This window comes from Hibiscus syriacus, unplaced genomic scaffold (genome assembly GCF_006381635.1).
Source record: "Hibiscus syriacus cultivar Baekdansim isolate YM2019G1 unplaced genomic scaffold, ASM638163v2 tig00111213_pilon, whole genome shotgun sequence".
NCBI classification, from domain to species: Eukaryota; Viridiplantae; Streptophyta; class Magnoliopsida; order Malvales; family Malvaceae; genus Hibiscus; species Hibiscus syriacus.
In genome coordinates, this window is record NW_024063022.1 from 1,070,358 (window position 1) to 1,193,648 (window position 123,291).

Sequence of the window (123,291 nt, forward strand, 5' to 3'; positions counted from 1 at the left end):
ATCTTAAACCTAAAAATCCTATCTTCCATATGAGATTCAAAAATCATACCAAATTTTCAATGTGTTCAAATTCCAATTCTAACACTTCATACTTCTTAATTAGATTGATGACAAGTCAAATTCATCCATAAAACTTCAACAACCATACCATATCAAAATTTCATCTTAAAACTCATATTGCAAATTCCTTCATAATTCCTTTATCTTATTGTTTAAATCCCATATAAGCTTTCCTTAAGCTTATTTAATACCCAAAGAATCAAAACTAAGCTTAAAACTCCAGAATTAACCAACTAAAATTAAACTTACCTTTGCCTTGCTCTCCCACGTATGAAGAAGAAGAAAGGAGCAGAGAACTCTGGATACTTCTCAAATTTCCCACGTTTATATTACCTTAAAAAAATTATAAAAATCTTTCTGGTCAAATGACCATAATACCCTTAATTTCCTTTAATAATTACCAAATAACCTTCAATATATATTCAAATAATCATTGAATTCTTTCATTCTTCTACTTTAGTCACCAAATTCTGAAACTTTACAATTTGGTCACTAACCCGGTATTGCGGATGTTACAGTCTCTTCCCTTGTAAGGGTGGAATATCCATGATGATGAAATGGATCACATCATCCTCCCCTTCTTTTAATCGATTTGTCCTCAAATTGAAAGATCTTCTTTTCCTTGAGTCATTCCCTTCGATAAGTACCTTTATAAAAAAGTTCATATCTTTTGAAAGAATGCCTTGTAAGTTCTTGATCTGAAAAGGAAGAAAACTTTCATTAGTATGATTGTGATCAAACAAAATTAAAGTTAAGAAATACTTCCTGAAAGATGTAGATTCAAAGTTCATGTCTATTGAAGACATTTGGCTTTGAATGTTGGTGTCCTTTTGTATTCCAAAAATCATGCCCCGTTCCATAAATAGATGCATTGATTCATGAATGTTTATGACTCTTGGAATGGTGATGTCCTCATAAGTCACGCCCTTTAGATGAAAAATCATTTCCCTTTGGTTTTCAATAGGCATGACTCTTGATTCTTGATGGGTCACGTCCTTTGGATGAAGAGTTGCCATTCTTTTCTCTTCAATAGTCGCACCTTTTGGCTCTTGAAAAGTCATATCCTTTAGTTTACCAAATTGATGGATTGTGTTGCTTGGTTCATCCTGCAAATCAAAGAAAACTCTTGTTTTGTTAAGGTTAGAAAAATCACCATCAACTTTGCGTCTTGTCAATAGACATCTTTGTGATAAGCACTTAGATGTATAAGCACTTGTTTTTGGGCTGGTTTCCTCCTCTATTAACTTCAATTTTCCTTTCCTCATGTCCTCAACACTTTGTTTCATCTTGATTTGATCAATTTGAACTTGTCTAGGCGTCAAGGGTGTTAGGATGATCTTCTTCCCTCCATGGTTGAATGAATACTGATTGGTAAAACAATCATGAATGGTCCTCCTATCATATTGCCATGGTTTTCCAAGGAGTAAGTGGCTAGCATACATAGGAACAACATCGTACATAACCTCGTCCTTGTACTTACCAATAGAGAAAGGAACCATCACCTATTTGTTGACATTAAGTTCACCTCGTTCATTGAGCCATTATAGTTTGTAGGGATTTGGATGTTTCAATGTTTGCAATCCCAATTTTTCCACCATGATGGTACTTGCCACATTCGTACAACTTCCACCGTCTATGATCATGAAACACACATTTTCATTCACATGGCAGCGAGTATGAAAGATGTTTTCCCGTTGTACATCGTCTTCTACTACTTGAGTACTTAGACTTCTCTTGACCACTAGGGCTTCACCTTCCACCGGAGCACCAATTTCTGCTTCTTCCTCGACTTCGGTTGGCGTTGCTTCTTCTTCTTCATGGTCAGATTCAATCTCACCATTTCCAAGTAGTAACATGGTGTTTCTATTGGGCCATTGTATGGATATATGCCCCCTCCCAAGACATTTAAAGCAACGGATGTCTCTTGTTCGTTCAGGGATCTCTTTTCCTCGATTCTCCTTACCAAGTTGAGATGCATTTGATGATTCAGCCTTTTCTTTGGTAGGAATAGGGGTAGACTTCCTCAAATTGTTGTTTGGACTCCATCTTGAAGATGTAGGCACTGAAGTATGAGAGATAGATCTTCTCCGAAGTTGCCTTTCTATTTTTATAGCCATTTGTACCATTTCATTAAGTTCGATGTAATGATACAATTCTAGTGTGTTGGTAATCTCAGGATTGAGTCCAACAAGAAATCTAGCCATGGTTGCTTCGCGATCTCCTCAATATTGACTCGGATCATTGCCACTTCCATTTCCTTATAGTAATCCTCTACACTCCTTTGGCCTTGCTTTAGGTTCTGTAATTTTTGAAACATATCCCGATGATAATGAGTAGGAATAAAACGTTTACGCATGATACCTTTCATTTCGAGCCATGTTGAAATTGGTCTCTCTCCATTCCTCCTCCGAGTAATAGTAAGTTGATCCCACCATATTAAAGCATAATCAACAAACTCCATAGCTTCCAATCTTACTTTCTTGAGTTCAGAATAGTTATGGCAACTAAACACATGTTCCACCTTGCTTTCCCATTCAAGATAGGCTTCTGGATCAGTCTTCCCTTGGAATTGAGGAATTTTGATTTTGATGTTGCTCATATTATCATCAACATTGACACGCCTAGGTCCTTGTATCAATACTGGTTCATCATCATCATAAGGATTTGTAACATCATTTTTTGGAAGAGGTTGTTACCTCCGAGGAGTATCATTGTTTCTGGTTTGTGGTTGATCTTATCTTTGGTCTAGTTTCTCAGAGATCATCAAATTCTGTTCGAAACATTCTCATCTTTTCTCCAATCAGTGCTTGCATTTGCAAATTGGGTTGACCTGCATTTCCTTTAGGACTTTGAGACATGGTTAGTAAATAAAACAAAAATAAACCTTACCAGCACACTCACAAAGTCTATCAAGTTCACTCCAAAGAAAAGATAAGATCACTCCACTCAACACTCGTGTTTACTCTCGGGAATATTTTATGGCTTTTAATAATCCCCCTTCTAATCTCACTCTCTCAATAGCCTTTTTCCACTCAAATTTCTCTTGCTAAGTCCTTTGAGTAACTTACTCAAGATTAGAACAAGTTAATTCTTTCCTTGTGTGCGTTGGCTGCAAATAGGTTAGGGTAGAAAGGAATAGAAATGGAAAGGTAGAAGAAAGGATTCAAAGGTATTTAAAAAAACAAATGGTTGAAGACAAGGAAAATGAAAGCATAGAAAAGGAAGAGGTGACTTACAATTCAAGAAACAACACTTACTGCAACCTTTCACAAGAAACAATAAGGTTATCTTCTCTTAGTGTAGATGGCCTCTTTGATGTACTTTGCTATGGTAGAGCACTTTTCCTTGGCTTGCTTTTCTCTTTTTGAAATCTTTTTTCTTTTTCTTCTTTTCTTCTTTTCTTCTTTTTGTCTTTTCTTTCTTTTTGTACTCCAATTTTGTTGAAGGAGTCTTTTTCTCTTTTGAACTTCTTTTTTGCTTTGCACGCCAATGACACTTTTGTTGTCAATCCAACTATGCTCTGATTACCGCTTGATGTAAGATAAATCTACACACTTTGGGAGAAGAGAGTATATAGCCTTATTATGTCCCGATGTAGGATTGACAAGTACTGATGTCCTTGAATTTATAAGCTTGGGCTGCAAAATAAGATAAGAAAATATGATTAATAATGGACTTAAATAAAGGAATAATAATATAAGTAATGAAATGAAATAAAGATAGGATAGAGATGGCTGTGGAATTGATGGTATTGATGGATGTTGTTGATGGTGGCAATGATGAAATGGAGATGGTGTTGATTTGATCTCAAACTCGCCAAAGATGAAATAATGCTAACGGGCACAATCCCGGTCTTCACAAACTTGTTTGAGGGGTGGTGATAATGTCTTCAACCCACTAGATATCAATCTAGGAATTTTGGAATCAGGATGGAATGAGTGACGCCACAAGTATATGAATTATACTTGCTTAATCGATAAAGTTCACAAAGAACTTTGAAGAAAAATTAACTCACAAGAGTAATTTTAATATATGAGATGAGATCCGTACAAATGAAGGCAAGCCACTCTATTTATAGGAAATGAGAGGGCTTGGCCAAATGGTTACATGATGTTTCGGCTAGATACATGACTTTAGGAAGATACATAATGTTTTAAAATGAAAGATCAAGTTATTTGGGCTTGTGATGGTTCGGCTAACCCTTCATAAAGGGACTTGATGAATCAACTAAGGATGGGAAGACATCTCCCTTGGCTGAATGGTGATGCTGGTTCATCTTGGCGCCATTTCTCTTCTCTTTAGCTGAATGGGTTTGTATCTCCTCAAGTTGGCGCCAAATGTTCTCATGTGCATGGCATGTGATGCGGCCGAATAGGCATGGAGCTCTATCTCATGTCTCTTGGTGATTTAAGACTCCAATGCTAGCAAACTCTTCACCAACGTGCTTCTAGATGAAAAGGCATCTTAATGGGCAACATCATTCATGAAAGGTCACAATGTTTGATAATGGTGTCCCTTCATGTTTGAGCTATTTATGGTGTGAATGAACTGGTGGTGAGCTGGCCTTAGATGACTTGTAACATGATGAACGTTTGGGCAGCTCCTTGTGGAAAGGTACCTCTCGAGGTGGCAACTATTCGCGAAAAGGTATGATTTCACAAATTTTGACTTAGGATATATTTGAAGTTTCCTAAGTGGTGATGATGATGGTGCAACTCCCCAGCTGAAATGAGTTCATCTTGTAGGTCAAATCTTCAGCTCAATCCAGCTATGAGCTCACGGCCTCAAAACAACTTTTCATCAATGATTCCTTATAATCTCCTAAGCATCCCTATGTGAGTTTCCTTGTTGTTTCATGCTCCATTTAGCTCCAATGTAGCTCCGAAGTGTTGGCCGAATGTGCCTACATGCTTAACATAAAGAAATAAACTAAGTAAATGAACTTATGCAATGTAGTATATAATAATATGGACTATAGTAGATTATGATAACTTATATCTCACATATTAATGGTTAAGTTATCATCATAATAGCTATAGATATAGTATATGTGAATGAAAATAATTATATTAAAATATTTGAAATAAGCATATATATATGTAAAGTTAGAAAGTCTCTTCCCTTGTAAGGGTGGAATATCAATGATGCTGAAATGGATCACATCAAGTACATACCATTGTATACATCAAGCAGCCAACAGTATTAGAATACAGAACCTTTGCCATATCTTCAGCTTCCTTATATGTCTTCGGGCACTTTTCTGATAAGAGCTTAAAGTGATTCACCAATGGAGTGCTAACTGGTTTTGCGCTGCTCATCACAAACCTTTCTAGCATTTTCTCTACATAACCCCGTTGAGATAGCCACAGTTTCCTTGAGTCTCTATCCCTGCAAATTTCTATTCCAAGAATTTTCTTTGCAGCACCTAAATCTTTCATATCAAGTTCCTGACTCAATAAGGTTTTCAAACCGATAACATCATCTATGTTCTTCACAGCAATCAACATATCATCAACATACAATAACAGAAAAATAAAAGAACCATCATCAAGTCTCTTAACATAGACACAACAATCATACTCACGTCGGTTGTAGCCAATCTTGATCATATAGAAGTCAAACCTTTTATACCACTGTCTCGTAGACTGTTTCAACCCGTACAAAGATTTCTTCAATCTGCAAACTAAATGCTCGTTTCCAAGTTGGGTAAAACCTTCAGGCTGTCGCATGTAGATCTGCTCCTCTAAATCACCATGCAAAAAAATAGTTTTAACATCCATCTGCTCTAAATACAAATCCCAACTAGCCACCAATGCAAGTACTGCTCGGAATGAAGTGTGCCTGACCACAGGAGAAAAGATTTCATCATAATCAACTCCTTTCTTTTGTGAAAAACCCTTTGCTACTAAGCGAGCCTTGAACTTCTCCCCCTCTTTTTCTGTTACTGTTGGTTTCTTCTTATACACCCATTTGCAATCAATCGACTTCTTACCCTCAAAAAGGGGAACTAACTACCATGTACGATTGTGATTCAAAGTCTCCATCTCCTCAACCATGGCAGCCATCCACTTGTCATTTTCCTAACTAGTAACGACATCATGAAAAGTAACCGGATCATCACTGCTAACAGTAAGTGCAAAAGAGACCAAGTCTTAAAAACCCAATCTGCTCGGGGGCTTTATATTCGTCCGTCTTACCCTGTCTCTGGCGACACTATAATCATGCAAATCATCTATAGCGGAACCACCAGAAGTCGGTTGATAAGTTTCTGGTTTCTCAAATGGAAACTGCTCGAAATCCACCACTGTCGTGTCTTTCTTCTGCTGCAACATGGATTGTTCGTCAAAAACAACATCTTTACTGATCACAATTTTCTTCGCAACTGGATCCCAGAACTTGAATTCTTTGACACCTTTCTTGTAACCCAGAAAAATGCACTCCTTCGATTTTGCATCAAGTTTGGATCTCTCATTAGCAGGTAATGCACATAAGTAGGACAACTAAAAATCCGTAAGTTATCAAAACTAACATCATGACCAGTCCATACCTCTTCTGCAACTTTCCCAGCCAATGATGCCCTTGGCGATCTATTGATAAGATAACACGCCATGTTAACAGCCTCAGCCCAGAAGTGTTTGGGAAGCCCCACATTCAACCGCAAACATCTGGCTCTTTCATTCAATGACCTGTTCATCAGTTCCGCGACACCATTCTATTATGGTGTCTTGCGCACTGTAAAATGTCTCTTAATCCCGTGCTCCTTACAGAAGTGTAATAACTGTGCATCTGTGTACTCCGTACCATTGTCAGACCGCAAACACATGATTTTTCGTCCTGTTTGGTTTTCTACCTCAGCTTTCCACAGCTTGAACTTCTCAAAAATGTCTGACTTCTGTTTCTAAAAATACACCCAAACTTTCCGTGAAAAATCCCCAATAAAAGTAACATAATACCTAGATCCACCCAGAGACAATGTCGTGGAAGGCCCCCATACATCAAAGTGCACCTAATCAAGAATCCCTTGAGTTGTGTGCTTCACAGTCTTGAAACGGACTTTAGTTTGTTTACCAAGAACACAATACTTGCAAAAATCGAGCTTACAACTTTTGACACCATGCAACAAATTTCTTTTCTGTAATTCTGCCATACCACGTTCACTAAGATGAGCAAGACGCATATGCCACAGTTTGGTAGTATCATCACTGGACTCAACAGAATGAACTCCACCTACAACGGTACTCCTTAATAATATGTAAATATTCCCTACAGTCATCTTTCCTTTCATCACATTCAAAGCTCCTTTAATAATCCGAATGGTTTCCCTATCCTCATCAGCCTTAGGGATAAAACCATTCTTGTGCAAAGTACCCAAAGAAATCAAATTCTTCTTCAAATCTGGGATATGCCGAACACCACTCAACGTCCGAACAGAGCCATCATACATCTTAATTCTGACCTCACCAATACCAAATATATTACAACATCGATCATCACCCAAATAAACAGAACCAGAATTAATCGACCTGTATGTCGAAAACCATTCTCTATTTGGCGTGATGTGATAAGAACATATAGAATCAAGAATCCAAACATCCGTCAATTGAGTCGTTGAAATAGAGAGCATATCACCCTCATTGGAATCAGAATTGTCATCCTCAACCACATTCACAGACTTGGATGAATCATTACGCTTCTCATCAGTCTTTTTTTTCAACTTCGGATAGTCTCGCTTCATATGTCTCACCTCCTTGCACTTGTAACAGTGAATTGTCTTCTTATCCCTAGATTTGGAATTACGCTTGCCAGACCCTGCCTTCTCTGGCTTCCGTCTACGGTTTCGATTACGCTTGACATATAAGTTATCGGCTTGAGAGTTTTCCCCTGCATTCTACTTCCGTTGGTTATGAGCCAATAAGGCTGCAGTAATCTCCTCAACGTTGATAGTCTCTTTCCCATATGTAAGAGTAGTCACTATGTGTTCGTAAGAGGGAGGCAACGAACACAACAGAATCATCGCTATGTCTTCATCCTCAATTTTTGCATCAAGCCGAGCCAAATCGAAAACGATTTGATTGAAGACATTCACGTGTTGCACCAAATCATTATCGTCCTGCATCTTCAGCCCATATAGCCACTACTTTAGATACAATTTTATCGTTAAGGATTTGGACATAAACTGACTTTCCAACTTCCTCCAAATTTCATCTGGAGACGACAGATGCATGGCGTGATACATAACCTCATCCACCAAGTATAATCGTATGGTTTCTTCCGCTCGCTGTTGCAATTCTTCCCAATTGTCCTCTTCCATCGACGCCGGCTTTGTAGGTCACAAAGCCTTCAGGATCCCCTGCTGCGCCAATAGATCCTTCACCCTCATTTTCCATAATCCGAAGTTACCCTGTCCATCGAATTTCACAACTTCGAATTTTGTTCCTGAGCTCTGATACCAATTGTTGAAGAATCGGGCAAAGTAAGAAAAAGAACAATAGAATTTTAACAAGCTTCGATAATGTGCTTACGTCCTCGATGCCTAGGCGGCGCTAGAAGTTTTATTCAATGTCTCATAGGTTTAGGTTACATCTCTATTTATAATAAAAAACCTGGTACATAATTACATAATTAACCTTGTATCGTACCACGGGGGTTACGCCCCGTACCCCCAACCCATATAATCGTAACCCCCTTTACTGGTATATTTATGAGCCATACCTATCATACCCACTATCTATATAGAGTTAGGAACCACAAGTATCAAAGAAAAAAGGGGTTGACGCCACAAGTAAATAAATTACTTGATAAGTTGATAAAAGTCACGATGAGTTAAGCAAAGAGAATAATCTCACTTTAATTGATAAGAAAGGTGTGTGTATAAATGAAATAGGACTAGCCTATTTATAGTTTTTGAAGGGACTTGGCCGAATGGGTACATGGTGGTTCGGCCAGCCCTTGTGTCTCTCTATAATGACATAATTAATTAATAAATAACATGAAAAAATAGGTACTGGTTTGGTTGGAATGGAGGGGTATGTCTCATGGCCGAATAACACTTGAATCCCTTCAAGTTAGCGCCAAATTGGAGGAGGAATGATGCTTGGCTGAATGAATAGGTGGCCATTCATCTTGGCACCTAAATGGAGTCACACGCACAACACATGGCTTGGATGGTCACAAGGCATGTACATGGCTCTCTAAGGTGCTTGTGGTGCAACCTTATGCATAGGATGAAGAACAAGCATTAGCAGCAGCCTTGGGCGTGAGTTGAGCTTCCTTCAAGCTTACATGTGCTTAACTAGCTAACAATGTAAAGGTTGGTGGTGAATGAACTCCTTAGTCGTGACTTTCCAAGCTTCATTGTAGCACATTCAACTACAATTGATGTCACATTTTGCATCCTATCTTCAAATAGTCTAACTAGTTGAGATTAGCTAGCCTTGAGCTCCTCCAGCTGAGTTGAGCTTTCCTTAGTGTTCCACGAGCTACCATAATGTTTGTGAACTGATTATGAGTTGCATATGGCTTCTAAATACTCCACCAAACTATCCCAATGGGTGTCATGCTCTAATGTATCTACATGTGTAAAGAAAACAAGGTAATTCAATGGTATTGAGCTTGTATAAGCTAATTACCTTGCTTTCGTGCATGATCATGGTCTTGTGAGCTATGAATGCATGACATGAGCTAAGTATATCATCATATAATATATGTAAGCTAATGTATAAGGTCTAAGAGCTAAAATGAATGCATATGAGCTAATCAAATGAATAATAAATATGCTGCCATTTCATAAATGTAATGAATTATGCTTAATATGAATACAAGACTTATTCTAACATGCTTAACATATTTAAATAGCAATGTGCATCAATTGTAAAGATGTGTTCATGTTAAGTTATCTGTTAGCTATATAACTAGTAACCTTAACATAATATGCATTATAATAACATATATGATCAAAATAGTATAAAGTAAATATAACATAGAAATGTTCAAGAATACTCCCTTTGTATGTGAAAATGTGCTTGCATCACTTCCTCTAGATGTCATCCTAAGAATCATGCACCAAAATAAAATATAATTATGTTGCTTTGGTTTTTATGTCAAATATAATATAGAAAAAGATAAACATTCATACACCAAAAACATATCGATATTCTATTGAACATAGAGAGATACTTTGACTGACCTCCTTCACAGCCGCAACCGAACAAAACCAAGCAACCGGAGACAAAATTGAGAGAGTGTGAAGCACGAGGAGTGGGCAAAAGTAAATCATGATGTGGTTGAGTGAGTTTGTAACAAGAAACATAGTCAACCCGAGAGACCTTTTTGTAAAGCCTAATCCAGGGAAGCGGTTGTTGATGGGCATGAAAGGAAGATTTAAGAGCATCATGAGAAGTATTTCCCTAATCTATCCTGCAAAGGGATTCCCAGAGATTATCAGAATTGGCCAAATAACTGAATTTCTTGCAAGTCATGGAGAAGGATATGATGGAATCGATGGGAAGTAAAAGCAAGATGGTGAAGAGCTAAGGGAGCAATGGGGGATGATGATCCATTGTTGAAGCTGCTGCTACCGATTTCCGCCATGGAAGGGAAAGGATGGTTTTGTTTTGGTAATGATTGCTATGCTTTTTTATGGCTATGGTTAGTGAGTCAGGGTGGAACGGTTCTGGTTTTGTTGAGAATTGGAATGGACTACTAGTCTAGTCTATTTACATCATATTAAATGTAAATGTATATGTTATTTAAATCCAACTGCGAATAAAATCACTACATGGTGAATTGTTGAAGTGCTAAATTTAAGTATGAGGAGGAAGGAAAGAGATGAGCGATGGTGGGGGTTGGCCTTTTGCGTTATTGTCTTGTTTCATAAAAGATGAATACATGATTACATGCAAGGGGCTGGGCTGAGGGGTTATGTATATTTTCAATTTATATATTTTAAACATATCAATACCTTCATAATTAAATTTACATCCAATTTATCCTGTTATGAGTAAAATATTTTTCATCATAACCTTAAATCCAATCTAATATAACCTCATACTTCACAAAACTTAATCTGAACTCAACTCAACTTTTTAAATAATCTTATATGATTGAGGCATATCAAAATTTATAGGGTTTAGGTCAAATTATCATCTATAATTGTGTATAAATTTAAGTTTTATGGCATTGGTCTCAGTGATAAAAAGGAATATAGACTTTCCTAAAATTTTGGATACGAGTAGCTAAATAATTATGACTAAAAATATAAACTACAAGGAAATTGATAAAATATATAAATAATTATGACTAAATATATAAATATATAAATTTAAGTGTCATGTGAATAATTTTATTAACAATTAACAATTGGTCCTCATATTGTCAATGTTAAGCCTCCTTCAATCTAGGATGTTGCCGACCAACCCTTTTGTCCATGGAGTACAAGTCGTCGATTTGAAATCAAATTGGCCTACTCCAAGTTGAGTAAAGATCAATAGTAATAGGAGAACGGTTGCTGGAAATTCATTTGGTCTCTCAAGATCCCACAACGAATCTGAGCTTTCATTTGGTTGGCACTAAAGGAAAAGCTAATTACGAACTATGAAAGAGGGAAGCGGAAGTTCACTGATAATGTCTCCTGTCCCGTCTATGATGCCCAAACGGACTCAGCTATTCACATTCTGAGAGATTGTGCCAAGTGCACATGGCGTCTAGGACTGGTTAATACCTTATTCCATGAAAATGTCGTTCTATCAATCTTCCTTGAAGGATTGGCTGCGGGATAATCTTCGATCTCGCCGATATTTGGATGACATGGAAGCCTCATGGTCTTCTATATTTGACTATTCTCTATGAAAAATGTAGAAGCAGCGAAATAATTTGGTTTTCAACAATACAATATCCCCGACAATGCATGTTACTCTCTATTGCTTGAACTAGGCGAGGTGTTTCGACAAGTCATTCCCCGTCACTTAGTCTACTTCCAAACACTCTATTGATAAGGGAACAACTTAATAGATTGAGTCATCCGGGATGAAAAAGGCACTTGAATCATTGGTTTCACGAGGAACTTCAAAATTAACACGGTTTTGCAGGCCAAACTCTGGGGACTATATGACAAACTCCAAGTGGCTTGTAACGCAGGCCTCAAAAAGTTCATTGTGCAATTTGATAACTCCTTGTTGAATATAGCAGTATTGAGTGATAGTTATAAGTGTACACATGTCAAAAGCTGATTGCTCTAGGTGGTTAGGCTGATGTGAAGTTGTTAAGATTGTTAGACGATTAAGAAGCTGCTTAAGCAAGCTACACAGTCTTTACAATGCTATATATAGATCACATTTGCTTAATTGTAAATGTATCTTATTTGTCAATTTGAATAAAGAATTTTTTAGCTTTATTTCTTACTTATTTTTTCATTATGGTATCATTCGCAAAAGGTTTTGGCTCCTAGTTTTCGTTTGCGATGATGGTTCTTGACAGTCCGACTCTCTCCTTAGCTTATGGAGGTAATTTGGTAGTGCGGTCAGTCATGTTCACTAACAAGAAGGTGAACGTTGTCTTGGACAAGATGAATTTCTTGCTTTAGAAGTAGCATGTGATGCCCATTGTTCACAGACATTGCTTGGAGTGGCTGTTGAATGGTTTGATGCCAACGCCACCGGAAACCATTGTTGATCAAAATGGTGAGGTTGTTTTTAATGAGGCGTTTGAGGATTTTGTGGCACAAGATAGTGCGCTAGCATCCTAGTTGCAGTCTACCATAAATCTTAATTGTTACCTCAATTTTTTGGTACTGAGATGGCGGTTGTAGTTTGGAGTAAGGTGATTCAATATTTTGCCAATTATTCTACTACGGCGGTGATGAATCTGTTGTATAAGCTTCAATCTCTTAAAAAATGAGATGATAGCATGCATGTCTATCTCACTCGTGTTAAGGAAGTGTGCGATGTGCTTGAGTCATGTGGCAGTCATGTTGCTCAGGTTGAGCAGATTGTGAGTGTGTTAAAAGGTTTACCTCGAAAATAGCAGTCGTTTATGGCCGTTATAAACACCATGCGTGAAACTTTCACTCTTGATTGTGTTAGCAACATGTTGATTGATGCTGAAATTCAGTTGGATGGCTTTGATTTTCCATCAGACAATCTCCTGATGAGTGCTCATGTTGCACATGCGACAAATTGTCATATCTCCAATTACATATCTTCTCAGGATTTTAATCGTAAGTTGTATTCTGGTTCCTCAGGTGGTTGATCTGGTGGTTGTGGTAGAGGTCATCCACGAGTACAATGTCAACTCTGCGGTAAGGTTGGTCATCTGGTTCTATAGTGTTGGTATCGATTTGATCATGACTTTCTTGGTGATGGTAGTGACACTTCACGTTATAAATCAGGTACTGGCAATGCTATTTTGATTGAAAATGTTCAATATAACTACTGTACAAATACTAGATAAGGAAGATACGTTGAGTCTCCTCTAACTAACATAGTGTCTACCTCTCTTGAGCACTGGGTGGTTGATTTCGGTCCACACATCATGTGACTCTTGATGTTACCAAGATTGCTCATCCTTCTGATTATAGGGGACCATGTAACTTTTTAATTGGTAATGGTGTTCCTCTTGATGTACAAACTATTGGTAATACTTTCCTGTTTTCTCACTCACAAGCATTGATGTTGAATGATATTTTGCATGTGCCTAAGATAACTAAGAATCTCCTCTCGGTGTCCAAGCTTGTTAGGGACAATCATGTTTTTTTGTAGTTTTGAGCTGATGATTGCTATGTTCGTGATGAAGTTACTAGTCGTGTTCTTCTTCGAGGCAAGCAGTGTGGTAGCCTTTACTCCTTTGCACTGGCTGATGACTGGACCTTCTGTGATCTTGCTAGTGTTAGTGTAGCTATTGCTCCTGATTTATCTGAGTTGTAGCATAAACACTTGGGCCATCCTTCTTTTAATACTTTGAAGACTATTTGTAATCTTTTGCATGTACATATTTCAAATGATTCTAATAAAATTTACGTTGCTTGATGTGTTGTGAAAAGCCATAAGTTGCCCTTTGATTCCTCTCAAACTGTGTACACTGAACCTTTCCAACTTGTTTTCTATGATTTATGGGGCCCCGCACCTACTTCTTCTAATGGGTTTAGGTACTATGTTTCCTTTGTTGATGACTGCACTCGTCATACTTAGTTGTACTTATTGTAGGACAAGTCTCAAGTTGTGAATTTGTTTAAGTTGTTTAAGAGCATGGTTACCACTCAATTTTCCTTACTCATTAAAGATATTCAAAGTGACGAAGTGGTGAATATAGACCACTGACTAGTCTTCTGGCCAAGGATAGAATTATTCATCGTGTAACATGTTCACACACGTCTGAACAAAACGAGGTTATGGAGCGAAAACATCGTCACATGATTGAGTTAGCTCTTATTCTGTTAGCTCAGGCTTCTCTACCCTTGAAGTTCTGGTCTTATGTAGTAATCATTGTTGTGTATCTTATCAATAGACTTTCTACACGAGTGCTACAGGGTGTCTATCCGTTTGAAAAATTATTTCATAAACAACCTGATTATAAGTTCATGAAATTGTTTGGTTGTTGATGTTTTCCTTATTTGTGATTGTTTAACAAGAACAAGCTTAGTTTTCAATCCCAATAGTGTACATTCTTAGGCTACATTCCTCAACACAAAGGATTTCAATATCTTGCCCCTGATGAACGAGTCTATATCTCTCGTCATGTGAAGTTTGATGAAATGGTCTTTCCTTTTGCAGCTTCATCATCATATTCCTCAAGTTATACATCTGGCCAAAAGTTTCCTGCATTAGATGTGGTTATGCATTCATAAAGTTTGCGTGTGCCTAGGGCTTCTTCACGTGTGCATGCTTCTCCAATGGTCTCACCTGCTAATGTTAGTCCTTCTGTTGTTCCTTCTACTTCAGTTTTACCATCTGGTGAGGACAAATCTTTTGTTCATTCTCAAGCATCTGTAGTTGTACATGTTGCTTCTGTATTTGATATGGGGTCTTGCAATGAGTCTCGGGTGCTTGAAAAGTCGATTGTTTCTCTACTCTCTACTTCACAGTCATCTGCTGTGGCCAATATTCACCCTATGTGCACTCGCAGTAAGGCTGGTATTTTCAAGCTTAAAGTATTTCTTAGTAGTATGGATGAGTTGGTACCTAACACTATTTATGAGGCTTTTCGGTCTGATAAGTGGACTGTAACTATTCATGATGAGCTTGCTGCTCTCCAAAAGAATGACACCTGGACTTTGGTTAAACTTCTAGAGGGGAAGACTATTGTAGGGTGTTAGTGGCTTTTCAAGCTTAAGAAAAATGCATATGGCACTATGCAAAGGTATAAATATCGACTGGTTACTAAGGGTTATTCTCAAGTGCCCGGTCAAGATTTCTAAGAAACTTATAGCTATGTGGTTCATTTTTCCACCATCAATGTTGTGTTATCCTTGGCTATCTCGAAGAAGTGGTCACTTCGACAAGTTGATGTGAATAACGCTTTTCTCAATGACGGGTTGTGTGAAGATGTTTTTATGCAACAGCCACCTGGGTTTGAAGTATCTGCTTCTGATAGTACTACACTAGTTTGTAAGCTTCAGAAAACTCTTTATGGCTTGAGAAAAGAACCACGCAATTGGCATACTAGGCTTCGTGATAGTTTACTTGAGTTAGGGTTTCAAAAATCCAAATCATATTTCTCTCTTTTTGTTGCTACTCAGACTAGTGTTCGTACATTTATTCTCGTGTATGTTGATGATATCATCTTGACAAGAGAGTCTTTGAGTCATATTGAGTATGTTATTTGTGAACTCAATTATTAATTCTCTCTTAAGGATCTTGGTGACTTGTCATATTTATTAGGCATCAAGGTTAAACGATATGCAGACTCTCTTGTTTTTAGTCAGAAGAAGTTTGTTTTGGATTTTCTAGCAAAAACGAAAATGGCTCAGGTCACACCAACTATTTCTTCTGTGGTTGTGTCTACTAGCTGTCTAAGGATGCAGACAATCCTTTAGTTGATGCACATGAGTTTCGTAGCATTGTTGGTTCACTATTGTATGTGTGTCATAGTCAACCTGATATAGCTCTCAGAAAGTTGCTGAATACATGCAAACCCCTCGTGAGTCTCATCTTCTGGCAGTTAAGAGAATTCTTCGATACAAGGAAGGCACGTTAAATTATGGCTTGGCCTTCACTTCTACTGGTTCTGACCTTCAACTTATTGTATTTGGTGATGCAGACTGGGGTGGTGATATGGATGATAGACGATCAATGTCTAGTCATTGTGTTTTTATTGGAAATTGTTTAGTGTCATGGTTATCAAGGAAATAGAAGACTGTTTCACGATCAACCATGGAAGTTGAGAATAAAAGTCTTGCTGATGTTGCTGCAGAAGTAACGTGGATCAGTGTTTTGCTTGCAGATCTGGGTGAAATCCAGGTCACGCTGCCTACTATATTGCGTGATAATTCTGGTGTTATTACAATGTGTGCCAATCCAGTCTATCATGCACAGTCCAAGCATGTTGATCTAGATGTGCATTTTGTTTGTGAGAAAGTTGCTACTAAGCAATTACATGTCTGATATGTGCTAGCATTTCATCATATTGCATATGGTTTTACTAAACCCTTGGCCCGAGGTGCTTTTGAGATTTTTCGCGAACGATTGAATGTTTAACTTGATGAAAACAAAGAAAAAGTAGAGGAAATGTTGAATATAACATCATTGAGTGACGATTATAAGTGTACTCATGTCAAAAACTGATTGCTCTAGGTGGTTAGGCTGGTGTGAAGTAATTAGGATTGTTAAATGGTTAAGTAGCTGCTTAAGCAAGCTACATGGTCTTTATAGTGCTATATATAGAGCACGTTTGTTTCATTGTAAAGGCATCTTGTTTGTCAATTTGAATAAAGTAGTTCTTTAGCTTTCTTTTTTACTTATTTCTTCAATACTTCCATGCTATACAACTACTCAATGCTTTTGTTCCATATCGCAATCATTAACCCCTTTGTTCAAAATGATCAATCTACTACAAGGTGATGATTGGGACTTACGATTTCAATGGACTCCCATATCTGGGAATAGAGTTGCCAACAAGCTCATAAAGCTCCCCGTGGTGCCATATTTTGACTTAATTACCTACGATTCTCTACCCCCTCAAGTTGTAGCCGTGTTAGCTGTTGATGCTACCTCATTGCACCATGCTCATATTTCGTATCCCTGTCCTTTCCTAGGATTTTTCAATTCAACAAAAAATAGTTAACAATTGGTAGATTGATTGTTTGCAACTAAATTAAAAATTTAATGATTTAATTGATAAAATTTTTAATTTAATAGAATCTAACCAATAATTTAATGACATTAAGATAATTTAACCAATATATTTTTATTTTCATTTTTATGCTATACATCAATGCATATTATGTTTTATATATTTAAATCAAATATATTGAAAATTATAACCCCCTAGACCCAACCGGACACTACGATCAAAAATTGGAGTCCACAATCAAATTCAGACTTACAGAAAAAATTAAATTTTCATATTATCATCAGAAATCCAGTATAAATTCAAGTTCAAAAGCATTAGTTCATATCAAAAACAAATATATGAATTTTAACGTTAAAAACATATAAAATATGAAATCAAAATATTCCATAAAAATATATATATAATCAAAATGAAATAAATAACATAAATTATAGAAAAAAAATCCATACAATGGCTGAAAAGAAAATGGGCTATTGAAAATTCCTCCAAGTACCGATTGTAATCCTAAAGGTCAAAAGAATATGAAAAGATATAATTAAAAGAGTGAGCGAAAAAGCTCAATGTGTCCTCTATAATAAAACATATATCATTATATATAATAGCACAAATAATGTGTAAACAATAATATCAAAATTTATTCATCAGAATGTAGCATCATTAACATGTAATTATGCCTTTCGCCGTGAGTAAACAGGATGAGGGCGTTCTGATGTAAGCCTATCCACAACCTTCAAAGGAGAAGATAATAAATAACCTTATTGTGTTATCCCGATCTAGGAAATGATAGTAAGTATTGCTCCCGAATTGATAAGTATGGTTGTAAATAAGAAAAGAAGGAAATATGATTAGTATATGGTAGATAATAATATAATGGAAATGGAAATGAAATGAAATAAGAAAGGATAGAAGTAGAGTTGTTACGGAAGTTGATAGATGTAATGGTGGCCTTCAATGGATATTGATGATGACTTGATGTTGTTGTAGGAACGGCAATGGAAGAAGATTGAAAGAATGATAATGGCATATAATAAAGGAATAATATCTTAATTAAGTTAAAGAAAAAACTATACTAAAGAGTATAGCCCCAGCCTTTATAAACTTAATAAAGGGGTGGTGAGTAGGACTTAAACCCACTAGATATATGATATAGGAATTATAAGTATCAAAAGTGAAGTGAATGACACCACAAGTATAAAAATTATACTTGGTTAATCAATATAGTTCTCAAAGAACTTTGAAGAGAGATTTAACTCACAAAGAAAGTTTATAAATTGATTGATTGTATACAAATGATGAAAGCCTTCATATTTATAGGAATTGAAAGGTTTGGCCGAATAGTTAGGTGTTGTTTCGGTAAAAATACATAACTTAATGAATGTACATAACTTATTAAATGAATGCATATGTCTTTAGGCTTTGTGTTGGTTCGTCTAATTCTTCAAAAAGGCATGATGACTCGGCTAGGATGAATGAACCTCCCATTTAGCCGAATAGTCTTGTACATGTTCATTTTGGCACCAAAGTCTCCATGTGCATTGCAAGTGTGAGTGGTCGAATAGTCACATTTGTGTTCCTCATGTCTCTTCATGAATTAGGCCTCATTTGGCTGTAACCTTTTCACAACTGTGCACCTAAGTGATAAGGCATCTTTATGGACAACAACTTTTATGAAAGGTCACAATGTTTGGAATGTAACCTTTCATGAATGAGCTAGTTCCAAAGTGTTTGAGCTGAAAGTAAGCTGGCCATAGGTGAGTTGTATAATGATAAGTCTTTTGGCAGCTCCTTGTGAAAAGAAATCTTTTGGAAAGGCACCTCTTCGCAAAAAGGTATGACTTGTGAAAATTTAACTTGGCCCATATTTGAAGTACTCTGATGGGTGATAGTGATGATGCTACTCCCCAGCTGAATTGAGTAGCCTAGCCAGCTCAAAAGTTCAGTTCAAGTTAGCTATGAACTCGGAGTGCAGCTGACAACTTTTCTTCAAATTGATCATTAGCTTCCCTGAAGTTATCATAGTCATGTTCCCATAGCTTTGGAGTCTATTTACTAGCTTAAGTCAGCTCCCAATATGTGGCTGCCTATGTACCTTCATAATGAAATATAATATAAGCTAAGTAATCAAAAAATATTAACTTTTCTATTAATGGTGTCATGTCATCAATTTAATAGAGATAATGGTGGAGTAACCATTTTATTATAAATGGATAACGTTAGTAATTATTTTGTTACAAATCAATAATGTTAATGACGAATTTATTACTTTTTAAAACTTCAGTGGAGAAAACGAAACATACTCAAACATTAGTGACAACTTTTAATTAACCCACCTTCTTTATATACATTAGCGATTCCAGGATTGAGAAAGAAGCAGCAAGTGATGGGATTCTGCTAAGTAATAAAAAATATTAACATTTTCTATTAATGGTGCCATGTCATCAATTTAATAGAGATAATGGTGGAGTAACCATTTTATTATAAATGGATAACGTTAGTAATTATTTTGTTACAAATCAATAATTTTAATGATGAATTTATTACTTTTTAAAACTTTAGTGGAGAAAAAGAAATGTACTCAAACATTCGTGACAACTTTTAATTAACCCACATTCTCTCTATCCATTAGCTTAATTGAGTAGCCTAGCTAGCTCAAAAGTCCAGTTCAAGTCAGCTATGAGCTCGGAGTGCAACTGGCAACTTTTCTTCAAATTGATCATTAGCTTCCCTGAAGTAGTCCTAATCATGTTCCCATAGCTTTGGACTATATTTACTAGAGTAAGTCAACTCCCAATATATGGTTGCCTATGTACCTTCATAATGAAACATAATATAAGATAAGTAATCAAAAAATATTAACTTTTTCTATTCATGGTGCCATGTCATCAATTTAATAGAGATAATGGTGGAGTAACCATTTTATTATAAATGGATAACGTTAGTAATTATTTTGTTACAAATCAATAATGTTAATGACGAATTTATTACTTTTTAAAACTTCAGTGGAGAAAAAGAAACGTACTCAAACATTAGTGACAACTTTTAATTAACCCACCTTCTCTATATCTATTAGCGATTCCAGGATTGAGAAAGAAGCAGCAAGTGATGGGATTCTGCTAAGTAATAAAAAATATTAACATTTTCTATTAATGGTGCCATGTCATCAATTTAATAGAGATAATGGTGGAGTAACCATTTTATTATAAATGGATATCGTTAGTAATTATTTTGTTACAAATCAATAATTTTAATGACGAATTTATTACTTTTTAAAACTTTAGTGGAGAAAAAGAAATGTACTCAAACATTCGTGACAACTTTTAATTTACCCACATTCTCTCTATCCATTAGCTTAATTGAGTAGCCTAGCTACCTCAAAAGTCCAGTTCAAGTCAGCTATGAGCTCGGAGTGCAACTGCCAACTTTTCTTCAAATTGATCATTAGCTTCCCCGAAGTAGTCCTAGTCATGTTCCCATAGCTTTGGACTCTATTTACTAGCTTAAGTCAGCTCCCAATATGTGGTTGCCTATGTACCTTCATAATGAAACATAATATAAGCTAAGTACTCAAAAAATATTAACTTTTTCTATTAATGGTGCCATGTCATCAATTTAACAGAGATAATGGTGGAGTAACCATTTTATTATAAATAGATAACATTAGTAATTATTTTGTTACAAATGAATAATGTTAATGACGAATTTATTACTTTTTAAAACTTCAGTGGAGAAAAAGAAACGTACCCAAACATTAGTGACGACTTTTAATTAACCCACCTTCTCTATATCCATTAGCGATTCTAGGATTGAGAAAGAAGCAGCAAGTGATGGGATTCTGCTAAGTAATAAAAAATATTAACATTTTCTATTAATGGTGCCATGTCATCAATTTAATATAGATAATGGTGGAGTAACCATTTTATTATAAATGGATAACGTTAGTAATTATTTTGTTACAAATCAATAATTTTAATGACAAATTTATTACTTTTTAAAACTTTAGTGGAGAAAAAGAAATGTACTCAAACATATGTGACAACTTTTAATTTACCCACATTCTCTCTATCCATTAGCTTAATTGGAGTAGCCTAGCTACCTCAAAAGTCCAGTTCAAGTCAGCTATGAGCTCGGAGTGCAACTGGCAACTTTTCTTCAAATTGATCATTAGCTTCCCCAAAGTAGTCCTAGTCATGTTCCCATAGCTTTGGACTCTATTTACTAGCTTAAGTCAGCTCCCAATATGTGGCTGCCTATGTACCTTCATAATGAAACATAATATAAGCTAAGTAATCAAAAAATATTAACCTTTTCTATTAATGGTGCCATGTCATCAATTTAACAGAGATAATGGTGGAGTAACCATTTTATTATAAATGGATAACGTTAGTAATTATTTTGTTACAAATCAATAATGTTAATGATGAATTTATTACTTTTTAAAACTTCAGTGGAGAAAAAGAGATGTACTCAAACATTAGTGACGACTTTTAATTAACCCACCTTCTCTATATCCGTTAGCGATTCCAGGATTGAGAAAGAAGCAGCAAGTGATGGGATTATGCTAAGTAATAAAAAATATTAACATTTTCTATTAATGGTGCCATGTCATCAATTTAATAGAAATAATGGTGGAGTAACCATTTTATTATAAATGGATAACGTTAGTAATTATTTTGTTACAAATCAATAATTTTAATGACGAATTTATTACTTTTTAAAACTTTAGTGGAGAAAAAGAAATGTACTCAAATATTCGTGACAACTTTTAATTTACCCACATTCTCTCTATCCATTAGCTTAATTGAGTAGCCTAGCTACCTCAAAAGTCCAGTTCAAGTCAGCTATGAGCTCGGAGTGCAACTGGAAACTTTTCTTCAAATTGATCATTAGCTTCCCCGAAGTAGTCCTAGTCATGTTCTCATAGCTTTGGACTCTATTTACTAGCTTAAGTCAACTCCCAATATGTGGCTGCCTATGTACCTTCATAATGAAACATAATATAAGCTAAGTAATAAAAAAAATATTAACCTTTTCTATTAATGGTTCCATGTCATCAATTTAACAAAGATAATGGTGGAGTAACAATTTTATTATAAATGGATAACATTAATAATTATTTTGTTACAAATCAATAATGTTAATGACGAATTTATTACTTTTTAAAACTTCAGTGGAGAAAAAGAGATGTACTCAAACATTAGTGACAACTTTTAATTAACCCACATTCTCTCTATCCGTTAGTGATTCCAGGATTGAGAAAGAAGCAGCAAGTGATGGGATTCTGCTAAATTTATTTGATATTTTTCCTCCTGAAATGGAAGCCATGCGTGTATTATGCTCCGCCGCCTCCATCCTCATTCTCTTTTCCTATCAAACCTCCGTTTCTGCTATCTTTAACTCCGACCGCCCCTTTTCCTCTAATCCTCTCCCTCTCTCTTCTTCTGGTAACCCATTCATTTCAGCTTTCTGCTATCCTACTTCTTGTGCGTTAATATTGCCTATTTACCGTTTTTCTGCTAACTTCTTTTCCCATTCCTATGAAATTCGAATTATACTATATGGTTCTTGGCTTTTCTGCTCATAATAATTTTTTGGGATTCATGCTATTCTATGGATTCTTTTATTTTTATTTGAAAGAATATTAAAATTGCCATGTTTTATTTTATTTAGCATAAACTTTGATATCTTTGTGAAAAGGTACGATTTGTGAAAAATTGACTTGGCCCATATTCGAAGTACTCTGATGGGTGATAATGTTGATGCTACTCCCCAGCTGAATTGAGTAGCCTAGCAAGCTCAAAAGTCCAGTTCAAGTCAGTTATGAGCTCGGAGTGCAGCTTACAACTTTTCTTCAAATTGATCATTAGCTTCCCCGAAGTTATCTAGTCATGTTCACATAGCTTTGGACTATATTTACTAGCTTAAGTCAACTCCCAATATGTGGTCGCCTATGTACCTTCATAATGATACATAATATAAGCTAATTAATTAAAATAATAAGCATATAATATAAAAATGTGGACTATAGGCTATATCATATGTATATATTCAACATATAGTATAACCTATGATTTAAAGGTTCTTTTTCATTAAAAGACTTGAAATCATGAATGTATTTGTGTGAAAGAATTCCCCTAAATTGCTTAGCTTTTTCTCAAGTGATAGGACCTGATGGCATGACTTCAGGATCTGATGTTGGCATTGGTATGATCACATCATCCCCCTTATTTTATGTTATTTGTCCTCAAATCATCATTGTCCTCAAATAGAGAGAGATCATATATATTGAATGTAGCACTTACTTCATATTCTTCTGGTAAGTCTAACTTGTTTGCATTTTCATTAACCTTCTCAATTATTTGAAAAGGTTCATCTTCTCACGGCATTAACTTTGATTTTCTATATGTAGGGAATCGTTCTTTTCTTAAACGAACCCATACCCATCACCTACCTTCTACCTCCAGCCTTAGCCGCTTACTTCCTTTATTAGCATGTTGTTCATATTACCTTGTTCATTTCTCTATGTTATCCTGGACCTATTGATGGAGCTTTTTAATGAATTCAGCCTTGTTATTCCCATCTTTGTTGATTGCATATTCCTACGGCAAAGGAAGAAGATCCAAAGGTGTTAGAGGATTAAATTTGTATACTACCTCAAATGGTTAAACCTTTGTTGCAGAATGAATGGAACGGTTGTAGGTAAATTCCACATGTGGTAAGCACTCCTCCCAAGCCTTGATATTCTTCTTGATAATGGATCTTAGAAACATTGATAATACTCTATTCACAACCTCTGTTTGTTCGTCAGTTTGAGGATGGCACATTGTGGAGAATAGTAACCTAGTCCCAATTTTTTTTCCACAATGTCCTCCAAAAATGAATAAGGAATTTAACATCTTTGTTAGAGACTATGGTCCTTGGAATGCCATGTAGTTTTACCACCTCTTTGAAAAACAATTTTTCCACACGAGTTGCATCATCTGTCTTGTGGCATGGTATGAAATACACCATCTTGGAAAAATGATCGACCACCACAAATATAGAATCTCATCTATTCTTTGTCTTTGGTAACCCCATCACAAAGTCCATCGATATGTCAACCTAGGGCTTTTTTGGAATAGGAAGGGCATGTAGAGGCCATGAGGCATAACCTTTGATTTGGCTCTTTTACAAACAATTCATCTTTCATATACACATTCAACGTCTCTTTTCATTTTCAGCCAATAGAGATATTCCTTCAATGTTTGCATTGTCTTGCTTACTCCAAAATGCCCCATAAGTCCTCCTTCATGTGCTTCTTAAACAAGTACCTCTCGAAGTGATCATTGGGGAATGAATAGACGCCCCTCTTTGAATAGGTACCCTTCTTGCTTATAGAATTTTTCATTTGCACCTTTTACACAAGATTTATGCCTTTCTCCAAAGTCATGATCAGTAGCATAGTAATATTTAATAAATGAGAAACCACGTAACTTTGAATCAAGAGTATTAAGGAGTACATACCTTTTAGAGAGTGCATCTGCCACAACATTGTCCTTGCCCTTCTTGTAGTGAACCATATATGGGAAGGACTCCAAAAATTCTACCCATTTAACATGACTTTTTCAACTTATGCTAGCCTTTAATATGTTTTAAAGCTTTATGATCCATATGAATAACGAACTCCTTTGGCAAAATATAATGTTGCCAAACTTCAAGTGGCCTTATGAGAGAATACATCTCTTTATCATAAGTTGGGTAGTTTAGTGAAACACCACTTATTTTTTCACTAAAGTACCCAATGGGTCGCCCTTCTTGAGTTAAGACAACCCCAACCCCTATTCCGGATGCATCACACTCCACTTCAAAAGTCTTATCAAAGTTTGGTAATGCAAGTAAAGGTGTATTTTTCAAACACTCCTTCATTTCATTGAAGGCATTTTCTTGTTCTTTGCCCCATGAAAAGGTGGAATTCTTTTTAATGATCATTGTTAAGCGGGCGGCAATATAACTGAAATTAGGCACAAACCTTCTATAGAAACTTTTGAGACCATGAAAATTTTAGACTTGATTGATTGAAGTGGGCGTTGGCCACTCTTTAATAGATTTAATCTTTTCAGGGTGAACCTGTAATCCGTGTGAACTCACAATAAATCCTAAGAAATAAAAACTGTTAGTGCAAAATACACATTTCTTAATATTAACATAAAGTATTTCCTTTTGTAAAGTTTCAAGAACATATCGTATATGTTGTTCATCTGTCACTAAATCTTGGTTGTATATTAAGATATCATCAAAATAAACAACACAAAACTTATCGATGAATGGTCGTACAACATTATTCATCAATCTCATGAAGGTGTTGGGTGTGTGGGTTAAGCCAAAAGGCATCACCATTCATTCATAGTTGTTTTCTATTCATCTCCTTCTCGCATTCTGATTTGGTGATATCCGCTCTTTAGATCAATTTTGGAGAAGATGGTTCCACCACTCAACTCGTCCAACATGTCATCTAATATTGGTATGGGATGTCGATATTTAATGGTGATTTGGTTGATAGCACGGCAATCCACACACATCCTCCATGATCTGTCTTTCTTTAGGACAAGTAGAACATAGACGGGACATGGGCTTAAGCTTTCATGAATGTAACCTTTTGCCATCAACTCGCCTACTTGTTTTTGAAGTTCTTTGGTTTTTTTAAGATTGCTAGTATACATTGATTGGTTTGGAATGGTTGCACCAGGTATGAAGTCAATATGGTCCTCAATTCCTCTGATGGGAAGCAATCCACTAGGAATGTCTTCAAGGAACAACTCTTTGAATTTCTACAACCAATTATAAATAGGAGAAGGCAAGCCTTCTGGTGGGTTAGTTAAAAGAAAGTTCTTTTTGTACATAAGTACAATTAAAGCTTTATTGGTTTAAAAGTGTTTTTGGATGTCCTTTTCTCCAGCATATATGTTCATCTTCTTAGGCTCATCATCTTTAGAAGATTTGGAAGCCTCAATGCTCATTTTCAATGCATTTTGGTCATTAATCACTCGACTAGGTAAGAGTGGATTCAAAATGAATTTTCTTTCATTGTGGAAGAAAGAATATTGGTTAGTGTAGCCATCATACATAGCCCTTTTATCGAATTACGATGGCCTCCCTAAGAGTAGATGACACGCATTCATTGGCACCACATCACAAAGGACTTCATCTTGATATTTTCTAATTGAAAATGAAAATGTAACTTGCTTGGTGATTTTAACTTCTCCTCTATCGTTCAACCATTGCTATTTGTATGGACTTGGATGTTTGACCATCTTTAATCCAAGTTTTTCCACCATGGTTATGCTTGCAACATTGGTAGAACTTCATCCGTCGATAATCATGAAGCAAACTTTGTTGTTTACATGGCACCGGGTGTGGAATATGTTTTCCCTTTGATTGTCCTCCATGGTCTGAATGTTTAAAGTTCTTTTCAGAACAAGAACATGTCCTGAAATTGTTGGAAAATTTAACAATTCTTGAGACATTGTTAGCAGTAATAATAAATAAAGAAAACCTTACCAGCACACTCACAAAGCCTCACAATCTTCACTCCAAAGAAAAGTAGATGATCACTCCACTCACTCTCGTGTTTGCTCTCGGGAATATATGATTGGGTTTTAACAATTCCCTGCTGATCTCACTCGTTCAAATTGCCGTTTACCACTCAGTCTCTCTTGTTATGTCCTTTGAAAGAACTAACTTAAGATTATAGCAAGGAAATTTTGAATTTGTTGCGTCACTGCAATGATTGGTTATGAATAGAAATAGAAATAGAAAATATGAAGAAATAAAATGTTTATAAAAGAAAAGAATAAAGGAATAAATATAAGTAAAGGTTTTGGATAAGAAAGAAATAAGAACAATACTTACAAGCTTTCCTTTCCAAGACACAATAATGTTATTTCTTCAATATGGTTGTTGTTGATAGACTTCTACCGTTCTTGTCTTGACTTGTAATTTACTTCACTTTTATCTTTACTTGCTGGAAATTTCTTTCTTTTTGGTTTTTTTTTTTTTGTGATTTTCTTTTTTTGTTTTGAACTCCTTGATTAATGTAGGAGCCTTGTTTTCTTCTTTTTGTTTTGTTTTGTTTTTATTTTGCACGCCAATGTACTTGCTTGTCACATCAAACTATGCTCTGATACCATTTGATGTAAGCATATACACAACCTTCAATGAAGAAGATAATAAATAACCTAATTGTGTTATCCCGATCTAGGAAATGATAGCAAGTATTGATCCCAAATTGATTAGTATGGTTGCAAATAAAAAATAAGGAAATATGATTAGTATATGATAGATAGATAATGATAGAATGAAAATGGAAATGAAATTGAATAAGCAAGGATAGAAGTAGAGTTGTTGCGGAAGTTGATAGATGTAATGGTGGCCTTCAATGGATGTTGATGATGACTTGATGTTGTTGTAGGAATGACAATGGAAGATGGTTGAAAGAATGATAATGGAAGATGATAAAGGAATAGTATCTTAATTAAGTTAAAGAAGAAACTATACTAAAGAGTATAGCCCCAGCCTTTATAAACTTAATAAAGGGGTGGTGAGTAAGACTTAAACCCAATAGATATATGATCTAGGAATTATAAGTATCAAAGGTGAAGTGAATGATAACACAAGTATAAAAATTATACTTTCTTAATCAATATAGTTCTCAAAGAACTTTGAAGAGGGATTTAACTCACAAAGAAAGTTTATAAATTGATTGATTGTTTACAAATGATGAAAACCTTCCAATTTATAGGAATTGAAAGGTTTGGTCGAATACTTAGGTGCTGGTTCGGCTAAAATACATAACTTAATGAATGAGATAACTTATTAAATGAATGCATATGTCTTTAGGCCTTGTGTTGGTTTGGCTAACTGTTCAAAAAGGCATGATGATTCTGCTAGGATGAATGAACCTCCCATTTGGTTGAATAGTCTTATGCTTGTTCATTTTGGCGCCAAACTCTCCATGTGTATTGCATGTGTGTGTGGCCGAATAGTCACCTTGGTGTTCCTCATGTCTCTTCCTGAATTAGGCCTCCTTTGGCTGAAAACTCTTCATCAACGTGCACCTAAGTGATAAGGCATCTTCATGGATAGCAAATTTCACGAAAGGTCACAATGTTTGGAATGTATCCATTTATGAATGAGCTAGTTCCAAAGTGTTTGAGCTAAAAGTGAGTTAGCCATAGGTGAGTTGTATAATGATAAGACTTTTGGCAGCTCCTTATGAAAAGTCATCTCCTGGAAATACACCTCTTCACAAAAAGGTACGATTTGTGAAAATTTGACTTGGCACATTTTTAAAGTACTTTGATGGGTGATGATGATGTGTATCTCCCCAGCTGAATTGAGTAGCCTGGCTAGCTCAAAAGTCCAGCTCAAGTTAGCTATGAGCTCAGAGTGCATTTGACAACTTTTCTCTAAATTGATCCTTAGCTACACCAGAGTTGTCCTAGTCATGTTCCCATAGCTTTGGACTCTATTTACTAGCTTAATTCAGCTCCCAATATGTGGCCTCCTATGTAACTTCACAATGAAACATAATATAAGCTAAGTAATTAAAATAATAAGCATATAAAATAAATATATGGACTATAGGCTATATCATATGTCAATATTTAACATGTTGTAAAACTATGATTTAAAGGTTCTTTTTCATTAAAAGACTTTAAAGGATGAATGTATTTGTGTGAAAGAACTTCCCTGAATTGCTTAGCTTTTGCTCGAGTGATATGACCTGATGGCATGACTTCAGGATCTGATGTTGGCGTTGGTATGATCACATCATGTTCCCTCCGAAGAGGATATCAGTAAGAAACAAAAATCAGTATAAGGACTTAGCCCTCCAAAGAGGATCCCAAATAGAAACTGTACAGAGATATATTCCCATACAGAAACAAAATGGGGAATTAATCCATGCAGATTCATAACAGGAAATTAATCTCATGGAAAATTAGAACGGGAAATCAATTCATATGTAGAAACAAAATGAGGAATTAATCCCATGCAGAATCAGGAATGCATCAATATGGAAATCATGAGTAATGCAACATTATTCAAAATCACAAATGGCATAGATAATTGTAATAAAATTTCAAACATGCTTTAGGCAGTAATATTAAACATAATAGCATAATATATCGAATAATTGAACAGGTAAAAAGGGTGTACATATCGTAGCTAACTAACACTTGCTAATCCTTAAACTTCCCACGGTCAGTTGCATTATATCTTACGGAGTGGGGACCTAAAAGTAATAACCTTATATGAATACATATGCCAACAGCTAAACAGAAACAAACTATAAAATCACTAAACATAACTTACGCATATCTCGAGACAAGTGGGAAGAATCAAACTAAGAGGAACGAGAATGATCAGGGTTTACTGGAGATCGATCTAAAGACACGAGAGTTCCTTCAGAAAATAATACCAAAAAGTAAGTCCAAAATCTCACAATTCACTTAACATAACTATGACTTTAAGCAATAAATAACGTCAAACAAGGCTTTCATGTCATAATTTAGAAAAACAGACTGTAGAAACAAACTCAGGACGTCAGAAAACATAAATACAAAGGTCTTCGAAAAAAGTTAATATGTCAAAGTCAATGGTTAATGGTCAACTGTCAAGGGGTCAGGTCAGTCAACGAGTCGGGGGGTTAATGGGTCAAACCAGTCAACTGATCCAGTCAGTTTGATCCAAATGTAACTGATTCAGTCAGTTTTAAATTGCCATAATGCTCCCACACGTGCACGGCGATGCGTGGGATGTTGTCTAGCAATCGAAAAAATATCAAAAATTACAAAAACAAAATTAAATGATGGGGAGTCACTTAAAAGCCTCGGTTTCCCAAAAAGATTGGTAGAGATGCGAGTTTTTACAAAACTCGAAAGTTTAAACCCTCATAGGTTACGAACAATGACAGCGAACGAGAAGCTAAAGACACCAGATGAAAGATAATGGTGAGACGAACAGAATGACACCGATGGTGAGCAACATGGTGACACAGGTAACAACGAATTAAGGATAAAAGTAAACGAACGATAGTTGAGAGAGAAAAAATACAATAGAGAGGAAAAAAAGAAATGTCACATACAATTAATTGTACTCAAATTTCAAACATGCTTTAGGCAGTAATATTAAACATAATAGAATAATATATTGAAGAATCAAATAGGTAAAGGGGACATACCTATCTAGCTAACTAACACTGATGAATCCTTACGCTTCCCACGGTCGATCGTACTAGGTCTTGCGGAGTGGGGATCTAAAAATAACACACATATATGAATATAGATGCCAATAGCTAAATAGAAACAAACTATAAAATCACTAAGAAGAACTTACATGTATCTCGAGATGAGCATGCAAAATCAAACTGAGAATAACGGGAATGATCAGGGTCTACTAGAGAACGGTTTAGTGACGCAAGAGTGCCTTCAAAAAATAATACCATAAAGTGAGTCCAAAATTTCACAATTAACTTAACATAATTATGATTTTAAGCAATAAATGACGTAAAACAGGGCTTTCATGTCAGAATTTGAAAAAATAGACAGCGGAAATAGACTTACTACGTCGAAAAACATAAAGATTAGGGTCTTCAGAAAAAGTCAACGGGTCAAAGTCAACAATCAACGATCAACGGGTCAGGTTGGTCAACGAGTTAACGGTCAACGGGTCTAGTAGGTTCGGTCCAGAAGTAATCGGTTTAGCCAATTTTGAACTACCAGAACACTCCCACACGCACATGGTGGCGCGTGGGGCACGTGGGATGACGTCTGACGATCAAAAAAATTAAAAAAATATTTTAAATGACGGGGAGTCACTTACAAGCGTCGGTTTCCCAAAAAAGATTGGCCGAGATGTGAGTTTTTACGAAACTCGAAAGTTCAAACCCTCATCAGTTACGATCAGAGACGATGAACGAGAATCCAAAGACACCAGACGAACGACGACGGTGAGATGAACACAATGACGTCGGGGGTGATCAACATGGCGACACAGACGACGACAAAACAAAGGCAAAAGCAAACGAACGGTAGTTGAGAGAGAGAGAAAATACAGTAGAGAGGGAAAAAGAAAAAAAAGGGAAAAGGAGGAGGGGAAGAGTGGGTTTTGAAATCCTTAAAAAAAGGGTAAACCAAGCTACAAGTCCTCACAGTTTTAGAGAGCTTGTAAACTGGTACAAGATTTTGAAACATTTTAATCTAACTCCCGAAACTTGGAATATAACGTAAATATCGAATGAACTAAAAACTTATTACAATTTATTAAAAACAAATTAAAATCAAATCAAACACTATTATACGAAAATGATTTTTGATTTTATCTAATTTTTTCAAGGCCTTGTGTATAATTTTGTTCCCTTGTTTTGAAAGAGGTGGAAAGTTAACCAACTTTGTTTGCTTCCACTTTAAGTTTTTCAAGTAGTGGGTTCGTCAGCTCGACATTTTAAGCATACTTTATTTATCGTAACTAATAAACCAACCTCCTTTTATCATTAATGTTGTTTACATGTTCCCATCATCAATGACTTCTTGTTTTTCATAATTACATTCAATTATTAATTCAACCCTTCTAACAATTTTCTCAAGTCAAAGTAATTTTTTTCTAAATCCAATCTCTATTTACTCTCACAGATGTTTGATGATAATATCAGCAGAGTAGAACAAAGCTTCTCCTGAGTTTTTTTAAGTTCTGAATTCATTTTATTTCGAAGATCGTATCAAAGGTGTTTACAGTTTAGGGTTCGATGATTTTGCTATACTCTTCTTCTGAGTTTTGAAGTTCTTAATTCATTTGCATTAGCTTGATGATGGTGCCAACGGCGTTTTCAGTTTCGGGTCTCTTCTAGTTCAATTCATTCGACGAGTCTTAAACTATAGGTGCTCCACATTATGCTAAAAAACAGTGGAAAATGAGGATAATAAAGATCTACTCATGGTTTTCAGGTTATTGTCCGTGGATGGTTGTTTTTGCTACAACTTTAATATTGTTTGGAGGCTTATCAAAATCGAAGAAACAACGAAGATGAAGTTTCTTTGAAGGTTTCAAAGTTTCAGAAACCATTGAGGCTCCCAATAAAAGGGTATGTGAAATATTCATAATTTTTAAAGAACTGAATCGATTTTTTTTTCATATTTATTAAAAGATGATTTTTTATATGATATTATTGACAGTTTCACTAATTTCTATACACTATGGTTCGGATCTATTTTCCTTTTGCTTTGGTCTAGGTATGGCTGTCCACCTGTTCTTGCTTATTGGATCAGTGCCAGCAATGGAGACAGTAAGAAAATGTTGAGGTTGCTGAAAGCAATATATCATCCAAGAAACCAGTATTTGCTGCAACTTGATTCTGCTTCATCTGATTGTGAAAGATAAAATTTATGGTTTTTGATCGAATCCGAAACAGTGTTCCAAACATTTGGAAATGTTAATGTTGAAGGTAAAAGTTATGCAGTTAATCAGATGGGACCTTCAGCTCTTGCTGCTACATTTCATGCTGCTGCTTTTGCTTCTCAAGATTAATTCAGATTGGGATTGGTTCATACCTTTAAGTGCCTCTTCTTATCCCCTAATGACTCAAGATGGTAACTTGTCCTAAATTTCGACTTTTCTATGTTACTTAATTGGATGTAGAATATGAATATGTGTATGATATGAGACTTAGGTTAGGATTTCCGACAAAATTATGTGATTGGTGATAAAGATGAACTTTGATTGAGAAATGCATAAAGTGAAATTTTATTGTATTCTAAACTTGCCTCACATTTTTCCTGAAATGTTCACCAACAACGATAACTTACTGAAAAGTTGTTTGAATATGTTCAACTGGTGCTTTCATTTCCATTATTGTAGTAAAATCTTTCATACAAACATATATATTATTTAAAGTCGGATGATGAGTTAAATTCGTTTATATTCTTATTTAGCTAATCTTCTTAAATATCAATATTGGACGCCTTTACAAATGTTCCTATATAAGATAAATACTGTCACGCGAGTCTAAATAACATAGATTTGGTCACTAAACTAATAACAATGTAGCATAAGTCCAAGAACAATGGTGGTTTGCAGAAAGTCTAAATGGTTAATGAATAGACCCTAGCTTCTAGTTTGGGAATGTTTTACAAGACTGAATCAAATTACATTTATTAAAACCAGGTACTGATAATTTTGCTTTGGATGCAGATCTCCTCCATGCTTTCACTTTCCTTCCAAGGGATCTCAACTTCATCGACTATACTAGCAATCCGGGCTGGAAACAGTAAGCACAAACCACCATTGTGTTTTAAATTATACCTATTCAATCCTGGGATTATCTTTTCGATTTTGGTTTTGATTAAGGTTATCTTTTTGATATTCTAGTTAGTCCAACTCCAGCTTTTATTTGATAAACTAAGCCTTCATTTTCATTTCTTTTGTGCAGAAGGGAAGAGATAAACTTAATTGTTGTAGACCCCAATTTATATCATCGGAGCAATTCTGCAATTCACTACGATGTTGAAACTCGAAAACCAGATGCCTTCAAGATATTTGGAGGTCAGTTTTAAGAAAAATATAACGTTCACCGTGGGTGATTAATTCAATATATTGATGGAGTTTTGCGTCCATGGATGGCATAACGTTCCAAGAAAACTATTAATGTATTTCACCAATGTAGCTTACCCTCTTGAAACCTATTTCCACACAGTAGTTTGCACTTCAGTTGAGTTCCAAAACAAAACAATGGGCAGTGATTTAAGGTACATTATTTCAGAAAGCTCTAAACTAAACACTTCAATGATAGGCGGTGAAGCAGTTTTTGCCCAGCCAATTGAAGAAGATGATCCACTTGTAAACATGATCGATGAAGATGTTTTGCATAGGGCGCCCGATAAAGTAGTACCCGGGGGCTGGTCTTCCTGTCAAGGTATGAGATCTGGTAGATTGAATCGGCAACTGATGGCATGGCACGTTTAATATTTACTATTTGGCAGGTGTAGACGAGGAGGAGCTATGTTATAGCCATAGGGGGGCAGACATTGATAGGGTGAAGCCTGGTTCCAAAGGTATCAAACTTGCTGCTCACGTAACTAAGCTTCACGCACAAAGCAGACGTAATCCTGGCCCCTGCCACCCCCATCGTATTCATATTAGACTTTCTTTCTGCTTTTGTATTCATTTTTTTATGCTTAATATTTTTTGTTGAATTTTGTACTTCAACTTAACTTTTTGGTGAAAATTGATTCTTCAACTTTTTTTTGGTACCATTTGATACTTTCAGTGAATAATTTATTTGGATCAAAAATCCAAATTTATGCATTGATTTGAACTTAAAAATCAAGTCCATATATCTAATCAAACGAAAAAATCAACATGAAAAACCAAACCTATGCCAAATTATACTTTGAAACTAAATTCAAATACCAAAATATATATTTACCCTTTCATATTTTTAAATGGTTACTTATTCTAGTTTTATGCGAGCACCGAAATAAGATAAGCCTAATTCGGACTGAGTTGAGCTTATTGGACCGGAAGAGTAACCCAATCTGAGCTATATTTCAATGGAGAAACGGCCATCGCCGGAAACTATACAAATTCGACTGCTCTGCCCATCAGCAAAAACCGGCGCCCTAATAGGCAAAGGCGGTTCTGTCATTCGCCAGCTCCAGTCTCTAACTTCCACCAAAATCCGCATCCTCGACGATCCTTTCGAGGAACGTATCATCCAAATTGTCGCCGATAACAAACCTCCGGTTTCTAATAATGCTGATAACCCAAACAACAATTCTAATGCGGAGCCGAAGCAAGATTTCAGCGACGATGGATGTAATTCTGCGTCGGGAGGGGGAGGAGGTTCTGGTGGCGGGGAAGAGGAAACTACTTCGTCTTGGTCGCCGTTGCAGAAGGCGGTGATTAGGGTTTTCGAGAGAATAGTGAAAGGGGACGCTGCCGATAACGAAGAAACAGAAAAAGAAAGCGAAAATCTGGTCGCTTGTTGCAGGATGCTATTGGCGTATAATCAGGCTGCATGTTTATTGGGGAGAGGGGGTTGGTTCTTAGAGAAGATTGGGCATGAAAATGCGACTCAAATTAGGGCTTTGACTAGAGACCAGATTCTACCATGTGCTGCTCCAGGGGATGAGCTGCTTCAGGTATCATCTTTACTCTGTACTGCGCAAGAAATTTCTTGATTTTTCTGTGTTTCTTATTAAATTTGTAATTATTTAGGCATCTAACAATATGTACTTATGCATAAAAAGGCATAACTGATCATTACTCTAGTCTAGTTGTTACATTTTGTTGTTGCTGTTGTGGTGTCAAAATATGAGCTGAGAGCAGACTCACTGCAACAGCAAAATCAACGTCCTATTCCCTTTTGCCTACTTTACTCGGACTTGTGTGTGAGTGTTGGATATGATTATGAATCAGACATGAGTATGCTCAGTTTTAACCCCAAGTTTCTCCATATATTGATGGGCCATTAGAAGGTGATGTCCTGTATCCATGTCTAATATATATTGACAAACACATTTTTGTATGTCCTGAAATTTAAGATATGCTGAGGTTGGCATCAAACATTTAGATGGGTAGTTTCAAAGATCAATTTGACGAACAGGCCCATTTGGATGGGTTAATTGATGTTAAAGAGATGGGAAAGTTTGAGAGCAAATAGGTTTCCTTCTGGGATTTGGAGAGAAATAGAAGAATATCTCAGGTACTTGCACATGGTTGGACAAATTACAATGAACTTAAATGGTCATTCTGCTTTGTGCTTGGTTAGGGTTTGGTTTATGACTATTGGGATATAAATGGAATGATATGAGATTGGTTTTTTAATGAATTGATGTGGGATAAAGAAAAAGAGAGACCAAGAGATGTAGGCTTTCCTTATGCGTCACACTGAAAGCTAAAAGCTTTACGCTTAAGGTTAGGGTTGCTTCATACAGTCCTAAAGAATAGTGACTTTCACATACATTCTTCCTCTCTTTGTTTTATAAGAATTGTAGGCCTCGTTAAAAACTCCCTTCTTGATTATAGGAGCTTGTAAGGAAGCTCTTTTTTTTTTATAAGAATTATAGGAAAGCTCCTTAATCAGTGGAAGGAGGAAAAGAGTGCCTTATGATTTCATTAAACAAAATAAATTACATAAGATACATCCAAATAAACACTCTCATAAAACACAGACACCCAACTAGAAAGAAATACCCCTAAACAATATAAACACCCACAATGACTAATCTTAAGCCATCTACTGTAGACAAACCTCTAAACTGCTAACCTAATAACCGACCAAGCATAGAACCTGATCACTCAGCCAATCCCCTCCTTAGCTAACTTGTCGGCCTCCAAATTACAACTCCGAGGAATCCATCTAAGACAAATGTCCCTAGCAGAAATTAAAACCCCAATTTCCTCCACCAGAGAACTAAAGAAAGTTGGAGCAGTATATGGCTTTGAAATCCATTCCACTGCATTTTTACAATCACTCTCTATAATAAGTCTTCCCTTTTTAGCCCATTCGGAGGAATAGAAAACATCTATTCCTTTCTCAATCGCCTTCAATTCTGCCAAAGGAGGACCAGGCCCTACAGCCGAAGAAAATGTGGCTAAAGTACAGCAGAATGAGTCTTTAAGAATGCCTCCAAATCCACCTTTTGCCCCATCTCCACTAACTGCCCCATCAACATTGAATTTAAACATATTCGGTGGAGAAGGTGTCCATCGAATAACCTTCTTAGAGGAAGGATAATTATAGAACTTGTCAGCCAGCACGGTGTCACGGACTTAATCGCTCAATAAGCCTCGTGCGGCCTTAGCTCCTTTTCGCCCCTCGCGATAGCTAAGTCAGCCTTACTCGAACTCGTGCTAGAGAAAGGATTGGCAAGGAAACAAAGAAGAAAGGAAAGAACTTAGAGAGAAAGCTTGTTGAATGCTTGAATGCTTACAACTCTTGGATGATTTACAAATGAGGATTCTACACCTATTTATAGCATCCCACCTCCTCAATGGACGGTGGAGATTGATTTGATCCTACGGTAGGGAGAGATTCTCTAGAATTCTCCATTATTTCCTACCTAACATGGAAGACTCTAGAATGCTTCTAGAATATGTACAAGTCTTGAGTGTTCTAGAATAATCTACACTATTCTATCAACCTCCAAGACCAAATGTGGCCCAACATAGCCAAAATAGCCCAAAGTGTGGGGAAAAGGCCCAATTTCGTGACATTCTCCCCCACCTATTCTGGCGTCGTCCTCGTCGCCTCGTACGCTTTGAGATGTTCTTCGAACTGCCACAAGTCTTCAGCTAGTTCCCATGTTGCCTCGGACTCTGGTAGTCCTTTCCACTTGATTAAATACTCGGTACGCGGTGGGACTCCTCTCTTGCGGACCGTCCTGCTTGTGAGCACCGTTTCCACCTCTTTGTCATAAGACTTGGTTACTACGGGAGGTGCTCGATGCGAATACCCTCGGCTTGGGTCTTCCTTGTCGGCATGATATGGCTTGAGCATACTTACATGGAAGACCGGATGAATCTTAAGTGTACTTGGCAAGTCTAAGCGATAAGACACTTTTCCCACCTTGGCAAGTACTTGGAATGGTCCCTCATATCTCCGTATTAGTCCTTTGTGAACGCTTCGGAGGGCTTTGAATTGTTGTGGCAAAAGTTTCACAAAGACTAGGTCTCCAACGGAGAACTCTCGATGTCGCCTCTTCTCGTCCGCCCATTTCTTCATCTTCTTTCGTGCTTTCTCCAAACATGCGCGGGCGATGTCGGCGTTCTCCTCCCATGACTTAGCCATCTTGGCGGCCCCGGGACTCTTACCCTCGTCAAGTGGCATTGTCAGTGTGTGCGGCGTGAGCGGTTGTTGTCCGGTCGCAAGCTCGAACGGACTCCGGCCTGTGGCTTCACTCCGCTGCAAGTTATAAGAGAATTGGGCGACGTCTAGCAATTTAGCCCAATCTCGCTGGTTAGCACTCACAAAGTGCCGCAAATAACACTCCAACAAAGCGTTCACCCGTTCAGTCTGCCCATCAGTTTGAGGATGAAAGCTTGTGGAGAAATTTAACTCGGTTCCAAGGAGCTTGAACAATTCCGTCCATAGGCGTCCGGTGAATCGAGGGTCTCGATCACTAATGATGCTCCTTGGTAAGCCCCAATGCTTCACGACATTCTTGAAGAATGCTCGCGCGGCCTCCTCCGCAGTGCAATCCTTGGGGCATGGTATGAAAGTCCCATACTTAGAAAATCGGTCCACGACGACCATGATCGAACCGTATCCCTCAGACTTGGGTAATGCACTAATGAAATCCAAGGTGATCGCATCCCAAGGTCTTTAGGGGACTCGTAAAGGTTCCAGTAATCCCGCCGGCTGTCGGTTCTCCACTTTGTCTTGTTGGCACACAAGACAAGTCTTCACGTAAAGCTCCACGCTATCCTTCATATGGGGCCAAAAGTATGCCGTCTCTAGCAATGCCATAGTGCGCTTTTGACCCAGATGACCAGCCCACTTGGTGTCGTGACACTCTTTGACAAGATCTCGCCTTAAGTTGTCCCACTTTGGAACATAGATTCGTCGTCCCATGGTGTAGAGTAGACCGTCCTCTACCCAAAACCGTTGGGTTTTGCCATCGCTAGCCAGCTTTACTAATTCTCTTGCCATTGGATCTTGCTCAAGGCCCTCCTTGATGCGCTCCAACACGGTTCCCTTGGCTAGAGAGATCGCGGCGAGCTCCGCCTTTCGACTTAAGGCATCGGCTACAACGTTGGCTTTGCCCGGCTTGTATTCCAACGTGTAGTCGAACTCGGCTAGGAAGTCTTGCCACCTAGCTTGTTTTGGTGATAGCTTCTTCTGGGTCTGAAAGTAACTCGTCGCCACGTTGTCGGTCTTGATGGTGAAATGCGCACCGAGTAAGTAATGTCTCCATACCCGCAAACAATGGATGATGGCCGTCATCTCCTTCTCTTGCACCGTGTACCGCCTCTCGGTGTCATTCAGCTTGCGGCTCTCAAATGCTATCGGATGCCCCTCTTGCATTAATACTCCCTCGATAACGAAGTCGGATGCATCGGTATGCACCTCGAACGGCATGGTAAAGTCGGGTAAGGCCAAGACAGGTTCTTGGCTAACTGCTGCCTTCAGGTTCTTAAAGGCCTTCTGACATTGTTCAGACCACTCCCATGCCTTCCCCTTCTTGAGTAGGTCCGTCAATGGTGATGCTCGCGCTGAGTAGCCCTGTATAAACCGGCGATAATAATTTACTAGACCAAGGAAAGACCTCATCTCACTTACCTTGGTCGGCGGCTCCCACTCGGTTATGGCCTTAATTTTGTTCTTGTCCATTAATAGCTTCCCGTGGCCGATTACATGTCCAAGGAAGTGTACTTCCTCGGTGGCAAACGTGCACTTTTCTTTCTTGACGTATAGCTCGTTTTCTCGAAGTATCTTGAACACAATCCTCAAGTGGTCTACATATTCTCCGATGGAGTTACTGTATACCACGATATCGTCCAAGTACACCACCATGAACTGGTCCAAGTACGGTTGGAAGAGCTTGTTCATGAGCGTGCAAAACGTCGCCGGTGCATTGGTTAGACCAAAGGGCATGACCAACCACTCGTACGATCCGTATCGGGTGATGCATGCAGTCTTTGGCTCGTCGCCTTCTGCTATTCGAACTTGGTAGTAGCCTTTTTGCAAGTCCATCTTCGTGTACACCTTGGCTCCTCCAAGTCTGTCAAATAAATCGGCAATCAAAGGGATCGGGTAGCGATTTTTAATGGTTACCTTGTTAAGTGCCCGGTAATCGACGCACATGCGCAATGACCCATCGTGCTTCTTTTGGAAGAGTACCGGTGCGCCATACGGTGCCTTTGAAGGTCGAATCATTCCCATATCGACTAGCTCCTTGAGTTGCCTTCGAAGTTCCTCAAGTTCGGGTGGGGCCATTCGGTAGGGTGCCAGGGCAGGCGGCTTGGCACCGGGTTCCAACTCGATCTTGTGATCCACCTCACGCTTTGGGGGAAGTTTATTTGGTAACTCGGGCGGCATCACGTCCTTGTTCTCCTCTAGGACTTCACGGATGATCAATGGTAGGTCATCCGTTTTCTCGATCTCGTCATCTTCCTTTAGCATGGCCAAGTAAGTAATGTTCCCTTTCTTGATGCCTTTACCAAGTTGTATGGCCGAGAGTTGTGTGGCATCTCGACCTTTCTCTTTCGGTGCCTCGACCGTGGGGATCATGCAAGGAGACCCTTTCTCCAAGATGCAAACAGAACTAAAGGAAGGCATAGGGAAAGCGGTTACCTGTCGAAGGAAGTCCAACCCCAAAACGACCTTGAAGTCATCCATGGGAACGACGGAAAAGTTCACTCGACCCTTCCAAGTGCCTAAACGTAGCTCGACCCCTCGTGCCACGCCATAGAATGGTGTCGCTTGTGCATTTACCGTCTTGAGCCATCCTGTGCTCTCAGTGTACTTCAGGCCCAAACGGTTGGCTTCATCTTTGGACACGAAGTTGTGGGTAGCTCCCGTGTCCACCATGGCTCTTGTCAGCTTCTCGTTGATCACCGCTTCCACATACATGAGCCCATTACTCGGTGTTGGAGTCAACGACTTGGCCTTCAAGGCGTTTAGAACTTGGAGTGATCCCATCTCGGCTTGAGACTCTGTGTCTTGACGATCAACGATGGCAGACAATGAACCAAGTTTGGGACAGCTACTCATCGGATGCGGTCCTTTACACAAGAAACATCCTCCTTTGGGAACGAAGGCCTTTTTCTTCTCTTCATAGTCCCTTCGGCCCGGACGTCGATCACGATCTCCCTCTTTAGCTTGTGCCTTCGATGGTCTCGGTCTCGGTTGCCTTGGTTGTTCTCACGCCGTTCTCCCCCACCTCTGGCTAGATATTTATCCTTGTTCTTCGCCGCATTGGTGTGGGAGTATGGTTGGAAGTCGACGAGTGACTCGGCGATGGCAATGGCTTCATCAACTGTTTTAATGTCCCGACGGTGCATCTCTTGCTTGGCCCATCCTTGTAGTCCGTCAATGAAGTAGAACAAGAGATCTTCTTCGGACATATTGGGAATTTGAAGCATAAGGGTTGTGAATTCTTTCACATAGTCCCGCATAATACCCCGTTGCTTCAACTCCCGCAATTTCTTGCTAGCCTCGTAGACCACATTCTCGGGATAGAAGTGCTTCTTGAGTTCTTTCTTGAACTCATCCCACGTATCTAACCGACAAGCCCCTCGCTCTATGTCGGCATGTTTCCTACGCCACCATAACATAGCAGTATCGAAAAGATATAAGGCAGCGGTCTTTACCTTGGCGGCCTCGTCGTTAAGGCCGATTCCCTCGAAGTATTGCTCCATCCGCCATAGGTAGTTTTCGACTTCCTTGGCGTCCCTTGCCCCGTTGAACCCTTGCAACTTGGGGCACTCGACCCTCGGGGTGGAGACATGGTTAGCACCCCCGCTAACGGCGGCTCTCTTGCAGAGCGTCAAGTCCTCCCGCATCCCCTCGATGCTTTCACGGACGGCTTGGATCATATCCTCTAGCTGTATGAACCGAGCTTCCACCTCGTTGTTGGTCTCTTCGGCATTTCCTTTGAGTGTGTCAACTTGCTCCAAGACATGGTCCTCCAACGTCTTGAAGTCGTGCTGGACCCTTTCCAGCTTCTCGCCAAACTCTGCCACCATCGGTTCTAAAGAAGCGCTCTCGCGGGCCTTACTTTGGTCCCTCTTCTTATTCTTGTTGGTGGGTGCAGCTTCTCTTCCACGTTCCTCAGCAACAGTCGACTCATTCGAGTTTCCGGCCATTCCTACAATACACGTGCACGATATTGACGTCTTTACCGGCTCTGATACCAACTGTCACGGACTTAATCTCTCAATAAGCCTCGTGCGGCCTTAGCTCCTTTTCGCCCCTCGCGATAGCTAAGTCAGCCTTACTCGAACTCGTGCTAGAGAAAGGATTGGCAAGGAAACAAAGAAGAAAGGAAAGAACTTAGAGAGAAAGCTTGTTGAATGCTTGAATGCTTACAACTCTTGGATGATATACAAATGAGGATTCTACACCTATTTATAGCATCCCACCTCCTCAATGGACGGTGGAGATTGATTTGATCCTACGGTAGGGAGAGATTCTCTAGAATTCTCCATTATTTCCTACCTAACATGGAAGACTCTAGAATGCTTCTAGAATATGTACAAGTCTTGAGTGTTCTAGAATAATCTACACTATTCTATCAACATCCAAGACCAAATGTGGCCCAACATAGCCAAAATAGCCCAAAGTGTGGGGAAAAGGCCCAATTTCGTGACAACGGGGTCCCCTACGAGCAAATCTGTCTGAATACCAGCATTCGGGTATTTAGCTAGGTACCATCTTGCCAGCCTAAATCTGGCAATGAAGAAAAGATCAGAACTGTCAAACTTCCCGTTTTCAAACACTACCAAATTCCTAGCCTTCCAAACTGACCAACACACCACCCCCGGGATAAAATTCCAAATAAGATAATACTGCCTTAGAAACGACCAAGAACCTAGCAAGGAAATGAGGTCTTGGGGCAGAGCAGTAGAAATATCCCATAGTCTAAGAAATTTATACCAAATCTCCCTTACACCAAAGCAAGAAAGGAATAGGTGTTACTATTGTTTCTTCATGAATATGGCATAAAGGACACATCACATCTTCTACATAAATTCCTCTTTTCTTCAACTCCACTCTCACTGCCAATTTACTATGACACAATTGCCAAAGAAAAGTTTCCACTCTAGGTGGAGCTAAACCAGACCATACCCATTTAAACCACTCTAAACTTCCATCAGAGCTGCTTGGACACGTCAATCTACAAGACTTAACCGAGAACAAGCCATCCCCCTTTCTCGACCAAGCAAGAGAGTCATCCACGGCTTCGGACGGAACTATATTATCGATCAAAGGATATTAGAGCAATCCACTGGTCCAATTCCCAGTCACAAAGACTTCTTCTTAGCTGAAGATTCCACACCCAAACCTTATTTTCAAAACAACCAAACTCAGCCACTTTTCCCCTTTATTAGTCAAAAGAGCAAAGATTCTTGGAATTTGACTTTAAAGTCAAATTATTAACCCATACATCATTCCAAAAATCTATCGACCTGCCATTACCTATTTGGATCTTTGAATTAGCTCTCAAACAGCATCCAATCTGATCATTTTTCAGGTAATTGTTCAAAATACCTCTCCAAATCCAAGAATCCAATGGAGAAACAACCTTTGTGATTACGATAGACAGGTTGTCAATGTTATTTTTACAGCAGATCATCTTTTTCCACTGGCTGTTTTTTCATTTACGAATTTCTATACCCATTTCCCAAGCAAGACTCTATTCATCAAACTCAGGTCAACTATTCCAAGCCCACCTTCTTCATAAGGTTGACAAACCGATTTCTAATTCACCCAGTGGATTCGTTTCTTAGATTGATCTTCTCCCCACAGGAAATTAGCTATCAGAGAATTCAGCTTTTGAGACACCTTTAAAGGAATTTTGAAAATGGAAAGATAAAAAATGGGCAATGATGACAACACTGTTTTAACCAACACTAGTCTTCCAGCCAATGATAAAGAATTCACTTTCCATCCTGCTAACCGGTTGTTAAAATTCTGGATTATCGGTTCCCACATAGCCTCAGAATTCTTTTTTGAACCTAACGGTAAACCAAGATATGTCATTGGAAAAGTCCCCACTCCACAGCCCGTTTCCTTTGCCCAATCCTTTATCTTGTTATCTTCTATATTAACCCCATACAACTTGCTCTTAGACATATTTAAATGTAACCCTGACATAAGACTGAACACCCTTAAAACTCTCTTAATATTTAATATATGAGTTGGAGAACCTCTGCAGAATAATATTAGATCATATGTAAACTGCAAATGTGTTAAATTGAATGAATTTTCAAACCTGCCAATATTGAACCCTTGGAATAAACCCAAATCAACATCCTTGATCAACATCAGATTTAATAGTTCCCCAACTATATTAAACAAGAGAGGGGACAGACTGCACCCTCGTCTCAACCCTTTACTAATACTAAATTCCTCTGTTGGAGATCCATTTACTAGCACCGAGATTGAGGCTGAAGAAATACAACAATCGATCCATGAAATCCATTTATCCCCAAAACCCATAACCTTCATTAGTCTCAATAAGATAGGTCATTCAACCGAATCATAAGCCCTGCGAAAATCAACTTTGAATACTACTCCGAACCTCCCTTGTTTCCTCCAATATTTTCCTTCATTAGCCACAAGAGCACAGTCAAACAATTTTCTACCCGGAATAAATGCAAACTGCGACGGGCTTACTATGTTGTTAATAACTGAAACAAGCCTTTTCGAAAGGATTTTGGAAATTATTTTGTATAAGCTTCCCACTAAGCTTATAGGTCTGAAATCTTCAATGCCCTCAGGATTCAGTTTCTTGGGGATAAGAGTAATAAAAGAGTGATTGACCCCATTTTCCCAATTCCTTCCTTTGTGAAAATCCTGAACAAAATTCATAATCTGCTCCTTCAAAATTGGCCAGAATTTTTTTAAAAATCCCATAGTAAACCCATCCGGACCAAGTGCCTTTGCATTGTCCGAATAGAAAATAGCTTCCCACACTTCATGTTCAGAAAATTCGCCCTTTAAACTGTCCTTTTGCTCTTCAGACAATTTAGCAAAATTCAGATTAATATCCTCCACCTCCAGTGTTGATTTAGAGTTATAAAATACCTTGAAATAATCCGAGATAGCTTCTCTAATATGATTCGGATCAGAAATATCATCTCCAACAACTTTCATTGACGAAATGGCATTTACTCTATTCCTATTAAGGGCACTTAAATGAAAAAATCTGGTGTTTCTATCCCCATCCTTAATCCACTTCTGTCTTGATTTTTGGAACCAAATACTTTCCTCCTTCCTATGCAGCTTCCACAAATCATTCCTCATAAGCAATAACAGATCCCTATCTTGTGAAGAAAGCCCCCCAGCTTGTGACTTCAATTCCACATCATGCATCTTGAATTCCAAATCTGAAATCTGTTCAGAAATCCCCAAACTATTACTGTTCAGCCACTGTTTAATCACTTTCTTAGTTCCTTGAAGTGTGCTCAACAAACCCCTTCTGCCATTATTCTTCTTCAAATTAGAAACAAAATTCTGAACCACCCCAGCAAACCCATCTTCCTCGAGCAAATAGTTGAAAAACCTAAAAGGTTTGGGTCCCCAGTTTTTGGAATCTTCCTCTAGCAGCACTGGATTATGATCTGACAGAGATTTTGGTAACATTTTCTGGTTTACTTTTGGAAAACAATGAAGAAAGCTACCACTTATTAAAAAGCGGTCTAGTCTTATCCACGTGGAAGACTCCCTATTATTGCACCAAGTAAATCTCCCTCCAACTAATGGAAGATCCATAAGGTTTAGGTGTTGGACAAAGTAGGAAAATAATTCCATTGAATGCCAATTCTGAGCCACTCCAATTTTCTCCTCTGGATCTAGATAGGCGTTGAAATCCCCCCTAGGCAAACTGACAAATCAAGGCTTTGCATGAAACACATAAACTCTCTAAAGAACTCCTCTTTATCAGCCTCAACAGACGAACCATACACATTAATAACAACACAATCGAAGTTAACCACCTTAAACTTTCCTGATAATGCAATGAATCTGTTGTGTTTATGCTCCCTGCTGACTTCAAAAAAGTTATCATTCCACATACATATTAGACCACCTGCAGAACCAGTAGCTGGCTGAAAGCCACTACATTGCAGATAACTACCCCCAACTTCCTCAGTATACCCTTATTGCATTTCTTCAGTTTAGATTCCTGTAAAAGCATAATTACTGGTTTGACTTTTGATACTAGTCTTGCAACTGCTCTTATTTTTTCCTTTTTTCCAAGCCCCCTAACATTCCAGGAGATCAACTTGAGTTGTGACATAAATAAAAAATGTCAACAAACCCTGATTAACCTGAAAACTACTCTCAAGAGCCCCGTAGAGGCCCTTTCAGCTCCATCGTCAAAATTTTCTCTTCCAAAACATGATTCCCCCCTTTAAAAGAGATCCCCAACAAATCACAAACTTCCCTAGTAGCAGCGGCTTCCATTCTTGCTTCCACAGAGGGGTGTGGGAACTCAGAAGAAACACTGTCTTGTTTCAAAGGTTCCCTAACCAATCCTCTATCCACCCTTTCATAAACTTTGTCATGAAAAGTAATAGATAATTCACCCTCCGAGCAAGCACTACCAGACCAAGTTGGAGCAATCCTTAACTTCATGTGCTTAATCAAACTTCTTGAGCGAGGAAGAATTTGGATCGAATTATTAGGACATATCCCCTTATTCCCCTCTGTAATTCGATTTTCATTCATAGGTAACACAGTATTAGTCCCACCTTGATTCACAAGTGAATCACTAACAGTCAAGCCCAAAATATTATTGGGGTTAAGGGCCAACTCGTCCTCTACCACGTTCATAGAATTAGACACATTGATTAGTTCCACAGAGTCAACCCCCCTCTATTGGAAACCATGAGAAATTATATTGACACCTTGATCCCCATCATCGCTTCTCAGCCCAACAGACTGCCACTACAACAATTCATCATCCGATCCAGATTGTACCTCATCATCGGCAGCCGAGCGTACACTATCACCCGACAGGTTAGATACCCTTGAAACCAGGCCAACGTTATTCCCACTAAGAGTATTCTTTATTATTTTATTGCGACCTGTCATCCCACTTGCTTCTAGTAATCAACCACTAACAATGCGCCCAATAACATGGACAGCATTATATTGCCCCAAGGAATCATCCCCCATGCTTGAACTCCTTTCACTCCCATCAATAAAAACCCCCTGCACTACTTGTTGACCTGGAACTCCACTTCGTATTGCCTCCTCAGTACCTACCTTAACATCCCCCGAATTAAAAACTACTACTTTCCCATTCACACTCCCATTGGCAATCGTGCCACCCTCTTGTGGAAAGTCTCGGACCCAAGTTGCAACCCTGTTCTGGGAATCTGACAAATCCTGGAAACCCTGCTGCCCATTTTGACCAGCGACATCAACCCCTTGGCTCCAGTCCGACGATAAATGCTCCCTAAGATTCACCGGTCCGTCCTCTTCAACCACCTCATCTAACATCGGAAAAAAATCTTCACTTCCTTCCACCTTAATTTTAATAAAAAAACAACCGCCCATACGTAGTGCAAATGACATGAGGAGGAATATTGAAAGGACTTTCAACCCTCAACAGCAAATGAGCTACTCTGCAGTCCGCTCTTTAGGCTGTTTGCTTCTGAATCTTCACAAGCTTTCCCCATCTCGAAGCCAAGCTAGAGAAAAAAGGAACTGACCAACAATTAAGAGGAACACCTATCAAAGAAATAGCACAGAACGGTGAAGGAATACTCTTCTCGTCCAAAACCTGCTCTAGCCTTTCGAATCAGAAGGATAGAGCCTCCCACTTGTTCACCATCGAATCAACTTTCTCTTCGACAGATCGGAAAACTACTAAGCAGGCGTTTTTTGCAAAACCCCACCTAACCACCTTAACATTGAAACCTTCAGATCTTAATGCCCTTTGCACGAAATCCACTTCAAAGGACGCCTTACAGATCCCTGTTAAAGACGAACTAAGCCAACTCTTTTCCTCCACTGGAATGAAAATATCCAAAGGCTTCTTCACCTCCCTCTTAACTCTAAAGCTACCCGCTTTCTGACCTGCACCTATTTTCACTCCCGCTACCGTATCCTTATATGTTCTACCATCATAAAACTTGTTAAGGAACTCCTTCTTCCCACCAACTCGGGAAGGAGATCTATTCCCTAACGGATCCGCTGCGCCTGGAACTCTATCCCCCACCACGTCAAAACGCTTCAAACTCCACGACAAAGTAGTCCTCGGATATTTCGCAGTCGACACCAATATTCTCCTCCCATCGACCATGACATTATTCATCCTTTCCTTTGCTTTGAGCAAATCCTCTTTGCTAGCAAAGTGCACGAAGGCAAAAGTACTATCCTTGTACTTTGGTTTCCTATTAACGGTCGGAATGAACACCTTAATCACTTTGCCATGATAACTAAAGTGTTCCCATAAAACACTTCTAGACACTCGCCTACTAAGGTTGTCCACGAAAACAACCCACGAGACTCCCCCAGGCACTGATCTGCCTCTAGCTGAAGAGACACTACCTACAGGATTCTCACTCACTCTCTCTCTAACTTTCTCACTCATGATCATAAATCTCAGTACATGAACTTAAATGTATTCTTGTTTGGTTCTGGAAATGAATCTAATCAGTGGAAGGAGAAAAAGAGTGCCTTAGAATTTTATTCAACAACTGAAATTACATAAGATACAACCAGAAAAACACCCCTTCAAAAATCGAAAAACAGAAGACACCCAAAACCAACAACACTAACTAAGGGTAAACCAATTTAGATACTGCAACAGCCTCTGATTGGTTTACCTATTACAAAACTACCACCACCCTTACAGACTCAAAGCTTGTGCATAACCCGAGAAAACACAAAACATATAAACCAAACAGCTTCCAAACAATCAACCAATCCCCTGCTTAGCTAACTTTTCAGCCTCCATATTACAACTCCTAGGAATCCATCTAAGAACAGCGTTCGAAGCATAAATAAGAGCCCCAATTTCCTCTACCAGATCACGCAAGGAAGTAGGGGCAGGGTATTGGTTCTGAATCCATTCCACTGCATTTTTTGAATCACTTTCGATAATAAGTCTTCCCTTCTTAAACCAACCAGATGAATAGAAAAAATCAATTCCCTCTTTAATAGCTTTCAGTTCTGCCAAAATAGGAAGAGTAGACCCTACTGCTGTAGAGAAAGTGGCTAAGGTCGAGCTATTTGAATCTCTTAAAATACCTCCAATTCCACCTTTCAACCCATCACCTGTTACTGCCCCATCCACGTTAAGTTTAAACATATCCAATGGTGGAGGTGACCAACCACCTTCTTTGAACAAGAAGGTTTTTGAATCTTATCAGCCCGCGATGGATCCCCTACTAACAGATCAGTCTTCAAACATGCGGTAGGGTATTTCGCAAGGTATCATTTAGCCAACCTAAGTCCAATGAAGAAGAAAAGAGTTGTACTGTCCACATTTCCGTTGTCAAACACCACCAAGTTCCTAGCCTTCCAAATTGACCATAACACGAAAGCCGGGATAAACCTCCAAATACTCGAATTATGCCTTAGGTTTGCCCAAAACGGAGAAGGGAAATGGGATCTTGAGGCAAAGCAGTAGAAATATCCCATAACTTTAGTAATTTGTTCCAAATCTCTCTTGCAACAGAACACAATAAGAATAGGTGTTCTACTGTTTCCTCATGATAACCACATAACGGACAAAAAACATTATCCAAAGGGATCCCTCTTTTCTTCAACTCCACTCCGACTGCCAATTTACGATGGCAAATCTGCCACAGAAAGGTTTGGACTCTAGGAGGAGCCAAACCTGTCCACACCCACTTCTTCCACTCAAACCTACCTTTTGAATTGCTCGACAACGTCTGTCTATAGGACTTGACCGAGTACAAACCAGCCCCATTTCCCGACCATGCAAGAAAGTCCTCCACTGAACCGGACAGCACTATATTATCGAGCAAAGACATAGAGTAATCCACTGCTCCAATTCCCAGTCACATAGGTTTCTTCTTAGCTGAATATTCCACACCCAAATATTATTTTGAAGACCACCAAACTCGGATACAAGTCCCCATTTATTCATCGACAAAGCAAAAATTCTAGGAAATTGAGTTTTCAATGTCAAATTATTCACCCAAACATCAGTCCAGAAGGCAATCGACCTACCATTCCCACTTGGATCTTGGAATTTGTTCTCAAACACTCTCCCATCGTATCCTTTTTTACATAATTATTCAAAATACCCCTCCATACCCAAGAATCTATAGGTGAAGCAGCCTATGTTATTCCAAGAGATAAGGTGCTAACATTATTTTTACAGCATATCATCTTTTTCCACTGACTGTTTTTTTTCATTTGCGAATTTCCAAACCCATTTCCCAAGCAAGGCTCTATTCATCAAGCTAATTTCAAGGATTCCCAACCCTCCCTCTTCAAAAGGCTTACATACCGAATTCCAATTCACCCAGTGAATTCGTTTCTTAGATTGATCTTCTCCCCATAGAAAATTGGCCAATAAACGAATTTAACTTTTGAGTCACCTTTACTGGAATTTTGAAGATAGAGGAAAAAATCGGCAATGATGACAACACAGATTTCACCAACACAAGTCTATCAGCCAACAACAAAGAATTAGCTTTCCAACCTGCTAGTCTTCTGTTGAACAGCTGGATTACATGTTCTCATAAACCTACAAAATTTTTCCTTGAACCATCGATAAACCGAGGTATGTCATTGGAAAAGACCCCACTCCACAGCCCGCTTCCTTAGCCCAATCCTTTATCCTATCAACCTCTAAATTGACGCCATACAAAGTGCCCTTTGACAAATTTAAATGCAGCCCAGACATAACACTGAAAACCCTCAAAACTCTCCTAATATTTAAAATCTGCCTCGGTGAATCACTGCAGAATAATATAAGATCATTTGCAAATTGTAGATGGGTCAAATGGAAGGAATTACCATCCCTGCCAATGTTGAACCCTGGAAAAGGCCTAAATAAGCAGCCTTGATCAACATTAAGTTTAAAAGTTCCCCAACTAAATTGAACAGGAGAGGGGACAGACTGCAGCCTTGTCTCAACCCTTTAGTAATGTGAAATTCCTCCGTTGGAGATCCATTCATTAACACCGAGATTGAGGCTGTAGAAATGCATCGATCAATCCAAGAAATCCATTCTCCCCAAAACCCATAGCCTTCATTATTCTCATTAAATTTGGCCATTCCACCGAATCATAAGCGCTACGGAAATCAACTTTGAAGACTACACCACGCGTCCCCTTTTTCCTCCAATACTCTAGCCCAAGACTTATGGGTCTAAAGTCTTCAATTACCTCTGGATTCAGTTTCTTGGGGATTAGAGATATGAAAGAATGATTAACCCCATTCTCCCATTTCCTGCCTCTGTGAAAATTTTGAACAAATTTCATAATATTCTCCTTCATAATAGGCCAGAATTTTTTTAAAAATCCCATAGTAAACCCATCCAGACCAGTTGCCTTCGCGCTGTCCGAATAGAAGATAGCCTCCCACACTTCCTTTTCCGAAAAAGCAGCCTCTAAACCTTCCTTTTGATCATCTGTTAATTTGGCGAAGTTCAGATTAATTTCGTCCACCTCCAGCGTTGATTTGTCATTATAACTGCGCTTAAAATAATCTGAAATAGCAGCTCTAATCTGGTCCGGATCAATAACCTCATCACCCGCCACTTTCAAGGTCGAAATGGCATTTACACTGCTCCTGTTCAAGGCACATAAGTGGAAGAATCTGTTATTTCTATCCCCATTCATTATCCACTTTTGTCTTGATTTCTGTAGCCAAATACTTTCCTCCTTCCTGTGCAAATTCCACAAATCATTCCTCCAACGCAGAAGCTGCTCCCTGTCATGAACTTATAATAGAGTTCAACAAATGCTACATTTGTATTCCTGTAAAGGTTTGCGATGTAAAATAGGAAACAACAATATTGTGTTAAAGTAACTGCTAAACTTTAAACCATTTTCTTTCTCATTGAGGGCATGAGTGTGTCTTTTATATCGACATTTCACAGTTACACTTCAACAACATTTTCTAATTTTTTTTAATAACACTTAATCTCTTTGTATTTTTCTCCTATTTATATTCTTTACGACTTCAATCTTGTGGACCTTTTTTGCAGATTACAGGCAACTTTTCAGCTGTAAAGAAAGCAAATTATCCTTCTAATCCAGGGCATGAGAATGCTGTCCATAGCAGAGCAGGACTAGAAGAGGAAGTTGTATTTAAATTGTTATGCCAAGCTGACAAGGTTGGTTGTTTGATAGGTAAAGGTGGCTCTGTGGTACGGGCTTTGCAGTGTGAAACTGGTGCAGCAATAAAGATTGCTGATACTTCTCATGATTCAGAAGAGCGGATTGTAGTGATATCTGCACGAGAGGCATGGGAACTTAACTGTCTTTTTAGTAATTTTGCTTTATTATAGTCTGGACAATGGAATATTCTTACTTATTGCTAATTGAAAACCTTTACGCATTTGGTTGGTTGTCCCTAAAATCTGGTACATTTCGCTTGATTTTTAGGTATTATTACATATATCTACCAATCATAATGCAATGATCGATGACCTTTTCTTAAAGATAATAGGAAGTTTTACATGAATCACCAACTTTGTAGGTACTTTGTTTCTGCTGAATTCTGCTCACCATAACAGGGTAGTCTTATCATTTACTTTGTTGGACAAATCAATTGTTGCTCGGTTTGTATTTAACCTACTTTTAAGTAGTCTTTGACCTTATGTTGTCTTGTTAAGCGGATTGTTATCATGTGGGATATGGGATCAGGTCACATGATCTTAATTTAACGGCACCAATTGTTTCATTTTTTTAAGCCTTGTAATGTAGTACGCTGGTTTATGCTTCGATCATGGCCTATCATTGATTTTGGATCTTAACACCTGAAGAAAAGTATGATACCTTCCTGTTATGCTACTTTCTCAAAAGAATTCTTTGTCAGCATATTATGTGTTTCTTTGGATCTTAACACCTGAAGAAAAGTATGTTGTCTTAAATGAATTTCTTTGGATTCTATTTTTGCAAAGCTCATTATGTGTTTGCCTGCTGCAGCATGCAGAGCAAAGATTCTCTCCGGCCCAAGATGCTGTTGTTCGAGTGCAATCTAGAATTGCTGAGATTGGATTTGAACCTGGTGCTGCAATTGTTGCTCGTCTTCTTTTACCTTCACAACATATTGGTTATTTGTTGGGTAAAGGAGGTCATATTGTAAATGAAATGAGAAGAGCTACTGGTGCTAATATAAGGGTATCTTCAAAAGAACAACTTTCAAAGAGTGTTGGATCCCAAAATGAGGAAGTTGTACAGGTAATTGATTGTCATAGACATTAATTTCTGGTTAGATTAGCTTGTTTATTAACAGATCTATTGTTTAGTCATCGATCTTTTTGATGATAAGATTTGTTAGCATTTTAAAAGGATAATGGATTGGAACTTGAAAATTCCAACCTAATTTTTGAAGTGCTGCCTTTTTTATTTGAATATTTAGGAGGCATTCATAAGATATTTTAGGTTTGGTTTATTTTGGCAGGTCAGTGGTAGTTTACAATCAGTGCAGGATGCATTGTTTCATATCACAGGCAGGCTTCGGGAGTCCATATTCCCAATGAAACCTCCTTTTCTTGGTGTTAATCCTCCGCCCTACTTACCTCCTTTCCCTGAAATGCCACCTCCATTATTCAGGCCAAGACATAACCATGCCTCTCCATGTCCCTATCCTTCCCCCAGTGGACCTTTTCATGGCATGGATCCTTCTGCTGGTCCTCCCCAACCACTTGATCACCAACCACCATTTACACATGGTATGGACCACTTGGGTCCCTCTAGCTTAGACCACGCACCGTATCCCTATGGTGGTGACAGACATGGGCATGGACCCATGTTTGACAGGCCATCTTCTCCAGGATCGTGGACTTCTCAGGTTGGTGGCTTTGGTTTTGATGTATTATTATGGTCAAGCTTTTAAAAATAATGTACCTGATGTTAATATGACATATTTTCCCCTTTGTTACTATCTATTTGACAATAATGTCTATTGTTGTTTCCTTTTTTGAATTGTATCAGGCTGCTACACCTAGGGGAGTCTATGATGCTGGTTCTGGCTTTGTTGCTAGAAATGGACGTCCGGGGAGGTGATGCTTATTTTCCATGGATTATCATTCTATCTTTGCTTTCTGTCAACTTGATATGTTGGGGTTTAACGTTTTGGCAAAGCTGGCATTGCATACTTTGACTGTCATATAATTCCGGTATTTGATTTGGGATATAGGAGAAATAATAGAAGAAATAGGGAGAAATCATAAAGAAACACCAGGAAAGGAAGAAGTAGCTATAATTAATATAAATCCTTTTTTCAATGTCTCAATATCTCCATGATCAAAAGGATAACCGAAATTGGAGGTACTGTAGCTACTTATAGGATACTTCCAAGACCTCAATGCTAATATGAAATAGTAAATATAACCTTAAATGTCCAATTATCTAAATAGTAAAATTACTAACAAACCCATCTATGTTGTACACACTCTTAGTTTTTCTTGAAGGAAGTGTCCACCTGTACCCAATTCTGTATCTGATGTCTCATGCTGAAAATCTTAGAATTAAGTCCATGGTACTTTGACTTGAATGTGTGCCAAATATGTGTATGTGTTCTACATGGGAGTGTGTAATTTTTTTTCTTCAAGTTTTTCCATGTATGCGGATAGTCATCCCCATACTATATCCTAATATGTGTCGGACAGGGGTGTTTGATATGAATACTTAAGAAAAATGAAAAACTGGAGCAACATTTATTGAAATAACGTAACCTTGTCAATGTCGTTTTCTAAATTTTAATATTTACTATATCAAATATAACCTCTAAATGTTATTCACCAAATGCTCAAAACTACAATAGAACCCTAAAAAACCTTCATCATAATTGCTTAATCATTCAAATGCCACAAGGTCATCCTTCCCCTGGTATATGTCAAACATGACTTGTAATTTGCTATATTCAAAGCATTTCTGTTCTCAATCTTCTGAGAAAAGTTCCATTAGATTCAAAATTTGAAATGGTTTAAAAATGTTAACTCTTCAACATTGATCTGGTGTTTTCCATGATGTGTATACCTAATGCGCATGTTCTTTGGGCAGTGGGAATCAAGCACCCATTTTGACTAACACGAAGGTTGAGATTGTGATTCCTCAAATATACTTATGCCATGTTTATGGGGAGAGTAATAGTAACCTGGGCCACATCAGGCAGGTTAGTAATAATTTGTTGATCCATGTTATCCCAAAATTTTATTTTTCTTGAAGTATCTTTGTTTGATGTATATTTGGACATGAGTTGGAGGATATGATCATTCAACAACCGCCCAACTAAAATCTTTGAAATTTTGGACATACCGGTGTCTTTGTTTGACACTTACACTGAAATATGAGCAACATAGCTATGGATTGGAATAATGGAGTTATCATATAATGCTTCCTTTTCACCTCAGTTTTTTTAACAATGTCTTTAGATTTCTGGAGCAAATGTGGCTATTCATGACCCAAAGCCTGGGGCTGCTGTGGGTTTAGTTGTTGTCTCCGGAACATGGGAACAGTTACGTACTGCACAAAGCCTTATTCAAGCCTTTATCATTTGTGGACAAACTGCAGCTTGACTATCTATTTCATATGTTCTTCTGGCAGGTGAGTAATAATAATTCTACAGATTGCATGCAATAGTCAAATTATCGTGTAATGCTGGTTTTTGTTACCATTGTCTTCAGATTTCTGGATAAAAATTGATTATCCATGATCCAATGCCAAGGGCTACTGAGGGTTTAGTTGTTGTGATCCGAATCATCGAATCGGTTGTGGACTTGTCAGAGCCTTATTCAAGCTTGGTGATCTATTCTCGTATGTATGTTGTAAATTACATCTTAAATATCATATTTGGGCTTTAGAAATAGGAGAATTTCCTTCTTCGCTTGTGGGGTTAAAATTAGGTTTGACAAAATGAAGAATTTTTTTTATGATACTGTCTCGGACCCTCATTTTAAGGTGGTATGTTTTTGCCAAAAGAAATCAAGTGTGAAGCTCAAATGACAGAGTTGACTTATTTTTGTGTATTTTAATAATCTGTATAAAGTTTGATTTGTCAATAAATTTTGGGACATTTATTTAATGTCATATGGGGTTTTGTATCATGTTTGATAGGATAGTGTTTAAAAAATTTCGTAATTGCTTTGTCTCATCATTCTTTTCTATAACTTCAACATCTCATCATCCGGAATGAAGTGCAATTTGCAAAGCTCAAATTCGGATTGAATCTATTATGCGATCGAATGATTGATTAAAGTTCAAATATTAATTTGAGAGTATACATACGCATGAATGTATATTGTTCTTTTTGGTAAAAGAAAAAGGAAATTGAAAATTAGTAAATTATAGAACAATGAAAAAAAAATTAAATTGGTTTTAGAACAGGCATTTTAAACATTTAATATTATAATTTAGATTAATGTTGTTTTAGAGATATCGGGTGAATACATGCTATATAAAGGTAAAAATGTTATAATATTGCATGAATTAAATTATCTTAGTGGTTAAAAGAATGGTTGTTATTTTTAGAGGTCTTGAGTTCAAACACCAACGGTTGCAATATGAGTGATTGAGCGTTGATTGTCAAATGAATAGGGTATTATTTTATTGTGTTTTTTGATTATTTAAAGTTATAAAATATTTCAACTTAGATTGTCATTTTTTTTAACATAAAGGGAGGAGTTTGAAACATAAGAATAGTCGGACGACTATTTTGTAACTTTATTTTATAACTTTTTATAGTCGAATAACTCAACAAAATAATACCCTATAGTTGAGGGCTCAATAACACATTATCTTATAGTTTGGTTACCATTTGTACTTCACCCTAAAGTTTAAAAGTGAAAAAAAATGGAGTTAAATTAAACAAATTACCTTAATCGAATTAATTTGATTTAACTGATTTTTAACTTTTAATTTCAATTTTAAAAAGTTAGTTAACATTATTAAATCAGTTTAATTTTAGTTTCGAAATTTAAAATTAAATTAAAGGGTAAAGTATTGTAATTGTCACTGAACTTTTCTAAAGCTTGCATTTAGGTTCCCCAACTTTTAAAACTTGTAATACAGTCCTCCAACATTTAGTCTGTTTGCAATATGGTCTCCGATCGTTTGACGCTGTTACACGGCCGTTAGTGTAACATCCTCCATACCGGGTTAGTGATAAAATTGTGAAATTATAAAATTCAGTGACCAAAGTAGATAAATTGAATAGTTGAAAGATTTAATGGGAATGTTTTGTGTAGGATCAATTAACAAAGAAGGGGGAACTAAAGGGGTAAAGGAGTCTTTTAATAGGGGAAATAATTAAATATTAGATGAGGATATTTAAATCCACGTGGAAGGCAAATGAAGAGAACAAAAGTTTCCAGATTTCTCTTCTTCTTCACTTCTTCTTCTCCATCGAGAGACCAAGCTAAAGGTGAGTTTTCTTGTTCTTGATGAATTTAAGGTTTCTTATTGATCCTTAGTTGATAACTAAGCTTAAGGAAAGCTTAGATTATCTTAAAACCATAAGATGAGGAGAATATGAAGAATCAAAGAAAGGAAGTAGAAAAGTGAAATCTTGGATTAGAGTTCCTAATAAGAATTAGAAGTGGAAATTGACTTGTCATAAAGATAACTAAGAAGTATGAGGTGTTAGAATTCAAATTAGAACATGTTGGAATTTGGGTTAGATTCTTAAATTCTACATGGAGAATTGGATTTTTAAGTTTCAAAAGTATGGAATGGATAATAATTAGTTTAAGTAAGAGTATGCAAGTTAAGGATATATAAAGAGGGGAAATATAAAGTGTTAAGTAGACTAAGAAGAGATTTTCGTGCTAAAATGACAATTCTGGGCAATGTGCATCGATGCACATGTAGTGCATCGATGCATTAAATTTAAAAAGAAAACATCGAATAGGATTTATGCATCGATGCATAAGGAGTGCATCGATGCATCCCCATTAAATACAAACATCGAATAGGATTTATGCATCGATGCATGGTGTAGTGCATCGATGCATACCTCCATTAAAAGATGAAAATGACTTTTCTTTTAGCCTAAGAAATGATAGTTTAGAATATATTAATTAGTATACTGATAAGTATCAATGAATTACTATGTAGATATCGAGCCTAAACGAGTTCCGGAACCATCAACAAGTAGGATCAATCGAGGGAAAGAAAAAGGAATCTAGGTGAGTGCATATGCATAGCATGAATATGTATTTTATTCAGTTCTAGACTTGTGATAAGTCTAGATTCAATATTTTGATACATGATAGTATTTCATATTATGATATATGACATGAATCCATACCATATGCATTATGGGACATGAATATGCAAGAAAAAGTTATATGAGTTATGTGATAAAGGTATGAAAATAATATGTCTACGTGATACAAATAAGATAAATTGTGAAAGCCCATGTTATGTAAATGAGAACTATAGGTATAGTTGGCATGCCAAGGGTAGAGGGTCTATGTGGTCCTTCGGGACATATATGTATTCTTTAGAACATATGTGAGGTCTGGTGAGACACATACTTGATCCTTGACATATGTATATGATTCTTAAGGAATGATATGTGGTCCTTCGGGACATATATGTATTCTTTGGAACATGTGTGAGGTTTGGTGAGACACATACTTGATCCTTGGCATATGTATATGATTCTTAAGGAATGATATGTGGTCCTTATGGACATTATTATATGGCACTACGGTGCAATTCTACGCGGCACTCCGGTGCAATTCTACGTGGCACTTAGGCGCAATTATATGAGCTGTGGTGACAGCATAGTGCACAACCTCACAATACTCACATACCTTAGGTTCTCTGTATGGTACCATGGGCTAATGAAATTACTAAGGCGAACTTATGAATGTGAATTTGATAAGTATATGTGTAAGAAACATGGTTCTGGTTATTGCATTGTTTACATACATCTTATCATTGCAACCCATCTTATTCTGGCAATTACTTTATATTTATCGATATTATTATTATATTACCTCACTAAGTCGATGACTTAGCGTGTGAGTGTTTCACACGTAGGATCCGATAAAGTAGACGATCGAGGTTAAGCAACTGGACAACATTACTCATGCAACTATCAGATCAGAAGCAACTTAATCAGTAGGTCATTTTGTTATGAAAAGGGATGTTGGCATGTAACTAAAGGGTTAAGTTGTGTATGCTCTGAGTATTTTGATAAACTTGTATAAATATATGTATATTATTGTATTTTTCTTAATATAAGTTCAAGTATTTTGCTATTATTTGTAAGAGTTGTATTTTAAAAGTCAATGTAATATCTCTGACTCGTATCCGGGTTGGATACGGGTTGGGGGTGTTACAGTTAATCCGTTTGCAATATGGTCACCGAACTTTTCATGCGCTTGCATTTAGGTCCCCCAACTTTTAAAACTTGCAACACAATCCTCAATTTCATTCTAAACCCCAAATTATAAAATAATTCAATTACATTTTAAACCCCTAATTCTAAAAGTTTTGATTAAGAAGAAAGAAATAAAATTAGATGGTTTTAGTTCAAAACTAACACTGAATATCCAGATCCTTGACATGCAGTTCCAGAAACATAAAAATTATTATACTTTACCCTTATTTTAATTAGTAATTAATATACCTAATAATATATATATTCTTATTTTAATAAATAATATAATAAAAATTTTATTTTAATAAAATCAGGGATTTGGATATTCAGTGTTAGTTTTGAACCAAAACCATCTAATTTTATTTATTTCTTCTTAATCAAAACTTTTAGTACTCCTTATGAAATATATTCAGTCCATCAGAATAGAAGTGAAAGAGTGTAATATCCCAAATCAGGGTCAGTGACTAAATTGCAAATTTTGAAAGTTTTGTGCTCAATTTAGAAAAAATTAAAAGTCTCAGGATTTAAGTAAAGAATTTTAATATTGGATTAAATAGCAAAGATGGATGAACTAAAGGGGCAAAATGGTCTTTTCATGGGAAAGATTTTTATCTTCCCTTTTTGAGTATTATAAAACGTGGGGAATATGAGAGAGTTCCAGACTTCTCTTCTTCATTCTCTTCTTTTCCACAGTGAAGCCATAAGCAAAGGTAAGATCTCTTGTTAGTTGATATTTAGCTGAATTTAGGATTTGGTTATGATCATTGGATGATAATTAAGCTTAAGGAAAGCTTAAATCATCTTAAAAACAAAGGATGGTGGAATTATGAGAGATTAAAAGATTAAGAGTTTTTGAATGAAATTTTGGAATAGAGTTCATCACTCAAATTGGAAGTTGAATTTGACTTGTCGTCTATGAGAATAAGAAGCTAGAAGTGTTAGAATTAAGTTTGGGTAACATGGAAAAATTGGTATAATTCTTGAATGCTATGTGGAGGAGTGGATTTTTAAGTTAAAGAGATATTGAATGAAAATTTATTAGTTTAATTATGTATATTTGAGTTAAGAATATTAAAGGAAGTGAAATAGGAAGTGTGGAACTGAAAATGAAGTGATTTTCGAGCTCAAAATGTGATTTCTGGGCTAGGGGAATCGGTACCCATTCAAGGGGAACCGATACCCCCTCAAACGAACCAGAATTTACAGAATGTCGTGGGGGAACCGATACCCCCACAGGAGGGAACCGATCCCCCTAAAGGAAGAAATGAATATTAGTTTATTAAGTTCGTTTAAGTTGTTAGTATCGAATTACAAGATGTAGGTATCTAATAATTGTCTTGAAAATGTATAATTATGTAGATTCAGAGCCTGAACGAGTTCCGCAATTATAGTCAAGTAAGATCGATCAAAGGGAAAGATAAGAGATTGGAATTGACTGGTGAGGCCAGGTGAGTGCATATTCAATAGTATATGATGGGTGATGGGAATAAGACTTGCAATGAGTCTATTTCCTGAAGAGTTACATATGAATTCATGATTAAAGGCATGAGTTGAATATGAGTGTATGTATGTTTGATTATATGAATTGATATGTTTTGTATGTGCTATGTGGTTTATGTACACACACTATTAAGTGTTAATGAGAGAATATCAAATAAGTTATGAAATTATATGAATATAGAAGATAACTCAAGAGATGTAGGGAAATGAAAATAGAGGTTTATGAAGAATCATAGGAGAATAAATATAAGTAATAAGATAATGAAATATAAGACTATGTGAATACATGGTTATGAGAATTAGTAAAATAGAGTTATTTGATTTAATGAGAATTGAGGAAACTAAATAAGATTAAATTATAGAATGGAATGAGAATAATATATCGATTAGGGAACTTGAATATAAAGCGATGATATGTATATATATAGGATAAATTATATGCTAAATATCTATTGGAGTTATATGAAAAGGTTATAAGGAATATATGAAATTGAATTAATTAAATGGATTAAAGTAGTATATAAATAAAATACAATTAAGTGTAATATATATGTTAGATATACGACATAAGTTATATAATCTAAGGGAATACAAGGAAATAAAGCATAAAGTAGACGAAATGAGATAAGTTATTATATACCTATATGATGTTAGGAGGTAATATGAAAGGATTCAGGAAACTTATATAAGCTATGTGAAAGTGATCTAGGTGTTTATATGTGAATCATTCGGTAATAAGTTATATGAAATAAGTGTAGTGATTACCAGATCATAAGAGATAAGTCAGAGAATGTGAATAATATGACCAGAAACTATAGCCTGTGTGATGAATGAAATATGAAAACATGACTGAGATATGTGATAAGAAGTTGTGATTAAATGATCAAGATATAAGCTAAGGGATATCTGTGAATTACATGAAAATGTGTTATGTGTAAGTGAATTACGTGATTATATGAATATGAAATCATATGCGAATTGATATGAGCTACGTGATTACATGTATGTGTGAATGAAGCTACGAGCTTATATGAATATGTGATATGTTACATGAATATGTGCACGGAGCATGCCAAGAGCCGAGGGTCTACGCGGTCTTCGGGACATATAGGTATCCTATGGAACATATGAGGTCATTTGGAACACGTATTTGGTCCTTAGCATATGTATGATTCTTAAGGAATTTTACATGGTCCTTGGGACGTATATGTATTCTTTGGAGCATGTATGAGGTCTTTTGAGACACTTACTTGATCCTTGGTCTATGTATATGGTTCTTAAGGAATTTATATATGTGGTCCTTATGGACAATCTTATATGGCACTACGGTGCAAATTCTACGCGGCAATTTGGTGCAATTATACGAGCTGTGGTGACAGCATTAGTGCACAACCTCTATAGACTCACATACCTATAGTTCTCACATATTTCCATGGGCTAATCATGAGATAATAACAACAAATATATGTTTGTGATATGATAAATGTTGTAGAAATGATATGATGTTGTGTGTGTGTATATTGTTTGATTAAGGGGTTTAAGTATAAAGTATGTGATTAAAAGATAAATTGTTAATGATGGTTTATGTGTATGTAGGTATAATTTGTTAAGTAGTCGGATATGATTTTGTATGCTATGATGAAATAAGGTGATTTAGTATAGCACGATAGAATGAAACATGCATGCATTGTTAAATGTTATTAAGTGCATTATAAGTTTTATTTGTCTCACTAAGTCATCGACTTAGCGTGTGAGTGTTTCACACGTAGGTTCCGGAAAACTAGAAGAAAAGCTAAGAGAGCAAGACATGTTAGCATATTCCTTACAAATTTCAGATCAAAAAATAGATGATTTAAATGATTTTGATTACTTTGAATATAATTGGCATGTACTAAAGGATTGAGTTAATATGCTCTGATTAATTTTAGTTATTGTGGTCAAGTTATGTAAATAAGCTGCTTTTACTTTAATTAAAGTTTAAATTTTCTTTGAATTTTGTCAAGAGTCAAAGTTTGAAAAGTCAATGTGACACCTCGGACTCGTATCCGGGTCGGGTACGGGTTGGGGGTGTTACAAAGAGGGTCTTAGATTAATTTTTTTATCTGCTTGTTTTGGTTTTCTTTAAATTATGGAATTGGTTGTGAGTATCGACATGGTGAAATCGCCAGACTCAATCCAAGAGACTGCTTGTACTAGTTTACTGGGAATTGTATTGATCCGACATGTGGTTTTCGACGTCTTGTGATCTCGTATTCTTTTTAATAAGTTCATGTTGATTATGGGACTGATATATCGTGAACGAATTGATTTTTTTTTACATATTTTGAAAATTTTACAATTGAATTGTATTGAATTATAACTTTAGAAGACAATTATGCATGCACACAACTCGAAATGCATCATGCAGGGTAGTATATTTGGAGCAGCTACTTGATATGTTGCCCAATCATTGCACATTTGCATCTTCATTTCTGGCATATATATGTTTGTTGCAGTGTCCACTATGTTTTACAATATCTTTTATTGCTGACATGCCATGAATTTACAAGAATTATGGGGTCTTATGATTTTAGTTTCGCTATCTGCTTTAGGTTCTCATCATGTTTGACTATTGAGGAACATTAAACATGGATCATTAGAAGCAATTATATGTTAAAAGGGTAGGCCATTAATGCATTTACAACTGGTAATGTTGTATTTGGCATCTAATGTCTATCTTAAACAACTCATTTGTCGCCATAGCTTTTGGAGTGCTATGACCGAACCTCTTTCCCTTTATTTATTAAGTCCTCATTTTGAATAAGTTATTAATTGATATTCTTGGTTTATTTTAGTTATTGCTTGGATGTATGTTGTAGTCCTATGAACTAAAACTCTTTAATATTTTCACAGCCGTTGGATGTGCATGCTCAAGTTCCATCCAAACCTATTGGATTATCATACCAAAGTGCAGCAGCTACGAACAAGACAAATTGGCATTGTTACTTTTACTTCAACGGTTTATGAAATAACTGTGATAGGTGCACTCTTCATGTTCAAAGTGCGACAGCCGTTGGATGTACATGCAATAAACCTCAAATTTATATTGAAGTAAACACTATCAAATAGCAAATTCATGTTCAAAATTCCAAAACACTTCAATTACATTCTAAACCCTAAATTCTAAAATACTTTAATTATATTCTAAACCCTAAATTAAAGTATTTTAGAATTTAGGGTTTAAAATGTAATTAAATTATTTTGGAATTTGGGGTTTAGAATGAAATTGAAGACTATGTTGCAAGTTTTAAAAGTTGGGGGATCTAAATGCAAGCGCCTGAAAAGTTCCGTGATCATATTGCAAACGGACTAACGGTGTCAAACGGTCGGGGACCATATTACAAACGGACTAAATGTGGAGAACTGTATTGCAAGTTTTAAAAGTTAAGAGACTTAAATGCAAGATTTAAAAAAGTTTAGTGACCATTACTATATTTTACCCTACATTAAATCTACTTAACCCAAATTTATTGATTACTTACCCCTGTTACGAAGCGACAAAAATGGGTAGTTCTGCTGTGCGGCGCCTAAAAAACGGCTAATATACGGCGTGACCGGTTAAAATTTAGACCGGTTATGTTATATTATTTAACCGGAAATATTATCAAGTACAATAACATATTAGGTAACGCTTATATAATGTAATAGATAGAGCTTATATAATAAAATAGGTATTTAACCGGAAATATTATCAAGTACAATAACATATTAGGTAGCGCTTATTTAATGTAATAGGTAGCGCTTATATTGACCTATTTTATAAGTAAACCGGTATATTTATACTGGTAACATTGCAAATTTACCTATTACATTATAATTATCGGTTTCAATATTTTTAGATCGATACTTTTATAATGTATCGACACTATATGCGTTCACCTTTTGCATTATAGACCGGTTTTGTATATTTTACATGTTATATTGTTAGGATCGATATATTTATAAAGTATCGACACTTATTGGCGCTATAACCTCTTCTCTTTTAAATTCCAAAAGTATCGATACGTATAATAAATTATCGACACTTTCAACATAACCGGTAGCGCTTTACCTGTTTTGTCATTTCGAGACCAGTTTTGTCATATTTTTACATGTTATATTGTTATGGATCGATACATTTTTATAAAGTATCGACACTTTATTGGCGCTATAACTTCTCTTTTAAAAAAGGTAACATTTACCTAATATGTTGAAAGTGTCCATACTTTTTATAAAAAGGATCGATACTTTTTTTAAAGTTATGTAATTTATGTTTCAATCCTTTTTTAATAGTGTTTCATGTTTTCCACCTACAATATTAATTAATAATTTCATTTACACAAAAAATTATTTGATTGTTTTGATATTTTATAAAATATTATTTAGAATTTAAATTTAATAATATTAACCAAAGATAATAATACATAAGTAATATATATGTTTATTGTTTTTAATTTAATAATAATATATATTGTAACATAAAAAATAAATCATTAGATACGTATAATTACTAAATTGATATCTTAAAACTCACTCAAAAGATAACCTTAAATTAATGTTTTCCACAATGAAATAAGTATGGACACTTTTATAAAAAAGATAGATACTTTACAATATAAGCGCTACCTATTACATTATATAAGCGCTACCTATTACATTATATAAGCGCTACCTATTACATCATATTTTTATCTATTATATTGTACAGTATCGATCCTTTTTATAAAAAGGATCGATACTTTCAACATATCAGGTAACATTATGATAAAAAAGGTAAAATTTACCTGATATATTGAAAGTGTCCATACTTTTTATAAAAATGATTCATACTTTTTTTAAAGTTATGTAATTTATGTTTCAATTTTTTTTAATAGTGTTTCATATTTTCCACCTACATTATTAATTTAATAATTTCATTTACACAAAAAGTATTTGATTGTTTTGATATTTATAAAATATTATTTAGAATTTAAATTAACAATATTAACCAAAGATAATAATAAATATGTAATATATGGTTTATTGTTTTTAAATTTATAATAAATATACCATAACATAAAAATAAATCATTAGACGCGTATAATTACTAAATTGATATATCTTAAAACTCACTCAAAAGATAACCTTAAATTAATGTTTTCCACAGTGAAATAAGTATAGACACTTTTATAAAAATGATAGATACTTTATAATATAAGCGCTACCTATTACATCATATTTTTACCTATTATATTGTAAAGTATCGATCTTTTTTATAAAAAGGATTAATACTTTCAACATATCAGGTAACATTATGAAAAAAAAAGGTAAAATTTACCTGATATGTTAATTTACCTATTACATTATAATTATTGGTTTTGATGTTTTTTGGGTCGATACTTGTAGAAAATGTATTGACACATATTTAGGTAGTTATTGTACATACCTAAATATGTACTGCGAATTTAATGTTGTACCCACCCTTTAACTACCACTACCAATATCATATCCTATTGAAAGCAGCACGACTGAAACATGTTCAAAATGAATCTTTGCTTATATTTCCATCAACTCCGGGACCACTGAACTTGCACAACAAATTTTTTGCCATGGATCATACTGATGTAGACAATGTTAAGCCAACCGAGGAATGCCATGAAGTACATAATGTTGATGAATCTGACAGATTAGTTGGTCAGCTCTTCTATTCACGTGATCAAGCTTGGTACTTTTATAAGGGATTCGCACGGGAACATGGGTTTAGTGCACGTAAGGGAACAACACGGCTTGACGTGGAAGGGAATGTGAAGACACAAGAATTTTTTTTGTGCCAAAGAAGGGTTTCGAGTATCAAAAGTCAATATTGTTGATCGTCAACGTGCTCATACGCCAGTCACAAGAACAGGATGTAAGGCTAGAGTCTTAGTTACTGCAACAAATACAAACGATCAGTGGCTTAGTTACTGCAACAAATACAAACGATCAGTGGGTTATAAGTAAGTCTGATCATAAACATAATCATGCATTGTGCACACCTACTATGACACCATTTATGCGTTCTAATAGAGCTGTAAGTAAGGCGGATATCGATGAGGAAACAACATTGAAAGAGGTCGGTGTTGGCACGTCACAAGTAATGAACTATTTAACGCAGCAGGCAGGGGGCTATCATAATGTTGGATTTACACATAAAGACCTCTACAATGCACTTCAAAGAGGTAAAGCAAAGGAAATCGTCGATGGGGATGTGAATGCGCTTATTGCCTACTTTTATTATAAGAAACATGATGATCTCGAGGTTTTTATGACATACTCGGTAGACGAATCGGGGGCATTGTATAATCTTATTTGGTTGGATTCTACGTCGAGATCGGATTACACATGTTTCGGTGATGTAATTGCGTTCGACACAACGTACAAAGATAATTTGTATGGTCGACCAATTATGCCTATTGTCGGTGTCAATCATCACCATAACACAATTGTGTTTGCCACTACCATAATCGCTGACGAGACGTCTCAATCTTTCGAGTGGGTGCTACAAAAATTTTTAGAAGCCATGATGAGTAAATCACCTATTTCAGTTGTCACCGATGGGGATAGGGCAATGCATAGGGCTATCAAATCTGTTATCCCTTATGCTAAGCACATATTATGTTATTGTCATCTTTCTCGCAATGCACAAGCTAACATTGGTGACCCAAAGTTTACAACAGCATTCTCAAAATGCATGGCTTCCTGGTGGACAACCGAGGAATTTGATATTCAATGGCGTTTGGTTGTTTTAGAATTCAACGTCCAAAAGCATCCATGGGTGATTGAGAAGGGAAATACACGACACTTATGGGCACAAGCATATCTATCCGGTCATTTCTTTGCCAATATTCGCTCAACACAAAGGTGCGAGTCTATGAATGCTTCACTAGCGATTGCACTAAAACACAAGAAGACATATTTAGATGTTGTTCGTGCAATTGAAGATGGAATTAGTAGAATTCGTATGAACGAGTTGAAAGCGGATTACTTAAGTTCCCATACGAAGCCCTTCCAGATCACAAAACTGGTCGACCTTGAAAGCCATGCCGCTGCGATTTTTACCCGCGAATCTTTTCGTGCGTTCCAAGATTAACTTATACGGGAGACATTGTACCGGATTGAGGCAGAGATTAAGTCCTTATCAGATGAATGTCAACATTATATTTTGTCAAAGTACGCAGAAAAAATAGGAAATTTGAAATTAGTTTTTGATTCTCGTATGAAAACTCTAATTTGCTCCTGCAAAAAATTCGAGACCGTTGGACTTCTGTGTCGCCATCAACTTCACATTTTGAAGCACTTGGATTACACATATTTGCCCGTTATCCCCCAATACAACCATCTCTCATTTCTTCTCCTCTGCCTCTACTACCTCTTCTACATCCTTGCCAATAACCTTCAAAATTAAATTACAATATTAAGGCATTGATTATATTCTTAATATTATTTAATTACATTTATTACCCTTTCTTGCTTCTTCGCTCTATCCAACTTCAACTTCACCATCACTCTAACCACCTCTTCCTTCCCCCATGCACGGATGCGTGCCACTCCGGTTCTTTCATAAGCCGGCACTGCCTCACAGCCCGACCAAAAATCGAACAGTGCAACCTGCATTTATAATAAAATTTATATTTTTATATAATAACTATACTATCATTTTATATAAAAACACAAAAAAGTTCTTCAACTCATTTACCTCTAAGATTGCTATGCACCTTTTGAGGTATCTCTGGCTGCCTTTTTTAAAGGTGATTATTGATTCAATCAGTCTCGAATGGATATATTCAGCCCAATTGAATTCACCCTTCAAGCCTTCATCGCAAATGAGCTTCATATATTCCTTGTTCGTTGACGTATCACCCGTTGGACAAAGAAAGATACCGACAAGGTATAATAGAACTCTGGCCTTCAGCTCATCCCCCCGTAAGATCCACTTTTTATTTCCTCTTCAATTTCAGCATATGTCACCTTCTGCTTCAAACCATATTTGGAGGCAAGTGCTTTCCAGTCCTTACTCTTACAGACTTCTACAACACTTTTGCCTTCATTTTCTACCCCCAATACGGTTGCAGCACATGAGATCCCGAGAGGAAATGAAAAATCACCATACTTAGCAATACATTGTCTGACATCAAATTGCGCCATCAAGGATCGACACAATTCCCTCCGAATAAGTCGATCCCTTATTCCTACCAACGATCCAAAACTTATTTCTCCCAGCACATTCAACTGACCCTTCTCCTTAAGTTGTTTAATTAATGAATTCACCCTTTTAATGATGCATCTTGTCGACACTTCCTACATTTTTTAACAATATATAATGTTATAGTTCTTATATATATTTTGTATCAACGTATTTACAAGTTTAATGAATACCTTATTTTCATGTGCTTTCCTCCGTTCTTTGTATTCTTTACTATCATTCATTGACTGTGTGATGTAAAGTTCCTTTTCAGCATCACTCATCGAATTCCATTTGGACCTCACATCTTTTGTCACCTAATATTAAACATAAACATTTCTTAATCAATACATTAACACTAAATAATACTCAATGTCAATTTCATTTTACATATCGAACCGCTCTGTGTGCCATCTTCCTTCATCCTTTTGCATTCGACCATACTGTCACATTTAAAATTTGTAATCAATTTAAAGTTTATCGATACTTTAATCTAATTACCATTTCAACAATAATAACAAAAAGACATTGATACTTACTAGAAGTACATATATCCATCCTTTGGTTGCTTTCGAGTCTCGGCCTCAATTTCAAAGTCATCTGCGCAACCAACAATTTTCCAACCCATTGACTCTATTTTTCCTTCATATATCAGTTTACGCAAATCAAATTATTTTGTTACATACACTTTATTCAATATACAAATATAGATAATTACTCTTGTGGTAAAACAGTTTTCTTCAAAAGAATTTGAATGGCCACTATAAAATATGTCGGCACATTTATACAACCTATAATATCATTTTCTACCTATAATATTTAATAAAAGTATCGACATTTATATTTTACATTGAATATCACTTTCTACCTGCAAATCGGTCCCAAATGCTTCTTTACTCCAAAACCCCAAACAACACATAAAAACCGTATTCGCGATTACTGTAATAATAAAAAACTAGAGTTTCGACAACATACTTTTTGATTCGACTGCAACAACAAACAAACAAACTTCGCTTTAGAAACGCCTTCTGAAATACAGCAACAATTACGATTCGATTTCAAAAACTTGTCCGTTCTATCTATTTTCAGAGGATATTTAGCTATGACCTTTATATTTTCATCGGATATGTTATTTATATTTAATCGATACAAGTGTCGATACTTTTATGTCAGGTGTCGATACTTTCGAAAGGATAATTACGTATTTCTTTGAAAGTATCGATAATTTATTACACGTACTTATGCAAGTATCGACACTTTCAATATATCCGGTAGCATTTTACCGGTTTTATCATTTTGATACCGGTTTTATAATATTTTTACATATTATATCGTTATGGATCGATACATTTTTTTTAAAGTATCGACACTTTATAGGCGTTAAAACTGCTTCTTTTTTAAATTCACAAAGTGTCGATCCTTATAAAAAGTATCGACACTTTCAATATATCCAGTAGCATTTTACCGGTTTCATCATTTTGATACCGGTTTTATCATATTTTTACCTGTTATATCGTTGTGGATCGATATATTTTTTTAAAGTATCGACACTTTATAGGCGCTAAAACTGATTCTCTTTTAAATTAACGAAGTGTAGATCCTTATATTAAAGTACCGACACTTTAAATATATCTGGTACCGTTTTACCGGTTTTATCATTTCAATACCGATTTTGTCATAGTTTTACCTGTTATATCGTTGTGGATCGATACATTTTTAATTTGGATCGACATGAACCGACAAGTTAAGTTTGCCGGTTGCACAATTTTTTAATATTTCTTCATGACTTAGACCTACTACATTATTATTAGTCAACATTTCCGATAACGCTAAACCGAATTTATTAAATATATTTTAATATATCTAATAACGCCGTTTATTAACCGTATATTAACTCGCCTTTCCTAAGACATTCCCGACAAAAAATATTTGAACCTCTCGAGAATTCTACAAAAAGGTCAGGATGGGCATTTCGCCATTTTGTTTTTAGTTTTCTTTATTCTAATTTTTAAGGGAAAAATATACTTGCCGGAGAGAAAGGAGTGAAAATGACAACGGCATCGTTTAGCGGTTCGAACACGGCGGCAGTGGCGGCAGCCGCTGCAGTTAAGACGGTTTTGATCACCGGAGTGAGCAGAGGGCTTGGCAGAGCCTTAGCTCTCGAGTTTTCCAAGAGAGGCCACTCCGTAATCGGGTGTTCCCGCTCCCAAGACAAACTCAACTCTCTCCAATCGGAGCTCTCCTCGCCTGACCGTCACCTCCTCCTCAGTGTTGATGTGGTCATTACCTATTCGCCGATGCATTCCCTTCCTTTCTCAGGCGGTTCTCAGATTTTCGTTACCGATATGATTTCGTCCACTTTTTGAATTTGCAGAAGTCAGATAATAGCGTTATGGAGCTGGCTCGAATTTTGGTGGAAAAGAAGTTTGTTCCTGACATAATCGGTAATCAGTGCTATTTGCTTCAATCTTTTTGGGTTCTATTTTTATATTCTAATTTGGTTTGAAATTTGAACTTCTTTTAGATGCTTTTGTAACAGTTCCAATTAAATTTATTGTTTCGTCATTAATTACTAGTTAAAAAAATAGAATGTTTAGATATTATTAGGAGGAATTCATGTATTCGACTGAGTAATCAAGAATTGTTTAGTCATTGCCTTCAACTGTACTTAATTTTAGTAAATCAATTTTCTTTTGTTATTACTGAAGTTGTGATTTTGAATAGTTCTGTCAAACTGAGCTCAAACAAGTAGTAGCTCAGTCTCTACTCGGAATTCGAAGCTTGAAGCTCGACTATAGCGCAGTGGGATTGCACTTTTAGAGCTGTTTGATTGAGCTTGCTCAATTAAGCCCATTTATAAGCTAGATTCTCATGTTGGTCTGTAAGCTCTATTATTTGTGCTCAAACTCAAGTTGAAGTGTGAATTGAAAATTTTCAGTACTAACTAAAAGCAAAAAAATACATAATTAAAAAGTTCGAGTAGGCTCATGAGTTATTCAATCAAGCATTAGGATATTCAAATTTTGTTCGCTCAAGTTTGTGTAAGTGATGACTGAGCTGAACTACATAGCTTGCTACCAAGGGTATGTTTACATTCGTAGTCTTGAATTCATGTAAAATAGAATCGAATGTAGTTTTTGTTTTTAAATCATTCCCTCTTTAGTCACTTAATGTTTGAAAAACAAGAACAAAACTAAAAACTGAACAATTTTCTCATTTAGCTTTGTGGCTATTTCTTTATCTGGAATTGTAATGCATATTAATCTATAGCTTTAGGGCACGTTTCATGCTAAGTGTAAACTCCTATACCTTTGCCTCTTTTGGTCTTTACTAACATTAAGGTATTGGCAGTAAACAACGCAGGTACAATCAATAAAAACAACAGAATTTGGGAGGTTCCTGTAGAAGAGTTTGATACTGTCATTGATACAAATGTCAAAGGGATTGCAAATGTGTTACGCCACTTTATCCCGTTGATGCTTCCCAAAAGTCGAGGGATTATAGTTAATATGTCTTCTGGATGGGGACGTTCTGGTGCTGCTTTGGTAAATTCAAGTTTTCCATCTTCTACACAATTTTGTCCATCTTGAATCATCCAATACATAACCGAGCGAAATTTTGTTGTTTAATGAAATGAAGGAACCATTGTCATAAACAACAGAAAATTTATAAGCAATTGAAACCTTTTCGTTTAGAAGTTTTACAAGGAAGCATGTAAAATTCTAGCTTCAGGGAACAATGGACATGTATTTTCTCAATTCATGTTATGACTTGCGCACTTAACTTTTTGTGGCCATTGCATGTTGTGGCTGCCAACTAGGGGAATAGGGATTGATATGGATGGTGTGGGTTCTAATATTTGTAGATATCCGATCTGCTTATTGTGAATTCAGATATTGTGGATTCAGATATTATAATTACTCTCTATAGGAAACTCAAAGCGCAATTGGATATGAACCCTCGGATATACATTATCTGAATCTGCAATATTTACTTATAATGGATTTGGATATCCAACTGTGGCATCAGAATCTGCTTCAGTTTTGTTCAGATATTCAAATTTTCTATTCAGATAATTTTGCGGATTCGGATGTTTCAGATAATAATATAATTGGGATTTTGATTTTAAAGTAGTTATGCATCAGATGTTACGGAAATATAGATATTCGATCCATTGCCCTTCTTAGTGGAGAACAAGGGAGGAGAGGGGAGGAACAGTCATGCTGTGACCATATTTCATTCTTTTAAGATCTACTTTATTATTGAAATTAAGAAACTTCTTCCAGAAACAGCGAGTGAAATTGGGGATATCCTTGTATCTCAACAGGTTGCACCATATTGTGCCTCAAAGTGGGCTGTTGTGGGTTTAAGCAGAGCAGTGGCTAAGGAGATGCCTGATGGGTTTGCTGTTGTAGCACTTAATCCAGGTGTGATTAATACAGAGATGCTTCAATCTTGCTTTGGAAGTTCAGCCTCGGTATATCAGACACCTGAAGCATGGTATGTTAATTTTTCTTTAGTTCTAGTCAGAGTTCATATGGTTTATGCAGTTCTGTATTTATGGGCATTTTGTTATATTTTGGATCAATTTGAAAGGAGGATACTTGCATAACTTGCTCTGTGTCAAATGCGTCAACAACTTGTAAATTCAGATCCTTTTTAATTGTTGGGGAAAACTGTTCTTTTAATTAAACTCGTTGAAAGATAAGCTCCTCAAATATTGTCATCATAAACATTTCCGAATATGCTAATTATATTTCTGCTTCTTATTTAGTGCCCAATTTGCTTAAGAATAAATAAATTTTTGCACTTGTAAGAGTTTGGTGAATAATGGTTGGTGTCTTATCGATATTTTTGCTTTAATTCTCAATGAAATATTATTTTCTTTTTTATGTATTTCATAAAAATAGAATTTTGTTTATATCATAGCCTTGTGAGTAAAATCTAATATTGTTACGTAATTTTGAGTCGACTGTTGGCGATACATTGCAAAGTGCTTGAATTAGCTTCTTCTTCTTCTTCTTCTTTGTTGTTCTTTAACTTGGTTGTTCATATTATTTTTATACATGGTATGAGAGATTGAATTGTCTGTCTCTGGTAGGTCATTGAAGGCAGCTACTATGATAATCAATCTCACTGCAGCAGACAATGGCGCGTCCCTCACCGTCTGACAAAATACAATTGATGTTTTTAGATTTGATTCATCTCATAGTTATTATAAGCCTTTGAACAATCAATTCGGGAATTTCCTTGCAATGCATGTGAAGAAATTATAATTGTAGATCCATGCCGCTTCTCTAAACAAATGTTTCAATAGGTAAGACCAATTTCTTTCATTGATAAAATTCATTGACTTACAGATTGCAAGGACTTTTTTCCGGCTAAAAATCATGAGTTTGGTAATGAACAAGATAGTTATAACAAAATCATTTACGGCCGTGTAGTTCGAATCAATTTACTGATGTTGTATGGTGAATACTGATATCTGCTTCAATTTGTTTAGGATGGCCTATATTGTGTTGTAACTATATGTTTAACATGGTTATATTCAGTTTTTAGTTATTTTGAAGGATCATATTTTTGTATCCATGCTTAGATATATGGCGGATATAGATTTAGTGGTTTCCAGTTGGAGTATTTAAAGAAAGTACAAATATTCGATCAGCTGTCATCTTTAAAAGATTGAAAGAACCTCGTACAAATGTTAATAAAAATAATAATTAGGCCCCTGTTGTAGTTGCAGAGACAGAGATGGTGTATTTGTATTTGAGGTAAGCTTTGATGAAAGCATCCAATTCACCATCCATCACAGATGCAATATCTGAAGTCTCGAACCCAGTCCGTACATCTTTCACTAGTTTGTAGGGATGGAATACATAGTTTCGTATCTGCTGTCCCCACTCTGCCTTCACTGCATCTCCCCTTATTTGCTTGATTTCGGATGCACGCTGCTCCTCTGCAATAACCAATAACTTGGCTTTTAATCGGCTAAGAGCCTTGATCTTGTTCGCCAGCTGCGATCTCTCCTCTGCAAAATATCATCAATACTCGGTCACAATTTGTAATGGCAATGATGATTCCTGCGATGCTGCTACTCTTTGATCAAGCTTTACAAAACAAAGTTTTAACAGCTTTCGGCAAAAATTGAAACTAGAAGAGCAATGAGGTGGAAACCTGTGCAACGAACGGTAACACCGGTCGGGATGTGAGTAATCCGAACAGCGGTTTCAACCTTGTTCACATTCTGACCTCCTTTCCCCCCTGCCCTTGAAAAGCTAATTTCAAGGTCTTCTTCAGGCAGCTCGACATCCACTGATTCTTCGGGGAGAAGAGGCATCACTTCAACACCGGAAAAGCTGGTCTGTATGAGAAATAACAAGTGTCATGTTTCATTCTCAATGTATGCTACCTGTTATGCTTTTCGGAATATGCCATTAGTTTGTAGGGTAATGGAGTTCATAGTAAATTCCTACATAACTCACAAAAAGATTATTTAAAAAAGAAGAGAAAAGAAATTATGGGTGGTGATAAAGCAAAGTTACCTGGCGAAGACCTTTGGCATTGAAAGGAGATTGTCGTACTATTCGATGAGTTCCTTTCTCTCCAGACAGATAGCCATAAGCATATCTGCCTTCAACTTCAATTGTGGCTGACTTAATCCCAGCTTCCTCCCCTAAAGACTTCTCAACCACCTTTGTCTTGTATTTCTGTTTCTCTCCCCATCTCGTGTACATCCTCAGAAGCATGTCAGCCCAGTCCTGTCGGAAAGGAAAGTATCAAGATTTTTACCCACCAAAATTAAATAAAGTTCAGTGGTACATCAGGACGGGCACCATCATAAAAAGGACCTTACTGCAGGGATCCTCAATTGATTACCATGAATCTTAATATGGATGAACATAAGCCCTTTGAAGTTTAGTTGTATATACCTGCGCATCAGTGCCACCAGCACCAGCAGTTATAGAGATGACCGCACCTTCTTTATCATAGGGACCAGAAAGAAGCTGAGTCAACTCGAATTTGTCCAATGCCTTATTTACTTCTTTGATGACATTGACAGCCTCTTCCAGAAGTGAAGCATCTATGGAGTCCATCTCCTCTGTTAGATTAACTATAGTTTCGGCATCTTCAACCTGCATCCAATGTATCATATTAAGGAAATGCTATCTCCCAGTATAGTCCAATGCAACAAATATGGGGAAATCTGGAGACCTATGAATTAAAATTCATTGAGCAAATTCTCTCGATTTGAACCACAAGTTCTTACCTTCATTTTATAATTAAGCATCACGGACACCTTAGCCAGAAATACATACCTTGGTTTTAAATTCATTGAGCAAATATATCTTATCTTTGACATCGGTCAGTGCCAAAAGAGTTTGTTGAGCTTTGGCACGATCGTCCCAAAACGAGCTATGGCCTGTTTTCGATTCCAGAACCACAAGTTCCTTTTCTAGTTGGTGCAGACCAGCAGATGCTCTAATCTCCTCAACACGTTCCGAGGCCGATTCAACATCCTTCCTTAGAGCATAAAAATCTGTCAAAACAAGAGCACAACTCAAACTGGTTGACAATACAACTTCACGCAGTAGATCCAATTTTCCAATTCAAGTAAAAAGATAACTATTGTTAGAAGTGGTCATTGCAGTCCAAATATTTAACTAGGAATTTAGTAAGTCATCACTTACCTTGCATTACCCATTCTCTTGTACTGGTTTCTTCACTCAATTGGCTCTCCGGGGTCGCATATGTAACTGAGTTAATCATCCATAAGCGAAAATATCAAAGTTTATGCTAAATAAAATAAGACATGGCAATTTTAATATTCTTTCAAATAAAAATAAAAGAATCCATAGAATAGCATGAAACCCATAAATGTTTTATGAGCGGAAAAGCCAGGAACCATATAGTATAATTCGAATTTCATAGGAATAGGAAAAGAAGTTAGCAGAAGAACGGTAAATAGGCAATATTAACGCACAAGAAGTATGATAGCAGAAAGCTGAAATGCATGGGTTACCAGAAGAAGAGAGACGGGAGAGGATTAGAGGAGAAGGGGCGGTCGGAGTTAAAGATAGCAGAAACGGAGGTTTGATAGGAAAAGAGAAGGAGGATGGAGGCGTGGCTTTTAGGATGGTGGCGGCGGAGCTTAATATACGCATGGCTTCCATTTCGGGAGGAAAATTATCAAATAAATTTAGCAGAATTCCCTCGCTGCTCTTTCTCAATCCTGGAATCGCTAATGGATAGAGAGAAGGTGGGTTAATTAAAAGTTGTAACTAATGTTTGAGTATGTTTCTTTTTCCACTGAAGTGTGAAAAAGTAATACATTCGTCATTTCGTCATTAACATTATTGATTTGTAATAAAATAATTACTAATGTTATTCATTTATAATAAAATAATTATTCCACCATTATCTCTGTCAAATTGATGACATTACACCATTAATAAAAAAGATTAATATTTATTTCACCTCTAAATTATTATCAAAACATCAAATATGTCCTTTAATAATGATTTTATATTTAGTTTATCCCAAAAATTTTCTAGTTTCTATTTTTTAACATCACATTATCTAATTATATTCTAACCAATTTACTTATAAAACGAAAACCACACTTAAACAAATTTTCGTTTGTCTTTAAATATTCTAACCATTATCCTTACAAAACGAAAATAATCCCAATAACATTACTTTTACATTAAAATTAATTGAATTTATGGCTTTAAATACTAGTGTATTTGTATTTAATGAAAAAACTTCATTTATCTATGCAGTTTGGTTTTTGTTTTGTAAGGAATGAGGGTCGAAATAGTGGTGGTGGTGGGGTGTTTGATAAAAACTATAAATTAGAAAGCTTTTAGGATAAATTTGATAAAAAAAACCATTGTTTAAGGACTTATGTAACATCTCAAACTATGGGTTAGTGACTAAATGGTAAAGTTTCAGAATTTAGTGGTTAAAATAGAAGAATGGATTAGTTTAATGATTTATCTGGAGATAAATCCTAAACGTTTTAGTAATTATTGAATGAATTAATGGGTAAAATGGTCTTTTTATCTAAAAGATAATTATATTATCTCTTTATTAAGAGATAAGCATATAGGGAGATATTTCTCCAGAACTTCTCCTTCTCCTTCCACTCCTCCTGTATCTCCAAGCTCAAAGGTGAGTATGCTACTTAGTTAATTATTTGTTAAGTTTAATATTGGGTTTTAATTATTAGATGATAACTAAGTTTAAGGAAAGCTTAAGTTATCTTAACATCAAAGGATGATGGAGTTAGGAGATATTTAAGATTTGAAGTTCTTAAATGAAATCTTGGAATAGAGTTCATAACTAGAATTGAAAGTTAAATTTGACTTGTCATCAATCTAGTTAAGATATATGAAGTGTTAAAAGTGGAATTCAAACATGTTGGATTATTGATGTAATTCTTGAATTTCATATGAAGGATAGGATTTGAAGGTTAAAGATGAAATAAATGAGTATAAATTGGTTTAAGGATGTGTACTAGCGTTAAGAATGAAAGAGTGGATTAAACATGAAGGATTTAATCAGAAATGAATGGATTTTCGGGTTCAAAAAGAGGTTCTGGGCAGAGTGCATCGATGCACATTCATAGTGCATCGATTCATCAAGGTTAAAACCCAGAAATTGTTTGAATGTGCACCGATGCATTGGTAATGCATCGATGCACTCTTTTAAAATAAATACATCGAATGCAATTCATGCATCGATGCATAAGTAGTGCATCGATGCATCCCATTAATAGTGAAACATCGAATGCAATCGGTGCATCGATGCATAAGGAGTGCATCGATGCATCTCAGCAATAATACATCGAATACATTTTATGCACCGATGCATCAGTAGTGCATCGATGCATACCTTCATTAAAAGATGAAATTGACTTTTCTTGGTCTAAAGAGTGAACCGATGCATACCTTCATTAAAAGATGAAATTGACTTTTCTCTTGGTCTAAAGAGTGAACCATTAGAGTATATTAGTTATGATACTGATATAGATCCATGTATGATTATGTAGATACTAAAAGTAAGCTTATTCCAGAATGATCAAAGGATTAGAATCGAATCAAAGCAAAGCTAAGGTAAGTGCATACTATATGTATAGTATAATGGAATAAGACTTGTGATAAGTCTAATCCTTATGTTGATTTTTATAATACAATGATTGTGAACATGCATACATGATAATTATGGTGATATGATATGTGATATGAGAACATGATATGAATTAAGTGATATGAGCTACATGATCTACGTGAATGTATGCACTTGTGATACATGTGATATGATATGAAATATATAATTACACATACATGTGGTATGTGACAGAAGAGAAAGAACAAGTGATATGAAAGATATAAGAATAATGCCCATAATATACGATATGAAAACTATAGGTGTAATTGGCATGCCAAGAGTCGAGGGTTTACATATGTTTAAAGGCACATATGAACAGTTTACATATGTTTAAAGGCACATATGAACAGTTTACATATGTTTAAAGGCACATATGAACAGTTTATATTGTGACCTCTGGATCGTGGTCCTTCGGGACGAATACTGAACTAAGGTTCGGTGCCCCATGAGGGAATTGATACGAGCTGTGGTGACAGCATTAGTGCACAAACTCAATGCACTCACATACCTCTATTCTCAATAATATACATGGGCTATGCAATTGAAATACCGATTTACAGTGAAAGTGATACAAGAAGGTAAGTTTCGTATGTGCATTATATGTTATCGTGCGATAGATACATGCATATTGAAATGTCATGATCCAATTGTAAGTATGAGCATTCATAAGTTTATTGTTACATATTCATTTATTGCCTCACTAAGTCTATGACTTAGCGTGTAAGTGATTTACACGTAGGTACCAAGAATCAGGAAAAGTGGAAATAGAAGTAGCACAGACAGCAATACTACTAAGAGATCAGATCAGAAGTAATTGACAAAGTATGTACTTGGTTATGTATAGAGTGTTGGCATGTAATAAGTGTTAATTACGAATACTCTGATCAATTTTGTATTTTATGGTCTTATGTAAATTAAAGTATTTCGTTTTAATGAAAGTTTTAAAAATTCCCGGGATTTTCTATAAGAGTCAAGGTTTTGAAAAGTTAATGTGACACTTCAAACTTGTATTCGGGACGGATATGAGTTAAGGGTGTTACATTTAATGGTATCAGAGCTACAGTTTAGTCGATTCTCGGCATAAACCGAAGTCTAGAGTGTTTTATAAGGTATACATGCCAACAAAATAGTGGAAACTTCTGATCTGATAGAATAGTAAGTATAATGTTTTGCTAATAGAACTATATGGTTGTATTTTTATAGATGTCCGGACAAGGTAGTTCTAGGAATGAAGCGAGAGATGATAGACCTGCTGAAAGCATTGATTCACCTGCCCTGGCTAGGCAGAGTGAAGAACAGACACTCTCTGGAGTGCCTGTGAATGATCAAGATGTATTCTTTAGAACGTTAAACGTGGTATTAACGCGTTTCCAATCTCCTGTTACTTCAACTCCGAAAATGAATGTTGCGAAAGAGTTGAAGAGATTAGGAGCTCCTGAATTCAAAGGTGAAGCTGAGGAAGGTCCTGTTACTGCAGACCTTTGGCTCAATGATGTGAAAATTATGTTAGATGGACTCCACTGTTCTGATGAGGAGAAATTAAATGGAGTGGTCTCCTTGCTTCGTGGGCAAGCGAGAATTTGGTGGACGAACGTCACTCTGAGAATGACAAGTGACCTGGTCTTTGTTATTAAAAGAGTTCAAAAACAAGTATATAGGAGATCAATTTATCAGGCAAATAAAGCAAGAATTCTTAAATCTGAAGCAATGGGATTTCACTGTATATGAATATGAGTGTGAATTTAACAAGTTAAGTCGTTTTGCGGCCGAGTTAATTCCGACAGAGAAGGATTCGTGCGAGTGGTTTATTAAGGGTTTGCACCCAAGGTTAAAGGAGATGCTAATAGTGTTGAACTTGTCATCGTTTCAAGAGGTAGTAAACCGTGCTAAAACTCTAGAGAGAGTTCAAAATGAAAGGCATGGGAATCAAAGAACTCAACCATCTAAAAGAACTGGGGCTTCATCAAGTTTTGCACCACCTAAGAGAGATAGAGATTCTAGTTTCCGATATCAAGCACAATCAGAGTCGATGGCATCCGTTGCAAGGGAACCAAATCAGGTGAGAGCTAAACAGACTCAATCTGTCGGGTCCGGTGATGGGAGAACACAACAGAGTCAAGTTAGACAATGTCAGATTTGTGGAAGAACTCATAGCGAGATATGCAGAGTTAAAACAGTGGCTTGTTTCCGATGTGGGGAAACAGGACATTTCAAGAGAGATTGTCCTTTGAGGGCCGGAGAACTGGTTCTTCCGGAGAGATCTGTTTCAATATCTCAGAGGGGACGAGGTAGAGAAAGAAACAGAAGTCAACCTGAATCCTCTACTCAACAGGAAATACGCTCTACTGCTCGAAAATATAATCTCAAGAAAAATGAAGATTTTGATGATCCGGAGATAATAGCAGGTACCGTTTACTGTATAATAAATGAGTTGAATAATAAAATGGTATGATAGTAAGAGTAATTAAGTTAAAAGAATGCGAGAGCATAAAGGAAAAAGGTAAAGGAATGATTAAAGTAATAAAGTGAAGTTGTGATGGCACGAAAGAATTATTGAAGAGGTAATATGGGAAAAGGAATAGTGGATGTGTAGGCAGTATCTTATCTTCTTGTGCAATGAAAATTCGAGGATGAATTTTCTTAAGGGAGGGAGAGTTGTAACATCCCAAACTATGGGGTTAGTGACTAAATGGTAAAGTTTTTAGAATTTAGTGGTTAAAATAGAAGAATGGATTAGTTTAATGATTTATCTGGAGATAAATCCTAAAAGTTTTAGTAATTATTGAATGAATTAATGGGTAAAATGGTCTTTTTATCTAAAAGATAATTATCTTATCTCTTTAAGAGATAAGCATATAGGGAGATATTTCTCCAGAACTTCTCTTTCTCCTTCCTCTCCTCCCGTATCTCCAAGCTCAAAGATGAGTATGCTACTTAGTTAATTATTTGTTAAGTTTAATATTGGGTTTTGATTATTAGATGATAACTAAGCTTAAGGAAAGATTAAGTTATCTTAACATCAAAGGATGATGGAGTTAGGAGAGATTTAAGATTTGAAGTTCTTAAATGAAATCTTGGAATAGAGTTCATAACTAGAATTGAAAGTTAAATTTGACTTGTCATCAATCTAGTTAAGATATATGAAGTGTTAAAAGTGGAATTCAAACATGTTGGATTATTGATGTAATTCTTGAATTTCATATGAATGATAGGATTTGAAGGTTAAAGATGAAATAAATGAGTATAAATTGGTTTAAGGATGTGTACTAGAGTTAAGAATGAAAGAGGGGATTAAACATGAAGGATTTAATCCGAAATGAATGGATTTTCGGGTTCAAAAAGAGGTTCTGGGCAGAGTGCATCGATGCACATTCATAGTGCATCGATTCATCAAGGTTAAAACCCAGAAATTGTTTGAATGTGCACCGATGCATTGGTAATGCATCGATGCACTTTTAAATAAATACATCGAATGCAATTCATGCATCGATGCATAAGTAGTGCATCGATGCATCCCATTAATAGTGAAACATCGAATGCAATCGGTGCATCGATGCATAAGGAGTGCATCGATGCATCTCAGCAATAATACTACATCGAATACATTTTATGCACCGATGCATCAGTAGTGCATCGTTGCATACCTTCATTAAAAGATGAAATTGACTTTTCTCTTGGTCTAAAGAGTGAACCATTAGAGTATATTAGTTATGATACTGATATAGATCCATGTGTGATTATGTAGATACTAAAAGTAAGCTTATTCCGGAATGATCAAAGGATTAGAATCGAATCAAAGCAAATCTAAGGTAAGTGCATACCATATGTATAGTATAATGGAATAAGACTTGTGATAAGTCTAATCCTTATGTTGATTTTTATAATACAATGATTATGAACATACATACATGATAATTATGGTGATATGATATTTGATATGAGAACATGATTAAGTGATATGAGCTACATGATCTACGTGAATGTATGCACTTGTGATACATGTGATATGATATGAAATATATAATTACACATACATGTGGTATGTGACAGAAGAGAAAAAACAAGTGATATGAAAGATATAAGAATAATGCCCATAGTATACGATATGAGAACTATAGGTGTAATTGGCATGCCAAGAGTCGAGGGTTTACATATGTTTAAAGGCACATATGAACAGTTTACATATGTTTAAAGGCACATATGAACAGTTTACATATGTTTAAAGGCACATATGAACAGTTTCCATATGTTTAAAGGCACATATGAACAGTCTAAATATGTTTAAAGGCACATATGAACAGTTTATATATGTTTAAAGGCACATATGAACAGTCTACATATGTTTAAAGGCACATATGAACAGTTTATATTGTGACCTCTGGATCGTGGTCCTTCGGGACGAATACTGAACTAAGGTTCGGTGCCCCATGAGGGAATTGATACGAGCTGTGGTAACAGCATTAGTGCACAACCTCAATGCACTCACATACCTCTGTTCTCAATAATATACATGGGCTATGCAATTGAAATACCGATTTACAGTGAAAGTGATACAAGAAGGTAAGTTTCGTATGTGCATTATATGTTATCGTGCGATAGATACATGCATATTGAAATGTCATGATCCAATTGTAAGTATGAACATAAGTTTATTGTTGCATATTCATTTATTGCTCTCATCAATTTTGTATTTTATGGTCTTATGTAAATTAAAGTATTTCGTTTTAATAAAAGTTTTAAAAATTCCCGGGATTTTCTATAAGAGTCAAGGTTTTGAAAAGTCAATGTGACACCTCAGACTTGTATTCGGGTCGGTTTTCCTCCAACGCTCAATCGTGGAGATTAAGATTTTAAAGTTTTAGGGATTGGATATTAGGGATTTTAGAAATTTAGGGGATTTGGGTAGCGGTAAGGGCGAAGATTGAGACGACGGGTGGGTGACCGTTCAGCGATGATGATGGTGGTTGGAGATAGCCGGCGACAGTTGGTAACATGTTGAAATGAAAGATTTTAGTTTTTTAGAGTTTTTTTGTAATTTCATTAAAATTTTTTGTTATTTTGTAAATAAATTAAGTTTTTTAATTTTTTTATTTTTTAATTAAAAAGAATATTTTTATTATTAAAAAAATTAAAAATATAATGATAGATACCTAAAATTATAATTGAGAAAATATTAGACACCAATTTTTAGCGAAAAATTCTTTAGACACCAAATTATTTTTTGAGATAAAATTAAGGCACTTATTTTTGTATTCAGCTTTTTTATTTAAATAACCTTAGACTTGCTTATCGGGAAAATACCTTAGAATATTTTATCGCCGATTTTAAGAAATTATGGTTACAGATGTGGATAATCTATGAAATGCCTTAGAATAAACCATATTTTATGAATTACGGAGAGCATTGGCAGTAGCAATAATCAGGTAGTGCCCATTCATCGGCCAATTTCAGTTCTGCATTGCCCATTCATCCGTCCAACTATCCTGCACGCATTGTAACTAAAAAGATGGGATAATAAATATCCTTTGGCAGGACAGCATTGTAACTGAGCTTCATCATAATTCATGGGTGGACAAAGCAGCACATTCATTTTTTTTAACTTCACTCCTATAATCTAACATTTCAATGCCAATACATGGTTATATCGATTCACTTCAACTCTATATATATCCTTATTTTATTATAATAATTGGAAGATGAATATTGCAAAATGATTTGTAAATCAAATTAAATTATTTTATAATCGTCCAACTTAAACAAAGATTTTGTACAACCATACATTATTATAGACAAAGGGTTTTTTCATGGTTCCTTTTTCCAACAATGTGTAACTAAACTCTACAAATGCCACTCGATATAATTTAAGCTCGATAAATGCTCGACGACAAAGATCAAAATGCCCAGCAAAGAATGGAAGTGATTTAAAAAGTTCCGATCTAATATCTGTAAAACGAACCAGACTGTTGCGGTGGTGACCTGGTTGGTGTCCTATGATTGCCGAATCTTGAACCTGAACGCTCATCACCATCCTGTGCTGGGTCGCTATACTGCCGGCTATGACCATTCAACCCGTACCTACCTGAATCCAGAGGTTCATTAGAAGCAGCATCAAGTGCAGACCTCCAGTCATCACCCTGTGAGGCTCCACTTGTCCTTAGGCTGCATTCTGTAGCGCACAAGAAAAGAGGGGAGGGGGGAACGGTAGTTTTTTAATAAAATTATTAACAATACAAAACAAGCATGCTATAGGAAATCCACATCAATTTCTACATTGGCTCTCGTTCTACAGGGGGTTTTCCCCCTGAAAAAGAAACGTGTTCAATATGAAACTTCAAACCGAATCAAGAAAATGATACCTGCTGTACTGCCGTCAGACCAGCCGAAGGCGGCAGCAGCTCGATTGTCATGGATGCTAAGTTGCCTTGTAAGTTTCGAAAGAAGAGAAGATTGTTTCTGGTATGGCTCCCTCCTGCGCTTTATATTTCGGTCCTCCATGATCAGTTCTTCAATCCTGGCATTGATTATGGCACTGACCATCAAAAGCATGAGAAACTAAAGTTATTCCCCCAAAGAAGACTGAGACAGCATAAAGCCATAAACCATAAAAAATTGTACACCAAAATTAAAAAATAAGGCGAACAATTTTCAACAGCCATACATGGATATCAATAGCATGAACAAAAAGGAAAAAGATGGAGAGAGTGTTTGTTTTGTTATTTTTAGCTCACATTAAGAAGTCGGATTAATCTTAAAAGGCATAGTTTTCACCCGAAAAGGGTGTTTGTAAACTAGGTGAAATAAATAGTACTGACTTTTGCATTCTCCACTTGGCAAATAACGATGGCCTGCTTTAAAAATGATGATTAAAAAATGATATATCAGCATCAGCATAAACAATAAACGGTCATTCAGGAAAATAAACTGACCTTTGGAACAATGGCGGCAAGGCTGTTAAGAACTGCTTCCACATAACCTTGCACTTCTTGAGCCATCCACTGAGGCTCTTCTTCAGGATCAGCAAGTTTTCTTGACATTGTATCCTGCAAGGGAAATATGAATCATGTTGAAGAGGTATACTTGATAATAATTTTTTTTTACCAATGATCCACATCCCGTATTTTTGCCGGTCAAGCTGCACATTGGTCAAATTTTTAAGCAAAGGTTGATTCATCAAATTGAATGACCACATTAGTAAAACCAACCTAAACCAAAATAGGGTAAGATCAGTAAAGAACTACCAAACACCCCAAAATTAACTGGAATTAACCAACAACTCGCTCAATCAAAAAGGGGAAAAAATAACTCACAAGTGAACCATCAGATAGACTTTGCCTCATGGGAGGGCTGGATTCAACCTTGACCTCCTTTAGATTCAAAAACGGTTTTTAACTTTTCTAACCACTCAGTCTTATCTGCAATGCTCTCGGCCTTCAACACAACAGCACTATGAGCTGCAAAATAAAATAGCACTAAATTAACAAGCAACTCTGTACAAGAATAATGAAATCAATTTAAGAAAACTTGTAAAACCTTTCAAAACTGTCTTATATGGAATCCTGCTAGTTATCTTGAAAACAAGCGTGGGTTCTTTTTTTGGTCCATTTGCCTTCTTATCCTTGGAACTTTTGGATGAGACACCTTCAGCAGCAGCAACTTCCTCAATGTTGCATTCCTGATGATTAAATAATTAGAGAAGCACACATTGATATAGATGAAAAGCCTATTTATTCCAATATGAACATTGTTATAGAGATTGTATCTATAAATCAGAGCAATATAAAAGCCAACAATTCTCCTAATCCCAAGGAACAATATTAGGATAAATTCTCCCTCACACAATAGTATTTTCTGTTTAAAATATTATTGATGCAATTTACAATTGATATGGAAAGAAGTTCCCTTTCTTCATCAACACCCTGTGTAGAGCACTCAGGAGATTGAATGCCCCAAGTGAATGTGAGGACTGCAACCCTAAGATCGCCCAAGAAAGGGAATAGGGACACTCCAGACCATATATTCAAATTTATTATGTGTTCTGATTGTTGAATATTAATCATTATCAATAACTATTGTCAAATTATAACAATATAAAGCAACTTGCATAGAGAGCAACAAAGAAAATATGGAATGCATATTGTACATGTTGCATCATTAAAATTTGACGCAAAAAATAATCTTCTATAATCACGAAGAGAGAGATTCTCAGTAATGAATAAGATTCAACAATCAGAAAACATGCATGTTCAGAAGAACTGAATATTACTCCATACCTCCAATGTTATGACAGCACGAAAATGCCTTTCCTCTTGTTTTTTTGTGTAACCAAGCTGCAGCAAAGATAACTGTTGAGCAACATTTCTAGAACAAAGAGAAAATAACATGGATTATCAACTATACACACTCTCATGCGCTAAGATAGAAACAACCAAAATTAATTGAAGCACAAAACAGTAACCTTTCCAGTTTTCTCATTCAAAACAAACCATCGCCTACTCCATCCATTTTCTTTTCCGCTTTTCTTCAGTAAAAAGCCTGCATGTAAGAAATACAATTGATGGTAAACCAAAATAGGCTCAATAAACTGGCCAATAGTTGTAATCAAAATTTCACAGTAATTGAATACAAAAAAAGCTTGTCATAAATAGTTGTCTTTTACCTTTATCCCTCCTAACTGTTTCCACCTTCAGCTAAGCCAAAGAATTACGACAAGATTCTGAGCAAGAAAACTAAGGCTTTGCTTGGTAGGATGGAAAACTTGGTAATCCAACCATTAAAATTTCATTTCCTACTTTATAGCTTCACCATTAGATGACAAGTTCTCCGTCCTTTCTACTGATCGAAGCATAAGGGTTGAATGCATACATGTTTAATGCCAGCTTATATATATATGGGGGAGGGGAGTTTGAACATTTCATAACTGGGACTATTGACAGGTCATAAGCAGGCAGCATTGTTGAGTTTAAAACCTAGTAAATCTGCTACAGAAAATGAAGACGATGTTTTTACATGTGAAGTGTTTTTTTATCCATTGCTAAAATCCTGACCTTTAATGTTTCTAGAATTTACAAATCATCCCTGCCTGCTGTCAAGGAGAGCAATTTACAAAATCAACATAAAGTTCTATAGATTCAAACGAAAACCTGTTTGTTTTGGGAATTGAGGAGGGTGAAGTGCCCTTGCTTACATATTGTGGCTCTGCTCTTGAGAAATACATCAAGTCAGCGACATGTTCATTATTTAGCAGACCACTGCTTTAAATTTGATATTTTCACAAGCACAAAACTCTCTTCTGATCAGACAACTCAATCAATAGGAATACCATTTAGCAATGGCATCACAGGAAAGTGAAGAAGTTCAGGCTATGACTCTGGATAGTGGATTAAACAATAAATTTCAAGATAATAATTTCCAGATGCTCAGTTTGATTACTAACCCACTGTTATCTCACCACCGGTCCAGCAGTCTTTAAATGCTGAGCTCTCCGATACATCTTTTTCTTTCTTGCTTAGTTTATCCTTCAACGATTTTAAGTTTCCTTCAGATTGTTGTCCACTGGTTTGAGGACTAATTGCCTAAAAAGAGAAATGAAGAAAACAATTAGTCTGTCATAAAAATGTAGTCACCAATAAGCTAATTATTATAAAATATCTATCAAAGCCATTTAGAAAAGTCTGAACTCGATTTAGAATTGACTGCTCTGCATTGGCTGCCTTCTTGGAGGACCGGTTCTTCACTTCATCTTCTCGTCGTTGTCTCTCCATTCTATTGACAAGCAAAGGATAAGGAAATAGAAAGAAAACAAAAGAAAAAATCGCTTCAATTATTGAAGAAAGAAACCGAAAAGCTAAAAAAACCAAATAAACCATTAGATGGAAAAGAAAAATCATTTTAACATACCGCCTTTGCACCAGGTGAATGAAATGCTGAAGGAGAACAAATGCACGCTCCATGTCCACTTGTGCAACTACCATCTTTTTTGATTCATTTTTAAAACCAAGTGCAGCATTTGCAATTGCCACAACCTGGTTAATTTTTTAAAAAGAAAAGAAAGTATTTCACATCCCTTAGTCTAAACAACCATAAAGCATATATGAACAGCAGCAATGCGTTATTACCTCTCTCTTGAAAGGAGCATATCTCCCTAGACCAGGTGTAGCATTTGCAGCAGCGCTAACAATATTCAACAACACACGATGAACCTGTTTTGAAAAAAACCCAAAAGGAATAGAAAACTGAGAGAAAATAACACATGGAGGTTAATATCGCAAATGGCAGATTACTTTCCAGCAGATATAACTTGAAAATTTTCAGTAACCTTCTTCACACAGGAGAGTTCCAACAATAACAATTTTTATTGTTACAGTGAAAATGAATGTATTATAAAATACATCGAGATGTATAACTTGGTATACATTTTTATGTATTTCCAATCAATTTAAGTTTTAAGGTTATTGCTAAACTGACTATTTTTGGGGCCAAGTCGCTGAATTAACAGCATAATGTCATATCCACATAAAAATCAAACAAATACATGATGCTAAATTAGCTTATTGGTGCCTACCTTCATGGTTAGGTTGCTAAGGAACAAGGCCAAACACATCTATAGAAAAAACCTCATTTCCTCACCTATCAAATTAGTAGAAGAATCTTGTACAAACACTCATAGAACTACGAGAAAACAGATGCAGAAAACATACTCAGAAAAATGCAAGAAACAGGAAACAACCATAAGAAAAAAACTTTATATGGAAGTATAGGTACAGAACCACAATATAGATATACCATTATACCTCATCAACGCATAAACAAGATGGCTCTTTTGCTAGCTCCAAGACACCTTTTATCAAAGATATTAAACCCTTCTCTGGAGATATCAGATAGGGTTGATAGCCATCTGCTTCTAGGACAACCAGAGAGAAAAGTAACAATATGAGGTTAAAGAAACTGACCGATACAAATCAATTTAAGAAGGCACAAAAAATGATTACAAATTGATAATAGAACCTACCCTTTTGACGTTTTTCATGTCAAAATTTCTGTCCAAAGGGAGCTGCTTAATTAATAAAAAATTGAGGTCATCATAAAAAATTAAAGTTAGCTAGGACTCCGACTAAAATTACTAGGTAATTGTCCACAATCCAGCCACTGACATATATAATTTCAGTTCTGATAGGGAACCCTAATATAAAAAAGGCACAAAGTCATCAATAAATTCAATGGAGGCATCAACCTCCGATTGAAAAGTTATTACTTATACATATTCTAAAACCACTAGAATCAATAATGCAATTCAATAACATGAAGACTCACCTATACTGGTACGGAGCTTAAGATATATTTCATCATGACTCCTGCCTGATGAACCTTTGCTTAACCTATCCTGCAGAGAATGACGAAATGAACCTACGGTACACCAATTTGAAAGATGAAAAGCGGTTAGAGAGGAAAAAGATCAATAGCAGAGTGCATGATGAATAAAGATGTATTTTCCAGGAGCAAATAAGCAACACTGTACCACACAAATGAAAAAGAAACAACAAAAATAGGGAAAGAGGCCTTATTGGCAGAAACCTGTTGAGATTCATTGTCAACTTGCAAGATGATTGATTTAGTGCTTAAAGAACTACCCCTAGCCAAATCAACACTGATGGGAGCTCTAGTGGCACCGTTTTCACCAGTTGGCTGTCAAAGATTACAATTATGAGCAAAGTTCTGTGAAAAATAAAAATCTTCAACAAAATGAAAAGGCCTAAAGAAATAAGCATACCAGAAGAGGATGTCCAATTAGACTGTTCAAGACAGCAGATTTACCTGCCCCCTATTTGGTACATTAAGAAAAAGGGAAATTTAAATTTTAAAAGCAAATGAGTAAAAAAGAAGATTTCAACATCTTGTGGCTGGACAGAAACAGGTTAATTGCAACACAGATTAGCAACTTCATCTGTTTTTAGGAATTTTTTAATCAATAAGCTACCTCCTATGATTAAATAAACACAAAATTAACATGGATAAATATATGCATAATCAGTTAGTTAGGCTGGCCTCGGTATTGAAAGAACTGAACAAGGATGAAAATGAGGGAGCTAACTAGGTCGTAACCATAATGAGATGCTAGCCAATATCAAAGAGATACAATAAAGACAGTTTTGAATTTTGCCTATATTAATATGAGTAAGGAACAAAATGCCTGGAAAATATAGGCAGTGAATAGCAATATAAATTTCATCCCAAACTTTTGAAGACAAAAACATACCAATGCAGAAGGTAATTGATGTAATCCTAAAATAACCAAGAAAATGTATATTTCATATTCAAATCAATACGCCTAAGCCCTAAAGTATCTCATTCTCATTACTGTTATAGACCGAGACATTGAGTATAGTACAGCACATTAAAAGATATTTCAAATTAATCAAAAATAAATTAGCAATTAAGAAACTCCCTCAATTTTGAACAACAATAGTAAAAAGGAAGCTTTAGAAAGATAATGTTAGCCATCGTGTTGCTTCCATATTCCGCGGAATTGGGCAAATAATTCATACGGGTGGATTATTTGGCCCAATAGGACAACAGTAAATTTATTTTGGGATTTACGGCAAATGCTATAGTGGGACTCGTCATGCCGGCGTGACGAGTTCCATGAGATATATTTTTTAATGGTTCGTGTCATGTGAGTCCCACAGTCCGAATTTATTTAATATATTTTATTGGACTCGTCATTCCCGCGTGACGATTCCCAATAAAAAATATTTTTAAAAAAAATTTTAAAAACAATGTTCAAAAAATATATATATATATATTATTTTAATGGTGAAGGAACTAGTCACGCCGGTGTGACGAGTTCCAACGGCTAGAAATTTGAAAGTTTATACCGTTGGATTGGCCGTTGTTGAACGAACAAATTTTTTTTTATAAAAAATTCAATGGAACTCGTACATAATCTCTTCAGATATAGTTCCGTTGGTAGACGAGATGACACACCATTAGTTAACAAGTCCGATGTTTTTGAGGCTGCTTCAGAGGGACAAGGTGTGGATGTTGAGGCTGATATATGGGAGGCAGCTCTTTCAAGATGTCGAGGATTGCATAATTCTCCAAATGTTTGGGAAAAAACAGACCCTCAACCTGAAATGCCTCGCCATGATTTGCCTCAGGATCATTATGTAGTTGCAATGCATGACATTAACTACGATGCTATGCGGAATTCTGAAATATATGATATGCCGGAGTTATGTGCTGCCCATTGGGGTTCTTCAGATGAACAGTCATTTGGGTTGGCTATTGGGTCTTAGTTTGAAACAAAAAAGGAACAAATAGAAATCAAGGAGTACTGCATCAAAGCTCAACTTTAATTCTATGTCGCGAAGTCGAATCAAAAGACTTATTTCGTACGGTGTATAAACATGATGTTAGCTGTAAATGGAGGATACGAGTATCATACCTACAACAGAAGATGTTGTGGGAAGTCACAAGATTCAATGCACAGCACACATGTACAATGACCTCCTTGACACAAGACCACAAACATTTAGATTAGGATGTCATATGCTCTTATGTGAAGCTATTGGTGGAAAAACAAATCCAAGAGTGCCCGTTTTTGTGTTAGTGGCATCCATTTAGAATACAATTGGTTATATTCTAACTTATTACAAGGCATGGATGGCTAAACAGAAAGCAATGACCTTGTTGTATCGTGATTGGCATCAGTCATATAATGAGTTTCCACATCTGCTGCAAGCAATGGAATTTTTCATCCCTGTAAGCATTGTTAGGTACTATACTCATCTTGCAGTCACGCTTGAGGGAGACATTATCCTCGGGAAGATAATTTTTGGTGGCTTGTTCTGGGCGTTTAAGTCAGCTATCAAAGGGTTTAGATTGTGCAAACAAATGATTTAAGTCGATGGTACTTTTCTATATGGGCTCTACAAACACATCTTGATGATAGTCGTTGCACAAGATGGGGACAGAAATATTTTCCCCATTGCCTTTGCCATTGTTAAAAATGAATCGAAGGAAACTTGGAATTTCTTTCTCTACAACTTGTGTTCCCATGTTGTCACTTAAGATGGGGTTTGCACGATCTCAGATCGGTCGCCTGGGTTGTTAAGCACAATTTCTAGACCCTAAAAATATATGGACGCCTCCGCATGCATATCATGCCTATTGTATATGTCATATTGCGTCGAATGCAATAAAGAGGTTTAAGCAGAAAAAGATAAAAAAAAAAGAGATTATCAACATGGGTAAGTATTATTTCATAATCATTTCTGCTTATTTTTTTATTCTTAACATTTAATTTACTGTTTTTAGGGTATGTTTTACTCCAACCAAACTTCCGTGCATGGCTTGAAAATTTGAGAAGATACGGAGATTATGTGTATGAATTCGTAGCTGAAATCCCTAGGAAAAGATGGTCACAAGCATATGATGTTGAGGGTCGACATTACGACCATATGACTACCAACCTTGCTGAATGTATCAACTCAGTGCTGAAAGGGACTCGACATTTTCCGATAACAAGTATTGTTTGGGAGACTTACTTTAGGTTAGGTAAAGTATGGGCAGAAAAAAATGCACAAATTGATGCAATGATCAAAGATGGGGAAATCGGGCTCCAGATTTAGAGAATGAAATGCAAAAAAATCAAACACATGCGACATCAATGTTTGTCCATAATTTTTCCAGACTTGATTCTGATTTCGTTGTCCAAGGACTAGTTCGACCACAAGAGGGAGGTAATTCTACAACATACACTGGTAATATGAATAGAAAATGGTGTGATTGTGGTCGATTTCAAGCTTTTAGGTTCCCATGCGCTCACGTTGTTACTGCATGTATGCACATCAATGTTGACCCATACTTATATGCTGATGATTGTTATAGCTTGCACAGTATGCGTAACATTTATAGTTGTGACTTCAAGTACCTCCCAAATGAAGCATACTGGCCTACATGCACAATTTTTGAGGAATGATTGCTAAATCCTCAATTGCGTATGAAGTTACGGGGTCGATCTGAATCTAGTCGAATTCATACCAATATGGATTATCCGCAAAGAAAGCCAGGTCTACCTAAACTTTGTGGCCACTGCAGAGGTGAAGGCCATAACAGAAAACATTATCCATATCTTCCAAAATATCGAGCTGGTTGCTAAAATAGGCATTACAAAGTATAACTTCCCATTCTAATGATAAATAAAATTTTGGATTTTAATGAGACAATAATTACTTAATTAATAAAGACAACTTCTTACATAAACTAAAACCATACAAATCAATATTTGTACATATGTCATTTTATATTTTTTTAGATCTCTATACAATTCATTCACTACGTCAGATTAAGACACCTTCGTATTTATCTTCATTCGTCTTCTTCTTCTCAATTTCTATATTAAAATATTTATTTTTTTCTTCTCTCTCAACAAGTCATTTGCTACGCCGCTTCGGTAAATCTTTACACTTCTTATTCTTATTCTCTTCCATTTTCATTTTCTTCTTCTTGTGCTCCTCGACTATGTACTTTATTACCTCTTTTTCCCACTCTTCATCCGAAAAAGAGCTTGAATCCGAACCATCGATCTTCGAGGTTGTGTTGTGAAACCCATAAACACCGTTAGCCAAATCAATCCCAAAATTTTCCCATGACCACATATTTGATTTTCTCTATTTTTCTCACTTCTCATTCATCCTAATCTTCACCCTAAACCCTTATTTTATACTAAAATTACCAAAGTAGTCGTTAGAACTCATCACGCCGGTGTGACGAGTTCCACTGAATTTAAAAAATAATTTGACGATTCCACAATGGTCACCCCAACGGTTGAAATTTTAATTTATACCCGTTGGAACTCGTCACACTCGCGAGACGAGTTTCGTGGACATTTTTTTAATTTAAAAAAACATATTTTTTTAAATAAAAATTTCAAAAATTAACATATTCTTTAATTCAAAATTTCAAAAATAAATTTTAAAAAATTCAAATTTTATATACTACACTAAATATTAAGGAAAATTTCAAAAAATTTAAAAAATTTAAAATTTATAAAAAAATACACTTTTTTTATTATATATTTCAAAAAATAACATTTTTTTTAAAATTTCAACTTTTTAAAACTACACTAAATATGAATGAAAATTTTTTAATTAAATTTTATTTTAATTAAAAGTTATTTTTAATTAAATAGTTTCATTTTTGTTTACATATTTTATTTGTTTACATATTTTTCAAAGTTTTTTTTAATTAAAACTAAAATTAATGACAAATTTTAAAAAAATTTAAAGGTGAAAATGAATAAAGAAATTTATTACTTATCAATGATTATTTTATACAATTAAATATCGAGTACAAAAACTTAAATTAACAAATTTATTACTTATATTTGCACAATTCTTACCGATGTCGAAGAGTGGTAGAATAGTAATGACGTGGTGCTCGTCGATTTCGTCGTGGTCGTCTACCTTCGTCATTTTCGTCTTCTTCCGGTTCCAGTGTACTGAACATTACTCCACTACTTGGATTTACATCTTCGGGTGAAAACGATGGAGTATTCAAGCTATTTGATGCCATCATTGACGTCATCGCCTCAAATTGCACACCAAAATCGACATGAGATTGAGATTGTCCGTATTGAACAAGATGATCCCATGGACCTCTTTCTTCTGGTTCTGAGGAAAATTATTGTGAATGTGGCACTTGATCCCACGAACTTCCTTCATATGCCGCTCGACTCTCCATCGATGGTTGATATGCACCATATCCACCACAACTTTCTTACGATGGATAATAATTGGTGGAAGTATAAGATGAAGATGTTGATGAAGATGATGATTTTTTTGCATATTTTGCCTTTATTATTTCCCACTTGGACCGATCCTCCGATGTTGTCAAGTATGGTTTCCCATTTGCTTTATAATTTTGGAGGTAGGGAGAAACATTAAAATCAAAATCTTCGGGTTGTACCTCGAAACGATTAGGAAAATGTAAATGTCTATTTTTCCATTGTTGTATGAATATAGCATGCTTCCTCGGCCAATCTTCTCTATGCTTTCCACACGCAACTATTTTGCAAATCATCCATGTTAAATATGGACATTTCTATTGTTTGGTGAAAACCCAATTATAGCAAAACTCTATCAGCGACATGGATCTCAACAATTGTGAAATGGAGAAATGGTGTTACGGAAGATGATACTTTAGAAGCAGATGTAATAGGCGTAAAAAAAGGGAGATGATACCATGCCCATGATTGGAGCAAAACTCAATTAATTCGGGGTTAAAATTTTTAGGACGTTTGAAATAATTTTTTTATTTATAATGATAAGTCCACAAGAAAATTTAGAAGATTGAAAGACTTCAAGTGTAAATTTCCATGCCTTGGATTTAGGAGTTTCTAGAGTCCATGTGAAAACTCTTATTTGATTGATGTTAATTTGATTATTATTATTATTATTATTATATAGAAAATAGAGAACCACAATTTGGAAGATTTATTCAACTACAGCAACAGGCGGCCTAAGCTATCAAAGTAGAGAATATATGGTTTTAGGGTCAGGGATCTGAACAAAAAGGGTGGTAGTTGATGCAAGGGACCATATGCTAGGAAGGTTGGCTTTCATTTTAGCCAAAGAGTTGTTGACCAGTCAAAAGGTTGTTGTCGTTAGATGCGAAGAGTTATGCATGTCTAGTGGTCTCGTTAGGCAGAAGATTAAGTACATGAGGTTTTTGAGGAAAGGTATGAACACTAAACCTTCTCATGGTCCCATCCACTTCCGTGCTCCTTCTAAGATCCTCTAGCATACCATTGGTGAAGAGGTGATCGAACAATCATTATCATGACCCAAAACAACCCAATCGATAAAAAAACAGTGTAAACGAGAGCAAAGTTCGACGAAGCTTTTGGGTTTTGGTCCCGACGATCTGGGCCACCATCGGGATATCCCAACGGTGAAATTATTCTTAACAACTAGATGGCCATCATACCTCGAAAGCAGCACCATCCAACGGTGAAGGCAAAGAACAGAGAGGTTGAAGCTCATGTCATTCGATATTTTTCTTGTAGATCTACTATCGTCCATCGCGAGTCTCGGTCAAGGGAGGCAAAGATCCATGACGAGGAGGGTGAGGTGAGTTTGATAGTATACTTTGGGTCCTGAATGGCGATCGATGGCGATGAGCTGCGTGGTGGTCACTGGCATTTTGATTTTCGGTCGGCCATCTTTGTCCCATTTACAGAACACTGGACGAAGAGTGCTTAAGGAAAAAAATGTTACGTGAAATATAATAATGGTAAGGATCATGTGGGTTTTAAGAAAGGTGGATAATGGATTATGGGTAAATTACAGCTTCAGTCCTCTATTTTTGTATGGTTTTGACTTTTTCCTCTAGTTTTAATAAAATTTCACCCAAGCCATGATAGTTTAAATAAAATCGATTTTGTCCCTAATTTTAGTAATTAAAAATTATATTGACTCCTAAAGTTTTTAGTTTTAACAATTGGGTCCCCAAATTATTAATTAGATTCTAATAAGTTATTTTTATGGCGAGGAAAATGATTTAAAGTCGTATTTGTATGGTGGATGGTTCGTGTTTGTGAGAAAAAGATTGGAAGCTAGAAATCAAGTTGGTGAGATTGAATTCAATAGTCGTATTTTGGGTTTTGTTGACATCTTGAGTCCATTTTTAGGACTTTTTTTGCCAAATTCAATCTCGGTAAGCTATTTTTCAGCATTTTATCTCCCGATTCGATACATATTTTCACGTTTAATTTATATTTCTAATGTAATTAGTTTTGACATGTATCCGAGACATTATGGGCCGTGAAGTTAAAGTTTGAGGGCTATCAAATAAAGTTTAATTGGTTAAACGTTATGGATAAAAAAATCGAGGTAATACATTACTACCTTTTTCATGCTTTATGAAACATGTTGGTATTGATTACTGCATAGATGAATATAATTGGTCACATGTATGTAGTTGATCATTTTCTAAACTTGATCCGAATGTGAAATAAAGTAAATTAAGCTGAATAAGGCTCGGACTACATGCACAGACACAAGAAGACTGATAAGAAATGATTTCAAGTTCAGTGAGTGTCTGGAAAAGGAAATAACCTCAGAATCTTTAAATTCTATTTGTTCTTGTTAAAATCTTTAATAATACTAAAAACACATGGTTAAGAAATTACAAAATTACCTTATAAGGTAAAATGGTCCGGACTGACCCTCATAGTGATTAAATGAAAAATCACTGATATGTTTGGAAAATCACTGATAATCAGATCTTACATCCGAAAAGGTACAATACCTAGAATTATCGATTTATCAGCAAATATGTAAAGGCTAAAACATCAAAAGTATTATTTATGGTTGCATTGTTCAGACAAATTTTATTAAATAGAAAGACATGACTGAAGGAAAGGCCTAAAATACCCTTAAACTAAAAAATGACCAAAATACCCTTGAAGAGTAAAATGATCCAAAATATCTCTAAGCCCTGGAATGACTAAATCATATGACCAAGTTAAACTGAATGAAAGAACTGTATGTATCCGAATTTTGGAAATGATTGAATTACTATAGAAACTCCGAAGTGATCGGGATAGACTTAACTACTAAATGACCTAAGTACCTTCAAAAACCTAGAATTAAGTGAATGAATCAGAAAAGTTTGGAAACGTTGATGAAGTTATATGTTGTATCTCCCTCAAGGGTTTTAATCCCTGAATCAATCACATCAACATTTATTGATATCGTTGCAATACAAAAAAGAAATAAATACCACTAGAATACCTATTTTTCTCCTCAAGAACTGATCAATGATGATTCTGATATTGATCAGATCAGCTGGTGCAGTAATAATAAAAAGTGAATAATAATGAAGTACCATAGTCCGAATGATTGATAAGTATTGCAGAGTTGGGATCATTGGTTTAATTGGACTCAAAATCTTGATAATTCAATACAAATCTTGAATACCCCTGATTGTTTGAGTAATGGAATCTCTCTCAGCAAATCTAAATAAAGAATTATTCTGATGTAAAGGTTCCTGAAGACCTTCCCGATGCACCTGAATCATAAAGGGGTTCTAAAGTATCAACTTTAAATGTCTGATTAGATCCGTTAGTAATCGATCCTTTTTTATAGGACCTCGATCCTGGAATTTGATCAAATTACATAAGTTTCATGTTTTCTATTCCTAACAACTACCAAGTGCCTCTAAAAAATACTTGGATCCTCTAGTGTGTTCCCTATGTGCTACCCGATTATTTTATCTGATTTGAAATATGTTTCACTAAAAATTATGATTTATTAGTTGATGGTTTATGGACTATGATTGAATTATACATGATATTGGAATATTTGTTTTCACTAGAAAATATGATTTTGCTGAATACAGATCATGTAAATTAATGTTTATTATGTAAACTGTTTTATTGAAACATTTTCTCTAGGTAGGCTAGAGAATGGAGGTTCAGCTCTGATCAAGCTGGTAAATACTTACGGGCCTAAGGCGACCCTTGGGTAGGCTCTGCGGCCCCGAGATCTTTCTTGGGTAGGCCCCATGGCCCCAAGAACCTTCTTGGGTAGGCTCTCAGGCCCCAAGATGTTCCCTTAGGTTGGCTCCTTATATCTAATTGGTATAAGGTAAACCCTATAGATATAGTTCTGGGGAACTACATAACAATGTTCAATTAGAGGGTTTTACTATGATTTTGAAAATGTGTTTTAAATGGTTTCTGTTTTAAAACGTTATATATATATATATATATATATATATATATATATATATATATATATATCTTTTCATTGGGTTTTTAGTTAGAACACACTAGACCTCCTATTCCAATCTCCTAAAATCATGGTACTCTGAATTTTCATATGAACTGAAATCTTCATGACTTTTACTCGAAGGAAATACCAGTGGAACCACAGCTCATCCTGAAAACCTGTAGACATCTGAATCAACAAGAAAATATTATGGTTTTCCATTTATCTACACGTTCTTCAGTATTATCTGATAGTTTTGTATTACTGAGCTTCCCAAAGCTCACTCTTTTACTCATCATTTCATGTTAAAAGAATCGTATCAGTGTAGTTATCGACATCAGTAAAAGAGTTCCACCGGCGTTACTTGTGAAGTACGGTGCATATGATTAGGGGGCATGTATGTTGTATTATGGTTTTATATCTGGGTCTGAAATCTATTTTATTTATGGACATTGTTAAATTCTATTTTTAATATACAAATTGTTTTATGATTTTAGACATTTTTACAAAAAAAATAATTTTTCCGAGATTTTTTACTATGGGTCGCTCCGATGGCCCTAGTGTGACACCTAGGATCAGATCGGGTCACCCGAATCAGTCTAAGAGTGTTACACTACATCTGCTTTTTTATCTCTAACAACTATGGTCACCTTGCAAAGTTCACGATAAAAAAGCCAAAATTACAGAATCCCAACTATATTGGTGACATACAAGGAAATCATTCAATACCGGAAGATATTGGGTGTGCACCAAATTGCCTGATTTATCCGGTAGCAAGATCCCTCCAATCAACGTTATAAGATATGCTCGAGCTACATATATCACCTCTTGTTCCTTTGATTATCCATCTACTCTAAATTCTCTTTCCAGCCACGTCATCCGGATCTGCATCCCATCAATGACATCGGCTGGAGCCTCATTTCCCAATAAATTTGAAATAAGAGCATTTCACGCATAATTGTTATGAAACACCAATGACATACCATTAATCGGAACGCCAAGTTGATATGCGACATCTTTCAATGTTATCTTCACTTCACCATAAGGAAAATGAAACGTATGCATTTCGGGCCTTCAACGCTCAATCGCCGATATCAGTGCCATCATCACCTTAAATCCGTGAAGAAACATCGTTCCATATAATCTTGATTGTGAAAGATATATCATCATCCACTGATGTGGCTCTTCATTCGTCATTCCTCAATGACGAATGTCTCGTTCTTCTTGCTACAATTTAAAAATAAATTATTTAATACAATTATATAATAATCATTATTAATACAATAATTTTGTCAAAACAAAAATGAAATAAAACAAATTAAATTTACCATAGTCAACTCGGTCGACGAAATATGAACATCATCAAGACGTAACATTTCTTCTCTTAAGGCCATTTCAACATAAAATCTTCAACATAAAAGTTTTTACTCTCAATAGAATGTTTGATTCCAAGTGAAAAATCAATCCAACCCAAACCTCTATTTATACTTGATGCAAGCTCGTTCTCACCATTTGCAAGCATTATTTGCTTAGCTTTCAAGGGAGTACTCTTAAACCTTATGCTACTTTACATTCTTTGATTCATTCTGGTCATTTATAAACTAATAACATATATCATACTTAGTTTGTTAGTTATGAGTTTTATCAATTAAGTAACTCGCATAATTAAACCACATCTTTATATTACTTGTTGCATGATGATATTTCAAGCATATTATTGATTTTATTAGTCTTGCATTCATTAAGATAAGTTTCATTTTATTCCTGAATTGGCAGCATGTTTATTCATTTATTTCTGAGCTCATTTCCATTCAATTAAGCTCCTAAGTCATATACATTAGCTCACATATATCATATCATATAGTTCTTAGACATGCATTCATAGCTCATAAGTCCACAAACATGCACGACATCAAGGTATTTCATTCATTCAAGCTCATTTCCTTTGATTTACCTTATTTTCTTTGAACATATAGGTATATGGAAGCACGACACACATTAGGGCAGTTTGAGGGAGTATTTGGCACTCTATGGTAGCTCACAAGCTCCATGGCAGCTCATGGAAGACAATGGAAAGATCAATTCAGTTGGAGGAGCTAAGGGCTAGCTAAACATAGCTCGGTGGACTAAATGAAGCTAAGTTGTTAAAGGTGACCAAATGGGCAGCTGAAGGTAACTAGGAAACTTGTTAAGGAACCAATGAGGTCTCTTCTAGGAAGCTCATTCACCACTAGCCCTTGCATTGCTAGCTAGCTACACACTCAAGCAAGCTTGGAGGAGAACCCATGCACGCCCAAGATAATGCATATGACCAACCTTCATCCTATGCACAAGGTTGCACCACAAGCCTTCCTAGAACCTTATGTGTGTGCCCATGTGATCAGCAAGCGTGTGCCATGTGTGTGACTTCCCCCTAAGCACGCCAACCAACCAACCAATATCACCATTCGGCCAAAGACCATGCTGATTCATTTAGACGCTAAATTGAAAAGGCACAAACACTATTCGGCCAAGGCTTATGACTCTCAATTCCAACCGAAACATCACCTATGCTTCTAGATAATTTTTCGAATAATTATGTATTTTTAAAGGGACACAAGACTGGCCGAACCACCATGTCCCTTCATTTCTATAAATAGGCTAGTCGTATTTCTTTGTAAACACACATTTCTTATAATTTATTCAGGTGAGATTTGTCTCTTTTCTCAAGTCCTTGGTGACTTTTATTGACTTATCAAGTATTTTTATACTTGTGGCATCAACCTCTTCCATTTGATACTTGTGGTTCCAAGTCCTTTCTACCACCCCTTAAAGAGACTTATAAGGTTGGGTCTTCGCTCTCCTATAGCACTGGTTCTTTCTTAGTTTATTGAAGATATTATCATATCCTTTTCCTTTGTTTCATAAGCCCAAACCATTGCCATATCAACCATACTTCCGCTGCCAATCTCATATTAGAAATAACCTTCCATTTTCACCTACATCAACTACCAAGCCATTCTATTTGAGCCTTTCAGTTATTTGTAGGTTGTTTTATTTCCTTCATAGATCCACAATCAATTGAAGGTATGAGTACCTTACATCAAGCGATATTCAAAGAGTTGGTGGAAGAAGCAACGTGCAACAACAACAACAATTCAAAATACAAAAAAAGAAGTGAAAATGAAGAAAGTTTAAAAATCAGCAAAGAAATTGCAAGCACTCAAGATAAAAAAGGGAAAAGAAAAGAAAATTGCAAAGAAAAAGAAGTTGAAAGCACAAACAACAAGTTCTCATCACCAAGCAAGTCAAGTAAGCTTTTCTAATTGATTATGGTGATAGAAAGGTTGTAAAGTGACTTTGCTGTAAGTAACCCTTTTTCTTCTTTTCTTTCTTATTTATAAGCCACCTGTAACATCCCAAACACATGGTTAGTGATCAAATTGTAAACTTTTAGAATTTAGTGACAAAATTAGATAAATTGAAAAGTTTAGGGACTTAAGCGAATTAAAAATTGATTGTGGTTATTTTATAACCACGTAGAGCTTGTGGGAGGGAAAAACAAAGAATTCCAGAGAACTCTCTATCTTTCTTCCTCTTTTAGTCATGAACCCCATTTGACAAGGTGAGGTTCATATCAGTTATTTATTTATTGAAATTGAGCTTGGTTTATGTTCTTTATGTAATACTTAAGCTTAAGGAAAACTTAATTTCTCTTAAAACTACAAGATAAGGAAGTTATGGAGGATTTAATATAAGAGGTTGTTAAGTGAAATGGTGGAAATAAGTTAGTAAATGAGTTTTGAGATTAAATTTTACTTGTCATCAGTTAGAATAAGAAGTATAAAGTATTAGAAATGAATTAGAACATGTTGGAAATTTAGTAAGATTCTTGGTCTCATGATATATGATGAGATTTTGAAGAGGATGATGTGTTATATGGATATAAGATGATTTGAGTAAGTGTAGTCAAGTTTAATGGCATGAAAGGAGTTCAAAATGGAAGGTTTAAGTAGGGACTGGTAAATTTTCAGGTTAAAGAAGTGAATTTTGGGCAAGAGGTATTGGTACTATTCATCCAGTACCGATACTTCAAAGAGAAATGGATGATATTTAGGGTAAGGGTATCGATACTGTATGAACAATATCGATACCATAAGCTAAAATTTGATAATTTATTCAAGGGGTATCGATACCAAAGATGTAGCATCGATACCAATAGTACCAATACCATTATGCAAGTACCAATACCATTTTTAGAAGGGAATTCCATAACCAGGAAAGGGTATCGATACCAAAACACAGTATCGATACCACAGTAAAGGAAGTATCGGTACTGTACCTTGGGTACCGATACTACTCAAAGTAAAAATGTGAACTAAATGCTTCTTTTAGCTTATATTATTAAGGATCGAATTATAATGCTTAGAATTTTGATATTCATATAAAATGTATAATTGTGTAGATATCGAACATAAGCAAGTTCCAGAACAGTCAAAGAGTTAAGATCGATCGAGAGAGAGAAAACGAGTTATAGGAGTTGATTGGACTAAGTGAGGCTAAGGTGAGTGCATACTATATTATAGATAGTGTTTTATGGAAATAAGACTTGTGATAAATCTATTTCCTATGTTGATTTCATGAGTATATAGTTATAAGCATGTTGATGTCATGATTATCTTGAATATATGCATAAGTGATATATGTTTATATGATATGATACATATGTTACGTGATCTATGTGAACATAAGATAACAAAACATAAGCTATATGATATAATATAAGTAGTCATATGCCCATGTGATATATGATATGAGACAGAACCTATGTGATTACATGAGAAATGATATGAGTTATATGAGTATATGTATATATGATGATTTGGTTGACTATGTGGAAACATATGAAACATATAAATGTTAAAGCCCGTGTTATGTTATACGAGAGCTGTGGGTATAATTGACATGCCAAGAGTCGAGGAATCTACGAGGTCCTTTGGAACATATATGTGGTCCTTCGGGACAATTCTACGAGGTCCTTCGGGACAATTTTATATGGCACTCAGTGCAAATTTATACGAGCTGTGGTGACAACATTTGTGCACAACCTCAATGCACTCACATACCTTAAGTTCTCAGTAATGTACATGGGCACATAAAAGATATAAAAGAATTAACATTCTTATAAGATGACATGTTATTATTTATTAAATGCATGATCATATATGTTATTGTTGGGTAGATATATGATGATTGTGATTACATGCTGAAACGATTGGATTGCATGTTCATGACTTAGTAATGCATTATTGTATTATATGCCTCACTAAGTCTGTGACTTAGCATGTGAGTGTTTCACACGTAGGTACCAAGAACCAGGAAGATCAGAGTTAGGATCTATCAAGGCAACATATCTTTTACAGAATATCATATTCATTTTGTTATATGAATTATGTTGGCATGTAAAGAAAGTTTCAATCACATATGCTCTGATCAATTTTGTAAATATTTTTTTATTATATCTATGTAAATTATTTCACTTTTATTTTAATTAAAGTTTAAATTTTCAACAATTTTGTAAGAGTAAACGTTTTGAAAAGTCAATGTGACACATCAAATTCGTATCCGGGTCGGGTACGGGTTGGGGGTGTTACACCACCTTGTTACATTATATTTGTTTTTCCATACCTACTAACCAATTGCAACCAACGCACAACAAGTAAGATTACTTGGTATAATTTTGAGTAAAGTGCACTTGGAACTTGAGACAAAGAGACCGAGAGGAAAAAGGCTTGAGCGTGGGAGATTAGAAGAGGACAAGTAAAAGCCTTGAAGTCCTAGAGTGTAAATACGAGCGGATTGAGTGTCATTCAAGTTTTCTTGGAATGAACTCGTGAGGCTTTGTGAGAGCATTATTTGGTAAGGTCCTTTTAACACATTTTCTTTCTTTATTTTCACTAATCATGTCTAGAAGTCCAGAACAATCACCAGGTTAAGAAGCCCCAAATTTACAAACTCAAGCAATTATGCGTGAGATGGCAAGATTGCTAAAATTAGAATTGGAGCCCTTACATGACATAATTGATCAAGTTGAAGCATCCTTGGGCAACAGAAGAACAACATGCCATAGACTTGAAGAAGAATTTAAAGAGAAAGAACAGGTTGAGGTAGAATAAGTCTCCCAAGGATCCAGAAGAGAAGTTTATAGGAATCAAAGGGGAAGATGTAAAAATGATAACTTCAGCAACATCATGGTAACAATTCTTCTATTTCAAGGAAGAACTGATATAGAAGCTTATCTTGACTAGGTAATCAAAATTGAGCATATTTTTTAGTGCCAAAACTACACGGAGCAAAAGAAAGTAAGGCTTGCTGCTATGAAATTTATGGACTACACTATAGTTTGGTTGGATCAATTAGTGAGTTCAAGGAGAAGAAATAGTGAACGCCCAATTAACACTTGGGAAGAAATGAAAGCTATTATGAGAAAAAGGTTCATACCTACTCATTATCACCGTGATATCTATCACAAGCTTCAAAATCTCAAACAAGAAAGCAAGAGCGTTGAAGACTATTTCAAGGAAATAGAGATAGCCATGATGTGGGCCAATGTTGATGAAGATATAGAAGCAACCATGGCAAGGGTTTTATCTGGCTTAAATCCTGAAATTACTAACCTTGTTGAATGACAACATTATGTAGAGATTGAAGAGATGGTACACATGGCTATCAAGATTGAGCGACAACTTAAAAGAAAGACTTTCAATAGGAATAGTACACATTAGACCACCAAATGAAAACAAGATCCCAACACTTTTCGAAAGCCAACCCAGGTCCAGGTGAAGGACAATTTTGAAGGATACAGAACAAAACAAGCAGGGGAGTCCAGTAAAGGTAAAGAAAAACAAGCAAGCACTTTCGAGAGGTCAATAGACATCAAATGCTTCAAATGTTTTGGGAAATGACATGTTGCAAGCCAATGTTCCAACCGAAACACTATGATATTATTAGGCAATGGAGAGGTCATTTCAGATTCGGAAGAACCTGTTTGTGATGATGAACGAGTAGCAATTTTTAAAGAGGAACTACAAAGGAACAATATCTTTCACACAAGGTGCCATGTCAAAGAGAAGATTTGTACCATGAATATTGACGGAGGAAGTTGCACAAATGTAGCTAGCATTATTATGGTGGATAAACTAGGCTTTTCAACCTTGAAACATCCGAATCCATACAAACTCCAATGTCTCTGATCATTTGTAAATGTATATGTTAAGGCAAGCAAATCTGTACAAGTATACACAATCGATTCAAGTAATACAGGGAAAGTGAGTATCGTCTCCACAGGGATTGGTCGAGAAATTTATCTTCACCACAACTAGAACTAGTGTCCCAAACTAAGTCCTACTAAGTGTCAGCTTAAGAACTAATATTAATAAAGCGAAAAAGTGATTTAATGATTGCAGGAAAGTTTGGTTGAGGCAAAATAAGTATGCAGAATGCTAGAATAAAAAAAGATAAGTGTTGATTCTAAATGTAATGCAAACAACCTCACATATTCAGATGTGTCACAGAGCACTAATGCTAAACTTTTACTTTGCCAATAATTATTCTAAGTCTAGAATGAATTATTATGACTTGCTAAAGTTGCCCGACATGATTACTAGGTATTCTTAGATGGTTGATATGGCAATACTCCTCAACGTTAACTACAACCCTTGGTTTGTCAAACTGTTGTTGTAGCAATACCTCTCAGTGTAAACTATAGGCGTTGTCTATCCTACTCTAGCGTCTATCCCTTTTAGTCATTTGAAACTCACTCCTTATCTCTAAAGTAACAAGTTAGAACTTCACCATCCCGTATTCATTCCATTGCTCACGTGGATCTATCTTAATTCTCTCGAATTTAAGAATCACTGTTTAGACAAAAGGCTATCTCTTGATGCTCTTATATGGTCAAGACATGTTTTACCAAAACCCCAGGCGATCTCTCGATGCTCTTACATAGTAAGGTAAAATATTCAAACAATGAGCAAAACATAATTCATCATTCATAAAACATCAAAATATTGTTCAGGCAAAACAAAGTTTAACACCAAGTAAGACATTTATAGTGCTATTAAAGATCATCCAAGATTTAACGTTTAATACAACCCCAAATAGATAAAGAGTTAAGAACAAAGGAAAATAACTCCCAAAACTAGGGGCTCTGTCGAGAACAATTATAATCAGCACATCGCCTGCCCTGGTGATCAACCTCTCTCGAGACCTGATCACCGCTCTGCTAAGTCTGATTATGGAGGACACCAAGAAAGGCGGTGGATAGACGATGAAGAAGTACTACAGTTGCTCGCTCCCACCTTGGATAAAGCTCTTCTCTCTTCTTCATTTATTCTTCTTTGGCAGCTACGGTTGGTTATTTATAAGGAAAAATCTCCTAGGGCTTTGCATACTTTTGGAGTTTCCTTAAATAACCGTTATTAAATGCTCAGACTTAAAAAAGAAAGACGGTTGGCAGATGTCAAAATAATTAAGGCTTGCTTGCACGTGAAGTAGGTCATCCAAATGGCGTGTGACATAGGCGGTTTCGTCACACATGCTTCAGACTTCTTCAGATAAACCTTGCCTCGATGAGATAAATCTGCTCCTCACGTTCTCATCTGTTCCGTTGGCCTTTGCAAATTTACGTTGTCACGACTAAAATGTTCTTCCTCTGTAAGTTTCCTGTATAAACACAATCCAAACAACCCTTTCTCCTCAGCAGCATCAGTCAAACCAAATAAATCTTGCCTAAGCAAAACTTATCTACCACAAGCTAATATAACCTATATGCAATTAAATGAAACTAAAATGCTATGCATACTTTGTTTAGACGAGCAATAACTTAAGTGAAAAGACTGGAAATTGAGTCATTTTACGGAGTTATCACACCTCCAAACTTAAGCTATTGCTTGTCCTCAAGCAATGTACAATAGCTAGAAGAAAATCAAAATTGTCATGGCAAAGTTGTATTAAGAAAATCATATGGTTTGAGATTTTAGCCCTCAACAAAAATGTTTAGCCTCAATATGTTCGACAGTCATATCAGTCAAGTCCCTTCTATAGTCAGGATTCTTTGCTATAGTGTGTGCATGATTGTAACCAATCTATGCATAAAGGTAATTAGAAAACTTAAGTAAGTACTTCTGGTTTGTCAAGGCAACAAATTATTTGTCAGGCTTAGTTTATACTCCTAGTTATTTATCAACTTTTTATTCTCTTTTTCTTTTTTTCATAGGGGAGTCAGCTTATCACACCTACCGTTCCACACTCTAGGTGAAAGGAAGCATACCTTCCACCCCCAAGCTAGTCGGGCAGAGTCATCCTGTGACTATTTTTATTCACTCATATGCCTTGGCTACTCTTAATTTCTTATGGAGTTTTTCTGTTTATGCCTTTGCACAGAGCAGTGTCATTTCTTATTTTTCAAGTTTTTAAACACTAGAGAGTTTTCACTTTACCCTTAATATATTTTTGAAGTCTCGGCAAGCAGAAAGTTCTTTTCCAAAATTTTAATAGATTACCTAAAGCAAAGACATCCTACAATCGTGTTTATAAATATCAAAGAATCAGGCCTAGGGTTGGTTCTCTTCTTTAAATAGTCTTATCAATAATTTTGGCCTAAGCAATCTAATTATGCATTCATCATTGGGCATCCCTAATTCATTCCTAACAATAATATTAACCTGCTTATATCATGACAACTAAAATTTTCAACCAATTATCATCAACTGCTTTTTAACAAAGTATGTCAGAATATGGTACAATACCTCCCCCAAACTTGAGGGATGCATTATCCTCAATGCAGGAAAACCAAAACTACATGAAGCTATATCCGGATGCGAAAATAAAAAACTAAATCTAAAATGGAAACTCACTGTGGTGGGGTGGCTTGAGTAGACACCCTCGTTCAGCCTCGTTTGGGAGGAATGGGACTTTTAGATCCTGAGTCTACTCCTGCTATAGTCGAGGGAGACGAATGAAGTATACGACCTACCGTCCTCTTGTAGCGCTTCTTACTGGTCGAGGCTCATGCTGGAGTTGATTACTCGGTACTGGGAGTTGGTTGTGCTGGGACTGGTGCTGGACTAGTATATGCTATTGGGACCGGTATTGCTTGACTGACAGGGGACTGTATAGGATCGTTCTTGTGTTGCTTCGGTGCTTGAGTAAAAGCTTTATCGGGGGAGAAGTTGGGGGGCTATCTTGACTGCTCTCGGAGGTGGAGAAAGATGAGGAACTAAGGAACTCTTCTGTGTCGCCTTGGCCTTCCTCTGGTACAGGTGGGACATGGGTTGTCAGTGGTGGCACATCAGTGGGCACTTCTGGAGGGACATGCGATATCGAGGCATGATATGTGATATCGCCTGCCTTGTATTTGTGGTTGACACTGGGGAAGGTCAACAGTCTGGTGTTAGTGTTCAAGAGTAACTCCTTTAAGAAGGCGTTGAGTTGCGTGTCCCTAGCCTTGACATACTCGAAGTAAATTTCTATTTGATCCTCCAGGCATCCGATCTTTTCACGTGTTTCTGGAGTTTGCGTGACCACAGCGGTCATTCTAGCCGCGATAACTGATTTTGCTCCACGCTCCAAACCTTCGTGCGGGGCATCGTCATCGAAACTCATCAACTCGGGTACATTTTTTTTGGTGATACCCTCCTTGGATTTAATGAAATCCTCGAAGGGCTCCTCAAGAACCTTCTTCTTCATGCACAGTGCGGTTATCAGGTTGGGAAACGGTAGGTTACCCCGGTTCTTTTTGGCACATTCATGGATTTGTTTGAAGATGAGTTCTCCAACGTCGATCTTCCTCCTGTATATGATCGAGTGTAAGAGCATCAATCTTTTCACGTGGACAGTGGTGTTGTGAGATTTTGGCATTAGCTTGCATTTGAGAAAATGGTTCCATAATTTCACATTCAGTTTTAGGGCTCGACGATCTACTCTTTTCCTCGTTGGGGCATTCTCTTCGAACTTGGCCCACCCGTAGTATAAATCCTTCAGCACTCCGTTGTACGTTTCTTGATCCACCTCAGCCACGAATCGCTTGTGCAACTCCTTCACTTTTCTCAACTTGAAATATCGGTTGAGTGCTGAAGGGGAAAATTGAAGGAGCTTCCCTTGGATGTACACTGTGTGGTTGGATGGGTCTTCGAGGTGGGTGTGGAACTCCCTTACCATCGTCGGTGCTACGGCTTTGGGATGGCGAGCAAACTTCTCCCAGTTGTGTTTCTTTATCATGTCCATCACCTCTTATCCAAATGGTTCTTCATCCTTGGCTGGAAAGACAAACTCATCTTCCAAATATACTTGGCGTTTCTAAAGGATTTTAAAGAGTGCTTCTACTTCAGCTGTTTGGAAACGTTCGGAACTCTGTGTTGAGGTTGAGGCTTTCCTTAATCTTACCATTGTACTTGGTTGAAATCAGTGGTGGCGTTGGGGAGGAATTTGTAGAGAGAAAGATAGTTTTTCTTATTTGGTAGTGAGAGAGACTGAGCCACGATGAAGATCAAGAAGTTGGGCAGTTTGTTTATTTGGAAAGTAATGGGTGGTTTCGGGGTAGTTTTATCCTTCCACGGAGGGAAAATATTTTTGTATTTAATGAGAAATATATGATTGGACATAAAGTGGGGGAAAGATCTATTTCCCTCTTTATTCTACCGCCAAAACCATGCATCCTAGGGTTTATTTTTCTTTTCATGCATGCTCAAACTCCCCATGCTGCCACGTGTTCTTTGTTTGCCTACAATAAATAAAGAAAATAAAATAAAATGGATAATGAAAGCAGAAAATAACTTAATTTATTTATGTACAGAATTCAAATTTTCGTTGCCTAGGCAACAAATTTTGTTCAAGTAAATAAAGAAAACTCTTAGGCATCATGTGCCAACGATGCTGGTTTGTCATGCATGATTGGGGCTCCTTTATACTCCTTGAGTCTCTGCCCGTTCACCTTGAAGATGGAACCATAGTTTTGGTTCTGGATTTCAATTGCTCCATTATCATGGACTTGGTGTACGATGAATGGTCCTGACCATCGTGATTTTAACTTTCCTGGGAATAATTTAAGACGTGAATTGTAGAGCAGTACTTGTTATCCATAATAAAATTGCATCGGAAATATTTTTCTGTCATGCTATCGTTTTGTTTTCTCCTTGTATAGGCGGGCATTCTCGTATGTGTGTGTGCTCTTAATTCATCCATGTCGTTCAGTTCCAACAGTCTTCTTTCTCCAGCAAGCTGAGAATCCATATTTAACTTTTTGATGGCCCAATAGGCTCTATGTTCTAATTCAACAGGCAAATGACATTCTTTTCCATAGACCAGTTTGAACGGTGACATTCCCAATGGTGTCTTGAATGTTGTGCGATAGGCCTATAGTGCTTCATCTAGCTTCGGCGACTAGTCATTTCGACTTGGGTTGACCACTTTCTCAAGGATCTGTTTAATTTCTTAGTTAGACACTTTGGCTTGTCCATTCGTTTGAGGGTGATTCACCATAGCAATCCTATGTTGTACTCCATATTGCTTCAGTGCCTTGGCAATCAATTTGTTGTCAAAATGTGTGCCTTCATCGCTAATGATAGCTCGTGGTGTTCTAAATCGTGTGAATATATTTTTGTACAAAATTTTTAACACCGTCTTGGAATTATTTTTAGGTGTTGCGATGGCCTCAACCCACTTTGATACATAATCTACTTCTAAGAGAATGTATACGTCTCCAAAAGATGTGGGAAAAGGTCCCATTAAGTATATTCCCCATACGTCGAAGAGTTTGTTTTCCAAAATATTTTGTCATGGCATCTCAAGTCGTTTCGATATGTTTCCTGTTCGTTGGCATCTATCACATGACTTATAGAATTCATGCGCATCTTTGAACCAGGTTGGCCAATAAAATCCAGAGTGAAGCACTTTCACTACTGTTCTCATTCCACCAAAATGCCCTCCATATGGTGACGAGTGGTATTGGTGTAGAATATCTTTATGCTCTTCTTCTGGAATGCATCTTCGGATTATTTAGTCTCTGCATTACTTGAATAGGAATGGTTCATACCAGTAGTAATGTCGCACATCATGTCAAAACTTCTTTCGGCCCTGTCTAGATAAATCAGGAGGAATAATACCACTAACAAGAAAATTGACTATGTCATCATACCACGGCGCAACCGTGATAAATAATATTTTCTCATCAGGGAAATCCACTTTAATTTCTATGATGCCAGGACAATCAGGTTTGTTATCTAGCCTAGACAAATGGTATGCCACTTGATTTTCTATACATTTTCTATCATTGATCTCTAAATCAAACTCTTATAGTAATAATATACACCGATTAGTTTACACTTTGCGTCTTTTTTATTAATCATATATTTAATGGTTGAGTGATCTCTATTCACAATTACCTTAGTGCCTATTAGGTATGGCCTAAAATTATCGAATACAAATACTACTACTAAGAGTAATTTTTCAGTGGTGGTATAGTTTACTTGTGCATCATTAAGAGTATGGCTCGCATAGTATATGACATGAAAGATTTTACTTTTTCATTGCCCTAGCATTGCTCTGACTGCATAGTTGTTTGCGTCGCACATGAGCTCAACAGGTTCATTCCAGTATGGCGGGATAACGATTGGTGCTGTCGAAAGCTTTTTCTTCAAATCTGTGAAGGCATTCAAACAATCATTAGTAAATTCAAATGGATGATTTTGTTGAAGAAAAAGACATAAGGGTTTAGAGATTTGAGAAAAATCTTTTATGAACCGCCTGTAGAAGCCTGCATGTCCAAGGAAACTGTGTACACATTGCACATTGGTGGGTGGGGGTAGGTTTGCAATCACGTCCACCTTTGGCTTTATCGACTTCGATGCCTCGACAAGAAATTTTGTGAACTAACACTATTCCCTCGGTTACCATAAAATGGCATTTTCCCAATTCAGCACTAGGTTAGCTTCTTCACATCATTTCAGTACCTTGGATAGATTGACGAGACATCGGTCAAAATCATCTCCCGAGATGGAGAAGTCGTCCATGAATATTTCCATGCATTCTTCCACCATATCTGAAAATATTGCCATCATGCATCTTTGAAATGTAGCTGGAGCGTTACACAGTCCAAACGACATTCGTCTAAATGCATAGGTACCATACGGGCATGTGAAAGTGGTTTTCTCTTGATCCTCCGGTGCTATGGTGGTTATACCTTGAGTATCCATCGAGGAAGCAGTAAAATGCTTTTCTCGCTAACCTATCAAGCATTTGGTCGATGAAAGAGAGGGGGAAATGGTCTTTCTTTGTGGCTTTGTTGAGCTTTCTGTAATCCATGCATATGCGCCAGCCCGTGACTGTTCTTGTGTGAGGAGTTCGTCATGTTTGCTTTTAATCATTGTCACACCACATTTCTTTGGCACACACTGCATTGGGCTAACCCATGAACTATCGGATATAGGATATATTACTCATGCATCCAACCATTTAATAATTTCCTAATGACTACCTTCTTCATGATTGGTTTGAGTCTTCTTTGGGGTTCCACCGAAGTGCTATGGCTATCTTTGAGATTGATTTTGTGCATGCATATGGTCGAACTGATTCCCTTCAAGTCTGTCATTGTCCATACAAGAGCTTTTTTGTGCTCTGACAAAACATTCAACAAACTATTCTCCTGTTCGGAGGTTAGGTTGGCAGAAATTATCACTGGTGGAGTTTCATCAACTCCTAGATAAGCATACTTCAAGTGTGATGGTAAAGTTTTAAGTTCCAATTTCGATGCATGTTGCAAGGATGACTCTTGAGACTTAACTTCATCATAATCTAAGGGTTCGAATTTCAAACATGATCTACTATGAAGAAGTCTCGATTGATCATTTGTCTTTCCTTCATATCGTGCATTGATATTGTTTTCAGGGCGTTCATTTCTCATATTTCCGTTGTCAGGGCCATGATTTTCTGCATCGTCCTCTGAAAATAATTTGCTTGAACCAAAAGTGTCTTGTTCGTGCATCTTGGTTGTAGGGTCATTGTACAAAGCGTTGTATTCATCGAGTCTAGAGATTCACCTCGTCCAAGGATTGTCTTCTCCTCTACTTCTCTAATACTTTGGCACTCTTCTGATTCATCCACATATTTCATGGAGTTGAATATATTGATGGTGACGCTTTGCTCTCCTACTCGTATTATGAACTCTCTCTTTTCACAATCTATTAGGATTCTGCCAGTGGCTAAAAAGGGTCATCCCAAAATGATCGGGGCATTTTCATCGGCTTCGCAATCCAGGATGAGGAAATCAACTAGAAATACGAATATCCACCTTTACTATGACGTCCTCTATTCTGCTCTCTGGCCGCACATATGATCGATCGGCTAGCTGTAAGATGACTGAGGTTGGATAGGCGTGATACCCATTTAGTTTCATAAATATGGACTTTGGTATCAAGTTCACACTTGATCCCAAATCAACAAGAGCTCATCCTATGAAGTCATTACCAATTGAGCATGGTATTATAAAGCTGTCAGGGTCTTTTTTCTTTGGTGGGAGTTTGCTCACTGCTGAACATATTTCTGTTGCCGTGGCGACACGTTCTACCTTCCGTTTCTTTGTAACAATGTCCTTAAGAAACTTGGCATATGAAGGCATTTGCTTGATGACTTCTACCAAGGGTACCTTTATACACAACTGACCCAGAACATCAACGAATTTCTTGAACTGGATGTCATCATCATGCTTCTTCAACCGTTGAGGGAATGGTTGTAGAGGTCTCACATTGTCTTCTGCCGTTGTTGAAAAATCTCTGGCCTCGGCTATGAATTTCTCATTGTTTGAACGATGCCTTTCTGAGCCTTTAGCTCTTTCATTCTCTTCAGGTACTCTATCTCGTTCAATATTTTCAGCTCGATCCTCTGGTTGTGTTATGCCGTGGCGAAAACTATTTAGGTTTTCTCCCCCAAACTTGTCATCTTGGTTGACCTGTTTTCCACTCCTTAGTGTAAGTACATTGCATTGTTCCTTCCCATGATGTTTAGTGATCTCCATATCACTAGGGAGGTTTCCTTGTGGGCGAGAATGTAATGTCATAGCAATTTATCCCACTTGATTCTCCAATGCTCTCAAGGATGAACTATGGCTTTGCAAAAGTGTTGCTTGGCTTTGTAACAATTTTCCATGATTTTTAATTGTTGCAGAATATTCGTGCATCAAGGTCTTCATGGAGGCCATGAAATATTTCGTCGAGGCCATAAATTCCTGCAATGATAATTTCAAGGAATTAGTATTGGAATTAGTATTATTGGAAGAAACTATACCTTTATTGTTTTTCCAGGGCTGCTGATGATGTTGATTCTGAAAATGTTGATGGTCAAAATTATTTTGTTGTGGCCTTTAATTTGCTGCTTGATTTGTGTTGTTCCCTTGATTACTCCATGAAAATTTTGGGTGTTGTCTCTAACCAGGATTGTACGTGTTTGAATAGGGATTATTGTTGCTCCGATTGTGGTTGCCCACGAAATTGGCTGACTCATGGTTTTCTGGGCATTCACTCTCATGATGGTTGCCGTAACAAAATATGCATGTATTGTTGGTCACCTTAACTTCTCTTACCTCATTAGGACGTAGCAAATATTTCAACATTTTGGTTATGGCATAAAGTTGAGCGGCTACCAAATCCTTACCCTCTAATTCATATGCTCAAGATGTTTTTCTGCCGGTTCCCAATCTTGTATTTGGAAATTGATAATCGTTATTTGCTATCCTGTCGAGGATGTCAAAAGCTTCCTCAGGTGATTTGTCCAGTAAGGTGCCATTTGTTGAGGCATCTAGTATTATTCGAGTTGGTGCATTGACTCCGTTGGAAAACATCAGCACTTACGTCCAACCGTGAAAGCCATGGTTAACACATTTGCAAAGTAGGCATTTTTACCTATCCCATCATTCGTACATTGATTTATCATCTCCTTGGCGAAAACTAGCAATGTCATTGCGAAGCTGTGTATTCATATTGGGCGGATTGTATCGGAGTAAGAAAATATTACATAAATCTGCCCATGACTCCATTGAGACGGAGGGAACTCCATTGAGCCAGGCTCTTGCTCTATCTCGTAGTGAGTAAGGGAAAAGTTTCAGTTTGAGCACATCTTCATATACTCCTTGTTGTCGAAACGAATCACATACTTTAAGGAAAGCACACACATGCTGCCTAGAATCCTCATTGGGTGAACCCCCAAATTATCCGATAAAGTTTAGCATGCTAAACATCACTGGTTTAAGTTCGAAATTAGTGGCTTGTATTTTAGGTACCACTATGCCTGGATTGAGGTCATCGAGAATCGGGTTCAAATGATCTCGTATCGCTCTTGGTCTTGCAACTTAAATATTTATAGTTGCATCAGGTCCTAAATCTCCCATGTTGTCTTGCATTTGGTGTTGATTTAAAAGTTCTCTGGTTCTTTGGGTACGCAACCTTTGTCTGAATGATTGCTCAATTTCAGGGTCGAATGGTTCCAAAGGCTTACCAGCAGATCTCAAGGTCATGCAATAAAAACCTACAAAAAGAAAATAGTAAACTATGTTAGATTAACTAAATATAAGGTGACACAAAAAGAGCTTGTTATGGCTAAAAATTTCGTCAGTTGCCAATCCCCGGCAACGGCGCCAAAAACTTGATCGCTTGTAAATGTATATGTTAAGGCAAGTAAATATGTGCAAGTAAATATGTGCAAGTATACACAATCGATTTAAGTAATATAGGTTAAGTGAGTATCGTCTCCACAGGGATTGGTCGAGAAATATATTTTCTCCACAACTAGAACTAGTGTCCCAAACTAAGTCCTACTAAGTGTCAGCTTAAGAACTAATATTAATAAAGCGAAAAAGTGATTTAATGATTGCAGGAAAGTTTGGTTGAGGCAAAATAAGTATGCAGAATGCTAGAATAAAACAAGATAAGTGTTGATTCTAAATGTAATGCAAACAACCTCACATATTCAGACGTATCACAGAGCATTTATGCTAAACTTTTGCTTTGTCAACAATTATTCTAAGTCTAGAATGAATTATTATGACTTGCTAAAGCTGCCCGACAGGATTACTAGGTATTCTTAGATGGTTGTTATGGCAATACTCCTCAGCGTTAACTACAACCCTTGGTTTGTCAAACTGTTGTTGTAGTAATACCTCTCAGCATAAACTATAGGCGTTGTCTATCCTACTCTAGCGTCTATCCCTTTTAGTCATTTGAAACTCACTCCTTATCTCTAAGGTAACAAGTTAGAACTTCACCATCCCAGATTTATTCCATTGTTCATCTATCTTAATTCTCTCGAATTTAAGAATCATTATCTAGACAAATGGCTACCTCTCGATGCTCTTATATTGCCAAGACATGATTTACCAAAACCCCAGGCGATCTCTCGATGCTCTTACAACGTAAGGTAAAATATTCAAACAATGAGCAAAACAGTCATAAGCAAAACATAATTCATCATTCATAAAACATCAAAATATTATTCAGGCAAAGCAAAGTTTAACACCAAGTAAGACATTCATGGTGCTATCAAAGATCATCCAAGATTCAACGTTTAATACAACCCGAAATAGATAAAGAGTTAAGAACAAAAGAAGAACGACTCCCAAAACCGAGGGCTCTGTCGTGACAATTCTAATCAGCATCGCTCCTACCTTAGTGATCAGCCTCTCTCGAGACCTGATCACCGCTTTGCTAAGTCTGATTATGGAGGATACCAAGGAAGGTCGGTGGGTAGAAGGTGAAAAAGCACTGCAGTTACTCGCTCCCGCCTTGGATAAAGCTCTTTTCTCTTCTTTATTCCTTCTTCTTTGGAGGCTACGGTTGGTTATTTATAAGGAAAGATCTCCTAGGGCTTTGCATGCTTTTGGAGTTTCCTTAAATAACCGTTATTAAATGCCCGGACTTAAAAAGGAAAAGCGGTTGACGGCTATCAGAATAATTAAGGCTTGCTTGCACGTGAAGTAGGTCATCCAGCTGGCGTGTGACATAGGCGGTTTCGTCACACCTCCTTCAGACTTCTTCAGAGAAACCTTGCCTCGGTGAGATAAATCTACTCATCACGTTCTCATCTGTTCTGTTGGCCTCTGCAAATTTACGTTGTCACGACTAAAATGTTCTTCCTCTGTAAGTTTCCTGCACAAACACAATCCAAACAACCCTTTCTCCTCAGCAACATCAGTCAAACCAAATAAATCTTGCCTAAGCAAAACTTATCCACCACAAGCTAATATAACCTATATGCAATTAAATTCAACTAAAATGCTATACATACTTTGTTTAGACGAGCAATAACTTAAGTGAAAAGACTAGAAATTGAGTCTTTTTACGGAGTTATCAGGCTCAATGAAGGGGTGAGTTAAATGTCACAAAATAGGTCCTAATTCCATTTTCCATTGGTAGGTACAAGGACGAGGTACTTTTTGATGTAGTCCCTATGCATGGTAATCACATCCTTCTTGGGAGACCGTGGCAGTATGACAAAAGGGTTATTCATGATTGCTATCACAACCAACACTCCTTTAAACATGAAGGACACAAGGTCACTTTGGTGCCTATGATGCCTAAAGAAGTACAACAAGATCATATTCATATAAAAAGGAGTGTAGAGGCCTTGCAAAAGGATAAGCCACCATTGAAAATTGAAGACGGACAAGACATGAAATCAAATTTTTTATGAAGAAATGTGATGGTTCGTTGCTGCAAATTAAAAGGATTTCAATGAATAATGGCGATGCTTGGGGTTTAAAGACGTAACTTCTCACCAAGAGTCACAATTCATGTCTTCAAAAGGTATGTACCCCTTTATCTAAAACATCACGCATTTTCATTTTTTAGGAGAAACCAAATGAAAGGTCACTTTCAACTAAGATACCCTTAGAAGAAGATCTTTCCGAAAAGGTACCTATTGGTAGATTATACTCCAAAGAAAGGCCTATTAGGAAAACTTATGAAAAGATACCTATTGGAAGTGCCCATTCATCTAAAGGATACAATCTTTTGCTGAGAGAGAAGATTGAACAAATAGCTAAGCATTTGGAAGGACACAAAATTAGACCATTCAAACATATCAAAGGCTTCGATTTGAGGACAAATCGCCCTAAAGAAGGGGATTATGCAAGCTCATTCTCACCATTTGCAAGTATTGTTTTCTTAGCCTTCGAGGGAGTACTCTTAGACCTTATACTACTTTACTTTCTTTGCATCATTCTGATCATTTATAAACTAATACATATATCATACTTAGGTTGTTAGTTATAAGTTTTATCAATTAAGTAACTTGCATAATTAAACCACATCTTTATATTACTTGATGCATGATGTTATTTCAAGCATATTATTGATTTTATATTAACCTTGCATTCATTTGATAAGTTTCATTTCATTCCTGAATTGGCAGCATGTCCATTCATTAATTTATTTCTGAGCTCATTTCCATTCAATTCAGCTCCCAAGTCATATACATTAGCTCACATATATTATATCATATAGTTCTTAGCTCATGACATGCATTTATAGCTCATAAGTCCACAAACATGCTCATCAACAAGGTATTTCATTCATTCTAACTCATTTCCTTTGATTTACCTTGTTTTCTTTGCACATATAGGTACATGGAAGCACGAAACACATTAGAGCAGCTTGAGGGAGTATTTGGCACTTTATGGCAGCTCACAATCAGCTCACAAGCTCCATGGCAGCTCGTGGAAGACAATGGAAAACTCAATTCAACTGGAGGAGCTAAGGGCTAGCTAAACTTAGCTCGGTGGACTAAATAAAGCTAAGTTATTAAAGGTGACCAAATGGGCAGCTGAAGGTAGCTAGGAGAGTTGCTAAGGAACCAAGGAGGTCTCGGCTAGGAAGCTCATTCACCACCAACCCATTGCATTGCTAGCTAGTTACACACTCAAGCAAGCCTAGAGGAGAACCCATGCATACCCAAGATAATGCATATAACCATCCTTCATCCTATGCACAAGGTTGTACCACAAGCCTTCCTAGAACCCCATGTATGTGCCCATATGATCAGCAAACGTGTGTCATGCGTGTGACTTCCCCCTAGACGCGCCAAGCAACCAACCAACATCACCATTCGGCCAAAAACCATGCTGATTCATTTAGGCGCTAAATTGAGAAGGCACAAGCACTATTCGACCAAGGCTTATGACTCTCCATTCCAACAGAAACATCGCCTATGCTTCTAGATATTTTTTTTTCAAATAATTAAGTATTTTTAAAGGGACACAAGGCTGGCCGAACCACCATGTATCCATTCGGCCATGCCCCTTCATTTCTATAAATAGGCTAGTCCTATTTCTTTGTAAACACACACATTTCTTATAATTTATTCAAGTGAAATTTATCTCTTTTCTCAAGTTCTTGGTGACTTTTATCAACTTATCAAGTATTTCTATACTTGTGCCGTCAACCCCTTCCATTTGATACTTATGGTTCTTAGATTATTATCTAGTGGGTCCAAGTTCTTTCTACCACCCCTTAAATAGACTTATAAGGATGTGTCTTTGCTCTCCTATAGCATTGGTTCTTCCTTAGTTTATTTAAGATACTATCCTATCCTTTTCCTTTGTTTCATAAGCCCAAACCATTGGCATATCAACCATACTTCCGCTACCAATCTCATATCAGAAATAACCTTCCATTTTCACCTACATCAACTACCAAGCCATTCTATTTGAGCCATTCACTTATTTGCAGGTTGTTTTGCTTCATTCCTAGATCCACAATCAATTGAAGGTACGAGTACCTTACATCAATACTACTCTATCCAACGGCTATAAACAACTAGTTTTTTCAAATTGAAACCATTGATTTTTTTTTTTTAAATTGACCGTTCAACAACGGTCAACAAATTCAAAATTATACAATTTGAAACTCGTCACACCGACGTGACGAGTTCTTTCAGCATTAAAATAATATATATATATATATATATATTTACAATTCTTTTAAAAATTTCTAAAATATTATTATTTTATTAGAACTTGTCACGAGGGCATGACGAGTCTCGTAAGATATATTAAATATATTTGGGTAGTGGGACTCACATGACACGACCCATTTAAAAAAATATATCCCATGAAACTTGTCAAGCTGACATGACGAGTTCCGTAAATACTGTAGCGTTTGCCGTAGATCCCAAAATAAAATTTTGGATGCCCTATTGGGCTAAATAAATAAACTGCCTACGTTATTGGGCCAAAATTGCCCCCATATTCTTCAATAAATCTAGCTTTACTCGACCATACCAACATTAGCAATCCAATGAAGAAGAATGCAAATGTATATGTACAGCCGAATTACAAGTATTGTATCCAAGGTGAAATAAATCAAATTCAACCAAATATGAAAACTAACCATAAAGAAATTAACATTTAGTTGGCTTTCATTTCTTTCGATTACAATCCAAAGCAGCCCAAAGATTTCCAATCTTTAGCAGCTAAATGGAATACAAAATTGTGGCAGATCCAACAGAGAGCTTCGAAAGCTAAAAGAAATAAATAATCGGATAAAGGAACATACAACAATTCCCAAAGCTACGACGTTTAAAAAAGTGGATGAGCGTTTAGAGGAGGACGATGAGGTCTCGTCGACGTCTTCATCAGCTAGTATAGCAGCCGCTTGCCTCATCGCTTCCGAAAGCTCCGACAACTCATCGATCGCCTCCATTCTTCTTCGGTTCCAGAAACAAAGCAAAGAGATCGAAGCTTATAAAGATGTAGAAAATTAGCGTAGGGGAAACCCCTAGAATTAGATCTGAATTTCACCTTTATTTATGTAGTACTTTTAAAGAAAGGGGATTCGATATATTTTTCAGTTTCGTGACTTTAAATCTCGATTTCTTTCGGCGAAATAGTTGGAAATAATGAAGAAATGATGAAAATTTATGGTTTTGTTTCTGGTCATGGTTGAACAAATGGCTATAAGCACCAACGGATAGTTCAAATTCAATTTATTTAAGCAGGAAAACAAAAATTAAAAATTCCA

At 36.4% G+C, this 123,291-nt stretch overlaps 5 protein-coding genes and 2 pseudogenes across 6 annotated transcripts; 4 read left to right on the forward strand and 3 right to left on the reverse strand.

Moving 5' to 3' along the window:
• The first annotated feature begins 32,181 nt into the window (after positions 1 to 32,181).
• LOC120156201 lies at positions 32,182 to 34,911 on the forward strand (annotated as a pseudogene).
• Positions 34,866 to 56,110, forward strand: LOC120156202 (KH domain-containing protein HEN4-like). The gene is made up of 8 exons (XM_039167597.1): positions 34,866 to 35,513; positions 52,242 to 52,499; positions 53,185 to 53,439; positions 53,663 to 54,052; positions 54,196 to 54,263; positions 55,267 to 55,378; positions 55,638 to 55,809; positions 55,890 to 56,110. The coding sequence occupies exons 1-7, from the start codon at positions 34,923 to 34,925 to the stop codon at positions 55,779 to 55,781; spliced, it is 1,818 nt and encodes a 605-aa protein (XP_039023528.1). The 5' UTR covers positions 34,866 to 34,922; the 3' UTR covers positions 55,782 to 55,809; positions 55,890 to 56,110.
• Positions 47,639 to 74,737, forward strand: LOC120156186 (NADPH-dependent pterin aldehyde reductase-like). 2 transcript variants are annotated; one of them, XM_039167586.1, is made up of 7 exons: positions 47,639 to 47,643; positions 49,595 to 49,598; positions 71,348 to 71,590; positions 71,686 to 71,755; positions 72,663 to 72,856; positions 73,639 to 73,811; positions 74,413 to 74,737. In XM_039167586.1, the coding sequence occupies exons 3-7, from the start codon at positions 71,360 to 71,362 to the stop codon at positions 74,480 to 74,482; spliced, it is 738 nt and encodes a 245-aa protein (XP_039023517.1). In that variant the 5' UTR covers positions 47,639 to 47,643; positions 49,595 to 49,598; positions 71,348 to 71,359; the 3' UTR covers positions 74,483 to 74,737. The 2 variants fall into 2 exon arrangements, with proteins under 2 accessions (XP_039023517.1, XP_039023518.1); XM_039167587.1 differs by lacking the exons at positions 47,639 to 47,643; positions 49,595 to 49,598 and having other exon boundaries at positions 71,312 to 71,590.
• A 211-nt stretch (positions 74,738 to 74,948) lies between these two features.
• On the reverse strand, positions 74,949 to 77,538 carry LOC120156084 (peptide chain release factor PrfB1, chloroplastic-like). Its single transcript, XM_039167495.1, has 7 exons — positions 77,332 to 77,538; positions 77,000 to 77,065; positions 76,628 to 76,848; positions 76,241 to 76,444; positions 75,854 to 76,069; positions 75,486 to 75,672; positions 74,949 to 75,339 (listed from the first exon to the last, which is right to left on the reverse strand). Exons 1-7 carry the CDS (start codon positions 77,480 to 77,482, stop codon positions 75,032 to 75,034), a joined length of 1,353 nt encoding a protein of 450 aa, XP_039023426.1. The 5' UTR covers positions 77,483 to 77,538; the 3' UTR covers positions 74,949 to 75,031.
• A 3,780-nt stretch (positions 77,539 to 81,318) lies between these two features.
• LOC120156203 lies at positions 81,319 to 85,030 on the forward strand. Its single transcript, XM_039167598.1, has 2 exons — positions 81,319 to 81,769; positions 85,014 to 85,030. Exons 1-2 carry the CDS (start codon positions 81,319 to 81,321, stop codon positions 85,028 to 85,030), a joined length of 468 nt encoding a protein of 155 aa, XP_039023529.1.
• Positions 85,031 to 85,296: 266 nt separating this feature from the next.
• On the reverse strand, positions 85,297 to 88,816 carry LOC120156204 (annotated as a pseudogene).
• Positions 88,817 to 88,894: 78 nt separating this feature from the next.
• Positions 88,895 to 90,633, reverse strand: LOC120156205 (dynamin-2A-like). The gene is made up of 6 exons (XM_039167600.1): positions 90,602 to 90,633; positions 90,272 to 90,425; positions 89,597 to 89,680; positions 89,379 to 89,503; positions 89,159 to 89,243; positions 88,895 to 89,053 (listed from the first exon to the last, which is right to left on the reverse strand). The coding sequence occupies exons 1-6, from the start codon at positions 90,631 to 90,633 to the stop codon at positions 88,910 to 88,912; spliced, it is 624 nt and encodes a 207-aa protein (XP_039023531.1). The 3' UTR covers positions 88,895 to 88,909.
• Positions 90,634 to 123,291: the final 32,658 nt, after the last annotated feature.

What these genes read in the sequence shown, in the direction of transcription:
- LOC120156202 (XM_039167597.1), top strand. Translation starts at nt 34,923, where the DNA reads ATGGAGAAACGGCCATCGCCGGAAACTATACAAATTCGACTGCTCTGC. An exon ending in AAAATGAGGAAGTTGTACAG is followed by an intron (nt 53,440 to 53,662) that starts GTAATTGATTGT and finishes TTATTTTGGCAG; the next exon opens with GTCAGTGGTAGTTTACAATC. An exon ending in ACCTGGGCCACATCAGGCAG is followed by an intron (nt 55,379 to 55,637) that starts GTTAGTAATAAT and finishes CAATGTCTTTAG; the next exon opens with ATTTCTGGAGCAAATGTGGC.
- LOC120156186 (XM_039167586.1), top strand. Translation starts at nt 71,360, where the DNA reads ATGACAACGGCATCGTTTAGCGGTTCGAACACGGCGGCAGTGGCGGCA. An exon ending in TCCTCCTCAGTGTTGATGTG is followed by an intron (nt 71,591 to 71,685) that starts GTCATTACCTAT and finishes TTGAATTTGCAG; the next exon opens with AAGTCAGATAATAGCGTTAT. An exon ending in TATCAGACACCTGAAGCATG is followed by an intron (nt 73,812 to 74,412) that starts GTATGTTAATTT and finishes TGTCTCTGGTAG; the next exon opens with GTCATTGAAGGCAGCTACTA.
- LOC120156084 (XM_039167495.1), bottom strand. Translation starts at nt 77,482, where the DNA reads ATGGAAGCCATGCGTATATTAAGCTCCGCCGCCACCATCCTAAAAGCC. An exon ending in AAGAGAATGGGTAATGCAAG is followed by an intron (nt 76,849 to 76,999) that starts GTAAGTGATGAC and finishes TTGTTTTGACAG; the next exon opens with ATTTTTATGCTCTAAGGAAG. An exon ending in TGTTACCGTTCGTTGCACAG is followed by an intron (nt 75,340 to 75,485) that starts GTTTCCACCTCA and finishes GATATTTTGCAG; the next exon opens with AGGAGAGATCGCAGCTGGCG.
- LOC120156203 (XM_039167598.1), top strand. Translation starts at nt 81,319, where the DNA reads ATGCTAATAGTGTTGAACTTGTCATCGTTTCAAGAGGTAGTAAACCGT.
- LOC120156205 (XM_039167600.1), bottom strand. Translation starts at nt 90,633, where the DNA reads ATGTCAGTGGCTGGATTGTGGACAATTACCTA. An exon ending in ATGCTCCTTTCAAGAGAGAG is followed by an intron (nt 89,504 to 89,596) that starts GTAATAACGCAT and finishes AAAATTAACCAG; the next exon opens with GTTGTGGCAATTGCAAATGC. An exon ending in ATTCACCTGGTGCAAAGGCG is followed by an intron (nt 89,244 to 89,378) that starts GTATGTTAAAAT and finishes GCTTGTCAATAG; the next exon opens with AATGGAGAGACAACGACGAG.